This window comes from Saimiri boliviensis, chromosome 14 (genome assembly GCF_048565385.1).
Source record: "Saimiri boliviensis isolate mSaiBol1 chromosome 14, mSaiBol1.pri, whole genome shotgun sequence".
NCBI lineage: Eukaryota > Metazoa > Chordata > Mammalia > Primates > Cebidae > Saimiri > Saimiri boliviensis.
Genome location: NC_133462.1, coordinates 77,092,490 through 77,235,174, shown reverse-complemented (window position 1 = coordinate 77,235,174; position 142,685 = coordinate 77,092,490). Strand labels below are relative to the sequence as shown.

The 142,685-nt window shown below is 48.7% G+C and overlaps 1 protein-coding gene across 2 annotated transcripts; it reads left to right on the top strand.

Annotated features, from left to right (window-relative positions):
• The first annotated feature begins 33,046 nt into the window (after positions 1 to 33,046).
• Positions 33,047 to 137,521, top strand: ITPKB (inositol-trisphosphate 3-kinase B). 2 transcript variants are annotated; one of them, XM_039464267.2, is made up of 8 exons: positions 33,047 to 33,433; positions 34,823 to 36,970; positions 122,242 to 122,341; positions 123,655 to 123,868; positions 128,795 to 128,999; positions 131,181 to 131,282; positions 133,308 to 133,379; positions 134,348 to 137,521. In XM_039464267.2, the coding sequence occupies exons 2-8, from the start codon at positions 35,030 to 35,032 to the stop codon at positions 134,561 to 134,563; spliced, it is 2,850 nt and encodes a 949-aa protein (XP_039320201.1). In that variant the 5' UTR covers positions 33,047 to 33,433; positions 34,823 to 35,029; the 3' UTR covers positions 134,564 to 137,521. The 2 variants fall into 2 exon arrangements, with proteins under 2 accessions (XP_039320201.1, XP_039320202.1); XM_039464268.2 differs by lacking the exon at positions 33,047 to 33,433 and adding an exon at positions 34,056 to 34,236.
• Positions 137,522 to 142,685: the final 5,164 nt, after the last annotated feature.

Sequence of the window (142,685 nt, the reverse complement as noted above, 5' to 3'; positions counted from 1 at the left end):
TAGAACAAACAGTTTCAGTCTCTCTCATGGGTAGTTCCAGGTGAGCATTCCAGGCTGGTGTGAAGCTCTGTTCTGCCCTGTCATTCTGAGACCCTGCTTCCTTCCAAGTCACTGCTCTGTGACACCATTGTCACCTGCATGTCAAAGTTTTGTTGCAGCTGGGCGTGGTGGCTCACGCCTGTAATCCAAGCACTTTGGCAGGCCAAGGCGGGTGGATCACCTGAGGTCAGGAGTTCGAGACCAGCCTGGCCAACATGGCAAAACCCTGTCTCTACTAAACATACAAAAATTAGCCTGGTGTGATGATATGTGCATGTAATCCCAGCTGCTCGGGAGGCTGAGACAGGAAAATCACTTGAACCCAGGAGGCAGAGGTTGCAGTGAGCTGAGATTGCACCACTGCACTCCAGCCTGGGCAACAGGGCAAGACTCCATCTCAGGGAAAAAAAAAAAAAAAAAAAAAAAAAAAAAAAAAAAGCTTGGTTGCTGCAGGTTCCAACTGTCCAGCCGGAGAAAAGACAGCAAAAGTATAAAAACATGAAGGAGGAATGCTCATTCTTTCAATGTCTGCTAAGAGTTATGCATATTATTTCTGCTTATATTCTATAGGCAAGAACTTTGTGACATAACCATACTACTACTACTGCAGTAACGGGGATAATGTTGTCTGCCCCTGCACCCTAGAAGAAAGGGAGAATTGATTTTGCATCCCCCTCACCACCTATATGCTTGTAGTTTATTTTTAGAAGGTAGCATAGAAAGTTCACATCCATGCCCAGATAGAAGGGCCTCTCTATTTAGCTGGTGTTTTTCCTGGCCTGTCCACCTCCCCATGGAAGGGAATCAACTTTGAAGGGTAAAGATGAGCATAGACTTTTGCTTGGGTGGAAGGACCCCTCAGACTGGAAAGACAAGGGGCAGAGGGAAAACCAGTGAGACTGATGAGATCAAACACAGACGGCCTGTGTACAACGAACACTCAATCTCTACAGGGTCTTCTCCTCTGACATTTGAAAAAAAGGTATTAATAAATTTAAGACAAGGCGCTAAGCTTCACATAGTGGGCAACAAATATGTGGAGTTTTTAGAAAAGTTTCTAACACAGAAATTGACTTTTCAACTTGACTTCAGGGAGGATACCAACGGTCCCTAAAACACACACACACACACACACACACACACACACACATGCACACACACACCCCACCACCACCACCATCCATCCATTACATCCCTTTGGGGTGGGTCCCTAGTAACAAATAGGACCCCACCTTTGCCTAGGTACCCATGAAAAACCTTGGAGCAAGCCCAAGCCCTGACTCCCCAGGAGCAAGCCAGCCCTTAAATGGCATTCATCGACGTAACAGCCACTTGCAGCAAGAGCTCGTTCCTGGGTACTTAAAATGACACCAGGAAGTTTTATGGAGAGAAAAAACTGGCCAAATGAAACCCATCAATGGCTATCTTCGTAATTTAGAGCCTCTCAGATGGAAAACCATTTTTTTAATCTCCCACTCCCCGGCAGGGCAGTGGCCCAAGAAGGCTTCCTTCTCCATGGCCAGCAGCAAGACAGCTTCACCTCTCTATCATGATTAGGGCTCCTGCGACGCTGAGGACTCGCCCCCGACATCAGAGCCCCTCTTAGACCTTGTGGGCCCACAAAGCAAGGTCCAGACGACCTTATTTTGTTTTCCAGAAGCTCAGCTGCGGGGACAGTGGAAATTTTCATTGCATTTTCCGCACCTTCCTGTTCATCTCATCCCTAAGAAGGTGCTATGGATTATTTCAACAGTGTCAGATGGGAAATAAATTTTCATGCAAGCAAAAGGCCACAAACACCAGGGCTTGGGGGTGGGGTGGAGAGAGAAGAGAGGAGAGGGAAATGAGAAAGTGGAGGCTGACATGTTGCACGCTAAAGAACCATCTTTTGCTCTTTTCCTGAACTAAGAATAAAACCTCCCTGACAGGGCCGCACTCCTCTTCCCTATTAAGGAGAGGTGTTTTGGGCTGGAGGAACAACTGTCCCCAATAAACAGGTGGGCAGCCTGGCTTTCCCTTTCTTTTTTCCTTTGGGAGTCATCTTCACTCTTGTTTGTGCCCCCTAGAAATCCCCCTTACTACGGATTACAGTTTGTTTGCATTAATAAAGCCTCATGGGGTTTACTGCTGGTTTTAGAGCTCAGCCCCTTATTTAGCTTTGGAAAAGGGCACTTCCCTGCTGATTCCTAGTGCTCCTACTGTACTGGGCACATGGAGGAGAGAAGGACAAGAGGAGCCTGTGGACCAGGGCACAAAAGACTCCAGCAGTAACACAAAGGCGTGGGATGAGTATGTGCGTGCTGCTCTCTGTTCTTGTGTGATTAAGCACAGCAGCTTGTGTCAATGTAATTGGCTATTGCTTTGATAAGAAAGGGCTTTTGGAGCCTGTTTATCCTATTAGATACTGCTAATATCAAAAGAGACAGGGTGGTGATAATGGGAAACTTTGTGGTCAGACAAACTTGGGTTCAACTGTTGGCTCCCCGACCTATTGGCTGTGTGCCCCATCATTTAATCTCTTTGAGCCTCAGTTTCTTCACTTGCAAAATCAGACTAAGAACATGATAGGACACCGGGCAGACACTTGTAATCCCAGTGCTTTGGAAGGCCAGGTCAGGAGGATCACTTGAGGCCCGGAATTTGAGAGCAGCCTGGGCAACACAGAAAGACTCCGTCTCTACAAACAAAACAACAACAACAAAATTGAATTAGCTGGGTGTGGTGGCGTGCACTCACAGTCCCAGCTACTCGGGAGTTGGAGGCGGGAGGATTGCTTGGGCCTGGGAGTTTGAGGTTGCAGAGAGCTATGATCACACCACTGTTCCCATCCTCAGTGACAGAGCAAAATCTTGTCTCAAAACACAAAAACAGAAACAAAAAGCAACTCACTATCGGAGGTAGATGGTTAATGAACATGGCAGTGTGGAGAGGGGCTAGGGAGAGGCTGGCTTGGTAGCCAGCAGGAAGCCTCTCAGCGCCACAGTTAACTTGGCAGATTTGTCACGGGTTGGTTTTAGTCACGCAGGCTCAGGAGTCTGATGTCACACACCATGAGGGTGCCCATTTTTTTCAGGGTCCAATTAGCATTAACCTGGCTCATAGAGACTGATGTATAAACCAGAGTGCCCAGTCACTGATTCAAAGCAAGAAACCAAGTCACTCAGAGGACCAGAGGCTCCCTTCCCTAGTCAGGACATTCCAAGTCAATGGGTGAGTATGTGGGAAGCTTGACTAAGGAACAAGGGAAACTGATTAAATTGATTAGATAAATGGTCTATTATCTGCTTACTCCTTTCATCTGTCTCCTGGGATTCTCCTGTTCCTCGCACCATAGTTGCACCAAGCAGCTTTTCTGTGAATGTGCCACATTCTCTATTGTGCACATTTGTTGGGTCCCCACCCAGCATTCTTTCCTCTCCTAACAAACTCAACTGTTTCTCCCGGCATCACATGCACACACCATGAGCTTCATGGATGCTGATTTCACTCTCAGCTCTTGCTCTAGTCTGGACCACAGGTGGCAAAAAAAAAAAAAAAAAAAAAAAAAAGACCATTACAAACTCCACAGCTCAGGGCAGATATATGACTTCATTTGACCCAGTCAGGGTGGCTCTCAGGAATCTTGCTGGAACTATGGAGAGAGTGCTCTGTTGCTCTTTCTTCCTTTGACCTGTGCAGCATGTGGATTTTCTCCTGAAACAACTGTAGCTAATTTGCCTCAGAGAGAAAAGCTGAGGATGGAGCTGGCACACAGAGGAAGGCCGAGCCCAGAAAATCATAAAACAGGTCTGAAGTCCTGATCAAGCCATGCCTGAAGGCTGCCTGATTCCTCTGGAAACAAGGCTCTCAATTTGGGAGTGGGGGTAGGTAGATAGTACTGCCCCTTGGGACATTTTGGAAATGTAAGGGGTTCTTTTGTTTGTCATGGTGACTGGGAATGTTACTGGCATTTAGTCCACAGTCAGGAATGTTAGACGTTCTGCAATGTGTGGAGCATCCCTCATGGCAGAGAACTGTCCATAGTCCTGCAAGATTTGTGTATGTCTCACCCAACATCAATGTTAGTGTGCACGCTCCACCAGGAACTGGAAGCAAAGTCTGGTAGACAGAATCATGGCTCCCAGGGACATCCACATTCTCACCCCCAGAATCTGTGAATGTCACTTTCCATGGCAGTGGGGACTTGGTGTGGATGTGACTGAGGATCTTGAGAGGCAGACATTGACCTGGATTGTCAGCTTGGGCCTGATATAATCACAGCACTTCTCAAAGAAGGGAAACGGGAAGTCCGAGTCAAAGGAGAAAGTGATGTGGTGACAGCAACAGAAATTGGAGTGATGTACTTTGAAGATGGAGGAAGGGGCCACAAGTCAAGAAATGCAGGCGGCCACTAGAAATCGAATAAGGTAAAAGAAAGGGGCCTCTCTCCTCAGAGCCTCCACGAGGGACCAGCCTTGGCGACTTCAGCACAGAAACTGGATTTGGACTTCTGACTTCTAGAACTGTCTGGGAATAAATCCGTGTTGTTTTAAGCCACGACATTTGTTTTAATTTGTTACAGCATCCACGGGAAACTAATACAAGGTTATGCCTGAAAGGACTCAAGGCAGCCAGTACACGTGTTTTGTTTTTATGGGAGATGCGTTTATGGGGATGGTTTCGCATTCATCTTGAGGAGAGTGCGTCCAGCGCTGCTTCCTCCTGAAGGATCAGGCTTCTGGAAGTCTTGCTTCTCCTCCTGTGGGATGGCAGAGGACAGTGGAGCAGCCAACACACAAAACTATTTGCACATGGCTAACAACTGTGGCGATTTTACAGCGTCCTGGGCATCTCACATCCACGACGTAGGAACTGGGCTCTGCACCAGGCACTTCTGTTTCCTCTTCTCCTCTTCTGGAAAGGAATGCAGAAGAGCCTTTGCAAGAGGCATGTTCTCATGGGTGGGTCATCACCGCCTAGAAAGGAGGCTAGAGCCATAAGACTGCTATACTTAACTGAGGCTAGCCCCTGGCTCTGTTTCACATAGAGACCCAGAGTGCTTTTTTCACAAATGTAGAGAATGACTCTTTGCTTTGTCACCCTGGGAAGGGCTGCAAACTCCATGAAATCCTCCTGCCACAATAACAGCAATGACCAGGAATGTGCAGTGAGCACTCACCCTACACTAGCTCAGCCTTCCACACGTCACAGAGATGAGTTCATTTGCTGTCGCAACAATTCCATGTGCTTGGCACAGTCATGCCCTGTCTGTCAACAGGGAAATGGAGGCACCGAGGGACTTTCCCCAGGTCACGTACCTGGCCACAGCAGTCTTGGATGCTAACGCTTGAAGGAAGAAAAAAACAAGGGAAGAGAAGTTGGGAAGAAGGAGGATAATGTTATAGAGTGGTGGAGTAACAAGCCCTCGAAAAAAATCTGGGATTGCCTAACAATTTTGATTTAGAATCTGGAGCAAAGAAGCATGCAAAAGATTGCATGCCAAAAAAGTACATTTTATGATAATAATTTTAAAAATACTGTGGGTTTTTAAATATAATGACTGGGTGACTGAAAAGAACTATCTGTTGTCTTTCCTCCAAAACAATAGGCAAATTGTCTCTTATGAAAAGGGGACTCCAATAACATTTTAAAAATTCTTTTTGAGATAGAGTCTCACTCTGTCACCCAGGCTGAAGTGCAGTGGTGCAATCTCCGTTCACTGTAACCTCCTCCCCCGGCCTCAAGTGATTCTCCCTGCTCAGCCTCCCTAGTAGTGGGGACTACAGGCGTGCACTACCACGCCCAGCTAAGTTTTGTGTGTGTGTTTTTTTTTTTTTTTTTTTTTTTTTGTAGAGACGGGGTTTGGCCATGTTGCTCAGGTTGGTCTCAAATTCCTGGACTCAAGTGATCCCCCCGCCTCTGCCTCCCAAAGTGCTGGAATTACAGGCATGAGCCACTGCGCCCAGCCTGTAATAACAATTTAATACAAACACACTATTCTGGAAAAGCACACGTAAGATTTCGCTATCCTCCTGGAACTTCAGCGATGCTGGAGTTGGACTGTGTTAGGAGTTCAGGAAGAACCATATTAATAGAGGATTTGGTGTGGAGACCTCCTGGGCAGAACTCAGGGTTGCTGAACTGCAGGCTACCGTGGAACACAACTCTTAGGCAGCGCTTTATTCCACCCTGGGCCTGTGCTTTAGAGGGTTCTAGATCTTAAATATATGCATACAAAAATGCACATGTCAAATTGGTGCTCAGTGCTGGCATAGCCCAGCTTGTAGCCCTTAACCATTCTATTGACTAGCACTAGTCAGGCCCCAGAGAAATGTTTCTCCATATCTCTTGCCCTTATTTTCAAAACAAAAGGTGACGGTATCCGAAAGCCATGGTTTGTGGATTGTCTCACTGCCAAACGGGGCTGGACACTGCTTTTGGAGTGCACGGAGATCTGAGTAGTGGAAGAAGTTAGATGAAAGACAAATCAGTTAGCTTAAGTTCTCATTTTAAGCATGAATGCAATGGATTCTTGTACAATGAAGAACCATGCCCAGTACTGTCAAGCATCCATTTTCTTACTTCTCCTCGGATTCCCACGTGTGGCTCCAGAGGCCCTCTGTGGCGTGGTACTTGCTACTGTTGCACACGTCAGTCTTGGATTGTTCTTCAGTATAAATATCGCTCTTCAATTTGTACATACCATCAATTCTCATTATTCAAGGTAGTTATGTTCTAAAAAAAGTCACTGGGAACACTGAATTAGCAAACACTGAACCGTTGCTCTTAGCGGAAATACAGGTCTAGGTTCCTGCAAACCTCTGGTCACATTTTATCAACTAATCAATACATAACCTCACTTTATGTATGTTTCCATCTAGACACCTTTTAAAATATACATTATTATATTGTATATTTAAAAACAGGTAGAAGAGAGGAATTTCAATATTCTCACCACAAATAAATGATAAATGTTTGAAGTTCTGGATTTACTATTTAGCCTAATAAGATAATTACACAATGTGTATATGTATTGAAACATCATATTGTGCCCCATACATACGTACCATTATGTGTCAATTAAAAATGAAATGGGCCAGGCACAGTGACTCACACTTGTACTTCCATCACTTTGGGAAGCTGAGGTAGGAGGACTGCTCGAGGCCAGGAGTTTGAGACCAGGCTGGGCAACATAGGGATACCCCATCTCTACAAAAAAAATTAAAAATTGGCCAGGCTTGGTGGTGTGCACCTGTAGTCCCAGCTACTCGGGAGGCTGAGGCAGGAGGATCACTTGAGCCTAGGAGGTCAAGGTTACAGTGAGCCATGATCATGTCACTGCACTCCAGCCTGGGGGACAGAGCAAGACCTTATCTCTAAAAAATAAATAAAATAAAATGTGAAACAAATAAAAATAAAATAAATATATTATTCATTAACAGTGAGTTCACAGCCAATAGTACTGTAACTCACACCTGAATGAAGCATATCTAACACCCATATTTTCACAGAAAAGCACATGAAAGCCTCTTGCACTTAATGACAGTACGTAACACTTTAGCACTACATTTGGGAGCCATTTCAAACAGCGTAATCACTGAAAAAATGCAAAAATTCAAAAATCATGACAATAAATAGACTGAGGAAAGGAAATTTTACAGAGTAGAGCTGAAGAAAGAGGTCAGAGCGTCACCTTGTTTGACCTCAGCTTAGGAATGTTCAGTAGGGTAACCCCTTTTTCATTGCTCTGCACAAGGCCAGCAAATGGCCTCCAAAGCACTGAGTACTGATTATGAGGTGGCAAAGAAATTAAGATAATTCATCAATATGGAATCTGTGAATACTGAGGATCAACAGTAGTGGATCTTGATGCAACTTGTGTGGAATGATACTTATTTTTTATATTGCATTAACTAGTTGGGACTGGAACACGAAAATTGTAAATAGCTTTTTAAAATAAAAAGATTTACTCAGATTTCATTACATTTTCAATAAACAAAAGAAAAATTTCATCTTTTTTGAATAATTTTGGTCTAAAATGTTCATATTCACTAGTTATAATTTGGCTTTTACTTTTAATAGAGAAACAAATATTTTAGAAGAAATTCAAAAACAATGTTTTACATTTCCTTATGTTTTTGTGAAAATCTATTAAAATTTTGTGTATTTTAAATATGTTTGCTTTTTTAAAACTCCAACCTCATGACAGATTATGCTTTCATTAATTGTTTATAACATTACCGTTAATGGAAAACAAATTAAGCTAATATTTTATTCGAATAATGTAATTAATAATGTTGCTAAAATCAAGGCAAGAAAATTAGTTTTATAGAATAAAGGCTGTGATAACATATGAATCATGTACATATGAATTTTGTATTTTTTGTTGGTTACTTTATTTTGTTACTCAGCTAGATCTTGCCAGCCCATCAGCACACCAGACATGTCTTATAATCATAAAATCAAGGCCAGGTACAGGGCTCACGCCTGTGATCTCAGTATTTTGGGAGGCCAAGATTGGTGAGGGGATTGCCTGAGCCCTGGGGTTTGAAACCAGCATGGCCAACATAATGAAGTGCCTAAAAATACAAAAATTAGTTGGGCATGGTGGCGTGTGCCTGTAGTTCCAGCTACTTGGGAGACTGAGGGAGGAGAATCGCTTGAGCCTGGGAGGCAGAGGTTGCAGTGAGCCGAGATCACGCCACTGCACTCCAGCCTGGGCAACAGAGCAAGATTATCTCAAAAAATAATAAATAAATAAATAAATAAAATAATAAAATGCAAATGTCTTTAATAGTTTGATGACCTGCAGTCATATAAAAGTCAGAGCTTATATATATTAAAAATTTTTGTTGTCACAAAGATAAATGTATCAAGGTAGAAAATAGAACACGTTTTATTTAACAGTTTTTTGTTGTTGCTGTTGTTGTTGTTTTGAGATGGAGTCTCACTGTGACGCCCAGGTTGGCATGCAGTGGTGTGATCTCACCTCATTACAACCTTCGCTTCCCAGGTTCAAGCAATTCTCCAGCCTCAGCCTCCTGAGTAGTTGGGATTAAAGGTGCCCACTACCACATCCAGCTAATTTTTTTGTATTTTTTGTTTGTTTGTTTGAGACAGAGTCTCACTCTGTCACCAGGCTGGAGTGCAGTGGCGCGATCTCAGCTCACTGCAACCTCCGCCTCCTGGGTTCAAGCAGTTCTCCTGCCTCAGCCTCCCAAGTAGCTGGGACTACTGGCACACACCACCATGCCCAGTTAATTTTTGTATTTTTAGTAGAGATCGGGTTTCACCATGTTTGGCCAGGATGGTCTCTTGATCTCTTGAACTCATGATCCGCCTGTCTTGGCCTCCCAAAGTGCTGGGATTATAGGCATGAGCCACTGTGCCCGGCCATTTTTTTGTATTTTTAGTAGAAATGGGGTTTCACCATATTGGCCAGGCTGGTCTTGAACTCCTGACCTCAAGTGATCCACCCGCCTTGGCCTTCCAAAGTGCTGGGATTATAGGTGTGAGCTACCACTCCTGGCTCCTTAGGTTTATTGGCTTGATGTATTACCTCTTGATATTTAGACACATGGCATGTGGATCTCCACTCAAGCCATTGTGCTGGGGCCCATCCACATCTTGGTGGACCTGCCTCTGTGAAGATTGATGGTATAGGAAGTATTCTGGGGTCTGTATCCCAGAAAAGCAGCAGCCCAGCTTAGCAGATATTTTGATATTCTGACAAGGTCTAGCCCCAAATTGCAGAAGAACAGATGACCACAGCATCAAGTCAGTTAGAAATTCTCCAATAATAGTGCTCAACATTGTCATAGGGTTGGAAAAGGCCGCCCTAGCAGGCTGGTGGCTGGAAGTGCAGAAATTCAGAAAATTCAGCACAGTGGCTGTGATGACCACTGCAGGGAGAGAATCCTTGAGAAGCTGATGGGCTCAGAGAGCAGCTTGTTCTGATGAACAGAACATGAAATCAACTCATTTTGCTGTCCTACTCTGGAGGAAATACAGTGGGCCTCTGCAATGGGACTCGTCCAGTTCCCGGGCACCATCCTGAGCACGGAGAGTTCCAGGCAATAGAAGCTGGGTCTGTCCTGAGGCCTCCACCTCTGACTACCTCCAAACCAAAGCTTCTCTAGAGCATATTTCTAGAAAGCTAAAGATAAAAGGTGGAGCCCACCCTCTCCGGTTAGTGACATCACCTCCAAGTACCAAAGTTGGGTCCTTCAATCAGATTTTAAGATTTATTTTTGGCCAAGCTCAGTGGCTCATGGCTGTAATCCCAGCACTGTGGGAGGCCGAGGCTGGCAGATCACTTGAGGCCAGGAGTTCAAGACCAGCCTGGCCAACACGGTGAAATCTCATCTCTACTAAAAATACAAAAATTAGCTGTGCGTGGTGGCACATGGCTGTAGTCCCAGCTACTTGGGAGGCTGAGGCAGGAGAATGTCTCTTGTATAGGAGGTAGAGGTTGCGGTGAGCTGAGGTCATGATACTGTATCCAGCCTGGGCTACAGAGCAAGATTCGGTCTCAAAAAACAAACGGAGATTTCTTTATAATCACTTATAATTGTTCAGCATATGCAAAGCCTCAGGGGACTCAGAAAACAATCTGGGTTCTACTTCCGGCTTCTAGTTTCTGTACTAACTGTGGGACCTTGGACAATTCCTTTCACCTTTACAGGCCTCTGTTTCCTCATCTGGAAAACAAAAGCAAGGTCTTAGCTCATTTGTACGGTCCCTCTTGCTGTGCAACTCTACAGTTTCTCTGCCAGAGGGATTCCTTCTGTGTGCCTTGGACTATGTCCAGTATCAGGATTCCTTACTCCAAAAGGCAGTTGTTCCTTTGTTTGCTGGCCTCCAGGGAAACCCAGACGTTTTATGATGTCCCCGCTCTGGAGGTGGCAGGGGGTGCCCGGCGGCTGGTGCCCTCTGCCTCCAGCCCGCGTCATTGGCATCGGCCCAGCCTCTTTGGTGGCGGTCATCCCACCCTTGTTATGTGGTCAGACATGCTACCTTCAGGGAAGTAGTCACAAGACAATACTCCCATTGATAGGGAGAAATCCTTTCAGCTGTGGTAGGCAGCCCCTGAACTCTATCATGGGATTCATCTGGTAGCTTTAAATCGTGGCTTATTTTCATTCACGTAGTCAATAAATATTTAATGCGGAACAATAATATCTACCTCATCGTATTGCTGTGGAGAGCGAACTCGTTCATATACAACTTTGAACAGTGCCTGACACGTAATAAATTCCAATAAATGTTCACTATGGAGGGCGACTGCATGTGGCTGCATTCTAGCAGGGGCTAGGTGCTAGAACGCCGCAGGAGCAAGACCAGCTCCTGGAGGAGCTCAGAGAGGTGAGATGGATGTGGCCACAACAAGAGTGTGCTAGGAGAAGAAATACGACGCGGGAAGAATCCAAAGCCATGGGATACAGGTGAGGGAGGTCCTGATTCTTTGAGGAAGGAGAAAACAACGGAGAGTGAGGGGGGCATCTGTCACTACCCCATACCCAGCCTCACAGCCCTGCCTTCTTCACATAGAATCCCTTTCCTGTGGGGGATCTATCTATTCCATGGAGTCACATAGGACTGATTCCAGAGGAGGGGAGGTAGCGCAAGGTTGGCCAACAGGGTATTTTATCTTCCTGCTGCGATTATTGGCTTAGGGCTGAGGGATGCTCACGGGGCACACGCTGGGGCAATCCAAAAGCTCCTGGAGACTTACGCCAAACCTGTTAGAGAAGCGTTCACTCTCTCTTTTTTTGGGATCGTGAGATTTAAGGATAACACAGGTCTGGAGCTCCCAGTGTGACTATCTTTAACTTTAGGTGGAGGAAAATGAAATTTAAGTCAGAGGGAAAACTGGAGAGAGAGAGAGAGGGAGATAGAGGCCATGACACTCTGAACTTCTGGGTCCTCTTGTGCCTGAAGCTGTAGCCACTCCCAGTTACATGAATCAATAAAGTACTCCTTTGCCCAAGTTAAACTGTATGAGACTTCTGGCATTTGCAACAGTCAGCCTTGGCTAAAACAGCAAGTTGTATTTTTTTAAACACAGTAAGTTTTAAAGAAGAGAGGACATGTGAGCTAGAGTTTAAAGAACATGCTCACCAGCCAAACAAGTTATATTTTCATCGTGGGATTCAGGAACAAATCATACTTCCTAGGATTTCTTGGGATGTCTCAAAACTCATAAATTGTTCTGTATTTTTATAATACTATTACGCTGGGTGCAGCGGCTCACACCTGTAATCCCAGCACTTTGGGAGGCTGAGGTGGGAGGAGTTCAAGACCAGCCTGGGCAACACGGTGAGACCTTGTCTCTACTAAAAGTCTAAGAATTAGCCAAGTGTAGTGATGTGCACCTGTAGTCCCAGCTACTCAGGAGGCTGAGGTAGGAGGATGGCTTCAGCCCAGGAGATCCAGGCTGCAGCGAGCTGTGATTTCACCACCATGATTTCTTCAGCCTGGGAGACAGTGCAAGATTCTGTCTCAAAAACAACAACAACAACCACCCAACAATTTACATGTTTTTAAATGATAATGGAGTGATCATAATAAGAAATAATGAGGCTGGGAGTGGTGGCTCACACCTGTAATCCCAGCACTTTGGGAGGCTAAGGCGGGTGGATCACCTGAGGTCAGGAGTCCAAGACCAGTCTGGCCAACATGGTGAAACCCAATCTCTACTAAAAATACAAAAATTATCCAGGTGTGGTGGCACACGTCTGTAATCCCAGCTACTTGAGAGGCGTAGGCAGGAGAATTGCTTGAACCTGGGAGGTGGAAGTTGCAGTGAACCAAGATTGGGCCACTGTATTCCAGCCTGGGCAACAAGAGTAGAAGTGTCTTAAAAAAAGAGAGAAAGAAACAATGAATTATGTTTCTGTGGCAGGATTATCATAAATGTTTCAAAAGCTTTCTATTATAAAAAAGTATAATAAAGGCATAATTTATTATGAGAAAATGTATGATGCTTATAGATTATTTCAATAACATAAAAATAATCTCTATATGATAAAGATATTGGGTAACAGAAAACACAGAAGAGAAGATTAAAACCAAATAAACACCAAGTAGAAGTCATTAAAAGTTTAAAGATACTTTCTCAAATAATAAAACATTATTGTCAAAGGAAATGTTTAAACACAGCATGAATTGCCCTACACAATAATCTTGATTTTTGTTTCATGAGAAATACTGTAGAGGGAGAAAAACGCCTTTCATTCTGTGTTGACACAGGTTGAATTACCGGTGCACATTTGAGAGCGTCTTCAAGCTGGGCATTAGGGGACATGTTGCTTCCTCTAAGCTGGTTTCCTATTTAATGATGAAACCGTTGTCTCCTTGCCCTGATTTTGGCTTTGCCCTGGAATCGATACAGGTGTTGCTAGTTCAGACTTTAGACTGTTCCTGATTTCATATCTCAGAGTCCCATGCCCACCTCTTCTCTTTAGGTTTCTTCCCTGCTGGGGTTGAGCTGGACACCCCTTGGGTTCAGCAAGACCCGTCCAGCTCATGGGAAGGCCAGCATCTCTCAGACCCGCCAGGCCCCTGGGGTCTCCAGGCAGCTGTCAACTGCACAGCGCTGCTCACTGCTGGGCCTTCTGAGTCTTGCCCTCTGTCCAGCCCTCCCCCAGGGACCCGCACACTCACACTCCTGGCCCCCTCTTCCAGGCAGCTTCTCCTCTCCAGTTCCCTGCCCCATAAATTCCAGTGACTTCAGGAGCCCCAATCATCTCTGAGCTCTTCCTTCTCAGCTCAGTGAAACCACATCTCTTCATCTCTGTACTGTGGTCCAGAGAGTGCCCCCAGGGATGGATGTGGGGTCACCTGTGGGTTTCCCTCGTCTCAAGGATCACAGCCCTGTGTCCCTTGGGGTCTAATTCTTGGAAACAGTTCTCTTGTCTATTTTGCCTATTTTCACAGTTTTTTAAAGCAGGCAAGTACCTGTTTCATATCTGTTGCTCCCACATGGCCACATACGAAAGTCCATCTCTTATTTTTCATTAAAAATGTGTTGTGATCACGAGGGTGCTGTTCGAGTTTATAACATATATACTTTGTTCTGGAGTCACAATTCTACTCTTTTCTCTCTTTAATGCCGTAGTTCTACATTTAAATGGATTCAGTGTTCTCTCTAAGTCTTTCTACAGTGCTCTCTCTATTGTTGAGTTTTTCATGTGATTCATTCTCCTTACAGGTTAGATTTTAAAACAAGCAGGTTTTTTTTTTTTTCCTCCCAAGAAGCTCTCACAGGTGTTACATTCCTTATGGTGTTTTGATGTTTGGGATTGTGCCTTGGTCTTTATACTGAGATGGCGTCTTGTCTGTGTCTCATTTTCTCAGTCATATATTTTTTTTAACAGACAATGTGCTATTGTCTTCCTTAATTACTTCCTAGTGATAACAATATTTAAAAAAACGTTTAGGGTGAATGTGATGGCTCATGCCTATAATCCCAGCTCTTTGGGCAGCTGAGGTGTGAGAATCGCTTGAGCCCAGTAGTTTGAGACCAGCCTAGTCAACAAGGTGGGACCCCATACCTATATCTAAAAAAAAAAAAAAAAAAAAAAAAAGGTGAGGTGGTGCACATCTCTGGTCCCAGACACTGGGGAGATTGAGGCAGAAGAAGTCCTTGAGCTAGGGAGGTGGAGGCTGTAGTGAGCTATGATTGAGCCTTAGCCTTTGCACTCCAGCCTAGACAACAAAGTAAGACCCTGTCTCAAAACATACACACACACACACACACACGAAAAAACGGATGGATGGATGGATGAAGAAGCAAAGAAATTGATGAGGAAGCTTTTACCATAGTTCAGGCAGGGGCAGTGTGGGCCTGGGCAGTGGGACAGCAATGGAGAGGAGAGGGTGGCTTTGAGGCACATTGGAAGTTGGAGTAGAATGGAGAGAGCTTGCTAACGCAGGCAGAGGGAGAAACAGTGAGTAAGAAGGAAAGCCAATCTCTTAAGATAACTGAAGACTCTGGGGTTTGTAGCTTGATGAACAGGTGTTGTGGTTAGTTTCTTCACTGAGAATGGAAACACCAAAGGGGCCAGTCATACTGGTTTAATTTGGACTTGCTGACTTTGATATCATTTGGCTGCTTTAAACACGAGGCTGGTGTTCAGGAGAGAACAGAGCTGGGCAGTTTGGGGAGGCATCAGCAAAGGTAGAGGTTGAAGCAATGGAATTAGAAGAGTAGAGAAGAAAAGAGAATGGGGCTGAAAAGTGAGCTCCCAAGGGGTCCTTGACTGTACCCCGATATTGACAGCCATGAGCAATGGGGGCTCTGCAGGAGTGTGTGCGGTCACATCACACCCCAGGACTCAGAGTTCAAAGGAGTGAAGAGCTGTCCTGGAGAGGTGACCCTCAGAGACATCATTATTGAGAGAAAGAAAGAAAGAAGGAAAGAAAGAAAGAGATGCTGTGAGAACTCACTTGCGCATTTGCCTGGAAGTCATTCCTGGGGCTCCAGTGGACCCGCTGGGCTCTTTAGGTGTGCAGCCTCTGCGCCCGCAATGCCTGCTTTCTCAGCCTCGGAGGGTGGTTAGGATACATGGCTCAGCCCGTCAGACACACCCATCGGACACTGACATGAAGAAGCAGGGCCATGGAGAAGCCATGTTGGTGGTTATTGTGGTTATGGTGGCAGCAGCATGGCCATGTCCAGGAGTATCAGAGCTGCAACAGGAGCTGTGTTGATAACACCTTATGTGGCACTGGATAAACTCTCAGTAGTGATTTGACCTGGGGAGCCTCCCCAGTTCCTGCCCCATCTCTCCTTGATTTTCTGGCATTCTTGATGATTTTATGAGCTCCCCATATCTTTGTTATAACTTTATCTTGTGCTTATAGAAGCAGTATACAGTTTCTATTGCCTGCCATTGAGCACCCAGACCACTGCCGGGCTGTGCTCTGTGATGTTTTATGGCAGTAACCACAGCAGAGTCGGGGCATGCAGGGACCACTAGAAAAGCAGTGGCCTCATAGACGCCTTCCTAACCTCCTACAGCCTGTTGTAACCTACCTCAATGTGAGCGAGTTGGCATTCTTTGCATCTCACAATTTGAAGTCATTCATCTTTGTGCTTTTCACTGGGTCTACTCTCTTTGGAGAAGATGTCTATTTTTGAAGGTACTGGGCATTTGGGAATCCTGCACACGATGTGAGTGAGTCGGGTTGGCATTGTCACCGGTAACGATGTGAGTTGGGTTGGCAGTCACCGCTTGGAGACATAGTTTAGATGAGAAGCTTTCAACCTGTGCATTCATGCCTCAGGCTTCCTTTGAGAGTGATTTTTCTAGCTGTATTTCCAGGAATTTTAATAGAATCATGTAACAACAAGCACAGAAGCTGTACTCAGGGGACCAGGTGAAGGAAGAGCATCCCAGCCTATTCCCAGCTTTTCAGCTCCACCTTAGCAGGAAGCACATGGCCTCTAAGACAGAAAAGTAAAGCCCCAGCCCAGGATGAGCTCCTTCCCTCACCCCTGCTTCTGCTCACCTCAGCTTTCCATCCCAATCAGGTGTTTTAGTTTAAGCACGGAGATGGGCACATAATAAGTATCTTTAAAAGCAGTTTAGGCTGGGCAGAGTGGCTCATGCCTCTAATCCCGCATTTTGGGAGGCTGAAGCAGGAGGATCACTTGAGTCCAGGAGTTTGAGACCAGTCTGGGCATCACAGGGAGACATGGTGGTGCATGCCTGTAGTCCCAGCTATTCAGGAGGCTGAGGCAGCAGAGTCGTCGGAGCCCAGGAATTCAAGGATACTGAGCCATGATCACACTACTGTACTCCAGGCTGGGCCACAAAGCAAGATACTGTTTTTTTGTTTGTTTGTTTGTTTGTTTGTTTTGCAATCGAGTGCTAAACCATTGGATGGATGCTGGAGGCGACCTCAGAACGGGAGAAAACACCCCCTTTTCAGGGCCCTAGAGAGCTGCTAGAGATGGGTGATGTAGCCTGGAACCTTAGTCCTAGAGGGTGGGGTCAGCAAGTGTTTATCTGGTGGTCACCAAATAAAAGGAGTGTCCACAACATGGAGATACAAGATCCTCTCTTACCACTGAGGGGGCCTTGATGTGGGATGTGTCTGTGACAGTCTTGGCCGCCCTCTAAGGAGAAGCCTGAGGACCAGGCATGGCAGCTTACACTTGTAATCCCAGCCAAGGAGGGTGGATCGCCTGAGGTCAGGAGTTCGAGACAAGCTTGGCCAGCATGGTGGAACCCCGTCTCTACTAAAAAATACAAAAATTAGCCAGGCATGGTGGTAGGCGCCTGTAGTCCCACCTACTTGGGAGGCTGAGGCAGGAGAATCCCTTGAACCAAGGAGGTAGAAGTCGCACTACTGCACTCCAGCCTGGGTGTCGCAGCAAGACTCTCTCTCAAATAAATAAATAAATAAATAAACCCGTGTCCACTATGAACTTTTTAACCAAAGAACCTGATAGATAATAAGAATTAACTGATGAATAGGGAAAGTTCAGGCCTTCAACATCTTATTCCAGGACCACAGTAATGGCATTCTATTTGAGCGCCTTGAGGATGTATTCCCTTAATCACCAGATCAACTTCTCTTTGATTGTATAGCCCCTGGAGAATACAGCTACCTTATTTTTCTCTTGTTACTCTGAGATAGTTCAAGATCAGTCTCCTTAGAGACAGACTCTAAGATGGGTTGGAGTATTTCTGCCTGCAGGCATTCATGGCCCTGTGTGTGAAAACACCCTCTTTTGGGCTCAGCGATTTGCTTCGAAGCAGTAGAGGTGATAGGATTATTATCTTCTAAGCAATAGAGGTCATTATGTTACATAACATTGCAACTTCTGTCTTGTTAGCAGATGCTCGTTGTTGCCTTCTAAGCTTTGATGAAGCAAGTAGTGTTGAGGAGGTTCACGTGGCACAGGACTGGAGAAGCTTCTGGCCAAAGCTGGCAAGTGGCTGTATCTCACCAACAACAATGTAAGCTTAGAAGCAGCTCCTTCCCCAGTGAGGATCAGATGAAGCCCAGTCCTGCCCAACACCTTAAGTGATGGACCTGAAGCCTGAAGTCATGGACCCAGCTACACCACACTGGATCTTACAGAAACTTTGAGAACATAAATACGTGTTGTTTCAAGCTGCTAAGTTTCTGGTGATTTGGGATAGCAACAGGTGATTCATATGCTCCTTTACGCCATTGTGAGCTCCTGAAAGGCAGGGTCATGTTGCAGTACGGGTTTATTCATATCTGAGGGCTCCGGGCCCATCACGGGAGCTCTGTAAGGTCTGTGCCTCCATTGAACCTGGTTTCTATTTCCCCTCCAATATATCCTCCATATTGCCTCAGACATATCTTTTTAAAATGCTAATTTAGTTGTATCACTCTCTGCCTAAAACTCCTCAGCAGCTGCCTATCATTTTTAATGAAAATCCAAGCTAATTAGTTAGTAATTAGGGAACTTCACCACCTGTCCCCAAACCATTATTTCAGGCTCTTCTCCCCTCCCTGTAGCCCCCACCCACTGCCACCATATAAGCCAGCCACATGGATTCGCCACTCCTCAAACCTGCTCTTCATGGGTCAAGGCACTTTTGTGTGCTGTGCCCCTGCCTGGAAGACTTTCTTCTTTTCCTGGTGAACCCCTACTTACCCTTTACGGTCCATCAAAAGATCACCCTTTCCTGAAGCGTTCCCATCTCCTCCCCTAGCCCAAGGTCAGCTCTACCACCATTCTCACTTGGTAATTAGAGTGCTATTATACCATATATCACATAAAAATAAAAATAATTATACCCATTTTAACCCTTGGTTCCCTTTCTAGTCTGTGAGTTCTCTAAAGACAGGTACAACCCCTCTTCATATCCTTCTCTTTCCTCTCCTCCTGCCTAGAAAACCCAGTCTCGGTTTAAAGAGTAAATGAATAGCATCAATGATACCCAAAGCTGAAATGAAATGCTCATGGGTTACACAGCAGCGAGGTAGGCTGTGTTCGTGGGTACCAGCAGAAGCTCTATAGACACCTGAAGCATGGACTAAGTGGGGTTTGCAAGCAGTGTAGATATCATCTCTTGTTGCTGGTGCTGTCCCTTTGTTGTAAGGGAAGGGAGAAATGAGAGGCATGAGAAACTTCCCTTTTCTACCAAAGACGGTGTCGGGTTTGTGTTAGAACACTATATGGTGACCTCTTCTGTGACTGTTTTTACATACCAAGCATGTAAACCTAACACTTTCTTTTCATTCCTAAAGTCTTTTTTTTTTTTAAACGGAGTCTCACTCTGTTGCCCAGGCTGGAGTGCAGTGGCATGATCTCAGCTGATTGCAACCTCTGCCTCCCAGGTTCAAGCGATTCTCCTGCCTCAGCCTCCCGAGTAGCTGGGACTACAGGTGCCTACTACCGCACCCAGCTAATTTTTGTATTATTAGTAGAAATAGGGTTTCACCATATTGGCCAGGCTGGTCAATCACAACTCCTGATCTTGAGATCTGCCCACCTCAACCTCCTGAAGTGCTGGGATTATAGGAGTGAGCCACTGAGCCTGGCCTCATTCCTAAAAGCTTAAATGATGGATCAAGATTGATTGAAAGAACTTCTCTGGCTCTCCTAAACTTCCTGATGGAGGCTATTCAAACACAAGGCCCACTGTATCAAAACCTCAGAGGAAACATTTTGTGAATTTCCTATAACTTCCAAATTTTCTTTTTTTTTTTTTTTTTTTTTTTTTTTTTATTTGTGTTCTTTGATTTGGGGAAAATTTTCCTAAATTGTTTCTTGATCATTTTCTCTATTCTCTTTTTTTCTTTCCTTTTTTTTTTTAAAGACAAGATTGGCCGGGGGCGGTGGCTCACGCCCGTAATCCCAGCACCTTGGGAGGCCGAGGCGGGTGGACCACGAGGTCAAGAGATCGAGACCATCCCGGCCAACATGGTGAAACCCCGTCTCCACCAAAAACACAAAAATTAGCTGGGCGCGGTGGCGCGCGCCTGCAGTCCCAGCCACCCGGGAGGCCGAGGCAGGAGAACCTCCCGAACCCAGGAGGCGGAGACCGCAGCGAGCCGAGACTGCGCCACCGCACTCCAACTTAGCACCTGGCGACAGTGAGACTCTGTCTCAAAAAAAAAAAAAAAAAAAAAAAGAAAAGACAAGACAAGGTTTCTCTCTGCCGTCCAGGCTGGAGCACAGTGGCGCAATCATAGCTCACTGCAGCCTCAACCTCCCCCAGGTTCAGGCGATCCTCCCACCTCAGCCTCACAAGTAGCTGGGACTACAGGCACACGCCCCTACATTTGACTGATTTTTTCCTATTTTTTTTTTTTTTTTTAGAAAAAGAATAAAGAAGAGGAAGAAAGAGAAAGAGGAAGAGGGAGAGAGAATGGGGGTATTGCTTTATTGCCTGGGCTAGAATGCAGTCTAGATATGGGTATGCCTATAATTGTCCTTAATAATGGAGACATGAAAGAAAATGAGGGAAGAGAATAACAAACAAGGAGCCAGCCAACATTGCGTTTAAACTTCTAAGTTGATATGATGTGGTACTGATCTACGTATTCCTGTATTGGATGCATATATATTTAGGATCTTTAGCTCTTCTTGTTGTTGCATTGATCCTTTTATCATTATATAATGTCCTTCTTTGCTTCTTTTGATCTTTGTTGCTTAATTGTAACTTCTGCTTTTTATTTATTTATTTTAGCTCTCTGTTTGGTTGGTAAATCCTTCTCCATCTCTTGTTTTAAATCTTTGTATATCCTTGAATGTGAGATGGGTCTGGATGCAGCATACTGATCGGTTTTAGTTTTTTATTTAAATTGCCTGTCTGTCTTTGGATGGGGGATTTAGTCAATTTAAATTTAGAATCAATAATAATATATGTGAGTTTAATACTGCCAGTTAATATTAGTTGGCTATTTTGCCCATTAGTTGATGTAAATTCTTCATTATATTGATGCTCTTTTTGGTATTTTTTTAGAAAGGCTGATACTGTTTGTTCCTTTCTATGTGTAGTGGTTCTTTCAGAATCTCTTGTAAAGCAGGCCTGGTGGTGATGAAATCTCTGAGTGCTTGCTTGTTCACAAAAAACTTTATTTTTCCTTCACTTGTGAAGCTTAGTTTGGCTGGATGTGAAATTCTGGGTTGAAAGTTCTTTTCTTTAAGGATGTTGAATATTGGTCCCCACTCTCTTCTGGCTTGTAGGGTTTCTGCTGAGAGATCTGCTGTAAGTCTGATAGGCTTCCCTTTGTGGGTAACCTGACCTTTCTCTCTGGCTGCCCTTAGTATTTTCTCCTTCATTTCAACCCTGGTGAATCTGACGATTATGTGCCTTGGAGTTGCTCTTCTTGAGGAATATCTCTGTGGTGTTCTCTGTATTACCTGGAGTTGAATATTATCCTGCTTTACTAGGCTGGGAAAATTTTCCTGAATAATGTCCTGAAGCGTATTTTCCAGCTTGGATTCATTCTCTTCCTCACTTTCAGGTACACCTATCAAGCGTAGATTAGGTCTTTTCACATAGTCCCATATTTCTTGGAGACTTTGCTCGTTCCTTTTTATCCTTTTTTCTCTAATCTTGTCTTCTTGTTTTATTTCACTGAGTTTGTCTTTGACCTCTGATATCCTTTCTTCTGCTTGATCAATTCGGCTGTTAAAACTTGTGCATACTTCACGAAGTTCTCGTATTGTGTTTTTCAGCTCCATCAATTCACTTATATTCCTCTCTAAATTGTGTATTCTTTTTAACATTTCGTCAAATCTTTTTTCAAAGTTCTTAGTTTCTTTGGATTGGTTTAAAACAAGTTCTTTTAATTCACAGAAGTTTCTCATTATCCACATTTTGAAGCCTGCTTCTGTAATTGGAACACACTCGTTCTCCATCAAGCCTTGTTCCGTTGCTGATGAGGAACTGTGATCCCCCGTTGAGGGAGAAGCGTTCTGATCTTGGGTATTCTCAGCCTTTTTTGGCTGTTTTCTTCCCTTCGTTATAAATTTATCCATCTGTGGTCTTTGTATTTACCGTCTTTGTAATTGGTTTTCTGAGTGGACGTCCGACTTATTGATTCTCAGCGCCGAAATCTGAGCAACCCACTGCGCCGACTAAATCAGCGGCGTTAAGATTGATGGTGCTTTTCTGACTCTGCACCGAGAACCGACGCTCCGAGGCGCTGGCAAAACCGCCTCGCCGGTCACAAGAGTCGCGCTGGCGACCCGTGGGGCTCCTCCGCTGGGAATCTCCTGGTGCGTGAGCAACAAGAATTCATGTGAAGGTATGGCGTCCTCTCGTTCTTTGCGCTTTCACTGGGAGCTACAATCCTGAGCTGCTAGTGATCAGCCATCTTGGATCTCTCTCCAACTTCCAAATTTTCAATGCTCTTTCTCACCAATTATTTTTGTCCTAAGGGCCCACAGATATCACACAAATCTAGTTATCCAGAGAAGGGTGAGGCCACTCCTTACCCTTCACTCTTTAGGATTTAAAGCAAAGTCAGCCTTTTTAGTGTGTAGGAGAGGATCCCTGGAGAAGGAGTTTAGTGCAAAGCCATATAGAGTCAGCATCTTAAACTGACAGCAAATGACTTGACTTTAATTAAAACAAAGTCTTAACACCATGTTTTTTTCTTTTCTTTCTTTCTCTCTTTTTTTTCTCTTTCTTTCCCTCACTCCCTTCCTTCTTTCTTTTCTTTTCTTTCTTTCTTTACAGGGTCTCACTCGATTACCCAGACTAGAGTGTAATAGTGCAATCATGGCTCATTGCAGCCTCAGCTTCTGGGCTCAAGAGATCCTCCTGCCTCAGCCTCCCAAGTAACTAGTACTGCAGATGTGTACCATCATGCCTGGCTGATTCTTAAATTTTTGTAGAATCAGGGTCTTGCTATGTTGCCCAGGCTGGTCTTGAACTCCTGGCCCCAAGCAAACCTCCTAATTTGGCCTCCCAAAGTGCTGATCCACTGCACCTGGGCTTGACACCACATTTCAACACGAGTGTTTGTTAGCTAAGTCACATTTAGATAGGAAAAGAAGGATTGCATTTTTTCAGTCTATCTCTTATCAGTTCATGGTTGTTTTCAGACAATGAAAGAAATGTGTATGTACATTTTTGATGCTGAGTAAATACATCTATTTATACCACTGGCTCAGATCATGGCTATTCTATGGATTTTGAGTCTCCATTCATAACTTATTAATAGATTTACAACAGAGCCAACCCAATCTGTTCTTTAAATGGCTGGAAAAGTCAGTTTGAAACGACAGAATTGTTTCAGTGTCCCCACGTAAATGGGGTATACCTATAAGTACTTTATGCTTTGCTGCAGAAATCATTCCAATCAGCTTGCTTTCCTCTTTCCAGTACCACCACAAAGCAGCTTTTGGATGTAGGCAAGGCAGAAAAAACTTCTGCTGTTGCTCTTGCCTAGGCTGGGGACAATGACCGTTCAATACATATGATCAAATACCTTCCCCACACCAGACACTGCAGATGCAAATGGGAATAAGTCCTCGAAGAGGAGGAGGCAAAAGGTAGCACATTACAAAAGAGCATGGAAGGAGGGAAGGGTTTAGTAAGCATTTGGTGAATGAATGAATACCTGAAGAATAAGCCATTATAATAGCGAAATATACCCAGGAAGCCATCAAACTAGGTCTAAAGCTCAGGTGTATAGGGAATGTAAAAATGGACCTTCTCTTTTCCATATCAACCTAGAATCATAACATTTGCTATTTTCATTTTACTCTTCCAGACTGTGTGCCTTATGAGTAGTGGCAGAGGGTAGTAACAATGTGTTTGTGTATGTATATGTTTAAATAAATAAGCCTGTCTTTAAAAAACGGTATTTTTGAATGACTAAGGCATTAATCATGAGTATATATATGTAAGACAAGGTATTAGGTGGCTAGGGGAGTTGGGGCTTGTTCATAGAAAAGCCATAGCTGCTCTCTGCCTTCAAAGACCTTACGGGAGAGGGCACAAAAAGCTCACTAACAGTGCGAGGCGGAAGGAGGGATGCTGAGGGAGGGGTGCTGATGCAGCCTCCAGGTGAGAGGAGGAGGAGGTCATTGCAGGCTGGGCCATCAGAGGAGGATTCCTAAGAGGAGGACATTACAGGATAGATGGGACAGCTGGAACGATTGCGAATGGGAAAAGAAGTACATAAGAGAGTGAGCAAAGATGGAGAGGTTGGCCAGGCAAGGTGGCACATGCCTGTAATCCCAGCACTTTAGGAGGCCAAGGCGGGTGGATCATCTGAGGTCAGGAGTTCAAGACCAGGCTGACCAGGCTGGCCAACATGGCAAAACCCTGTCTCTACTAAAAATACAAAAATAAAAAAAGATGCAGAGGTCAAGACATGTGATGAAGGCAGAGTGGCTGGAGAGGAGGATCTGGAAGGTGAGAGGTAGGCAGTCAAGTTGGAGATGAAGATTGGGCAAAGCTATACAGGCTCTTGAATGCCAAGAGGGAGTGGAAAGGCAGTAAATGGTGGATAAAGATAAGTAAAGGTTCTTGGAGAAGGAAAGAGTGTCAGGAATTTGCCTGCATATCTCTTGGGCCATACAAAAGGGAGGATGGTGGGTCCCAAATCTCAAGCCTGAATCGTGCTAGAGTGGGAAAGGAGAATTAATAAGATAATAATGATATCATGTGGAAATACAAAATTGAGTTGCCCAGGCAGGTGACCAGACCATTCCAAACGAAAGAACCAGTGTTCTGACATCTCAAACTCTCCTGGGTTTCTTTGGCTTGAGTTGGTCTCCTGGAGTCCAAGTTAATGGGGGAAACCAAGGAGTCATGGTTATCAGGGAGCCTCTACCAAGTTCAGGAACCTCTAGGAAGCCGACCTGTAACTGTTCAGCAACTAGCCTTTCTGGTCTGACCTTCTAATCTATAAAATTCACCCCTTTCTAAAGTGTCTGGTTGACTGTCCCACTGGAGGGTCAGTGCAGACCGTATAATAAATTGTTTGCTTCTCCAAATCAAGAAATTATTAAGGGCCTAGCAAGTCAGCCTTGAAGATGGGTTAAGGCATTTTTTTGATTGCAAAAAACAAGCTATACTCAACATGACTGAATGCAAGTTTGTTTAAAAATCCTTAAAATCGCATGAAATCTAAGGGCAGACACAGATCCTTGCCAGGCCTCACGGGAATGAGATCTGGAAAGCCACTACAAATGTGGTGACTCCCTGCCTTTCTGTCACTTGTAACAGGCACTGTGGTTTCTCTTGACTCAACACATCTGTTCCATAGTCCCCTCTCTATGCATCCTTTGCTCTTTCCTGGTTTCTCCCTGTAGCTCTCACACATGACCTCACGGGCCTCAAGTTTGCTTCATGATCTTTCCGTTCAGTTCCTGAAAGGAAGGTTCCAGAGTCCCATGAGAGGAATTCAATTGGCCACCTTGTGTTTTCATGCCAGGTCATTAGACAGCGTGTGGATTAGCAGTCTTTGGGACTCTTTCCACCCTGGTCTAATTAGCTAAGGGCTCAAAGTTGTCCTTTGGTATCTAGCATTTCTATTCAGAGAGCAGGGTGGGCAGAGTCTCTTGGAAAAGCATGTGGGCTATGAACAGGCATATATCATGTAGTTTGTGCTCCTGAATGTGGGCATAGCTGTGTAGACGTTGTTAGACTTAGGAGTTTCTGAAGACAGAACGGAGAAAAACCTCTTAGCAGGACCACAGACTCCTCCACTATTGCTATTGCTGTCCACCAGGAGATCAGAGTGGCACTGACTTTGGAAGGAGGAATTTCTGGACACTGAAAAAGCTCATTCTAGAAGCAACTATTTATTAAATACCTGCTATGTGTAAGGCAGAGTCTGTTTTAGCAACACCAAGTCTTGATTTTATTTTTGGTATGCCATGCTAGAGTTAAAAGCCTACTTTTAGAAAAGCATATCTTTTGGAGTACCTCATGTGTATGTATCTCAGAGATCTCTATAAGAGCACTGCAGACATAGGCGTTATAATGCTTGCCATTTTACAGATCTCAAAGCTGAGGTTAACAGAGTTTTAGTTACTTGGCCAAGGGCACATAGCTATGGTAAGGGGAGGAGGTTGTTAGTGGCTCAGATCTACCCGAGCCATGCCTCTCTCTTGCCCTCTTCAGCAGCAATTGAAAGGTGGGCATGGCCTGTTCTGGATGTGTTCATGGATCTTTCCCTAGATTGGAGGAGTGCAGGGACTGTGTCTTCACAACATTATTCCCAGTGGCTATCACAGGCCTGACACACAGTTGACACTCAATAGTTGATTATCCAAAACATGAATGAATGGATGATTTATTCCGTTACCCAGACCAAGAGGAAGATGAAAGATACAGATGAAGGATCAGGGGCCTGTAGGGCAATATGAAACTCCTTCCTTGTTTGTGGCCTGGGTCTGTGCTGGATGAGAGTGGATATGGTGACTCCCTTAGGGACACGTCTTGGCCTCAGTCGTGCCTTGAGCCAATGGTGTCTTGGAACTTTGAAGTTTCAAGCAAGGAGCATAGGGGAAGTTGATGGAGACATTTGCAACAACCAAGCATGGCAGTGGGAAGTACTTCTTGCCGTCTGGGAAGCAGGAGGCAACAGCTCTCTGATGGTGCTGATTCCATGGTCCTTTTGCTTATTTATTTGGTGGATTACTTGATTAATCCATTTTTCCAATTTAATAAATGCATATAGATCCATTCAGCATGCAGCTAAAACGTAAGGCTAGGATGACGTATTAACCAGGGTCCTAGTCCTTGAAAAGCTCACTATTTAATTGAGAGCAAAGAAAAACAGGAAGATTAAGGATTATCATACAGTGCAGGATAATTTAACAAAGTTATATTTGAAAAAAAGGGACATAGTTATTCCATGAAACCCACAAATGAATAAATGAACAATTTACCCAGACCGATTCACCCTAAAAAGATATTATCTGTCAAGCACTGTGCTTGACAGTAGGAATAGGGCCCATAACATCCTCATCAAAGGCTATATCAGTCCATAGCTATGTTTTTATTTTTTTAATTTTTATTTTTTATATGGAGTCTTGTTCTGTTGCCCAGCCTGGAATGCAATGGCATGATCTCAGCTCACTGCAACATCCGCCTCCTGATTATCCTGTCTCAGCCTCCTGAGTAGCCAAAACATGAATGAATAGATGATTTATTGCATTACCAAGATCAAGGGGAAGTTGAAAGATACAGATGAAGATGGGCCTGGGGGCCAAGGCAGAGACACAGGGTAGTATGAAGCTCCTTCCTTGTTTGTGGCCTGGGTCCATTGCAGTGAGCTGAGATCGTGCCATTGCACTCCAGCCTGGGTGACAAGAGCAAGATTCTGTCTCAAAAAATATATATGTATATATTTATTACATTATACATTATATACAACAAAATGCACATATCTAATGTTTGACAATGTTGTATGTTTTCACTTAATGTATATGCTCATAAAATCAGCCTTATAATTAAGGCAGTAGACATATCCATCACTTTCACAATGTCCCGCTTGTCCCTTTGTCTTTCCTACTTCCTGCTCCTCTCCACAGCCTCCATGTTCAGGCAGCCACCCAATCTACTTTCTGTTACTATAGATGAGTTTGTGTTTTCTAGAATTTTTCATATTTGGAATCATACAGTAGATACACTCTTTTGTCTGATTTCTCTCACGTAGAATAATTCTTTTGAGATTCATCCATATTGTATGTACATCAACATTCATTTCTTTTTTATTAATGAATAATATTCCACCTTATACAACAATTTGTCTATCCATTCACCTCTGACAGACTTCTGAGTTGTTTCCAATTTTTGGCTAAGTCTAATAAAGCTGCTATGAACAGTATGCTTTGCATATATGTTCTCCCAGTCTATGCATTATCTTTTCATTCTTTTCAGTATCTTTTTAAGAGAAGTGTGGAGGGGGGTGTTTTGTTTTGGATTTTTTGTGGAGATAAGGTCTCACTCTGTCACCCAGACTCGAGTGCGATGGCGCAATCGTGGCTCACTATAGCTTCAACCTCCTGGGCTCAACTGGTCCTCCCACCTCATCCTCCTTAGTAGCTGGGACTACAGGCACGTGCCACCATGCCCAGCTATTTTTTTTTTTTTCTGAGCTGGAGTCTTGCTCTGTTGCCCAGGCTGGAGTGCAGTGGTGCGATCTCCACTCACTGCAACTTCTACCTCCCGGGTTCAAGCAATTCTCCTGCCTCAGCCTCCCAAGTAGCTGGGACTACAGGCATGCACCACCATGCCCGGCTAATTTTTGTATTTTTGGTAGAGATGGGATCTTACCATGTTGGCCAGGCCAATCTCAAACTCCCGACCTCTGGTGATCCACTTGCCTCAGTCTCCTAAAGTGCTGGCATTACAGACATCAGCCACCACACCCGGCCTAACTTTTGTTTTTAATTTTTGTAGAGACAGGGTTTTGCCATGTTGCCCAGGCTGGTCTCAAACTCCTGAGCGCAAGTGATCTGCCCGCCTCCGCCTCCCAAAGTGCTGGGATTACAGGTGTGCACCACTGTGTCTGGCCTTGAAGAGAAGTTTTAAATTTTGATGTAGTCCAATTAATTTTGGTGTCATATCTAAGAAATGGGAACCCAAGTACCCAGAGATTCTCTCTTACGCTTTCTTATAAAAGTTTCTTGGTTTTAGGCTTTACATTAAGAGCTGTGAGCCATTTTGAGTTAATTTTTGTACAATATAGTGTAAGATATTCTTTGCATTTCCTCTTTTTAGATATGGATGTTGAATTTTATGGCACTATTTGTTAAAAGGCTTCTCTCCACTGGCCAGGTGTGGTGGCTCTAGCCTGTAATCCCAGCACTTTGGGAGGCCAAGGTGGACGAATCACGAGGTCAGGAGATTGAGACCATCCTGGCTAACACGGTGAAACCTTGCCTCTACTAAAAATACAAAAAAATTAGCCAGGCATGGTGGCACGTGCCTGTAGTCCCAGCTACTTGGGAGGCTGAGGCAGGAGAATCACTTGAACCCAGGAGGCAGAGGTTGCAGTGAGCCAAGATCGTGCCGCTGCACTCCAGCCTGGGTGACAGAGTAAGACTCTGTCTCAAAAAAAAAAAAAAAAAAAAAAGACTTCTTCACTTTCTCTGCACTTGTGTTAAAAATCAATGGTCCATATATATGTGGGTCTATTTCTGAATGATTTTGTCCTACTGATCAATTTTTTTGTAACTTTATACCAATACCACATTATCTTGATTACTATAGCTTTATAGTAAGTCTTGACATGAGATAGTGTTAGTCCTTCCGCTGTGTTCTTTTTCAAAGTTGTTTTGGCCATTCTAGATCTTTTGTATTTTCCTACAAAGTGTAGAAAATAAAAACAAAATAAAATAAACAAAAACCTGCTGAAATACTGATTGTGATTGCATTGAATCTACAGATAAAGTTGACGAAGAATTGGCTCCCTAACAATATTGAGTCCTCTAATTCATGAACATGATATATCTCTTCATTTACTTAGGTCTTTTTTTTTTTTAACTGGTAGTGATTTATGATATTCTCACTATGGATCTTCACAATTTTGTCATGTTTATCTCTAAATGTTTCATAGTTTTTGAGTTTATTGTAAAGGTATTATTACTATTATATACTTTTTAAAATTTCTGATTATTTATTGGTAGTATGTAGAAATACAATTGATTTCAGTATATTAATCTGTATTCTGCAAATTGGCTGTTATGGGCTGAATTGTGTTTCCCCCCAAATTTATGTGTTGACGTCCTAACCCCCAATATCTCAAACTATGACTGTTTGAAGGTAGGGTCTTTAAAAAGGTAATCAAGGCTAAATGAGGTCATTAGGATAGGCCACAATCCAATATGACTGATGTCCTTACAGGAGGAGGAGATCAGGACAGAGACCTATGCAGAGAGAAGACCATGTAAAGATACATAGAGGAGATTTATCTACAAGCCAAGGAGAGAGGCCTCAGAAGAAACCGGCCCTGCAACACCCTGATCTCAGACTGCTAGTCACCAGAATTGTGAGAAGATAAATCTCTGTTGTAAACAGAATTTCTCTTGTAAGCCAACCAGCCCGAGGTACTTTCTTACGGCAGCTCTGGCAAACTAATACATTGACTAAACTCACTTATTAGTTCTAATAGCTTTTTTATAGACCCAGGATTTCCAACATAGACAATTACATAATCTAAATAAATACAGTTTTACTTCTTTACAATTTGATGCCTTTTTATTCCTTTCCCTTGTCTGATTGCACTGTCTAGGACTTCAATTACAGTGTTAAATAAATATGGTGAGAGCAGACGTGCTAACCTGATTCCTAATTTTGTTTTATTTATTATTATTTTTTGAGATGAAGTCTCACTCTGCTGCCCAGGCTGGAATACAGTGGTGCAATCTTGGCTCACTGCAACCTCAGCCTCCCGGGTTCAAGTGATTCTCCTGCTTCAGCCTCCTGAGCAGCTGCGACTACAGGTATGCACCACCATGACGGGCTAATTTTTGTATTTTTGTTTGTTTGTTTGTTTTTTGAGATGGAGTCTCGCTCTGTCATCAGGCTGGAGTGCAGTGGCATGATCTCGGCTCACTGAAACCTCCACTTCCCAGATTTAAGCAATCCTCTTGCCTCAGCCTCCCAAGTAGCTGGGACTGCAGGTGTGAGCCACTGCACCTGGCCTAATTTTTTATTTTTAGTAGAGACAGGGTTTCAGCATGTTGGCCAGGCTGATCTTGAACTCCTGACCTCAAGTGATCTGCCCGCCTCAGCCTTTCAAAGTGCTGGGATTACAAGTGTGAGCCACTGTCCCTGGCCATGGTTCCTAATTTTAGTGCTAAGTACTTAATCTTTAAGTATAATATTAACTTTAGGTTTTTCACAGATGCTCTTTATCAAGTTGAAGAAGTTTCATTTTATTCTTAGTTTCATATCTTTGATTTTTAAACTTCAATTTCATAAGCAGGCAAAGGGGTACTCTGAATAGTTAGACAAAACTTCCCTACAGTTATAGAGAACAACTGAAAAGTTAGGCAAGCCTTCCCTATGGTTATAGATAATAACTATACAATATGGAGAAGTAGTGACAAGCACGAATTCTAGACCCAGACTACACAGGTTCAAATCCTGGTTTTGCCTCTTACCAGCAATGGGATTTGGGGACAAACTACTCACTTACTTGTACTTTCATTTTTTCATCTGCAGAATAAGGACAATAATGATGCCTGCCTCATAGGGTTGTTACGAGGATAAAAATGTATAAATATATATAATGTGTCTAGAACAATGTCTCACAAATAAGTGCTATGTAAAGTATTCTTCTCATGTTCATTTACAATCACGGAAGGCAACTAGATTCTCTTTCAGGATGCAAGCCCGTTACGCTAGCTTCCAGAAATGGGTTTTATTCCATCTATTCCCCAATCCCTGCTGCTCTTGGTGGCACAGTTCAAATTTTAGACTGGTAGAATCATCAGCTAGCCTTACCTCAAGCCCAAGGCAGAAATCCTTTCTGCATGTCACACCTGACAGCTGCTGGCTGCCTTCTGACCAATAATTCTTCAGGTTGACTGCACATTCAAGAAGTCTGAGTTTTTCAACTACGGAAGTCTGATGATGTAAGGCTGTGAGGTGACAGTGAGGTTTCCCAGGGATTGGGAAGCTATGTGTCTGTCCTTAATGTATGCATTGCTAGGTACTTCTGTTGCTTCCACCATGACACCTGACATGGGTATTGGTCTCTCCTAGAAAGAAGGCCCCTCAGACATAAATTCCAATGATTGGGTCTCCTGATAACTGGCAAATCCTCTTTTTTGCCCCTAGGGAACGAAATTAGGGTCAAGGAGAGGGCTGGCTTCCCTTTCTTAGGAATTGCTCAGGTCCTGAATAACTTGCTCAGAGCCCTGAATAACTCTGAGTTCTTTTTTTAAAGTCCCATTGAGGGTAGGAGGGGAATTAGGTTCAATTCTTCCATGGCATGTTTTTAAAAATTAGAAAGTTTTCAACAGTGTGTGATTCTCAGGAATTCTTGGCTAGGAGATCTCTTTATTTCAGATTTAGCATGAACCTTTTCCTGATTGAGCAGCAGGTTCCTTTGCTCACTGAACAGTATTGTGACATAAACAAGCAAGAGATCTGTGTGCTACAAGCAAAGTCAAAATTTCCATCTGAATTTCAGCTAATCACGACATAAGGACCGATTCAGGCTTTGGATGTTTCAGTCTCCTGAGCCTTGCAGCTGCGTTTTCCCTCTTTCCGCTAAATGCTGTAGTTTAAGATTTAGAGGATTATTAAAACACACTGGCAGTGAGTGCTGGGGCTTGAAAGGGGTAGGATCCCCTCCCCAGTAATATTGGCTGATGTTCCTTCTCCCTTTTTTGCTGATAGCAAGGGAGAAAGGTTCTGGAAAATGATCTAGTCTACAGGAGACAGTCTACAAAGGTCCACAGAAGCAAGGAGGGTTTCAGACATTACCCAAGCCTCCTTAGTTCCAGGACTATGCTTTTTCTTAAAATAATTCTGAGAATTAAGTGCAAAAATATGCGAATGTCACATGTGCTGTGTGCAGTTATATATAAATGTGATATGTAAAGGTGTATTTATACATCTACCAATTGCACTGCAAAACTATCCCCAGCTCATAGACCAAACAGTCTTCCAAAATGCTACTGTGATGCGCTTAAAATCTGCAACTTTGCAGGAAGGTGATCTCAATGTGCCTTTGAATTTGCAGAATTGTGAACAAGAACACAAACCGTTCACAGAGGATTTTAGCCTTTTTTAAATGTTAAAAAGGTACCCATGATTTGCTTTGTTTAAGAAGTATACTCAAAACTTTATTAAAAACATTTTTCAAAACTAGTTTCATAAAGCTAGGCACATCAGCAAGCCTCCATCGAGGGGTGGAAAATGAATTGTATATCTTTAAACCACAGAAGTTAAAAGGCGCTTTTTTTTGTTGTTAGCTAACAATGGAAACTTTTTTTTTAAGTGTTTCCCTCCCTCGTCTTGCCAAGCAATAGAAAAAAAAAAAAAAAAAAAAAAAAAAAAGAAGAAAAGAAAAACTTGTTCCGCTGAGTTCAACCCCAGACAGGCTCACGACTTCCTTCCTGCTTTCCTCCCCCTGCCTCCGCCTTTCTCCCTCCTCCCTCCTCCACCCCCCCCAACTTTTCTTTCTTTCTTTTTTTTTTTTTAATCCTACATTGAACAAACACTGAAGTTGCCCGGAGCAGACACTGACAGGGGCAGTATCTCCGCGGCCGAAAAGGGCGTGCAGGGCAGGCTTGGCGTCGCCACTGCCGGGATCGCCGGGCCCCTGAACCGAAGAGCTCTCCCCACTTTCGCACTCTTTTTTGTCTTCCATAGCTTGTGAGAAAATCTTTTCTGAGCATTTTTACTTTTAAAGCCATCTCGTCTCTACGAGGTCTGCACCTCTGGGCATGTAGTCTACACAGGATCTGGAATCTGAGAAATTGCAGGTAAGTTTGGCGGCCTTTTAATGGCTCTCGCCTTGGAACAACCCTCTTTGCCCTCACTTTCTGCTCTGGAGCGAAACTCGGCGTTCCTGGTTCCGAAACAGGGCAAAGGGGTGGGCTGGGGAGTCAGGGAAGGGGGTTTGATTTTGGAGGGTGACATGGAGTGGCGGCGGGGAGAGAGTAGGGAGAGAAGAAGTCTCCGCATTTCTCCAACCCGCCTTCCGGGCAGCTCACTCTGCGCCGCCTACTCCTGCGCGCTCCAAGAGTCCCCAGGCTGGGGTCTCGGGCCGGCTCTGCCGGCGCTGGGCGAGGTTGCCCGGGCTGCGGAGAAACCCTGCACTACGCGGCGCTGCCCTGGGTGTTACAGCGCGGGCTCCAGGTCCGTTTGCAGAGCCCGAGGCTCTGTGCACTCAGGGCTGCTGCCTGGCTGCAGCCATGCACGCCCCTAAGTTCCTTCGAGTGGGCGCGGGTCCCGGAACCCGCAGGGGCAGCCGCGTCCTCGGCACCAGTGCGCGCGGAGAGCGGACTCGCTCCGCACGCGTATACACACATGCGTGCACACACACTCACACTCTCACACACCCCTCCCTAGGGGACGACGGCAGGGGGGCAGCGAGTACTGGTTCCGGTACAGGGGACATGTAGAACATCGGCCTCCGGCGCGCGCAGGCGCGCCCACACTCACAAAACACTTGTCTAGGGATAAGCGACACTGCCAGTGCTGAGAAATGCTTCGGCTGCTGCCCCGCCGCCAGCCCAGGCCTTCGTAGGCAGAGAGACACAGCCCCAAGGCCAGGGTCAGGAAGGTAAACGGCGGGCACGCAGGCGCCCTCCTAGATCCGGGCGCTGGCAGCGGTTCGGGGAAGGCAGGTCCAGCCCAGCTTCCCTCCGAGCCGGTCTCTGATGCCCCGAAAGGGTGGAGCAGGGAGACCCTGAAGCCCAGGGCGAGGGCTGCCGGGTTGCCCTGGATAGCCAATGTTTGCTCAGGCAGGGGAGACCCGGAGACGGTGGCGGGGGTGTCCTCAGCCCGGGAGAGCTGGGAGTCAGGCGCGCCCCGCACACAGCATACTTAGGAACCAAGGAGTTGGACCTCACTGCTCGCCGGTCCGCGTGGCTCCGGAGACGAATGTTAGGATTGGGATTTGAAGGGACTTCAAAGCTCATCGCAGCCTGTGGTGGGATGGGGGGCGGGGAAGCACACCCGAAACCGCTCTGGCGACCCAGGCAGCCGGGGCATGCCCTCGCCGAGCCTTGCCGTCCGGGTAGGTGAGATGCCGGTGGCGCCGGGTCCCGGACAGATTGGGTCTCCAGGGCTCCCTCTGGGATCTACAGGCGACCGCCAACCCCTCAGCACCCTCGAGAGTCCTGACTTTTCTCCTTGTATCTCCACAGCGGCAAGATTGTTTATGGAGATTTGGGCAAGGGCTGAGCCCGCGGTCGTGCCCCCAGCCTGCCGCCCAGGCCATGCCGCCCCATCTGCGCGCGGAACCGCGGCTGCTGGGCCTCCGGGGCTGAGCCGGGAGCGCCGGGAGGAGGAGGCGCCGGCTGCGGAGCAGGAGCTGGAGCCGCGGCAGCGGGCAGCGCGGCGGACCCAGTACTATGGCTGTGTACTGCTATGCGCTCAATAGCCTGGTGATCATGAATAGCGCCAACGAGGTGAAGAGCGGCGGCGGTCCCGGACCCAGCGGTAGCGAGACGCCCCCGCCCCCGGGGAGGGCCGTGCTGAGCCCCGGCAGCGTTTTCAGCCCCGGGAGAGGCGCCTCTTTCCTCTTCCCCCCAGCCGAGTCGCTGTCACCCGAGGAGACCCGGAGCCCCGGAGGCTGGCGGAGCGGCCGGCGCAGGCTGAATAGTAGCAGCGGCAGCAGCGGCGGCAGCAGCAGCAGCAGCAGCAGCAGCGTGGGCAGCCCAAGTTGGGTTGGTCGCCTGCGAGGGGACCGGCAGCAGGTGGTGGCCACCGGTAGCCTCTCCCCGCCAGGGCCAGAGGAGGCCAAGAGGAAGCTGCGGATCCTGCAGCGCGAGTTGCAGAACGTGCAGGTGAACCAGAAAGTGGGCATGTTTGAGGCGCACATTCAGGCGCAGAGCTCCGACATTCAAGCGCCCCGCAGCCCGCGTTTGGGCAGGGCTCGCTCGCCCTCCCCGTGTCCCTTCCGCAGCAGCAGCCAGCCCCCTGGAAGGGTCCTTGTTCAAGGCGCCCGGAGCGAGGAACGGAGGACAAAGTCCTGGGGGGAGCAATGCCCAGAGACTTCAGGAGCCAACTCCGGGAGGAAAGGAGGGCCCAGCCTATGCCCCGCGCAGGTGAAGGAAGGAATGCCACCTCTTCCCGGCCGGGCTGCTCCTACAGGATCAGAGACCCGGGGTCCATCCGCTTTTGTGAGGATGGAGAAGGGCGTCCCTGCTAGTCCCTGCTGTGGCTCACCCACTGCTATGGAAATTGACAAAAGGGTCTCTCCTCCCCCGGGAACTCGTAGCTGCCTAGCTCCCTCGCTGGGACTGGGCGGAGCTAGCTTAACCGTGGCCACAGAAGTGGCAGCGAGAGCTACATTCACTGGGCCACACCATCCACAGGATCTTGCCCTCACTGAACCATCTGAGAGAGCCCTTGAGCTTGAGGATCCGCAGCCCCGAGAGGCCCTGGTGGAGAGGCAGGGGCAGTTTCTGGGCAGTGAGACAAACCCAGCCCCAGAAAGGGGCGGGCCCCACGATGGAGAACCCCCTGGGAAGATGGGGAAAGGAAATCTGCCCTGTGGCTTGCCGGGCTCTAGGGCGCCTGAAGTGGGCGAAAGGCCAGAGGAGACGACTGTCAGCGTGCAAAGCGCAGAGTCCTCTGATGCCCTGAGCTGGTCCAGGCCGCCCAAAGCCCTGGCCTCCGTAGGCCCTGAAGAGGCCCTAAGTGGGGCCCCCGTGGGTGGGGGGCGTTGGCAGCTCTCCGACAGAGTGGAGGGAGGGTCCCCAGCTCTGGGCTTGCTTGGGGGCAGCCCCTCGGCACAGCCAGGGATCCGGGAGGTGGAGGCGGGAATTCCTTCTGGCAGAATGCTGGAGGCTTTGCCCTGTTGGGAAGCTGCGAAAGATCTGAAAGAACCTCAGTGCCCTCCTGGGGACAGGGTGGGTGTGCAGCCTGGGAGCTCTAGGGCTTGTCAGGGCACCATGGAGGAAGCCGGTTTGGCTTGGACGTGTGGCACAGGGGTGCAATCAGAGGGGACTTGGGAAAGCCAGCGGCAGGACAGAGATGCCCACCCAAGTCCCGAGCTGCTGTCCCCGGATCAGGACAAGCCTTTCCTGAGAGAGGCCTGCAGCCCCAGCAGCATACCTGCGGTCATCATTACAGACATGGGCACCCAGGAGGACGGAGGCTTGGAGGAGATGCAGGGAAGCCCTCTCAGCACCCTGCCCCTGAGGAAACTGTCCTCTTCCTCGGCCTCCTCCACGGGCTTCTCCTCATCCTATGAAGACTCAGAGGAGGACATATCCAGTGACCCCGAGCGCACCCTGGACCCCAACTCAGCCTTCTTGCATACCCTGGACCAGCAGAAACCTAGAGTGGTAAGTCTTGCTCTGAGATTTGCCCAGAACTCGAGCTGATTTCAGCAAACTTGATGCCCCATGCATCCCTTTTTTCTTACTTTCTACAGAGTCATGAAAACTCAGACCAGGGTCCTGGGACAGTCACAGTGAATAATTCTGTCCAGGTGTGTTTGCTGAGGTAGAAATAGAGGCGGTGACCATGCTCTTTGTAGCTTGGACAGTGACTCAGAGTCACTTCTACTATTTCCATGCACATCTTAAAAAACACATTTTAAAGGTATTTCCTGCAGGTCATCATGCTTCTTGTGAAGATAATATTCCTAAGTGTCACCAAAAACTTCTGGACTAATCCTCAAAGATAGTGAACCAAACTACTGAATGTAGCTTTTGTCTGATCAGGTGAAACACTTTGTGATTCATTCAGGCCAAGGAAAATTGACAAGGTTATCATGAAATTAAGTTAACCTCCACTAATAAGCCAGGAAAATGAGTGATGTGAATCTATGACAGGACCCTGAAACCTGTAGATGTGGTTGTGGCCAGTCAACTGGGTGAGGAATCACCGAGCCTCAGTAAGCCAGGCCACTGCAATATTTGTGTGGTCAGCCCAACCAAGGTGCAGTTTGATGTATGAATTAAAGTGAAAACCATACTTTGAGCTAAGCAGATGTTTTCTTCAGTATCATAGGCACCTGGGTGGTATCGCTGGGGTAGACACCTCCTAATGGATATGCATGTCAGCTGGTACAGGTTGACATTTTGCGTATGGTTTTCCATGCCTCTGGTTTGGTTCATCACACTGATATCTTGTTCTGGTTATGGCAGTCGCCAGGAGTTTATTTCTATTACATGGTTAATCAAAGTCGTAGGCTATTTTTGCTCTTAGGGGGAATCAGAGTACCTTACAGAAGACATAGGAGTTGAAGCTAGCACTTCTGAAAAGGTCTGGACTTTGTCTTAGCTTTTCCAGAGAGCATGGGGAATTTCCTCGTTCAGTGTGCTAGGGATGGCTGTGTTACGTTGGGGGAAACTCTGCATTTTATTGTAGTAGGTAGCCTTCTGATTTCATCTTGCATATCAAATACTCTATTGTACCTCAATAACTTTCTTCACCACGACTGAGAGCTTTATGTTTCTATTCTGTATTCTTCACTAAGGTATTTTGGACCACAAAACACACTCCTCTCTGATTCCCAATTCACAAATCACAGTCTGGATTTTTGAAGACCAGGCATTCCTTTTCATGAAACTCTGCTTTCTGCTGATGATCTGGAGGCAAATGTGTATGCAAAGTCGCCCAATCAGCCTAGCATTTTGTGGCTAGAACACAGGCCCTGGGCATTATGCACCTGCTGTCAGGCATAGGCATACCACGTTTAGAGAGGGAAACAGTCCACCTGGAAGGGAATGGTGGTCAAGGGCAGGTGAGAAACGCTGCTTTCCGAAGGCATGGCCCAGAATTCTCTGTCTTCCTGTTCAGCAGCTAGAGGCCTACTAAATGAGAGACGGTCCCCCATCCCACTCCTCCCAGTTGCTTTTGAGCTCCTGAAGCATAGCTGGCACAGCCAAAGTCACTTTAACTTGTTCCCTGATTGTCCATTCACCCTTTCTAGTGGTAGATTAGCAACTTCTATTGGCTTGTTGTCAAAACAGTTTGTGTCCCAATATTTGAAAAGGGCTCTTGTCTAGAAGAGCATTAACGAGGAGCTCAATAAGGACAGGTGATTTTTTTTTTTTTTCATTTGCCAGAAGGATGCCAGTTGAAAAACCAAAGGGTTAAGTGATGTTTTAAAGTTAGTGAACCTACCTAGAGGTAGAAATGAGGCCAGCCTGTTGTCCAATCTACTTCTCACCTTTAAACAGATTTTCAGACACCTGCAGAGCAGAGCCAGGAAAAAATCTCCTCGGTGCTTTGCTCTCTGAATCACATGAGACTGGTGGGAAGTAAGTGGGGTGTGTGTGTGTGTGTGTGTGTGTGTGTGTGTGCGTGTGTGTGTGTGTGTGTTTAGGTGGTAAGGATGGGTAGCCAACCGGAATTTATGGGATCCTAGGGACTTCTGAGCTTTGGTTGAGTGCTTGTATGATAAATTTTTCTTCTTGTACAGATTATTATGCTGGAGACTTATCTATGACACCCAAATATCAGCTTACTGGGTCAAAAATCACTTGATTACCTGCGATTGATATTTTGTCTACAGAAGGCCAGACATCTTGATGGAGTGAGCCTTTTGGCTGGGCTTTTCTGTGTTTGATAGATAAAACCCCAGCCAGCTCCGTCTGAGGTTCTACCACCCTGATACAGCATTCTCTTTTCTGGACATTGCTGCGTCTATCCAGCTACTGCACGACGCTACAGCTGCACTCTCACGCTTGCTCACACTTGCTTACACTCGCCCTCACTCATGCTGGCACTCACCCTCATATGCTCACACCGGTCTGAAATGGCATGTTTGGTGTTCCAGTCACATAACCAACCCCTGGCCCTCAGACCTACACTCAACACTGAGAATTTTTTTGTGCTGCCCTACCTTCCCACAGAGTTAAACGTTTCGGGTCTCCTGTAGCTCTCGCTTTCTCCCTCCTTGCTGTGGAATGAGCGTATATGGTGTGGTGTGCAGGCAGGGGGTGACAGCGTATCTGCTTAGTGGGGATCAGACACTTGAAATTTGCTCGGAAGTAGTTGCTTACACACCCAGTGTGCAGTGGCTTAAATTCAGGCACATTCATGCTTACTGTTCTCTGAGATCTGAACAAAATCAAATTGCACTGAGCAAGGATAGTGCCATTTGTTCTTTCCAACAGCTAAAAATTAACCAGCCGTTGTTTACTTCACTATATAATTCAGTTTAAGAGAATCTGGATCATTGAGACACCAGGGTTAAAGTGTTGTATTAAGATATGAAAGTACCTTACTTAAAAATAGATTTTTATTATTTCAAAATTGTACTATTGATTATATGTATTTAAAAAAAAAAAGGTGGCCAGGTGAGGTGGCACAGGCCTGTAATCCCAGCACTGTGGGAGGCTGAGATGGGTAGTCACTTAAGGTCAGGAGTTTGAGACCAGCCTGGGCAACATGGTGAAACCCCATCTCTGCTAAAAATACCATAATTACCCTGCATGGTGGCAGGCACCTGTAATCCCAGCTACTTGGGAGGCTGAGGCAGGAGAATTGCTTGAGCCCAGGGGGTGGAGGTTGCAGTGAGCCGAGACTGCACCATTTCACTCCAGTCTGGGCAACAGAGTGAGACTCTGTCTCAAAAGAAAACAAAAAACAGAAACAAAAGAAAACACTGGCCTAATTACCTGGAGGATGTATAAAGAAGTGTAATACAAAACCCTGGGCTTCAGTGTGCTATTTTTTAAGGGCCATTGGCATTTTGTTTCCTTAGCTTTTTTTGTTTTTGATATTGACTAGTTTTGCTGTCTTTTTTTTTTTTTTAAGCGAAAAACTAACTCATACACAAAGTAAAAAATCCAAACAGTTTAACGTGGTCTTATGTGGTTTTGAAAAGTGTGTAAAAATTCTAGTTTGGGTAAACCAAACTAAAACTTGAAAGCCCTAGAGGGGCGCTTTAAAAAATGCATCTGTTGGTGAATACTTTTGAGTGGAAACTTATTTTTTAGATGAGAATGTTGAAAGCTCAGATTTGTGGTGTTATGAGCTCAGGTTGCAGATGCTGTTTTCTGAAGATGGGGTACCCTTCTTCTCTGTCAGGTACGTGGAGAGAATCTTTTTGGCAAGGCCTCAGCAGCTTTGAGATCTGGGAGGCCCCGAATCATTTACGTTGGGTTCTGGGTATGACTCTGATCTGTTTGGGGATGAGGAAACCAACACTCAGAAAGTCAAAGGGACCCAAGGACATACTTATGGGCTCTGCTTCTCAGCTTAGTTTTCTCCTCTGGAAATGTGGGTATTGCACGAGGATTATCTCACGGGGTCATCTAGTGCTAACGGTTTGTGACTACGTAATTGAAGACATCTGATTCAAAACCTAGTGTTTGCATTAGGGTATTGGGAAATGTGACAAGATTTCTTTGGTGTGGGTATCCGGCACTGAGGCCAAAACTGGGCACCTTTTACATTTTTTTTGTGATTTTGCTTGAGACCAATTAATTGATCTGCCTCTCTTCTATCTCTTTGCGATAAGAATGGCTCTTTGAAAAACCGTCATCAGAATAAATCAGTACAATACCTAAGATTATCATTAATAATTAGACTGGTGCTAGAGACTCCGGGTAGAATGCCAGAACATTAACCTGAACAGTAAAGGATTCATTCTGTTTAAAAACAAAAAGCAAGGCTTTGTACCCCCTCAGTTACTGAAGTCTAGAAATTAAGGCCTTGCCCACACAGAGCCAAAACATCACTTCAAAGACCTTGTCTTATCAAAGATAAAAGTATTCAGCCGGTTTAAAACCTTTCAAGTAAAGGTCAGGTATACAGAAAAAGAGAGATTGATTCTAAGCATTGTTACTTATCATGCAAATGCTTAGACTTTGCAAAACACACAGCTGAAGATTTACCCGCTTTTAGGCACTACAAGAAAACATTAAATCAGTCAGTTAGTGTTTTTAGAGAAATATGTTTCAGGTGTTACATAAGTCATGTTCAGAATTTGTGTTTTTAAGTGCTGAATCGCTATGGAGTCACTTTTCTGATTTTGTTGGCACATACCTGCTAAATGCAGTTACAGATTAGATTAGTACTGGCTAGTTTATTTATATTCCTAGGAGTATTGATAACATTGTTTAGGCTCATTTTATTTTGTCAGGTTTCAATCTAGTTATTTAAAGGTAGAGTTTTAAGGTATTTAGTGGAAAGAATTTTATACATTGTTGGAAAAAAACTCTGCAGACTTTGGATAATCAGGAGGTGATTCAGAATTAACCTAGGAACTCTTCTAAAGCGTGTTGTGGTAGCAGCATCAGTGTGGAGGGTTCTATGGATTTTGGTGGGAAAGGAGACCTTGGATTCATAGGTTTGTGCACATGGTACTCTCAACCGCTGACAAGAAGGCCTTGCGGTGAATTTTCTTTTCTTCACTAGGTAGAATTGGCATTGTGAAGGATGTATTTTTCAGCAATCAGGGGAGCTTATTGTTAACAAAAATCACACCAAACCCAACTATGAACTCTTTGGTAACAGGAGAAAAGTGGAGTGGCAGCTGCCTGTTTGGGATTTTGTATGACCATTTCTGCTAAGATGGTTGTCCTTCCTGGGTTAACTTATCGAATCAAGTGGTGATGGAGCTACAGGCAGTCCCAAACAACACGGAGCAGAAACAATCAGCATCTTTTTCAGACCCATGGGTCTGGTCTATCTGACCGTGGAGGGCCACATTGGTGATCTGGAAGAATCTGCTGGTCCTGGTCCATGACCTTGTAGTCAAATTTGACCTGGTGAAGTTCTGCCAGCCAGCTCTTCATTTTCTCACTGGACCCCCTTCATTCACCCCAACTTCCTGGTGAAGACAGCAGCCTGGATCCATTTTTCCAGGAGTAAATTATTATTTTCAATACAGTTCAAGTCTCTGTGGTTGAAAGCCACCATAAATATATATGATCTCATTAGGAAGTTAGGCCTCTGTGCTTGCTATTAAAAAATAAAAACTAGGCTGGGTGCAGTGGCTCACACCTGTAATCTCAGCACTTTGGGAGGCTGAGGTGGATGGATCACCTGAGGTCAGGAGTTCGAAACCAGCCTGGCCAACATGGTGAAACCCCCTTCTACTAAAAATACTAAATCTACTAAAAATACAAAAATTAGCCAGGCATGGTGGCATGAACCTGTAATTTCAGCTACTTGGGAGGCTGAGACAGGAGAATCACTTGAACCCAGGAGGCAGAGGTTGTAGTGAGCTGAGATTGTGCCACTGCACTACAGTCCGGGCAATGGAGCAAGACTTTGTCTCAAAAAAACAAAAACAAAAACTTTTCGGTAGCTTCCATAATTAACAGTATTGAAATCTGGGTCTGGGACAGGCTTTAGAGCTCATTTCCTTTAATATCCACATTTTACAGAGGAGGAAAGCAAGCCTGGAAAATAGTTAATACTGTCACAGGACCCATGCTTACATCCTTTTCACCTAACAGACTTCCTCAGTGGGTAAGAGCTTTACTCGCCTTTGCAGATTCACCTTGGCTTTGAACACAGTACATGCTTTTAAAGCATTTGTTAAAGGAATGAGTGAATGAAGGAGAGAAAAAAATCCTTGCTGCATTATCTACCTGTAAAAGAAATGCAGAACCATCTGACAGGTGAAGAAGGAAGAAAGGGAATCAAGCCCTGAGAATGCAAGTTTGTTGCTTATCCCTGTGACTTTGCTGCCACAGGGATAAGGGTGCAAGGCTTGGTTTTAGGAGACTTGGGTGAAATTCCAGTCTACACATGACCAGCAAGCACTCTGAAAAATAGGAAGAGTAGGTGTGACCTCATGGAGTGGTGAACGTTAAATGACATAAGTTTGTAAAAGTGCCTGGCACTGCACTTGGCACACAGTAGGGGTGTAGTAATAGTAGTTTCCTTTTGTTCAGTGGCAGGGTAGGGATTACTTTAAGGCTTAGACTCAAAGAGATAGGAGTGAATTGCTCGATCAGCAGAAGTGCGCTGTGTACACCAGCCTCAAGGGACAAGGTCAACCATGACACATGTTTGCAAAGTGTTTGTGCAGGGAAGACCACTCTGATGTTTCTTACTTAAAGGCAGAGCCTTCCAACTTTGTCTGATAAGGAATGACTTGTGACAATCATTTCATAGGCAAGCCAGCACTCAGGCTTTTGACTAACTTGTCTAGCGTGTTTCTCCACAATTCCATTAAGAATTCACTGTTAGAATCTGATCTTTTCTCCTCTGTTGAGCTTTACTTGGGCATTTTATTGATTTGATTTCACTTACTTAAGGAAACCCAATCAACAAAATATATCTCTTCCGGCCGCTAGTCAATACAGCATGTTTTATATCCTGAGATTTTTACTTCTATTTTGCCCCATACCAGCAGGTATGTTTTATAAGTAACCAAAAAGTAGGAGCTATAGACACTAAGGAAGCAGAACGAATCTCTGAAATTCATATTTATGTATGATTTCATTTGGAGTGGGGAAGGATATGTTTTTATTTCCCCATCTTTGAATAAATAAAAAAACATCTCACACAACCTGGGGGGGTGGTGGTGAATTTTCCGCTAAAGAGAATCCTCCCTCGTGAAGCTCACTGTTACCCTGTTAATCTAGTATTTTACTTTTGTGATGAGATTCTTGGTGGAAAGGGAAAATGAAGTGATATAGCATCTCAAACATAGGCATCAAGATTGTTTTCGTTGACCTGGTGACCAAGATTAGGATTTGCCTGCCCAGAGATGATGTTATGTATTAATGATGCAAGGTAAGGGCCGGGCCGGGCCTTGGCCAGGGAGAACTCTTCTAAAGGGGTGGGCCATTAGCGCACGTTTATAAAGTTGGTCTCAGGACATTGAGCGGTGAGGTGCAAATGAGATGCTTTTACCTCTGGCTTTTGGAGTAATGACAGTTTTCTTTCTTGACCCTTCTAAAGGGTTCTCTTCATTCTGTCCCCCTCCCCGCCCCCATCTATTAAATCATTACGAATACACTGATTTTACTGTTTTCCAAGAAGACACTGTAGCACATTTTATATTACCAGTGCTTGATATTTTCATGCTGTAAGGGGAGCGTTCAGCTGCTGTGGGCGGATTTGGTTCCCTGGTGACTGACCATCTACCCAGCTCAATCTGCAGTCTCTCTTGGTATGCTGCGTGTTGGTGGGACCTGGGCAATTACGGGGAGGTCACTGCACCCCAGGCGGTTCCCAGCAAGTGTGTTTTCCAATTTCACTGGCATTCTTTCCAGGCTCAACACAATTTGTTTTCATCTTCTCTATGGCAATTGAGGACTGACTGTGTAATTCAGCAGGATCTCCTGTGAAGTGTCTTCCCCAGTTGAATAGGAGCTGGTGTTTGTCTAAGCCTCTGCTTGTGCATGAGGTATAATGTTTTTCTTCTTACACGTTAGCGATCTGAATGGCAGATTTAATAAAATAAACCTCATAACCTTATGGGGAAAGGATGCCGGCTGGTGTAGAGAGGAACTTGGGAGTATCACTTCTGTAATCCTTATCTAACCTGAATCTATTAGCAGGAAACAGAAAAGGCCTGTGTATGACAATGAGATCAACAGTTTTAATCTCTTAACAATGTCAAGTGGAAAATCTAACTGCCTGCCAGTAGCTTAAGAAATGGCTAAGAGATTTTGTTGGGGACAAATAATTCTGAGACCCAGATTGCTGAGCCAAGGGTAGGAAAATTGGTTGCTGTGTGTTACAGCTGGGAAGTGAGAAGGTCACTGAGAAACTACTAAAGAATCCTTACAGATTAAAAATTCGCTGCCAGTGTAGGGGACATTTTGAATATGTTTTAGTTGATATTTTAGTCTATATGAGGCTGCTGAAACCATTTTCTCTTTTTCTTTTTTTTTTTAAAAAAAACTTTACTTATTTATTTAATTTGAGACAGAGTCTGACTCTGTCGCCCAGGCTGGAGTGCAGTTGTGTGATCACGGCTCACGTAAGCCTCGATCTCTCTAGCTCAAGAGATCCTCCCACCTCAACCTCTTGAGTAGCTGGGACTGCAGGGTCCGACCATCACGCCCGACTCCTTTTTTATTTTTTGGTAGAGACATCTCTTACTATGTTGCCCATGCTGGTCTCAAATACCTGAGCTTAAGCGATCCTTCCGCCTTGGCCTACCAAAGTGCTGGGATTACAGCTGTGAGCCACAGAGCCTGGGCTTTTTTCTTAACCTTTCTCCTTCATCATCATCATACTTACCACAACATTAAACACTCATTAATATTGATCATCTGGGTAATTGCAAGTAATTTAAGAGACTCAAGGCCTCCTCTGAGAATTTTATTGTGCTTTACAAGTGCAACCTGCTTGAAAGACGTGTAACTCCCAGATTCAGCACTTGACCTCATTGGGTCTCTTTGGACTTTGGTATCCCCAGTCTGTAAAATGGGTATGTTGATAGTCTTCCTACCTCATGTGGTCTTTGTGAGTCCGAATGAGACGGCGTACACAGAGTCATTTGAGGAGAATGAATTATTTTCTGCCTAAATGAGTTTTTAATTATAAGTGCGATGACTTTGCTTTTTAAGTTTTCCGAAAAGACGACGGACAAGGACTAGCACTCACTCATGAAGAGTATCCCGGCCTTGTGGCTTAAAGAGAAACCGATAAGGACTACGTCAGAAAGAGTCTCTGTGTCCATGGCAGAGCCAGTTCTGAGGTGGACGGAGCAGTGCAGGTCGGGCTGGGGTGAGCAGACGTTCTGGATAACGCCCCGGTTTCACTTCAGCTGCGGCATTGCCTCTCCCGCCTACGTGACCGTCTCGGCCATCGTGGGCTGTGGACGCAGCCTCCTCCGGCTGTGGTTTGCCCACTCGTCAGTGGGCATGCAGATGTGACCGACACCAGGGAAGGGTGGAGCGAGCAAAGAGGGGCCCTCAAAGCAGGGTCTGATGCTCCCGGAACACAGCCACCAGCGCTGAATCACGACAGGGAGACCGCACTGCACTCTAGAGTCTGAGGATACTTAATGGGGGCATGGACTTTTCCAGTACCAGGTAGTGGTTTTCTCTTCTGTGTCACGGAAAGTCAAAGAGGGGAATTCAGCAAAGTCTTGTTTCTAAAGCAGATATTAAATTCAGCAAATTATACTGGGTGCCTCTTCTGAATGGCCAGGCCCTGGGTTAGGTCTGGAAACCATTGCCTTCTTTCTCATGGAGCCGGACCTCCCTTCGGATGGCTGCCGACGTTGAGAAGTGCACTTTGCACCCAGTGGTGGCCCAAATACTAGGCATTATTTAATACCCTTGTCTGCATTCGCCTGTGCTGAAGAGAACGGCTTAACTGATGCTGTCTCTCTCCTGGGGCATCTGCCTTCTAGGACAAAGTTAATGCCGACAGCCACACTGGAGAGCTGAGAAAGTCAGAACAAGTTGTATGGCCATTGGGCAAGCGTGTTTATTAAATCTGAGTTAAATAATGAATTGGTGCTGGCGTGCAAAAGGCAGAAAGCCTCAGTGTGTGTTGTGGAACAGGGTAGAGGAATTGGAGTGGGGTAACAGCCTCTAGGGAAGGAGTCTGGGTAAAGCCCTTAAGGAATTTGCTCCCTCTGTTAGAAGTGGTCAGTCAAAGAGACCGTCCGGGATCCAGAGGCTCTTGGAGGCTAGAATGAAAGAGGGCACCCCTGCCCAGGACTTGATTTGGAGCATTGGATTCTGCACAAATTGATGCTCAGCTGATGCATGGTGCAGAGCTCAGACAGCTGCACTGTTGCTGTGCTCTCGGGAGGACTCTGACCAGAAGGACGGGTCAGGAGAGCTCTGCAGGGGGTTTTCTGCGTAGGACGCATTATGGCGCCTTAACTATGGAAGAGCCCTAGGGGGAGGGGAGAGCGCTGATGTGGTAGTCCTGGGCTGAGTCTAAACTCTGCCACTTCCTAACTGCATGACCCTAGAGAAAGCTTTCTGCCCCTCAGTTTCATCATCTGTGAAATGTGACTGACAATACCCACCTTAAGGGTGTGCGCCTTAAACAAGGCAACATGGGAAATGGCTAGTACAGTATCTGGACATACTAAATGCTCAGTACAGTAGCGTGGACCTCAGAGGCAGCTGCGGTGTCATTCGTTAGCATTTTATACTGGACCTGCTACCTCCACCATTCTCTTTGGTTGGGTGAGAGTGAATCAGGGTGCCCGAGGCAGTATTGCCAACTTCTGCCCATGGAAGAGGAGAAGTCATGGGGTCTGGGAGCTCTTTGACATTGAGGTTTGTAGGAAGTGTGTGCTGGAGAAGGCTTGCTCTGCTTAACGCAGAAACAAGATGATCTGCTGGGGAGTGTGGAGCCTGAGCCAGCCAGACCTGAACCCACACGCTCAGTCTGTCCTAGACCTTGGAGGGGGCTGAGCACCTCTGAGCCTCAGTTTCCTCATCTCTAACATAAGGATAATGAGCCTCTGTCAGAGGCTTCTGTGAAAAGAGATAATGAGGCTCAAGTACGGAGTGCAGAACAGGCGTGGAATAGAGGACGCCCCTTCTCCAGTTGTGAAGAGCGTTTTTAAGTGGATGCCCCAATGGCCTTCACCAAATGGCTCTGGTCACGTCATCCCAAGTACAGCTAATTGTCAAAGATGGTGACAAAATAGGCAGCAGGATTTATTTTTCCAAGGAGGTTCATCAGTTGCAGGAGAGGCCTCACTTTGTTACTAGGGCTTGGAACTTGAAGTTTAAAAAACAATCCCCTGTATTCAGCTGCTGGCAAGAGGTGTCGGGTTACACACCCTGGGGACCAGCCTCTTTTTATTCTGTTTTGTAGGTGGAAACTGGCTGAGGTCATCCAGACACAGAACACCCAGCCTTGTGGGGGTGTGAAAACCTCTGTCCCTTCCCTCCCGTCCCCTTGTTCCTCTGCTCTGTTGGTGCATCTTTTAGAGTCACTGTAGCTCATAAGAGAGCCAATGAAATACACACAGTCACACACACAGACACATAAAGGTATATAAAAGTCGTTTGCACAAAGGATAGGATGGAGGAGTCCTGGCTCATCAATATTTCTTATGAAATTCACTGAGAGTTACAATTTTGCTACCAGTTCGATATGAATTAACAGGTGGTGCAGCTGTTAAAAATGCTGTGTGTGTGTATAACAACACTACTGTGTATCACTGTGGTTTTTCTTACTAGGGAGGTCTCTGGACGTGTTATTTAATTAGCCTTCATCTCTTCCCTGTGCTGCATCTGGTGGCCAAGCCAGGCACGTGCTTATTAACACAGGCTCTTTCTGAGACGAAGGAGAGGCTTTATTTTACTGCACACCCAGTGAGGTTTGTCACGCATCCATTCACAGGGACTCTGAGGTCCAGGCGGCTCTGGGGTCTCTGAAGCACACTGCTCACCACCCTAACCTCCTCTCTGAAGTGAGCCACAGAGAGCCTGCCCAGCACTCCCCAAGTCACAAGGCCATGCTGTGCCCTTGTCATCTGGGCTGGGATGGTGGAGTGGAGTGACTGGACAGAGCTGACGAACCCCAAGCACACCAGCTCATTTCTGAGTCCCAGGAGGGCCTACCAGAACCCGTGCAGGATCCAGGGCTGGATGGCGACACATTCCATCCGAGCCGCACAGATTGGCATCACCACAGCCCTGGGTATCCCTGCCTGCCAAACTCTGGTCTCTACTCTGCTACACACTGGATGTGTGATGTGGAACTCTCTCTTTCCTTTTGGCTGTAATGGGGGGCAGGCCGCCCACAGGGTTGACCCTGGAGGTTTGCTTCTTTTCTGTCCAGGGGTGATCTACTCAAACCTTTTCTAACCCCAGGGCCCATTAGGCATCTGTAGAGAGCTTCCAGACACTGAACGTGCAGTTTTGGGGCGAATGCCCCTCTCTAGATACATGTGTCTCAGGCTCAGCCTGCTCTAACACCTCCTCAAGCCCCAGTTTCCTTCTGCCCTTTGCAGAATGAAGGGGTTGACGTCTGGGAGGATTGAGACCACGAAAGGAGCTTGTTAGCATGTGGCAGTGTTGACCTCAGAGGCGGTCTGATGGCGAGTGTGCTGGACAGTAACTCCCTTATTGCCCCAACCTGGAAATATACACAGGATGGTAATTAGTTTTGATCTCAAGCTAAAGCCATATGGAGCAGTGTCTGGGATGCTGTTTACCTTGCGGTATTACACTGTACATTAAAAATCAGCTGCTCTCTCCTGAGAGTCGAGCTGTCTCCTGCCTCTGCAGACTGCTGGGTAACACCGAGAAGCTGAACAGAGCCCTGCAGGTCCTGGGGTCCTTCCTGTCATCCTGTCTTTGGCATTTTGAACTGGCCTAGATTTTCTGGTCTGTTACCACTGGCCTCAAATACCACATTCCCGGGGGGAAGGCAGGAGACTTTCCTAGGAGTTAGAGTGGCAAGGAGCCCCAAGGATCCACGTTGTACCTGAAGGGGGGCGTGCCCTGAATGTACCAGGTGGCAGGTTGCTAGGGACCACGAGCCTGGCCTCTGACTATAGTTTGGGAACACTGACTTTGGAAAGAAGATTTAAGCAGCTTTAGAAAATAGTTTATGGCCGGATGCAGTGGCTCACACCTGTAATCCCAGCACTTTGGGAGGCCGAGGTGGGTGGATTACCTGAGGTCAGAAGTTTAAGACCAGCCTGGTCAATATGGTGAAACCCTGTCTCTACTAAAAATACAAAATTAGCTGGGTGTGGTAGCGGGCACCTGTAATCCCAGCTACTCTGTAGGCTGAGGCAGGAGAATCACTTGAACCTGGGAGGCAGATGTTGCAATGAGCTCAGATCGTGCCACTGCACTCCAGCCTGGGCGATAAGAGTGAAACTCCATCAAAAAAAAAAAAAAAGAAGAAGAAAGAAAAAAGGCCAAGTGCAGTGGCTCATGTCTGTAATCCCAGCACTTTGGGAGGCGGAGGTGGGTGGGTCACCTGAGGCCAGGAGTTCCAGACTAGCCTAACACGGGAAAACCTGGTCTCTACTAAATACAGAAAATTAGCTGGGTGAAGTGGCATATGCCTGTGATCCCAACTACTTGGGAGGTGGAGGCAGAAGAATTTCTTGAACCCGGGAGGCAGAGGTTGCAGTGAGCCGAGATTGCCCCATTGCACTCCAGCCTGGGCAACAAAAGCAAAACTCCGGCTCAAACATGAGTTCCAAATAAAGGTATTCAAAAGTCAGTTGCACAAAGGATAGGATGGAGGAGTCCTGGCTCATCAATATTTCTTATGAAATTCACTGGGAGTTATAATTTTACTACCAGTTCAATATGAATTAACAGATGGTCGGCTGATAAAAATGCTAAGCAGTCTTAGGCTGCACAATAATAATAAAAATAATAGCAGCAACGATTTCAAAAGTGCCTATTATGTGCCAGGCATGTTCCATCAACTACTTTATGTAATTTTTGCAAGGTATGCATTACTTTCCTCCTCTTACGGATGAGGATGAGACATATAAGTCGTTAATCCCAAGCTCAGAGCTGATCAATGGCAGGGCTGGGATTTTAACTCATCTGAATCTCCTGAGTTCCTGCCCCGTCCTCTCTGCCACCCATCAGCTGTTGCCTGAAGAACAGAGGAAGGTGGCTCTGAATTTAGCTCTGGGCCTTGTGCTTTAGAGGGACTGAGGACGAACTGAACTGAATGCACAGGTGGATGGGGAGAGTGACGGGGGTTCTGAATCGCAGCCCTGGGAGGTCGCTGAGGGAAATAGGATTGGTTGTTGCCATGGAAATATTGGAGGGGGGTGTGGGGAGGGGGTTCACATAGGTCCCTTGGAATAGCGTTTTAGTCAGGTTAAAGATCAGTTTTCTGTTTGAGGAGGTGGAACTAAGAGAGGATTCTTTTCCTTATAAATGAATGGGCCTTTGTTTAAAAACAGGGATGTAGTACACGCAGCTGCAGCAAAAGTGAGCCCCTGGAGCTGCCTCCTTAGGTGGGTAGACAGGAAGAGAACTCTTAACCCTAAAGGGCAGGAAAGGTTAAAGCTCCTCATTGCTACAGACCTAGCAGGACAATAAGTCCCTGAATCCGGGTCCGCAGGGACTCAGCCAGCCTCCCACAGGGAGAAGGGCAGAGCTTCCCACAGGACAGAGGGTTTCAGCAGGTACAGAGCACAGATTTGCACATGTCCAGTTGCCTCAGGCCACCCAGAGAGAGCCTTGTGGGCCTCTTTACTGCTCGGGGCTTGCTAGGTACCGTTATGCTGTGAAGCACCCAGGCAGCCTGGAGCTGCACGGCCCAGGCACGAGTCCAACAGGTACAAGTCAGCTGTGGGATTATAACATCAGCATCGAAATCGGAACTGAATGCAGTCAAGTTGGGTTACCTGCCTGCAGGCCTCATTTAAATTAGGAGACATGGGTGATGGCCTAAAGGGACCAGTAGAGAGAAGGCCCAGGCTTTCAATAGGTGATAGTTTCCATAGGTGATAGAGGTGGGACTGAAAGGTGTGAACCCTGGCCAAGCTGTGGTACGTCCCTGGAAAGAAGCACAGCTGTGGTCACCAGGTGAAGCTGTGGCCTCCACGTGAGCATGGTGAAGGCCACGTGGGGTGGCGAGTGACCGACCACGGGGCATAGTCAGTGGGGAGTGACCACCAGGATTCCTTATTGAAGTTGGATTCCTCAGCCTCTGCTATGCCACCCTCAGAGATTCTGATTCAATTTTTTTGTTTTGTTTGTTTTGTTTTGTCTTGCTCTGTCGCCCAGGATGGAGTGCAGTGGTGCGATCTCCGCTCATTGCAACCTCCGCCTCCCGGGTTCAAGCGATTCTAGTGCCTCCGCCTCCTGAGTAGCTGGGATTACAGGCATGTACCACCATACCTGGCTACTTTTTTGGTATTTTTTAGTATAGACGGGGTTTCGCCATGTTGGCCAGGCTGGTCTCAAACACCTGTCCTCAAGTGATCTGCCTGCCTAGGCCTCCCAAATGCTGAGATAACAGGGGTGAGCCATCGCGCCAGGTCCCCGATTTACTTTTTAGGAAGGGACATCTGTGTCGTTTCCAGTGTCTGGCTATTTTGAATAAAGCAGCTGTGAACATTCATGGACACGTTTTTGTGTGATGTAACCTTTCATTTCTTTGTGATAAATGCTCAGGAGTGCAGTTGCTGGGTCGTATGCTAGTTGCATATTTAGTTCATTTTTTACGAAACTGCCGCACTGCTCCCCACAGTGGCTGCACCGTTTTACATCCCACAGCAGTGTATGCGTGCCGCAGTTTCTCCACACCCTTGCCAGCATTTTATTTAGTACCCACTTTTATTTTAGCCACTCTGGCAGGTATGCAGCTATGCAAGGCTATCTCATTGTAGGTGTTTTGGGGTGTCTTTTTTTTTTTTTTTTGAGACAGTGTCTTGTTCTGTAGCTTGCCCGGGTTGGAGTGCAGTGGGCAATCATAGCTCACTGCAGCCTTGACTTCTTGGCTCAAGGGATCCTCCTGCCTTAGCCTCCCAAGCAGCTATTTATAGGACCACGGGTGTGCAGCACCATGCCCATCTAATTTTTAAATTATTTTGTAGAGATGGGGTCTCGCTATGTTGCCAGTGTTGCCAAGGCTGCTCTCAAACTCCTGGCCTCCCAAAGTGCTGGGATTATGGGAGTAAGCCACAATTCCCAGCCTTCATTGTAGCTGTAAGTTGGTTTTCTCTCTCTTTTTTTTTTTTTTTTTTTGAGATGGAGTCTTGCTCTGTCACCCAGGTTGAAGTTCAATGGCAAGATCTCGGCTCACTGCCACCGCTGCCTCCCGGTTCAAGCAATTCTCCTAACTCAGCATCCTGAGTAGCTGGGACTACAGGAGCCCACCACTACGCCTGGCTAATTTTTGTATTTTTAGTAGCGACGAGGTTTTACTGTGTTGGCCAGGCTGGTCTCGAACTCCTGACCTCGTGATCCACCCACCTTGGCCTCCCAAAGTGCTGTGATTACAGGCACGAGCCACCACCGTGCCTGGCCAACTTGCTTTTCACTAATGACTAGTGTTGCTAATTTTTCATGTGCTTATTTACCTTCTCCTTCTGGGGAATGGTCTGGCTTAGAAAAAGAAAAATTCCACAGAGGTGCTATAGTATAGCAGCTATACAAACAGGCAGGGTGTCAAAAGCCTTGGCCTCCTGTGTGGGCTTTGGCTCTCAGGGCTTCAGGTGAAGGTGCTTGGTCATCTCTGAGCTCCCTTCCTGTCCCTGGTGTTCTCTGACTCCAAGATACAGTCATGCCTCTTGGCAGGCAGCCCTGGCGGGAGCTGTTACCAGTACGGGACGGTGGCCCCTGCCCACACACCATCATCTCCTAGCCCCATCTCCGCAGGAGTTTACCCAGGCTGACTCACGGGTGCTGCATTATTTAAGGAAAGTTATTTATTGATTGTTGGGCCTGGAAAGAAAAAGAAAAACAAAGAAGCAGATGCAGAGTGTCTCCTCACCACCTCCCTGTGGGTGCCTCCGAGATGGTGGCTGAGGACCAGGCCCCGCTCTGGGCGAGGCTTCCTTTCCGCCCCTGGTGCTTCCCTTTGTCTTTCTGCAGCCTGGGCCTGTGCTTTGGGTTTAGTTTTGCAACCCGGTCATGCTGAAGGTCCCAGAAATGCTTCCCCTTTTTATTGTAATTAAACAACAAAAAAAAAACAAATTGGGTGTGTAATTTAGAACTACTAATAATCACAGTGATAGAAGGAATTTTTCTCCTTAAAGCTGGCCTGGATTTCACCTTGCGCTGCATGCCACTGGGTCACGTCCTTGTCATTTTTTACCTCCTGTCTCAGGAGGGGGCAGCAGAAAGTGGTGTTGAGAGTTACTGGGATTGCTGCCAGTTTGAGTACTTGCTGGAGGGTTTGGTCTCCAGTGGGAAACAGGGGAAGATGTCATCTGCTTAAGAATGTATTTATGTTTGTTTTTCTGCCCAGTGATACACATGAGCCTGGTAGTGTGTGAGATAAACCATCTTAGTCCTCATTTCAGTGAATCATAAGAAATTAAAAGGCATGGTTGTTTCTGCCTTAGTGTGATGAAGTCTATATAATATTTGCTAAATCTCCTTCGGTGAATTTGTATAAACAATCTGCCACAAAGAAAGCATTGTTTTCTATGTGGGCTTAAAGGATTTTTGGAAAACGGGCAGAGGATTTTCCCATGTATTTTCCTGAGCCTGGGGAATGGAAATCATCTCACGGAGACAGATGACCACAGGCTTTCCACCCAGTCCCCGTGGCCCACTAGAATTGTTGAGCACGTTCCAGCGGTTATCTGATTGGGCTCAAGACCAAAGTTGGAACGGAACCAAATGATGGTTTGGTTCAGAGTATTTTTCCGTTTTGGTACATTTTGAAAACCTAGGTTCGATGCTGGTGCAGTTGTTTAATAGATGTTTTTAAAAAACTTTTGATACAACACACACTGGGGCCCGTTGGGGTTACGGGGTAGGGGCAGCAACAGGATAAATAGCTAATGCATGTGGTGATGCATTAGCTTAATACTTAGGTGATAGGCTGGTAGGTGCAGTAGACCACCATGGCACTTGTTCACCTGTGTAACAAACCTGCACATCCTGCACATGTATCCTGGAACTTAAAATAAAATAAAAAATTTTGAAAAGAGAATAAAAAGAGATTTTTAGCAAAAAGAAGAAAAAGATATTAGAGCCACCGAATCTCTCTTTAAGAGTATGGGAAGAAGAGAAATACTTTAGGTAAAGCAATTTTTGACAGAAGATGATTTGGGTTTATATGAGATATATAAAACTATTCTTTTTTTTTTTTTTTTGAGACGGAGTTTCGCTCTTGTTACCCAGGCTGGAGTGCAATGGTGCGATCTCGGCTCACCGCAACCTCCGCCTCCTGGGTTCAGGCAATTCTCCTGCCTCAGCCTCCTGAGTAGCTGGGATTACAGGCACACGCCACCATGCCCAGCTGATTTTTTTTTTTTTTTTGTATTTTTAGTAGAGAAGGGGTTTCACCATGTCGACCAGGATGGTCTCGAACTCTCGACCTCGTGATCCACCCGCCTCGGCCTCCCAAAGTGCTGGGATTACAGGCTTGAGCCACCGCGCCCGGCTATAAAACTATTCTTAATGCATTTTTACTGCATGCCACACTTGGGATTTCTTAACGTTTTTCACATCAACCACACTACTTTAAGTCAGCTGATTAGAAGTGTATGAACATGTTATAAGCTTGGAAAATGGCATGTAAAAGCAATAGAGGGCCAGGTGCAGTGGCTCACACCTGTAATGCCAGCACTTTGGGAGGCTAACGCCAGCGGATGGCCTGAGGTCAGGAGTTCCGGACCAGCCTGGCCAACTTGATGAAACCCTGTCTTTACTAAAAATCCAAAAATTAGCCAAGTAATATGGCAGATGGCTGTAATCCCAGCTACTCAGGAGGCTGAGGCAGGAGAATAATTTGAACCTGGGAGGTGGAGGTTGCAGTGAGCTGAGATTTTGCTACTGCACTCCAACCTGGGTGACAGAGTGAGACTCCATCTCAAAAATAAATAAAATGAATAATTAAAAATAAGAGCAATAGCGTATTATAGTGTGAATCAGGAAATCTTGCATGTTTTGAAGGTTTCAAATGACTTGGTTTAATAAATAAAGAAAACTAGTAATATCTAGAAAATTGATGTTGAATGAGAAAAATAAAACAAAATATTGCTATAAAAAAACCTCGTTACATTCCTGACCCAAATTAAAATCTGATGTTTGTGTTTGGTTTGTTCGAATACATAAAATATATTATGGTCATTTAAGGAGTTAGTTCGTTTTTATTCAAGTTACTCCTCCAGATAGCATCATTGTTATAAAATTTAATTCCATGAACTTAACATTCTTCCAGGATAGTTGTGTGTGTTGATCTTCTGGTTTCTTAAATATTTTGGGTGAGAATTACTAGACCTGCATTTGTGCTTCGCAGGGAACTAGAATACATACTTTTTATTAAAACCAGCAGGGGGTTTGCGAAAGAGAATGCACTCAGATACTTTGTCTTTTTGGTACAACACAGAGGGTTTGATCTACCACTTGTGACTAACTAGCTTTCAGGAAAGAATGAACTAATGCTTTGCTCATGGCGTTCGCAAATGTTTGTGGTGTACTAGGGATACATATGTCAGCATAACTTAACTCCTACCTTCTAGGGAGTTGCAGTTTAGTAGAGGAGGCAGATTGCAATAACCTAATATCTAATGCATTTATTATGTAGTAGGCATTGTAGGAGAAGTTATGTGACATGTCTAAATCATGGTAATAGAAGAGTCATGCAATGAACCCAGCCATTTTTATTGTAAAACAGGGTTTCCAATGGTTGGCATTTAGGGACAGATACTTTTTGGTTGTGTGGGGCTGTGTACCGTAGGATGTTCACTTTCTCTGGTCAGTAACACCTCCCCGACATTTGTGACAACCAGATGTCTCCAGACATTGCCAAATGTCCCCTGTGGGGACAACGGCCCCTGATTGAAAAGCACTGCTCTAGAGCCTGCCCTTGTGCCCACCACTCTGTACTGTCTTCCCAGATGAGTAAGTGCTGTGGGAGAGAATAAGTGTGTTTACAGTGTGAAGTCCCAATTCCTGCTGGCAGCAGAGGACAGATGCCAACACTATCTAGGGTAGTGGAGAAGTATTCTCAGAGTGGTGCCATTGGAGATGCCTTTTGAAGGGATTCACGTAGTCAGAGAAAGAGGAAGACTATGTGGAGTAAAGGGATGCACACACGCAAAGCACACAGCAGGGGGAAGCAGGGCAACCTTGTGGGGTGACAGGTCGTTTGCTGTGGACCCTTTATGTCCCTCTCCAGTGCTGTTCTCTTGTCTCCTCTGTTCAAGCAGCAAGCCAGGGTCACAGCAGCTCTCTATTTCATTCTTACTTCAAATCAAAGGTGCTGTGTTAGTCAGGATGAGCTAGGTTACGTTGCAGTAACAAACAGCCCCAGAATTGGCAGCAGAAAACAACAAAGGTTTATTTCTTGCTCATGCCACATACCTGATCTGTGTCAGCTGTGGTCTCCTGGTGCTGGTTACTGTGCAGAAGGAATGAGAACATGGCAAATCACATACTGACTTGTAAAGCTGCATTCCAGACAAGTAACACTTACCACGTCTGCTCACATCTAATTGGCCAGGCAAGACTTCTGTCCTCATCTAATTTTAAGGGGGCAATGGAGTGGAGACCTACCATGTGCCCAGGAGACCTGGAAATATATGGGGACAGTGCTAAGTTGTACCATAGATGTCACAGCCCTATACCTGAAATGTTCAAGCACACACAACCCATTGTCTTCTCTCTGAGAGCCTCCTAGCTTAGCTTTCAAGAAGGGCCCTTTGCCATAGATGCTCAATATTTTTAAAAATATCAATTATCTGAATAAGTCAAAGAAAGTCCTTGTGGGACCAGGTCACAGGCCATCAGTTTTAAGAATCAGGATGTTGGGGTGGGAGTGGGAAAACTCATTGAAGTAAATATAGCGTGGATGTGGTAGATTGTTTTATGAGGAGGGCCAGTTGTTCAGGACACTGATCATTATCTGAACACCCAGGATGCCTTCTTTGGCTGTCACTGTAGAAAAAAGAACAGTTTTAGGCCAGGTGCGGTGGCTCATGCCTGTAATCCCAGCACTCTGGGAAGCCGAGGCGGGCAGATCACCTGAGGTTGGGAGTTCGAGACCAGCCTGACCAACATGGAGAAACCCTGTCTACTAAAAATACAAAATTAGTTGGGTGTGGTGGTGTACGCTTGTTTGTAATCCCATCTACTCAGAAGGCTGAGGCAGGAGAATTGCTTGAACCTGGGAGGCAGAGGTTGTGGTGACCCGAGATCATGCCATTATACTTCAGCCTGGGCAACAAGAGCGAAACTCTGTCTCAAAAAAATAAAAAATAAAAAATAAAAAAAGAACAGTTTTAAAGTCTGAGCCAAGTGTCAAGCAGCAGGAAGGTGTCCTTCATGAACTCTGAATTTATTGGGCTGTGTCTGAAAACAAAGAGAAACCAACAGTAGCGACTGAGAACATTCTGGATGATTTTAGAAACCCCGAACCAATTCCTTATATACCAAGGAGCAGTCTCCCAGTTATAAACTCTTCCAGCCCACGACGCTGGCCCAGGCCCTGGGGTGAGGAGATAGAGAGAGTGCCTGGCTGCAGTGGATCTAAAACGGGATGGCACCGGAAACCTGTGGGGAGGATGCCATCCTTGTCGCCCCTTGACAGAGGGGGCGCAGAGGCCTTAGAGAAACAGAAATAAAAATAGCAGTCCTTTGCCACTTCCCTCCCTAATAAAGTGTTCTCTCCAAACCTGGTTTCCACTCTGTTCTGAACTGTTTCTCCCCATGGTGTGTAGGGAGTCAGGGTAAGCGTGGGAGTGGAGGGAAGGGGACGAAGGCAGCAGCTCAAAGGAAGGCAGAATGAGTCTCCATCTGGGAACGGGGGGGCAGGGGCGTTCTAGACGTGTGAAGAGGCTGAACAGCCAGCTGGCTGGAGTCTCCTCGCCTCTGGTGTCTTAGCAGAGCGTGAGTGTATGCTTGTGTATGTGTGTTTATATGTATGTGTGTGCACGCATGTGTGTACGTGGGTGTGTATGAAAGTGTGCAGTGTATGTTTATGTGCATGCATGCATGTACGTATGTATAGATGCGGGTGTGTAGATATGTGTGGGTGTGCACACGCGTGCACCCACGGGAGGAGTCTGGTGGAAGTTGGGTGCAGCTGCGAGAGCGTTACTGACCGTCCTGTGGTTTGCTGATAGCTGCCTAATCTGGGTTGTGTGTTTCCTCCCTCCCCAGCAGACACTCCAGGGTGCTCCGTGATGCACCAGGATGCTAATATTTTCACACCTGCAACCTGTATTGTTCTGTTCTCTCTCGGAGGGCAACATTGCCCTTCTGGATGCTTAAGCAGGACACACAAGAGCCTGAATGCTCAGGGCCAGAACAGACAGAGGGGTCTGGGCAAGGTTGTGGGCCAGCCAGGAGTGCAGGGCCAGGGCAATACCTGCTCACTTCTTCCCAGCCAAGCGCTCCCTTCACAGTGGCTAACTTCCCTTCAACACCTTGTTTTCTTGGCTGTAAGATGGGCATGTTGCTTACAGCTGTGTAGAAAGTGTTTGCAAGTGCCCAGGCTCTGGGAATTTCTTTGAGTAAAGGAGGCTCTTTGTGGGTGGTACACACAGCCTCGGCTTTCTGCCTCTTCTTGGTCAGGTGTCCACTCAGTGGGGGTAGCTGTGAACACTCGCTTACCCTTCACGTATCCTAGGATCAGGACTGTGCCCGCAGGGACCATGAAGCCGGGGGAGTCAGATGGCTACAGACCTCATGAGGGCTGGCCAGTTCCCAGGAAGGGGGTTTGGGCTGCCAGGATAGGGGGGCAGCAGGAGGACTCGGAGAGAGGGTTGCCTCACAGTGACCCCTGCCCATCTCTAGTGCAGTGGGAAGGTGGCTGAAACCCTGCCCTTACCCCGTGCTCTGAGGTCTCCGGAAGACACAGGTGCTATATATAAAACTAAGACTATTATCTCACTCTTGCTAAGTTTCCACCCTCGCGGCTTACTGTACACCACCGGGGAGAACATTTCCTGAAGCCCTTCTCCCGGAGCTCTGGGGACAGGCAGAGGGACGCCTTCTGAGAGAGAGGAAACCTTCCCCTCTGGGAGGCCTTTTGCAGAACTTGCTACAGAAGTGGGAGGAGAATAAAGATGTTCAGAAAAATGCCCAACCTCACCCTAGTAAGCTTCCCACTAGCTGAGTTGGGGACCAACATGGTACCAGCCTACAGGGAAGTCCCTCATCCTCCCTCTGCTGACTTTTAACACGGAGTCTTTGAGTCAGGGATGGACATGGTGGTGAGGGATGCTAAGTATGGGCAGACACCCTAGTGGGTTCTGCTCAAACTCCAGAGGGGATGGGGATGGGGAACACTCCTGAGGAACTTCTGTTCGGCACTGGTCATCGCCATGACAGATGAGAGGAGGTCCAGGTTGGGAGGTTTCCATTTAAGTGTTGGTTCCTTGCAATTTCCCTGGACAATTTTTCCAAACAGCCCAGGATTGTCATTTTGGGTAGGACAATTCCCATTGTTTGGGACTGTCCAACACACTGAAGGTCACTGAGCATCTGGCACTATTTGCCATTGTGCAACACTCTCTCTCTCTCAAACACCCTCTAGGGCTGGAGGCAGGTACTGCATCTGGTTAGGAACCACTGCAAAAAATTATTTACCTTGGCAACATCTCAAGAGGATATCGAGCTGCAATCAAAGGATTTTGGGGAGGTGGAGTAGGAAGGAGGCAGAGGATGTTAGGCTGAGAAATGTCCTGTCAGCTTGGACAGGGTGTTGGCCCAATTTTTTTTTTTTAAGTGATAAAGTTTCTTTTCTTTCTTTTTTTTGAGATGGAGTCTTGCTCTGTCATCCAGGCTGGAGTGCAGTGGCACGATCTCAGCTCACTGAAGCCTCCACCTCCCGGGTTCAAGCAATTCTCCTGTCTCAGCCTCCTGAGTAGCTGGGACTATAGGTGCCTGCCACCACGACTGGCTAATTTTTCTGTTTTTAGTTGAGATAGGGTTTCACCATATTGCTCAGGCTGGTCTTGAACTCCTGACCTCAGGTGATTTGCCCACTTCAGCCTCTCAAAGTGCTGGGACTACAAGCGTGAGATTACAGGCGCCTGGCCTAAGGTTTCGGTTTTTTGTCCTATTTATAAGCACCCAATTAACTGAGAGTGCTCTCCAGTTAACTGAGCACCCTTAATTAATTGGAGAATCTTTTGCATTGTTAGGTTTTGTTCTTATTCTTAATAAGAATGTCTTAATAAGATGTCTCTTAATAAGCAGTCTTACCTGTGGGTGGGGCTGGCTTCTCAAATGCATGCTCAGGAGGGCCCCACCTTTGAGGTTGAATGTGTGGCTGTCGCTGCCTTGAAATTCGTAATGATTCTTTGAGTTGGTGTTTTGTAAGTGAAGTCCAGTGGGACAATAAAGTATGAATTCCCCGGGCTCCAGCCCCACCTGGCTTCCTTCTCCCCACCTCTGGCAACTGCTGACTCTTCTGATCCCATCAGGAGCCTGAGTGAAGGTTCAGGAAGCGATAAGGTTGGCGTCACTGGTGTCCCAAGGTAAGGCGTGGTGGCCATCCCCACCCCAGGCTGGTAGGGCCAAAAAGTGGGCAACTCCACGAAGATCCAGCTCATTCCAGATCCAAATACCAAGCATGTCCCAGCACGAAGCGTGCAATCGCTTTGGGTCTGACCAGGCAGGTGTGTGGGAATAGGAGGCCTTTCTGTTCCTGGCCTGGCACCTGGCAGAAGAACGTAGTAGACACTGTGAGTGGCCAGAGTCAAGGGGCAGGATCCCTGGGTCCTGTGAGGCTCTGCACTCATTAAATAGCAAATAAGAAGCACTCTATCAAGTTGAGAGAACCCCTGTAGGAGAAAGGAAAGAAACAGTTTATTTTAGTACCTTTTATGGCGCTCCCCTCCCCCTCTTTTTGAACAAGGCTGCAGTTTACTCTGCACTGGGCCCTGAAACTTAGGTAGCTGGCCCTGCTTGCTTACTTCATTGCTACCTGCAGTTTCTGTTTAGTTTCTATCTCCCATTTTAAAAAATAAATGACAGGTTAAAAGGGTTCACCATGAACACAAGTGCTTCCATTTGTCTTCCCCCTTCTGTTCTTCTGATGAACATGATCCCCAGCCCATCCCCAGCCCATCACCAGCCACCCCACCCCAGGCTTCTTTTCCAGTGCTACCTGGTAGCCTGGCAGCTTTTGGAGGAGGCTGTCAGTTGGGAGAGGAGACAGAAGCAGGGAAGACAGATTTTATCTGTTGGTGGGATGTGGCTGAATTTTGTGGTTGGTAGGTCATGAATCTTCCTGCTGGGGAGTGATTTCTTCCCAGGCAGTTCTGAGCTAGTGCTGGGCCTGGGCAGGATGCTGTGAAGATACTAGACAAGGAACCGTAAAGCAGGGTTCCAAGCAGTGAGACTCTGCTCTCATCAGCAAGCTTTATTAAGGGACTGTGTGCAAATGGGGAGACAGTGCTGCATTATGCAAGTTAGGCATTGTCCTTGGGCAGGAGTGTCGTGCCATAAGACATGGCCCAAGGGAGAAAGACAGTGAGTCAGGTGGGCCTGTAAACAGGGACAGGTGAAGGCTAGGCCCCGCCCACTGCCACTTCTCATCATTAGCCCCTAGTCATGGAAATACCACATCTTCTGCTTTATCTAGGAAGTCCTTGTTGGGGGAAAGTTGCATGTCAGGAGCCACTGTGCCTACCTCTACCCTAGTCCCCTCCACAGCCCTCTGCATAGTTTCCAAGTGTCACAGGACCACAGTGACACCCACCCCACTCATACATTTTAAGTGTTAGCCACTTCTTGTCTGTTACTATAAAATGCACAACAGATATTCCTAGACCCATTAGAGACCTGGAGAGGCCAGACACTGGACATCCTCCTACCACTGGGCCAGACACACCCACAGCAGCCCAGACAGGCAGCCCAGGCACGGAGGCCATCCCTGTTTTTGGATGTCTCTAGCCTGCTGCCTCGCCAGGGAGGGGGAACAGCCAGAACGAAAGCATGGAAGATACTCATGTTAAGAAGTCACTCGTCATTTATCCAAAATCCAAACATAACTGGGCATCCTGTACTTTTTCTGGCAGCCCTAACCCAGAGGGCAGTTTTGTCACAGCCTTTATGAAGTGTGTGAATCCAGAAAGGAGACAGCTGGTGGCCCGGAGCCCTCTGAAGGTCCCTTACTAAGGGGCCAGATGTCTGGGGCTCTGCTGCCCACTGCTGCCACCTGCTTGCTGTACTATCTGGCATTGTTCTGAGGCCTGGGTATAGCTCTTGTTCAGTGGAGACGGAGATACCAGTGTCTTCTTCCACCTCCCTTAGGCTGTCCCCCAGGATGGAATACAGTGAGGGTCCTGTCAGAATCCTGGCCCCGGGCTGCATGGCTGCCAGGCCTCCATCAGAAAGCTGCTCAGTCTCCCTGCCTCGTTAGTTAAGATGCTGTCAGCTGCAAGTATCAGAAAACTGCAACCCAGTAGGGTTGAACAATAAAGAAAACACATTATTTCACCTTAATAAGTCCCAGCATGGGCAGTTCTAGCACTGGCTAATTCATAGCACAGCAGAGTTACTGAAAGACCTCTGTCCTCTGCGTCTCTCTGCCCTGTCCCACAACGTGTTGATTCATCTTTCCTCGTGGTTGCTCAGTGGGTGCTGCAGGTGCTCGTGTCCTGTGTGGACATGATAACATCCTGTGGAGGAACAAGAGGGGATGCTCTTCATGGTGTCTAAGGCCGAGACATCTTTCTGAGAAGGCTCCCAGCAGACATCCCCTATGTCTCATTAACCAGAATGTGTCAAATACTCGTGCCTAAGTCAGCCTCTGGCATGGGAGTGAGTGGCTTATAACAATTAGTATTGACTCTGGGAGTAGCTCCAAGGAGCATTCATTTTGGTAGGTCTCTTGTGACGAGATGACTCCCAAATGAAATTAGGTTCCCTGAACTGTTCCCTACCTTATTCTACCAAGGGTGTGAGGCAGGTTTGATTTATTTTTTGTTGTTGTTCTTTTTTTTTTTTTTTTTTTTTTTTTTGGTTTTTAACAAAAACTTAAACATTACAGAGAAAGAAGCTAATGATAACCACAACTAAATAATGATAACCACAACTAAATGAACAATTTCACTCATTCTAAGTATTTGCAATCCTCGTAAATCCAATTTGGTCTTTGACCAATTGCCTAATTTTATTTTACGTAATTTCCATCTGATTGTACAAGTTTTATCTTTTATCATCTGAATGTCATTTCATATTTTCATTTTCATACATCGATGTAGGTCACCTGCTTGCCATTTTAAATGAATAATCGCAGCTAACATTGATCAAGTCCGCATCATGTGCCAGGCACCTTTCCAAGTGTCTTACATTGACTATTTCATTTAATCCTCATGACGATCCATTTTCAGATGAGGAACTGAGGCACAGAGTATCTAGTAATGAACTATGTGGTCTGATTCCTGAGTGTGAACTTTCAGCCACTACGTCATTTACATCATCTTCTACCTTTGGGTGGGTAGTTTCCATTTTTTGTTTTAGTTATTGCCATATGCGGCCATGAGCATTTTTGTTAAAATGACCTCTTTCCTTTCCTTCTCCCTTTAGTGACTTCCTTGGGAAGTGTCCCCTCGGTGGTATTGGTGGGTCAATGTCCAATACCAAGAATGATGTGTAGCATATTCCATCTTCCACACTACTCTCTGGAAAGACTGAGCCAATTACGGGGTCATCTGCAAAGTCTAAGTACTGCAGTTTCCCTACTACCATTGGGTTTTGTTTATTGTTTGATATTGTCTTACTGTCCCTTAAAGTTGTAATTTGTCATTCTTTAGTTTTCAAGAGGGACTCTACATGTTTCTTTGTGATGATGGTGTTTTATTACTCATGTGTAAACCGTCTATTTATTCCCATTGAGCCACCACTGACTGAACATGTTGATGGCATTTTTATATAGTAAGCTATCAGTTCCTTCATGAGGAAATATTTTTCCATTCCATGTTTTTCTCTTAAAATTGTACTTTATTTTGCAATGCTGTTTTTATTCTGAATTATCCTAATAGGTCCCTTTTTTTTTCCCCCTTATGAAATTGTTCTCAATTGCCCTAAGTTTAAATAATTTTTCTCATGCAACCACCCTTAGTGATGAGTCCTTAGAGGACTGAACTGAGCCTCATTCTGTGGATTGTGCTTTTTGGAAACCTCTTTTTGAGCCCCCAGGAAGCAATTTGGCTGAGACCCGATGCCTGGATGCTAGCCAGCTGGCTGCCGGCCATATCCGGCCACCCCAGTCCCCTGGCCATCTGTACACCTTGGCAACAGAGTGGCAACCGACACACCCAGGCCCAGAAAGCCAGACAGACTGGCGGCTGGAAACTTCATGGACTCCTTGTAATTAGAAGTGGAAAAGACCTATTACCTTGAGTGGTATCCTCCTCCTCCCACAGGCCCCAAACAGCTTTAGAAGGTGACATATAATTTGCCCTGTCACCTGGAGCACTCAATTGAGTTTTCTTGGCCTTATCTGTGAAATCGAAGAGCTGGACCAGATCAGCGGTTTTTAACCCCTTTTGGATTTTGGACCATTTTGGAAAGTGGTAGAAACCCACACACTCTCTTCACAGAGAGAGGCACATTTCACAGGCCATTGTGCCCTTTTGGGACATGGATAACAAGAAGCCTGTCTAGAGCCTAGCCCACAGTCTTCAAGTTTAGAACCCAAAGACTTGTTGATCTCTGATGTCCCTCTCAGCTCAAAAAACTCACATTCTAGAAAGTTTTCTGTCAAGGACCCTAGGTATGGAAACGGGTAAAAGGGAGTCTCTTGTACTTAACTTGCAGGAAACTGCTGTCCAGCCCAGTGAGTTTCACTGTCAGGCATTTTTATTTATTGTTTTACCATTTATTATTTTCCAGGATTGAGTTCACCTTTGTGGTACCATGTACTTTCCTGTCATCTTAATCTTTTTAAATGTTGTATCGCCTTTGATTGAAACAATTGAACTCTTCCAGGCATGGGCTTCAAGTGGCTTTGATCTTCACCTCACAGGAAGGGGGATCACCTTTCTGGTAATTCTCAGCAGATATTAGCCTCTGGCTGCTGACCCTCAGCCTTCTCTCCAAGCCCTTTAAAGCTTGGAACAAGAGGCAGCAAACTGGTTGGGCTGGTGTTTATGTGAACAGATGGGTGCTTGGGAGTTGGCAGATGCAGGGGAATCCCTTCCGATGGCTCTACAAGTGCTCTCCCAGCGCTCTGGGCTTGTGTGGTCAAGAGGCTTTGCTTTAGTTCCAGGGACTTAAGTTTCTAATTCCTCAAATGACCTGATCGACAGGGAGTCCTAAGGAATGATTGCGGCCTCAAAGCTGTGTCCTCAGAGGTCAGGAGAAAACATGCAATGTAAGCTGATATAGCCAGAGCAGGGATACCTGCAACCTCCAGTTGTGGAGGCCAGCCTAGTCTCCTGGAATGGGGTGGAGGCAGTCACAGATACAAGACTGCTTGGTGGGAAGTTGAAGGTATTTAGGCTTGTATGTGCCCGCAGGCACTTCTGCATATTTGGATTTGACCCAGGAAGCTTGGGGAAGGAGGGAGAAAATCAGAAACTTCGACATCAGTTTGTTTTGTTTTGCTTTGTTTTGAGACGGGAGTTTCGCTCTTGTTGCCCAGGTTGGGTGCAATGGAGCAATCTCAGCTTACTGCAACCTCTGCCTCCCGGGTTCAAGCGACTCTCCTGCCTCAGCCTCTTGAGTAGCTGGGATTACAGGCATGCGCCACCATGCCCTGCTAAGTTTGTATTTTTAGCGGAGATGGGTTTCTATGTTGGTCACCTCAGGTGATCTGCCTGGCTTGGCCTCCCAAAGTGCTGCGATTACACGTGTGAACTACTGTGCCCGGCCAACATGTTTTTCGTTTCTGCAATCTCCTCTCTTCCTCTGGCCATCAGGATGTTTCTGGAAAATGTGAGATAAGGGATAAAGGAATTAGCACCTAAATATTTTTTAAAATGTTAGGATGATTTTGCTGTGTGGAAGAGTGGCCTGAATGTGGGGTGTCTTTGAATAACTGACCTTTAACTTTTCTTAGGCCCTTCTGGTTTTATCCCAGTTACTGATGCTGTTCTTATCTCCTACCTATTCTGGAACTCATCTCTGAACATTTAATACATTTGGCCAAGCAAGAGCAATGCTGTGATTCTTTTAAAAAGTACAAGCTTTTGCCAGTACTTCTTTCAAACTCTAAATTTTATGAGGAGGTTGTTCCACTGTGCAAAGGAGCCGCTGACTTTAAGAAATGTCATTCCAGCTCAAGATTTCAAATGAAGTTGAGACTGTGTGAAGTCACAAGTTTTCCTATATCATCCGCAGAGATAAAAAGCCTCTCAGTTTTAGACTGAGCACAGCATTGTTGAACATCCATTACTTACTGTTTAAGTAGCCAATGATCTCTGAAAAAAGCTTGGCTTTAAAGTTGCCAGAATGATGTACCGGTTTGTTTCAAGCCTCTGTAAACTGTCTTTCCCGGTGTCATTTTTATCTCCATTGCTTTTGTCACATCTTTTTGCTCATTTCCCCAGAGTGGAAAAATGTTGCATTCTCCAGAATGACAATTTTCATTGCTGCCCACTCAATTCAGTTTTTCGTAAATGCCAAAGAAATAAACTAGCTGGGTTCTTCTCCATTCTCACACATCTTCATTAGCACACACAAGAAGTTTTTTTTTTTTTTTTTTTTTTTTTTTTACAGGAAATTCTCATGTTGACCAGTTATGATGCCTGTTGGAGTGTGGATAGCCTTGGTTATACTAACGTTTTTAAAGATCAGTAGTGTTGGCTGGGCTCGGTGGCTCACACCTGTAATCACACTTTGGGAGGGCGAGGCAGGTGGATCACCAGGTCAGGAGATTGAGACCATCCTGGCCAACAAGGTGAAACCCTGCCTCTATTAAAAATACAAAAATTAGCCAGGCATGGTGGCGAGCGCCTATAATCCCACTCAGGAGGCTGAGGCAGGAGAATCGCTTGAACCCGGGAGGCGGAGGTTTCAGTGAGCTGAGATCGTGCCACTGCACTCCAGCCTGGGTGACAGATCGAGACTCCATCCAAAAAAAAACAAAAAAGTAGTGTTATTACTTTCTTGGTCATGCATAATTACATCGGAGATCTAATTACTGAGCATTAACAACGCTTTGTAATTGGAATTTCATGGCATGCTAAACATTTTTCTGAAGTGCTTGTACTATTAATGCTTATACTCTTTATTAGCTTCGTAGTCACCTTTTTTTCATACTGTAAAGGTAAACGGAATTCAGCTTAAGATTGAATCATCAAACACTTTCAGTAGAGTCCGACCCTCTCCGTGTTTGAGATCTAGGAGAACACGAGCCTTGGGCGGATAGGTTTCGGGCAGAACCGATACCTTCTGCAGGCTGTCCGTGGAGTTCCCAACAGTGTCACCCAGAGAACTTAAGATCTTTTTTTTTTTTAATTGGCCATTGAACAAAATTAAATAATTGTTGTTACTCTTGTGGGTGAGCAGGACGGGGTGAGGAAGACAGGATTTGGGAGTCTGCTGACTTACAAGTTTAGCCCTACAAAAAGGATACCCATTTTACAAACAAGGAAACCCAGACTTGAAACACATCCATTCTCCCAAGCCCGGAGCTGGCGGCCGGCAGCGCTGAGATTCTTTCCGTAAACCGCAGCAGCAGCAGCGCCTCGTCTTTCCAGCTTTTGGGGGCAAGCCAGGTTTGCAAAGAGACAACATTCGAGCCCGGCTGCAGCGTGGGCCGCGGGGCCGCCGCAGGCGTGGTGAAACCGGCCGGGGCGACCACCTCCCCGTCACGTGACCGGCGCCGCCGCAGAGCATGCTGGGAGGCGACGCCCCCTCCCCGGCCGCGGGCTTCCGCGCGTGGGCGGCGGGCTGGAGGCCGGCTAGAGGAGGTGGGGGCTGGGCTCGGGCAAGGGGGGAAATCGCGGTGAGGAAAAGCCACCTGTAGAGCAGGCGCTGCTCCACCGCCCTGCCCGAAATCCCCGCGCGGCGGCCCCGCCTCGGCCGGCCTGTGGGAACTGGGCCTGGGCGGAGGGCGGAGGGACTGCGGCACCGTCGGTTCACCGTAAACAAGTCCGGCGAGAAGTGGAGGCAGGCCTGGGCCCCGGGTGCCCTGGTGCAGGCCCTCACACCCAGGGTGCTGGCACTCGGTCTTTCTCCTGCATAGGGGAAGGGACTGTGTGTGCAATCGGATTTTTCTGGTAATATCATGCACTTTTTTTTTTTCCTTCGCCCACTCAGACATTCCCCATTTTTCCTTATATTCACTTTCTCTTGCTTCAGCATACACAGCCCTTGGCAGGCGCAGGAGAACCTCGAGTTCTTGTCAGAGCTCAGTGTTTAAGCTGCTGAAACGCAGGGCATATTTGCTTTAGATATTTTACTGTTATGAAAATAAACCACCTCCTGCAGTTACACCAGCTCAGATTTTTCCTCGATAGTTAGTGCGGATTATTTATTGGAGGAAAAAATGTTTAATTAGAAAGGAATAAAACTAACTCTTAGCTCCTTAAGGTTGGAGGGAGCTTAGGCAAGTTAAAGGTAAGCACAAAAAATGCCGGGGGCCCGAGATTGGGCCGCTGTTGGAATGAACTGTTTGCTGCTGGTTTCACACACTGCTGCAGGTTTCCCAGTTGGGACTCCGCTCGGGTCCTGGGCAGACAAAACGGAAAGGCACCCTCCCAGTGGGGCTTCATTACCATCTGCCGGTAAAGAGACTACTAGTAGTTGTATTTCGTGCATTTCTTGGAGCTGGGTGATTGGATTAAATCTAGTAGTCCCTTATTGTGCAAGCGTAGTCTACTTTGGTCATCTCTCTCTAGGCCTAGTGCCAGTTGTTGCCTGGCTTTGTAACCATTTAGCCACAGTGAGGCCATCAGAAGCGTATAGGCAGCCCTGCAGAAGGGAATCCTTTTTCAGTACCTCAACATGATGAAATAGGGGTAACCATCAAGTTGGTCTTTGGGGAATCATTTCCATGCTAAACATAGACCTAGTGGAATGTTCTTGTCCCTTTCTCTTCCCTGGCATTTTCTCTGGTCTTAGGCAAGCATTTCCTGTCTTTTCTGATCCCCTCTGTGTGTGTGCATGGGACTTAGGGTTGGAAGGAGGAGGAGGGAGTTTTCTGTTATGGGAGCCCTGGGTGAGCAGGAAATGGCTATTCAGGTACCGATTATACTGCAGAATTAGGGAGTGCTAATGCTGATGAGGAGTTAGTTAGAAAGATTCAGTCATCATGACATCTGCAGTCACAACTGGGCGGTTAGTGAGTGCCCTTAAAAGTGTGTGTGCTCTTTTCAGGTGTAGTCAGCAGCAGAATTCGGGAAGACTGTCCCACCCCTCCTACTCCCTGTGGTGCTTACAGTTTACTCGGTGCGTCTCCATGGATCTGTGGAGCTTAAGAGGTTAAGTCCTTGGAGAAAATGGGTAAATCCAAGTTTTTAAGTAGGACTGTTGTTAGCAAGATGTTAGCACACTTAGAGCTTGCAAGAATTCTATTGGGTGGGGTGTCACTTTTCTATTCTGCTGAAATGATACTTCTTCCAAAAGCAGGAGTTCTGGACTTACATAGGCAGGGAGCCTCACTGCGGCTCACACAGATCCTTTGCTGGCCTCTGGTCATAGTGCCAAAAGCATTTGAAGTTCCTGGAGGTGTGTTAGCATGAAGAATCAGCGTCATCGGGTAGCTGGGACATTGAGAGAAGTCGTGTCGGTATCTGTAGAAACAGTTTCAGACTGACTGCTTGCTGGTTTCTCATTGAAGGCGCTAAGTGCTCCATGTAGGGCTCTGTGTAATCTAACATCCAGAGTCAATGCAAAAGCTTCGAATAATGACAAACCCAAATCCAGAAAAAGGCACAGACCTTGACTAGGCGGTGAATCTCTTCTGAGCTTCCCAGCATCTCATTTTGTATTCTCTTCCTCTCTTGCTTGAATTTTGTTTGGGTCCCCAGTCCCTTCTCATTCTGATAAGGGTAGAGGGGCTCAGAAGGTGGTGCTCTGCAGGCAGGCAGTGTAGCCTGTGGGAAGAAGAAGCAGGCTGTGGAGTCAGAGGCTGAATTTCAATCCTAGCCTGGCCAATCACTAATATCATTTTAGGCAAGATAGTTATTTTCTGTGAAGACACCTTCAGCATTGGGTTTATGTGGGAACTGAGCGATGTGGGTGAAGTGCCTTGCATATATGGTAAATTGTATTAATAGCTATGATGGTTAATACTCAGTGTCAACTTAATTGGATCGAAAGTTGCAAAGTATTGATCCTGGGTGTGTCTGTGAGGCTGTTGCCAAAGGAGATTAACATTTGAGTCAGTGGGCTGGGAAAGGCAAACCCACCCTTAATTTGGATGGGCACCATCTAAGCAGCTGCCAGCAGGATTAGAAAATAAAGCAGGTAGAAAAACATGAAAAGACTGGACTAGCCTAGCCTCCCAGCCTGTACATCTTTCTCCCATGCTGGATGCTTCCTGCCCTTGAACATCAGACTCCAGGTTCTTCAGTTTGGGGACTTGGACCAGCTCTCCTTTGTCCTCAGCTTGCAAACAACCTGTTGTGGGACCTTGTGATTATGCGAGTTAATACTTAATAAACTCCCCTTTATATATATATATATATATATATATATATATATATATATATATATACACACACATATATACATATATATATATGTGTGTGTGTGTGTGTGTGTGTGTATATCTCTTATTCTGTCCCTCTAGAGAACCCCAACTAATACAATAGCTTAGTGTTTGTTTTTCTTTTCTTTTTTTTTTTTTTAAATTAATGAAACTCTGCTGTACTGGATGCTATGGAGAATATACCAGAAAGGACTATTCTAAAAAAACGGACAGTAAAGATGATACTGACTAATGTTCATTGAATGGTTAATATGCTCCAGGCATTGTTCTGAGTGCTTTGAATATTTTGGTTTATTTAATCCTCCTAATAACCTGGGAGTTAAGTGCTATTAATATATCTATTTTACAGGTGAGGAAACAGACCCAGGGGTGTTAAATGACTTCTCAGTTGTCTGAGAAAATTCTGCTATGTGAACACAGTACGGGCACTGCCTGGCTGCACGGTCTGGGCTCTTAACTGCTGTAGTCTACACTGCTATAGTATAGGCTAATGCACTGGGGAATCTGACGGTGTCCTCAGCAGCTGCTTGGCATGCAGAGACCCCCAGAGATCATCCTCCAGGTGTGCATCTGGAGCAGTCTCTGTCCTGCCCATGCACCTTTCCTTTCTCTATAGCATTGCTGCTGTGACCAGGAGGCACTGCTTTCAGCCTTCCTACAGAACAGATGGCCCACTGGGTTCTTTCCTTCTGGTGGATACTTTTCCCAGTTGGCCTGATAGGACCTTATTATCTGCATATTAGAAAGCCAGAACTGCTTCCTTATGAGAGGTAGTGGGGGTGAGAGGAGGCCAGAAGGCCATGGAGAGTTCAAAGAACCCTGGAAAACTTAAGGCATTGTTCCTTGCCTGTCAGCTCTTCCCTGTGTCCTTCCCAGCAGTTGTTAAGAGTTTCCTGATGAGACTGGCTTTCTAGCTCCTTCTTGCACTGCTTAGCTCAGCCCTCTTAATTTTAAGCAAATAGGTGTAGCGGCTTGAGGTATGATATAAGCAGGGCTTATATAAGGGCTGACTCTACCTGGAGACCATTAGCAGATCTGTGAGTACGCAGTCAGCAGGACGGGATGAGAGGCCAGATCCAGAGCTGAGCTCTAGCCCAGTGGCCTGGAGCAGGGAGGGCTGCCTCATTTGGGATGCTGCTTTCCATAACCTACTGCAGATTGTACCTGTCTTCTTCCTAGTGTGAATTCTGCTAATAGCTACCAAACTTTGAGGTTGGCATCCTGAGGAAAGAGTCTTCCATTTTTCTCCAGCCTCTGATGACTTAGTAATGCCCCATTCATATATAAGTGAACAATACCTGTCACCCTGGCCTCTGTCTTTTCAGAGATGGTTTACTTGGTTTAGTCTGGGGAGAGGCAAAATGAAATATGAAGGTACACACTTTCCAGTCCTATTATTCTGAAAGGTTGGTCCTCCTCTAATTGGCTCAGTGCCTCCATACTCTGATTTAAGAGAGGTTTCTCATCACTCAAGCAGTTGGCATCCCTCACCCTGCCCTTCTGGCCTCTAAGGTCAGCTCCGCTCAGTCCAAAAATGAGTTGTGGCATTAGGGATCTTAAGGAATCTGTGACCTTTCTCATCTTTCACATCAACAGAAATTTCCTGAATATCCACTCTCTACCAGGCACTGGGCTAGGTGCTGTGGAAACAAAAGATAAACCAAACAGAGCTGCTGCCCTTAAGGCGCTGTCCAATTTGAGTGATTCCCCTTGGTCCCTTGACAGTTACGCTGGTGACATTTAGGGGACAGAAAACAAGATTTGAGCCGGTTGGGCAGACGAATTCAAAGCTGCCCTTCAGCCTACAGTGTTGTTTTGCCTCGGGGACAGTGTCCTTCCATCTGTCTGGAGAGCGCAGTGCATGGGACCCTGCTTCTGAGTCAAGTGGCTCCTAGTCTGTGGGCAGCCAGTTGTGGCTGTAACCAGAGCTGCCCCAAGAGGGTTTGGCTCCTCTTGGGGACCCTTTATCACCCAGATGTGAGGGCACATCTGCCAGGGTAGGCCACATAACTGTGGCATTCCTAGGGCAGCTCTTATGTGGAGAGTTCTAGGTTGGTGCAGGGTACCCTGGAGAATTGTCTCTTTCACTGATGCCACCTGGGGCAGGTCTCCAGTGTCTTCACCACTAATTACCTCCCCTCTCTAGCTCCCACAGTCGTGGTGAGGACTTCCGTGCTCATCAGAGTGCTTGGGATTGCATAAAGCCCAGTTCACCTGTCAGGTATGTTTGATTTCAGCTTATTTCTCAGATGAAATGGCCACCCATTGTTTGCAGAGTTGGAGAATCAAGCACAAAGAGATTGCCCCACCTGACCTCCGGACACCCATCTCTCCAGGGAGATGAGAAGGGGAACCAGGTGCCTTCCTTGCTGATGCCAGGGCTGTTTCTGCATCACAGTGCTCTTTTGTCTGAAAGGGGGAAATTCTATTTCTCATGTGTGCAGCACTATGTTTTTGTGATCTTTTCAGATTTGCTTATTGGTGCAGAAAGGGGAAAGAGCCTAAAGTTTCTTAAATCTTTGCCAGACACTATACTGTGCCTCTAAATACATCATACCTTAATCACTCCTCGCAACAACTGTTATTACCTTCATCTTTCAGACAAGGGAACAGATTCAGAAAGGTTCATCAAGTTGCTACAGGCACTTTGCCTGAATCAGTGGATTTCTTCCTGGACTTACCAACATTTAGTTAATGCTTGGCCAGGTTTCTGCTTTGGTGAACTATATTCTGTCGCTCTCAGATAAGAACACCTAAAAATTAACATGACTCCGTTTGTTTGGTGGTTGCTGGTATGATTTGTTCCCAAGAGGCTTGGATGAATGAACAACTTTGTAGTTATGACCTCTTTTTAATTAGTGATACTGTACCTGTCCTTCCTGTAGGAAGCTGACAACATTGAGCGTGATCCATGCCTGGGGTTTTTTCCTGGGAATGGGGACAGGTTGTGCTAACCCCCTGCCCCCTAATTGGGTGCTGCAGAGGACACTCAGACCTCAGGGGAAGGCTTGGACTATGTCACTTCTTCAGTGTCTCAGCTCTGAGATTCTCAGACCTTAATAAGTGTAACAAGACACTTAGGAAATATTTGGAGCCCTAACCAGATTAAAGATTGTGTGTGTGTGTGTGTATTTCCTCACTGCCAGTGCTACCTATGAGTTCTATGGAGAAAGCCAGCCATTTTGGTGGCTGCTTGGCCTCCGATGGGACCCGGAGACATGGCAGCAGCTAATAATGCTCCAAGCTAGTAAGTAATGCTCCAGCTAGAAATGCTGTTCTCAAGAAACAGTAGAAAATACAGGTGCTGGCTTGTGCCATTTCCTCTCTAAGCTTTGGCCTTGTCAGAGGTAGAAGCTGGTGTCCAAGATAGTAAAATAGGTTGCTATCTACCTGCCAGGGATGTACATTATAACTAAAACTAGCTACCAGGGAACACCTTTTATGTGCCAAACATCTGTGTCGAGAGAAATACACACACACACACACACACACACACACACACACACACACACATATCTGTATGTGTGTATATATATATCTAAAATTAAGTCTCAATCCTATACCAAAACTATGAGATAGATAATATTATCCCCATTTCACAGATATGGAAACAAAGGCTTAGCAAGATTAGGTAATTAGTTCAAATTCACCCAGCTAGTGACTGGTAGAGCCAGGGTTTTAATCCAGCATAATGAATTCCAGAGATTCCCAGTAGGAACATTAATGGGTAGGTAACAGGCCAAGCTGGGTGCCCCGGGCAAGGAGCAGGAAGGAGCTGAATGGAAGAAGCAGCATGAAAGTGAATATTGGAGGGCTGGGAGTAGTTAGTCTTTTCCCTCTGCTCTGCCTTTTTCTTCCCCTCTTCCCTTCGCTGACCCTGCATCCATTTCCTCTCCGTCCTCTCCCTGTTCCCTCTCTTTTCGGTCATCCTACTTTCTTGCCTCCTGGGTTTGGGGGGCTCGCAGTAGCATTGTGGGCCCTGCCATAATTTCTTCACTTCCTTTCTCTTCTTTCCCGTGTCCCCTTTCTCCCGTCCTTCCCGTCTTCCCTCTTGCCATTGTCTTCCGTTTCTGCTGCACACCATCTCTTGCTGCTGCTGCCAGAGGACAGAGTGAGGATGGGGCAGAGTCACATTCTGTAGGGGTTGTGGGAGGCCCCGCAGGTAGTGTCAGGTCTGCTGCAGGCATGAAAAGAGAGAGAGGATGGCGGGAGGAATGCTCAGGCAGCTGGCGTGGGTGGAAGTGTGGGAGATGCCTGGAGTGCTTGCTCTGTCAGTGCAGCCAAGACTGTGTTGGCATCTGTGGAGTCATGCAGGACTGCTGCTCTCTGGGCTGAAGGTTAACCAAGGCCCTTCCCCAACTTTCCATACATTAACTGCCATGAAATGCCTTGAGTGCCAACCTCACTTTGCACAATTGATTTATTTAAAACCAAAATACGGACCTTCATAGTCTTTTATTGTTGATTTTGGCCTAGCATGTCAATCAAGATAATTTTGACTCTTAATTTCTGTAATTTATCCTGTTCACTGTCCCTCCCAGCTTTTATTTGTTTGTTTGTTTGTTTATTTATTTATTGAGATAGTCTTCTTCTGTTGCCCAGGTTGGAGTGCAGTGGCACAATCTCAGCTCACTGCAACTTTCTCCTCCTGGGTTCAAGTGATTTTCCTGCCTCAGCCTCCCAAGTAGCTGGGACTACAGGCATGCGTGATCATGCCTGGCTAATTTTTGTATTTTTTGGGTAGAGATGAGGTTTCACCACGTTGCCTAGACTTGTCTCAAACTCCTGACCCCAAGTGATCTGCTCATCTTGGCATCCCAGAGTGCTGGGATTATAGGCGTGAGCCACCATGCCTGGCCCCTCCCAGATTTTTGAAAGAGTTGAAAGAATCAGGAGACCCTAAATTCAGATACTACCCTGGTAGCTTTTTAATTAGGGACCTTGATCAGCCAGATCAAGGTTTGATTTACCCAGTGGTTTTCAACCAGGAGTGATTTTGGCCATTAGAGGATGTTTGGCAATGTCTGGAAATATTTTTCGTTGCCACAACTATAAGGGTGGTGCTCTTGGCACATAGTGGGTAGAGGCTAGGGATGCTGTCGATACCCTTCAGTGCACAGGACAGCAGAGAATTACCTAGTCCAAAATGTTCATATTGCTGATGGCTGAGCCTGAGTTTCTTTATGTAAAATGAATATAATAATACCTGGCTCCCTGACTTGTAGGCTCAAATGAGTTAAGATGTTTAAAAGTACCTGATAAGACTTTGAAGTGCTCTGTGGGTGCCCAGTTCATCAGCTGATCAGTTATTATTGAGGACACACCATACCAATTGGTAATGTTGCTATCACAAATTAAAGAAGTCATAGATATAAAGGTTGACTAGGATCAGACTCAGGAAAGAACCTCCTAGGGTCCTAATAAAGCAATTTCCAAAGGTCTTATCAATGGCCTTTAGGGATATAGTTATTCAAACAGCTTCAAAACCGTTCAACCATATTTTGACACAGATTTTATTTTCTTGTCTTGTCATGCACCTTGATGAAATCTGAATACCTTCTTTATGGCATTCTTCCTGATTTTGTAGCCTGCATCAAAAGAAGACATGAGATTGGTTTGTTGAGACTTTTTCTTGGTGAACCTATATAGATTTTTAGTAATTTCTACCTTTCCCTATAAATGCTAACAAATCACTTGTTCTGTAATCCAGCTCTATGTTTGCCAGTCTGAAGCTTCCAGAATCTAATTTGGCAAAATCTTGGGCAAATGGTTACCCATCTTTAGTCCTCTGACACCTCTTAAAGGTTATTAGCAATGGTTCTGTGAACACGTAGTTGAGTCCTTTCAGAGCTATCCTTGAAGACAAGGTGTGCTGTGAGAACCCATTGTGGTGGGGCTGCATGGATCATTTGAATTCTCTTTTAAAAGCATCGATGTGGAGCTTTTTGAGTAAACTTGAGTTATCCAGGTAAGGGGAATAAGGTACAAATCAACCTTCTCTCTGACCCATGGTGTTAGCACAGGCCTTTAATTAAAAAATGTGGGACTGGCCCCTGTGACGCAGTTTTAAAACTACAGATTGTGATCTTCAAATGGGAATCAGTTTAGATGGTTACAACCAATATGTTTTAATGAAACAGTATGATACAGCAGAAGAGAAAGTATCAGAATTCATTGCACAAAGCAGTGGTAAGTACTGTTGTGTGAAACTTTTGTTTTCAGTTATATATGTCTGTGTATATGATGAATATACTGAGCACACCCTAAATTAGATTGCTTACAATAAAACTTGTTGGTGGAGGACAGGCAGTGATCTCTGCAGACCCAACAGGAAGTGGTTCTAAAGTCTAGAAATTAAATTCTAAAGCAATGACTCCTAGACACAGGTTTTCCCAATATCTGTGTGCAAAGAGCTGGCCAGCATCGCTCAGCATCACTCGACAGCAGTCGGTTTAGACCAGCCAGGGAAAGGAAAGGGATGGTGGAGGGTCTGACTGCTTCCAGAAGCCTGAAGAAATCTCAGCTCAGTGTCTTGTGGGTTCTGCTTCTGGGCTTTTCGCTGTCACCATTCTCAAAAGAAACTGCAGGCCTGCTCCTGAGAAAGCAGAGATGGGTGCTGTCTGCTCACCGCAGTTGACCAGAAGTGGCTCTTGTAATGTGCTACCTTCAGAGGCTTCTGAATCACCCTGGAGGACACCAGCACCCAAGCCAGCACTCGCATGCCTGCCTTGCTCCCTGATCAGCCAAACTTACTACCATCACACTTAAAACGGCTCATCAGGGATTTCCGTTTGAGGCAAGAGTTCCTAGGCCCAGGAAAAAGCTGAAAGCTATGGCCTTAGGAGCCAGATGTCGAGATTTTGTTGTCTGCTGTTTGTTGACTCTTGTCAGGAAAGGAGAAAGAGGAGAAATGAGACTATATTCACAATTACATGGGGAGCTTTTTTACCCTTTTCTTTTTTTTAAGAAGTTTAAGAAGTTGGTATATTCTTCAAACCTGAGTATTTATATTTGCCGCACTAATGATTCTACATTTGAAGAATAAATCCCCTGAGTGACATGCTATCTCCAGCTCTCATTCTTGGGACTAAGCTGAGTGGTGATTTGGGGGTAGCTTTCCCTTATAGTGGCCAGTTCAGAAATAGAAGCGCACTTATTACACAGACTGCCAGGCTCTCTGGAGGAAGACAGAGGCTTTGGAGCCCAAGTTCAGCCTCAGCTGTTCTGTAGCAGTGTAGGGTGAGAATTGGACCTGGTGGTTTTTGTTCAGAAGTCCAGGGCTGCTGAAAGGGATTGCTTTCTTTAGAAGCTTACCCTCTTAAAAATAATTTCCACTTTTCTATCTATTTAAAGAGGCTTTTGAACTTGTGTTTATGGAATCTCTTCCCGCCATTTCATGTGACTTGGGACATCGCAGCTGGGATGATGTTCTTTTTACACAAATGGAAAGTTGGGCTGGGCTAGGGCCTATGGAAAAGCTAGAGAAGTTTGTAAGTCAGGCAAGCAGGATTATAAAAAACAAAAACCAGGGGGGGAAAAAACCCCACATCATTCTGAGAGGCAGCCTAGTGTAATGGAAAGAGTGATAACTTTGGAGTCAGGTGGCAACTCCGTGTTGAATACTAGCTCTGCTCCTCAGACATGCTACTGAATTTCTTCCATTTCCTCATGTATAAAATTTGAAAGTTAAGGGGTTTCTAAGGATCCAGGAAAAATAAATATATGACACCTTGCATGTAGTAGGCCCTTGACAAATACTGATTCCCTCGCAGGCATTTTATCTTTGCTTTTCTGGGGAGTCTTAACTTTTCTTCACTGGCCCTTGGTAGGCACCCATTTGGAGTCTAGCAGGTACCTGGGAGCCCAGAGGAAAAAGAGTGCTACAGACTCCAGGTGGGCCCTGGGTGACCACTGAATCCACCTTCATGATTAGGGCCCAGGCAACACAGAGCTGCTTCCAGAGCTCTGGGGGATTTGCTCTTAGCTTGGGGTAGTTTAAAATTGAACCCATCACAATGGCATGATAGGGAGACATAAACAGAGCATGTGGGAGCAGAGCACAGCTGCTGAGGTGGCATGATGGTCTGCTTGGCATTACAGCATTGTTATTTATTAGGGAAAGTTGAAATTGATCAGAGCACGAAGTTTTCCTAAAGACCTCATTCTTAGGACTAGCAGTTTCTTTTCATTCTTCCTCCATAAAAATTTTTTGCTCTGTTCTGCATGGGGCCAAATGCACTAGCCAAAATACTGTTTTGCAAATTTCAGGGGAGAGGATGCGTCTGCTCATTCTGGGTTCTCCCCTTCCTGCTGTTGATTCTGGCCCCATGCTAAGGCGTTCTGAGCTGCATTTGGGGAATTTTCTGGGGCTGATTTTAGAATGCCTGCTTACTGTGCATGCAGAGTCCCCCCCGCCAGGCCCCACCCCAGCATGGTTCCTGCCTCTGTCATCTGAAGCCTCATGACCTGAGGCTGGGAAGAGAATAGAAGACACTGGTCATATGCATGTGCCCAGAGTTTGTTTGAGAAAGAGATTGTATATCCATATCTCCAAAGAGAAAAAACAAGTTTGTTTTTTTAAAATGTGGCAAAGTGTACATAACATAAAATTCACCATTTTAACCATTTTAAGTGTACAGTTAGTTCAGTGGCATTATGTCCATTCACACTGTCACACAGCCATCTTCAGAACTTTTTCATTTTCTCAAACTGAAACTCTACCCATTAAAAAATAACTCCCCTCACACCCCTCTCCTTAGCCCTGCCACCACCAATCTACTTTTCCGTCCTTGTGAATTTGCCTATTCTCGGTACTTCGGATAAGTGGAATCACACAACATTGGTCCTTTTGTATCTGGATTATTTCATATAGCATAATGTGTTCAAGGGTCATCCCTGTTGTAGCGTGTGTCAGAATTTCCTTCCCTTTTAAGGCCGAATATTAGTCCATTGTGTGTCTCTATCACATTTTGTTCATCCAGTCATCTGCCAGTGGCACTTGGGTCACTTCCACCTTTTGGCTATTGCAGGAAACTAGTTTTGACATGTTGAGATGCAGGCCTGAGTTCCCTGCCTGCTTTTGAGGTAGGTGGACACGTTGAATCTACAGTCCTCTGTGTCAGTGAAGTGTGTGCGACTGTGAGTATCTGTCCTCTCAGTTGACGTAAATAGTAGGGTTATGAAAAGTCCTGTTTTATATCTGAAGAAACTCTCCCTGCCTACTGGCTAGTCAGAGCCTCTTGATGAAAAGGTAAACAGGAGGCGAGTACTTGACGTAGGAGGAGTGAGCTCTCCTGCCTCAGCCTCCTGCCCTGGAGAGTGTGTTTACTGCAGGGTGCTATGGGGATGAGAGGGCCAGTTTGGGAGCCTTATAGCCCCAGACCAGGACCAGTCTCAGAATTTTTTGGTTGTGTGACTTTGGCTAAGTCACTTTAACCTTTCACAGCCTGGTTGTCTACATCAATGAGGATTTTGGGGTCCATATAAAATGTAACATGTCAAAAGCTGTTGCCTGGGGCCTGTCTTATGGTATGTGTTCAAAACACCTTTTTTTCCTTAAATGAACGCTTATACGCTGTTGGTGAGAGTGCAAATTAGTCCAACCATTATAGAAGACAATGTGGTGATTCCTCAGAGAACTAAAGACAAAAATACCATACAATCCAGCAATCTCAGTATTGTGTATATACCCAAAAGAATAGGAATCATTTTGTTATAAAGACACATGCATGCATAGGTCCACTGCAGCACTATTCCACAATGGCTAAGACATGGACTCAACCCAAATGCCCATCAATGGTAGACCCGATAAAGAAAATGTGGTATATATACAGCATGGAACACTATGCAGCCATAAAAAAGAATGAGATCATGTCCTTTACAGGCATATGGATGGAGCTGGAGGTCATTATCCTCAGCAAACCAACACAGGAATAGAGAATCAAATACTGCATGTTCTTATGAGTGGGAGCAAAATACTGCATGTTCTTATAAGTGGGAGAACACATGGACACACAGAGGGGAACAATAGGTACTGACACCTTCTGGAGGGTGGAGGGTGGAGGGTGGGAGGAGGGAGAGGATCAGGAAAAATAACTAATGGGTACTAAGCTTGATACCTGTGTGATGAAATAATCTGTAAAACAAACCCCCATGACACAAGTTTACCTATGTAACCTGTACATGTACTTCTGAACCCAAAAGTGCACATGTGCGTGCATGCACGCACACACACACACACACACACACGTACACACACACACACAAAATAAAATCTTCCCAAAAAGGAAAAAATTAAAACCCACAAAAACCATCTCCTCCTTTCTCCACCCAGATAGTGAGCATTTTGCCGGGGAGAGACCTTGCTGTATTTACCTCTAGGATTCTCCTTCCCTGGGCCTACCGCAGCACCTGGCCTGCAGTGGCAGTTGCTGGTTGGATGCTTATTAACTTTACCCTGGACAGTCTCTGGGAAACAAAGGCTGTTCCACAACAGGACTTTCCAAAAATGTTCTGAGCAAACACAGCCCCAGTAGAATAAGCACAGAGCCTCCTAAGGGGGTTGGCTTTGAAGAGAATATTATTTATTTGGATGGGTAAATTCTGGCTTGTTTGAAAAACAAAACCCTAATACTGCCCTCATTGCTTTTTTCGTCATTGCCCCTTTGTCTGTGGGTAGAGTGCTTTTGAGAGATTATTGGTTGGAACTTTAAAAATAGGCCAGTTGTCAGATGTTTTGGCACAAAAACATATCCCAGTGGCTTTCTTGAGCAGTTTTCATAAAGCTAAATGTCCCTCCTTGGAGAAGGTTGTATTGATCATCTGCTGAATACCCTAAAGAGGTCAAAGAGCAAACTTGCTCCCAAGCTCGTGGAAGTAGCCAGTGGAATCCAGATGTCAGTAAAGTGGGAAAGCACTTGTTTGCTGGGGGGAAAATGGAGGGGTTGGTAATGGGAGCAAAAAGAGTCCACATCACTTTTTCTGGACCCTCCCAACCCCCATCCCATCCCTACCCATCTGTCTTTGGCTTCGTCAATGAGAGTCCTACCAGGGTCCTTGGGTAGTTTTGTGGCTCGGGCAGACAGAAGGGTACAGAGATTGTTGGTGGGATTCCAAATGCCAGGTGAAAGGGGAAGGGGAAAGTTCTAGCATAAAAGCGCTGCCTGGGACCCAGCAGGCTATTCTGGCACAGCTGACTGTGGCAGCAGCTCTGTGGTCTGGGCAACCCCTGAGCAGCCTGCTAATTGGGACTGGCTTCATTAGCATTTTGGGCAGTGGCCAGAGCAGCCAGGCTGCTGCCGTCAAGGGTTGCTTTGCAGATGGAGGACCTCCTTTCCTCTCCTCTCCTCTTGGCCCTCACTGACTATCTAATGCCAAAGATAGCAGAGTGGGGGTGACTCTTGGCTTGGGGGCCATGGGTTCCTGAACAAATGAAACAATCCTGATGGTGGTGTGGTGTTGGTTACATTCTGAGTTTCCAGGAACAGCTCTGCAAAACAGTTCCCCAAGGGATGTTGTCTAATTCGTCTTTGCATTTCCAGTGCCAGCATGGTGCCTGACACATATAGGGGGCTGCAGTTTAAAAGGCCATACTCTTTTCTGGAACCCCCAAGGGCTGCAGGGATCTCTTGTATGATAATGTCACTATTTGCCATTTCATAGGGGCTTAATCATCGTTGAACCCTATCAGAAGTGTAAACCCTATCAGAAGTACTAAATCCATGTGTTTTTTCTTGCCAGAGGCTTAGGCCTGAGACTTGGTATGGCTTCTGCTTTGGGTGTGTTTGTCCTAAGGAAAAGTTAGGGCAATGGGAGCTTTCTCCTGTTTCTTGTTAAAAATAGTTGTTACACAGACTCCCTTGGCTGGTCCTGGCAAAGACTCTTGAGGTGGTAGGAGCTGCTCTTTGCTCCTCCCCAGATGCCTGTGGGAGTTGGTAAGCTCCTGGAGGAAACTCGGAAGCAGTATCTTTTTACCTCCAACCCTGTGGTCTTGAGCAGAGAGCCACACACAAAAGGCCCCTTGACAATGAGGAGCAATGGTGACGCTGCCCACCTAGAGATCCTGCCCACAGCTGGTATCTGTGTGGCCCCCTCTGTGCCAGGCAAGGCCACGGGAGGGCAGGAGGGCACTGTGTCTCTAGATAAATGCTCCCTATAGTGCTGGAACTGCTGGGGCTGCAGTTTCATGGAACCCTTCAGTTTTGCCAGCCTCAAGTTGACAAAAGCAGAAGCAGATGTGGTTTCCGAGCTCACTCATGTTCAGGGACAGAGGGTAGAGGCTGGAAACGGGGTCAGGGTGTGATACGGAACCATGGCAGATGGCATAGAAGACTCCAAACCCTAGTGTCCCCTTTTGAGGCCCACTTTTGGTTATTTCATTGTGGACGGTGGGTGAGATTTTTGTTTTCATTTGAGGGTGGAAGCCATAGACTCATGACTCCGAAGAGCTCTCTTAGAATAATTTATGGTTCTGTATCTCATGGTGGAAATATTTGGCAGCATTCTGCACTATTTCTGCCTTCTTGCCCAGAGTTTATTTTGTTCCACTCTGATCTTATTTTGGCCCAAGTGTAAATGACGCTATAGAAAGATTCCTTTTTTAAATATTCCTTTTTGCTCACTGACTACAAATACACAGTACTAGAGACCCAAGGCAGAAAATGACTTGTGCCACATCAGTGAGGCAGGGCGACGGTCCCTGCCAGCACATGGTGATGTCACTCCCTGGAGGTTCCAGATTATATTATCTCAGCCTGAGGGTTGAAGACCCAGGGGACTTTTGTTGTCACAGCACAGTCAAATCCTCTTGGCAGTAACTCACTTTCCCTGCATGTTTTTCTCTACCTCTAGTTCTGCGCTATCCCCTCCCATTGTCAGATAAGCCGGCCACATGTGGCCCCCAGGACACGGTGGCAAGTGCCCACTTGGCACTCCAGGACAACCCTGAGGAGAAATGGACACACACCCAAACCCTTTGGGATGTCCTTTTTCGACATTGTACACAGCTACATGTGATCTTTCACGAAAGAATCCTAGATGGGAGACATGTGGCAGGAGATCTTTTAGCGCCAGATAAGTACGGAGTCCTCTGGTCTTTAATGAGTTTTATGTTGTGTTATGTCTGTGCTGGGGTGGAGGGCACGTTACGCCGCAGGCTGGCACAGGTTTAGGGCCCCAGAGGACGCAGAGAGGCAGCACAGGAACTTTGGGTTTTTCCCACTGAGCTAAAGGGGGTTTGGGGGGTTTGATGCTTTTGAATTTCCCCCATTTCCCCAAAGGCCAAGCTCTGGACTTGGCACTTACCAAGAAATGCTTCTGGGGACCCTAATCTAATCATGGTATCTCAGTGAACCCCAGGAAATTTTTCCGCTTCCTTTGAACCCGACTATTCCCTTTCAGTCTACACTCGACATGTCCATGTTCAGGAATGCAATTAGGCCCCCCGGGTGACTGAGGAGTTGGAGACATTCTTCAGCCAGCCAGAGCCTCACTGTTGATTCGAGGGCAGATGTTTCTGTGACTCGCCCCCTGCCCATCCACCCCTCTGGCCTCTTTAGAGCAGACAAAACTGGTTTGGAAGCCTGCTGGCCTACATGGCTTTCCTTTGGGTTCTTCTGAAGTGTCCTCGTAAGCCCTTAAGGACAGGGAGCGATGGGAGGTGGAGGCTTTATCTGCCATTCCCTTTTGTTTAGCACCTTGCCTTGTTAGCCTGGGTTGCTTTCTGCAGTAGTGTCTCCGGTTGGTGTCTTCATCATCCCCCTCCTCTTCAGCCTCACTCTGTTTTCTGTCCTCCCCCATCATCAGTTCCTGGTCTTGTGACACATTCATTGGCTCAGAAACTTCCTCGTGCTGCCCCGCAGCTTGCCGCAGCGTCCAGCAGCCAGCCGTTTCACTTTCTCAGCTCCAGAGCTTTATGGATGAGAAAGTGGATTTTTTTTTTCCTTGCACGGTGTTGTGGAGCTTTTAGTTAAGTCATGTGTCTGTTTTATAAACAATGAACTAAACACCTGTTACATGCTAAACATTCCAGCCTAGCAAGCCCTGGTGCCTGTCCTTGAAGACCTGGAGGTGTTACTAGTCATAGAGACATGCAATCAGATCACAAAGTCGTGGGGTAGAGGCTGCAGGGAGACCTGTGAGGGCAGGGCCATGCTGTGTGGACACAGACAGGGAGGAACAGCTGCTGCCCTGGGGCTTGCTGGGAGGCCCAGAGCTCATGTGTGAACGGGCTGTGGGAGAGGGGACAGTCAGTAACATCTTTACTGTTGAGTTGGACTGCAGTGGCTGGACAGGGAGGGAAAGACAATTCCAAGTTGAAGATCCACGTGAGCAATGGCCAAGAGACCTGAGAGAATGTGGCGGGACCGGGAAATGGTGAGTAGGCCAGTATCGCCAGGACTTAAGGCAGGGGTGGGGCAGAGCGGGCATGTGTGGAGCCAGGATGCTGAACACTGAGCACAGCATGAGCTGAATTTGGAAGTGTCACATTCTAAGGAGATTAAAATATCCTGGGGATGGCAAGAGGACAGTTTTGAGTTTTGAAAGGGGCGTCCACAGATGGAGGTGTAGGGAGGTAGCTGTCACGACAGGGATTTGTGGATTAATCTCTTACTGCGTTGTTCCAGTTAAAGGGCTCTTTCCCTCTTGGGGCAGAGAAGGCCACCTCCTACATTTCCCACCTTGGCTTCAGGTTCTACTCAGGCATTCAGAGGGAAAAGGAAAGCAATGGTTTTTTCCTGACCCCATTCCACTCTCCCTGTATAGGACCTGTGAGTCGGCAGATTGTGGGTTCCGCATCTGCCACCCAGGGAATGCTGACTCAGGGGTGTGAATGGTGGAGAGCGGGGAGGCAGGGGCCCTCCACGGGGGGAGAGCGGCCTAGTGGCCTTGGCAGATCTGGACTCTGGTCCCACCTGTGTGCCTCCAGGAATGTCTTTGGGGTCCTCTGTGCTTGGGTTTTGTTACCTGTAAGTTAGATGTGAGTGACTGCTCACCTTCTGGAGTCTCCATGCAGAGCAAATAAAAGAACATATGAGGATATCACTTGAAAAGCACAAGGCCTGAGATCTTTGCATGCATTCATCTGCATTTCTGTAGCTGACCTTTCCGAGGGCTCGTTCACCAGCATTCTCTATTATGGAAAGGACCCTGTCCCCGAGAAGAAGGGCTCTTAGAGACCCCAGTTCTGGGGGACAAGTCTTATTTCAGGTTTGTAGGTACCGCCTCTATGGGTCCCCTTCCCTGGTTAAAGAAAAAAAAGTGTTACTGTGTCCTGCTCTGCTCTGTTCATTGAAAGAATTGCGGCTCTGTGAATCCAAATGGAGGCCTTCCATGCAGGCTTTTGAGGGAGGATGGTGGGGTGCGCAGGTTGACTACTCTGCTCCCTGGCCGGTGCTGGTCTCCTTCTAGAAGTGTGCTGACTGGAGAGTAAGTATTTGGTAACATATGAGCAAGTGCTTCTCCTGCTTTGAGTTCCTTGGGGGTGATTCTACACTTGCTTTCACCTACCCTTGTGGTAACACCTGGACTGGTGCCATTTCCTTCCCTTTCGTTTTGTTCCTAATGGCCCCAACATCAGTGCTGCATGTGAAAAGTGAGAGAATTCTTGGTGGGTGAGAATTGGGTGCTGTGAAGAGGCCATTTTTCTACTTACTCAAGTTCATTTACGGTTTGGATTGGAAATTTCCCTGACACTCAGAAAACCAGATGGTTTGTCAATATGGAACATGCCTCAGGGAATTAGTAGGATATCTGTGCCTTCTTTGACTGGAATTTAACATTTCCCACTTGAGCCCAGCAACTGAACAAAATCTCTTTGCAATAAAGGTATCTTGTAGTACCTACATGTCTTTAAAGTGAAGTTTGGTAAGATGAAAGCTGTGTTCTGAGGCACAGATGTGGAAAGATGTTTGGTGGTTGATTTTGAGTCTTCCAGCCTGTACTTGGGCAGCTGGCTTTGCCATTTTCTCACAGGCAGAAAGGACAGAGGCATAGAAAACAGGGAATGATGTGTTTGCTCAAACTTAGCTTTAGAATGGAGCATCAAGTCACGGGGACTCTGAGTTCAGCTAGAGCTTAGATGAGTTGCATGTCTACACTCCCCATTTCTCTGCCACCGTCCCCACTTCACAGAGGGCTTATATTACACAGCAAGCAGGAGGGCCTTTGACATGGGTAGGGGGCCATGGGGCATAGCAATGGTGGAGAAGAATGAGTTTCGGTACATGGACATGGGTTCTGATCCTGTTTCTGATGAGTCCTGTGACTGGGAGCAAGTCACGGCATCTGCCTGAGCCTCTGTTTTCTTACTGGTGAATCCATGTAATCTTAGTCCCTGCCATCAGCTGCCTCATGGGGCTGTTTTGAGCATCATAAGAAATAATGGATGAGAAAGAGCTCCATCAACTCTACCGGTGTTAAGGGAGAAAGGAGAGAAAAGGAAAAGGAGAAAGAATCATGTAGGCAGCGGGTGTCTTTATGCTGAGCTGCTCAAAGCACGAAGGGAGAAGTGTTGCAGAGCTGGAATTCCCCAGCCCTCTCTGCCTTGGGACAGCTGTCACACATTCCCAAGGTCTGTGTCTTCCGCCCAAGTTGATGCAAGCCTGGACAGCACAGGTGACAGGTTGCAGTGCTGGCTGCCCTGCTAGGGCCTGGCTTCCCTCAGAGCATGGTGGCATAAAGTAGGAGGGAGAAGGGAGGTGTGGGTCTGTGGGCAGACAGACCTGTCTTGGGCAGAGCTGCTTGGGATGACACAATCCAGGGTGACACAATCCAGTCTGATTGCCACCCACTTTGGTAGGGAGAACTGTAGCCAAATACAGCTGGACTCCCTGTAAGTACACACCTCCTCCTGAGGCTCAATTTGCAGAGAAAAAGGGAGTAGGGGTGGAGAACAAAGGCTGTAGGTGGCCCGGATGCTGGAGTGGCTGCCCTGCCTGCCTCCTAACCAGTTCTAGCTTCTTTTATCTTCCACAGCTCCTCCCAAGGAAGTATGAATCTTGTTCGACAAGGGAGTCCCCTCTGAAGGGTACCATCAGCCCACAGCATCACTTCATACCAAACACAATCAATCCCAGGTGCAACTTGTTTATTAACAACCATAAGTGTCATTTACGGAGGACCTTGTATGTGCCAGGCAATGCCCTAGTGCAGCTAATTCTCAACATAGCCCAGCAAGAGAAGCAGCCTCATTTTACAGGTGAGGTTAACTAAGGCTCAAAACGAAGGAGTGGCTTGACACAGGTCACACGGTGGGCAAAATGCTGGAGCTAGGACTCAGATTTCTGCTTGCTTTGCTCCAAACCCTTTGCTCTACCTTGCTACCTCGCCTTTCACTGCCAGTACACAGAAGTCCCTTTCGTCATTCTCCGTTCTCAAGAACCCTGAATGGCCTGCTGAATCTTATTTACATTTTCCTGGCTCTTTTGGGCCACTTTGACCAAACACTAGCCCGGTGGTTCGTGCCAAGACTGCACTTTGGAAACATGTGGGAGCTTAATAAATAAATCCCTGTGCTAGACTATACTACATACCAACTAAGCCAGAATCTCAGTGGGGGCGGGGCGGGCAACAACGGCCGTAAAACTCCCAGGTGATGCTGACGTGCAGCCAAGGTAAAGGACTGCCGCGTTGCCCGCCCAGCCTTCAGCTAGTGGTGGTCCTTTGACTACTGGAGATGAGATGGTGGCAGCTGCCTGGGGATCCTTTAGGAGGCTAGAAGTTCTTCAGCTAGGCCTTTAGGTGGATTGCCATGTCGCTCCTACACTATTTCCACATAGCTCTGAGACTTTTTATTTAATTCCCTCAATCAGCCTATGAGCTTATAATAGCGGCATCTGAACTCCCAGCTTGGACTTCTGAGTGACAGATGCTAGAGTATAGGCATTTGTTTTGAAGGAGGAGGTAGGGTATCATCTGGAGAGCTGGAAATTTTCTTCTGCAGGGTTGCAAAAAACATGGCTAGCCAGTAGACCTGCATTTGCTCCCTTTTTTTAGTGCCAAGGCTGAGGCATTTAAATGTTGTTGCAGGTGGGAGAGGACGAAGCGCAGATCCAAATCTGCACAATGCAAAAATATGCAAATTGGGCTTTAAAAGAAAATAATCACATTTAATTTTTAAATCAAACCTTTTACCAAAATGTAGGTATTTTTCTGTATGCCCCAGGCAATTGCAGGAAAGCAGCCTGACATAGGGAAGGACTGGGTTGGATCTGGGCTCTGGATTTATCAAATTTTCTGCACTTACCAACTCTCTGCCCTTGCCTGGGTGGTTGTGAAGACCAGCTTACAGAATAGTGGTAGGCTCAGAGAACACACTCAACACATCTTAATTGTTTTCTTTGCCTTCTCTGCCTGATTTTACAGATGGAGGTGTCTGCAATGGTAAACTTTCTGGTTAAATCAAAATTAAATGAAGTGTAACCCCTCGAGAGCAGAAAGGCTGGTTCTAGGTGGGAGCGTTATTCACAAGCTGGGACAAAAGGAACAATCTGGCCTCTCTCTGGGAACCAGCAACACTGTCTGTGGACTGAGAAGCACCCCATGTTAGGTCTTCTCATCAGACCACTGGGTTTGACATGGTTAAAAAGAGGCAGGTGATTAATTTTCTGACCAAGGCACTCAGCTGAAAGGCTATCAAGGATGGCGTGAATAATTTTTGCCAGGTAAGGGGAGGAGAGTTTCAGAGAGCATGCATCTCAAAGCCTTGTCAGGGCAGTGACTTGACCTCAGAGGCTGACCACTTCATAGCTGCGGACTTTTTCTTAGCATTGTGAAAGAACACATCCACTTAGGGTAGTCACAAGGGTGTTGGGGGTGGCAGAGATCTTGCATTCACCCTGGGTGGAGTTGAACATTTTCCCATTTGTCCCAGGGACAGGCTACTCTCTGTGCCTTGTGGGCTTCAAGGTGAAAGTGCTTCATGAATCCTGGTGAGAAAAAGCATTTAAAATGTCTCTGGGCCAACGGTACCTTGGTTTAGTTCCCTGGATCTGACTTTTCCTGAGTTGCATTCCAACTGGGCCGAGCCTGGTCTCTGAAAAGTCCTTATCACTAGTAGCCATCTCTTTCCAAAAGCCCTTGCTGAAAAGCCTGAAGCCCCTTTTGTTTCCTTGTACTGTAGGATATTTGCTTTCCTTTTTCGTAAGAATGGTGGATAACTTAATACAAGTAATCATGTTAGAGCCGACTCTCCACGCACCGGTTCACCAGCTGGTCCCGGAAAAGGACCCTAACACATTCTAACACATTCAGCATTGACTCTCTTGGGGAAGAGCTGACACATTTCTGTTCCTCCTGCTGGTTCTGGGATGCCCTCAGGCTTTCCTGCCTCCCACCTCTCTGCCAAAAGGGACTTAGAATCTCTAAGCTGTCTTTCAAACCTCAAGGAATTTCAGGAACTTGCTTGCTCTTTTGGGGTCGAGCTGATTTGGGCAGCTGGGTGTGCTCCGGCCCCCCTCCCCGCCGGGCAGTCACGTCATGGAAAGGCGGGGGAGGCGGGGCCGCGCTGCCTGGAGGCCCCCTTTTCCGCCTTCAGGGTTGAAATCTCCGCCCCGAGCTTAGTTTGAGGCCATCTGAGGTCGCCTTAGAGTTGACCCGGCACTCGCAGGTGATGTGTTAGGGCTGTAGGTGTTCGGTCTCCGTAAGCAGGTCAGAGGCGGACGCTGGGCCAATGTGTCAGCAGCGGTAGGAAATCCACTGGGTGTTGAGGGGTTTTGCAGTTCCCTTTTCTCCCCGCCTCCTCTGCTGGGCCTGCGCTTTAACTCTTCCCAGGCTTGCTGCAGGGTTGGGAGTGAGGGCGGTTTCCCTGGTGAAAAGGCCGCTTTCGGAAGCCAGACTCCAAAGCCTCTCCCCAGCAAAATCGAACTTAAAGCAATAACCTTTAAGTTTAGTTTTAAACTGTCCGTTGCAGATAACTGGGTAAATACAGAAAACTATAAAGAAATGAAAATCACGTGTAGTCACCCTCTTAGACGTTTTTCTAAACATTAAAGCTGTTGCTTTTATTTCTGCAGGATGTAATTTTAAGTATAGTCTTTAGAGTGACTGATGAGGAAAACATTCTCTTATCGTCTTTCTCCTTTAAACACCAGTTCAAAAGGGAAGTAGAATGTCAACTTAGGTTAGTCCCCACAATCCAGCTTTTTTTGGGACTATCCTAAGACCACAGAATTTCAGAGCCAGATAGTATTTTTGAGTTCATGTGGTCAATCTTTCCATTTTCTATACTGAGACAGAAGTGACACGACTTTCTTGGGGTTGCTAAATTAGCTGCGGAGCTGGGACCAGAAGAACTCAGGAGTTCTGCTTCTGAAGTCAGGGTCCTCCCAGAAAGCACACAGAATATCACAGCTCGCCTTTAGGTCGGAGATTTTAAATGAGATCAGAAGCAGAAAACGGAAGAGGGGAGATAGGTAGCCACATTTGAAAAGGGGTAATTTTCTTTGGAATTTTGGTATATTTTAATCCCTTTTTACAGGTGGAAACAAAGTGACATTTAAAAAAATTCCGAATAGACACCGCCATTGGAGCAAAACACCAGCAGGAAGAGCTATCGGGAGGCTGGGAGCTATATCTTAGAGAGGTACCCAGTTCTTTGGGACGTGAGTGCCAATCTCTGCAGAAGTTGACCCCGGGACTCCCCTAGCCGGAGTGCTGGCGTCATTGTGCTTCCCCGCAGGTGTGCTCTCTGGGCTACCACTGTGCGCTCTTCTTCATTAGCAGCCCTCTGCTGAGGCATGCCCCCTGAGATGACCCTCCCTCTGACATACACTCTGGACCTGTGGTTCTCTTGCTGGGAGTACTGATACCTCTGTTGTCACTTCCTGGGAGGCCTTCTCTTCACACAGGAAATCTCCTTCCTGAGAGCAGAGAGCAGCCTAGAATAAGCCTATCATGAACATCATCGTCACGACCATGTAAAAAGCTCACCAAACCCTTATCCCAGTCCTGGCTTTTTTTGGAATAGATAATTCACCCGTTTTATCTCTGGCCAGGACTGATAATGATAATAATGATAATGAACACTTAGGTAGTGTTTAGTGCTAAATACTTTACTTTTTAATCCTCACAGTGTCCCAAACTCATTTCACAGGTAAGGAAGCCATTGGGGCACAAATAAGCTTGCCTGAAGTCACAGGTGTGAAATGCAGAGCCAGAAATCACACTTATCCTGGTTCCACAGGCCATGTTCCTAACCAACAGACTAGACTAGTCAGCCTGCTTCCAGGGGCTTGGCCTCTGCCCCCTGTGGCAGCACGCTCTTTGAGGCCTGCAGCCATCTGCAAGGGATTTGATTTTCCTCCCCTTTCAGTGAAAGTGAGTCTGGGGTCACATTGGCTCCTGTAACCTCCTAAGTTTGCATGGCAGCCAGTTTTCATTTTGTGTCATTTTATTTTATTTTCTCTAGGCCACATTTAATAACCAAATGTTATTTGGTTATTGGTTATTTCATAAAATTCTTCATATGAATAATATTAGAAAAATAGTCTTCGTTAGCATCCATGTCCTGGTTTGGTATTTGAACAAAATTGTAGAGGTGTGGCCAGAGAGTATATTCTGGAGTTGGACAAATCTGTCCATATCTCTACCATTGACTGGCAACGTTTCTTTCTTTTTTAAAATTCCTTCGTTTCGTGTTTTTCAGTGTATTCAAGTAATGCCTGTACAAGCCTGATACAGCATGTTAAGTAATGTGCGTGGAATATCTGTACAAGTGAAATAATACAAGATGCATGAAGGTGAAGCGACTCACCTCCTTCATTCCTGCCCCTCTCAATCAGTGTTAGCCATGTTCTTCTCCAGGGCAGCCTACCGAGCCTCCACAAGGTTGTTTTCCTGTCTGTAACAGGAGGCTAATGCCCTGTGATTTGTGTCATGGGTGCTCTTTCGGTGGTGGTCATTGTTATGCAGAGGGAACATATGTGTGTTAGGGCTGCAGTAAGTTGCATTTTTGTCATGGAAAGAGAGGTTCTCCACCTTTCCCACTCGGTTTCTCTAGACTTCCCCATCTTGCAGCCTCTGGCACAGCCCAGAGTCCGGTGGCATCCGGCAGAGGCAGTGCTGTGCAGCTCTGAGCGGGGCCCAGAAGGGGAGGGGGAGCGCCTCCAGCAACAATCAGGGTAGGTCTGTGTTCCAGGGCTTCTGATCCTGGGGCTGGGCTTGTCTGAGATTCACATGAGGTTAGAGAACTAAGGAAGAAGGGGAGACTGCTTTAACTCACCCCACTGCTCTGTCTTTCTGGAGGAAACCTCAGGCAGCTCTGCCTGCTTCCCCCCTGCACACACACCTCTTCCTGCCTTCTCTACCTTGACACCAAGGTCTCTCCCCAGCCCCTGTGGCATCGTGCCTGGGTTGCTAATAATAGAGAAGGGTGAATCTGCCAGGCAGTGAATCAGAAGGCTGTCCCAGCTCTGTTCTTTTGCCCTGATCCTGGCAAATCCTTGCAGGGCTGATTTGGTAAATATCCTTGTGAGCAGAATAAGCCTTTGTGTGTCCTGGAAACTCATGCTATCCCTGGGGGTAACACCCTCTTGGAAGAATGCTGAGGATGCCTTTGGCCTCAAGATCTTAGGACAGTGTTTCAAATAGTTCCAGGCTTCCAAGCCAGCCTGGGATCTGGGAAGAGGGTTTGCAGATTTGGAGAAGGAGCTGCTTCCAAGGTGCTTAGGCGATGGAAGTGAGAACAGGGAGGGAGTAGAGGGTGCAAAGAGACTGTTTAATTCTTGCCTAAAAGGCAGCACAATATGGTCCTACCAGTTCTTTTCAGAGCTCAAAAGGTGAAATAAGAATGAAGAACGGAGATCAGCAGTTTTCTCATTGTCTGAAAGCCTGCCACCCAATTCAGCTGGCTGCTTTGGCAACTTGCTTGGATAAACTTACTTAGAAGGTATTTCAGAATTCCTCCAGGCAGTTACCCTAAGTCCTTTATAAGCCAAGGTGTGGTATAAGTCCACTAACGAATTAAAATACCTCCAGATTTCTGTGTTATTCTCAATACACTTTTGCTAGATAACAATAACGCACACTTGGACGCCGTTTTGTGGTTTACAAAGCACTTTCACATCTGTTTTCTCACTTGGTTGCCATAATAACCCTGGGAGCCGGGGAAGACATGTCTTGTTATTATCCCTGTTTTGCAGATGAGGAAGCCGAGGTTTTTAGAAGGTTGGGTGGCCTGGCCAGGGTCACACCGGTAGGGGGCTGGGGGGGATGGAGGAAACCAGAGCTGACCTTCCTTAACCTTATCTTGCCTCCCACTGAGATGGAACAGCAGGATGGTTCCTGGGTCCCAAGATCCCTTTGAATGCTTGGATTGAAAGAATTCGTGAGTTCTTTATGAGTATGTGTGGATCTGTTGGTAGTGGCTTTTCTTCATGAGAACTTGCATGTGAGATTGAAACCAAGATGGCTGACATTCACCATCCCAAACCAGCCCTGCTTTTGCACCGTGCTGTAGTGATATGAATTACCTTGCAGGTAATTGTGGCGTAGGTGACAGGACACAAAAGGCATCATGCAGCCGCCAGATGTTCATTTTACTAAATGGAAAATATGACTCAGGACATGGGCCAATCTGAGCCTCCAAGCAGGCAAATTAGCCATTGAGGATGAAGTCTTCACCTCTGGAGAGGAGAGCACGTGGGAGCATGGAGCCCAGATTCAGGTGGTTTGGCATAGTTCCCCCAGCTTTTATTATTTAAACTTGCTTATACTCCTCTGACCAGACTATAGGATCTTCTACCGAAATGCTCAGAAGTGTGGGCAGAATTACCAGGAAGGTGGGCTGAGGAAGTGCTCAGGTGGAAGTGTCACCGAAGAGATGCGTTTGAAGAGCAAGACATTGGGACTCAGGAAAGCTTTATGCAGACTGGAATCTTACAGTGACAGCAAGCATTTGCATGGCACATACAACTTTCATCCTATGAAGGATTCCACAGGATTCTCACAGCAGCCCGAGGATATGAGCACAGCAGTGAACAATATCCCCATTTTATAGAGGAAGTAGAAATTGAGAAGCAAGAAGGTTGGGTAATTTGCCCAAAGTTCCACCACTAGTAAATGGCAGAGCTGGGGCTAAGGCCCAGGTCTTCTGTCCCACAGTGGGCCCAGCGTTCTTTCCAGTACGCCATCCTACCTTTTCCCCCTTCCTTCCTTCCTCCTCCCCACAGCTCCCTGGGGGCTCCTGGCAAGTTCAACCTGCTGGAGGTAAGGGAAGTGATCATGAGAGTTTTTCCAGTGCTGAGACGTTTCTGGAAAAAACATGGATGTGTATCTGTGTCCTGATCTGTGCTTCGTGATTGGACTATCTTGACGCTCGTCTCAGGGACTCTGGGGAGTGTCTGTGCAAGCATTTCCCAGTCTCTTGAACGCTGCTAATGGAAAGTAGTAAGAGTTCCATTTTCCTGTTTCAAGCGAGCGTTTCCCCCTTGGGGTTAGAGCAACCACTTCCTCCTCAGCACCCGGTGGGTCGTGGTAAACACCAGTTACAGCAGAGTATCCCCTTCTGACAGCCTCATTGGTTCCTTTTTTTTTTTTTTTTCCACCTTTAAATACATACACACGGGGTTCTGAAGGCTAGGTCTCCTTTCCCTCTGGTTTAGAGTTTTCAGAGTACCCTGCTGTGGCCTTGGTACAGAGGGCAAACGCAATTCTCATGGAGTCCTCTTGTTATCCTGCTTTGTTTTGGAAGAAACTGGATTGCAGGCAGTACAGTAGGACTACAGCGTCGTTAAGCCTTTGTGGGATCGCTGAATCCACTGAACACTTGTGGGTAAACAGGAAGCTCACGGCCTCAGTGGGTCAGTAAGGGTGATATAGAATAGACCCGAAAATCTGAAGTGGGATGGGAGCAGAGCAGGGCTTGGTGGGTAGGTACTGAGGAAAAGGAGGCAAGTAGGGGTGGTGAAGAAAGCGAAAGGGCATGGGGGATACAAGGAAGGGGTCAGGAAAGGGTGAGTAAAAGTTTTAAAGAGAGGTGTTAATTTTAATACTTAAAAACATATGAATACTTGTGCCATGGCTCACGTCTGTAATCCCAACATTTTGGGAGGCAGAGGTGGGTGGATCACGAGGTCAGGAGTTCAAGACCAACCTGGCCACAATGGTGAAACCCCTTCTCTACTAAAACTACAAAAAGTAGCCAGGCGCGGTGGCGGGCGCCTGTAATCCCAGCTACTCGCGAGGCGGAGACAGGAGAATCGCTTGAACCCGGGAGGCGGAGGTTGCAGTGAGCCGAGATCTTGTCATTGCACTCCAGCCTGGGTGACAGAATGAGACTCTGTCTCAAAAAAAAAAAAAAAAAAAAAAAAAAAAAGAAAATTAGCTGGGCATGGTGGCAGGCACCTGTAATCCCAGCTACTTGGGAGACTGAGGCATGAGTATGGCTTGAACCCAGGAGGTGGAGGTTGCAGTGAGCTGAGACGGCGCCCTCCACTCCAGCCTGGGCAACAGTGAGACTCTGTCTCAAAAAAAAATATGAATACTTAAAAAATACTCGTAAAAAATATGAATACTTAAAAAATACTCGTAATTGCTGGTTTTGGCTTATAAGAATCTCTTCTGAATCTGTCTCAGTTTTTCTTACAGCTTTAAAATCCATGGAACTCTATAACCAGAAGATGATTGTGGTATGGAGCTGATCACCCCGGAATTAGTGGGGTGGCAACTGAGATCAAGGGGGAGATGGAGCAGTTTGAGGATATATGGGCGGTGAAAACCTCCCAGCTCTGCTCCCAGCCATGCCGTGAAAGTCAGGGTGAAGAAAGGCCCCCATTTGTGTGTTTGTGTGCACGCACTATTTAATAGAGCAGGTCTCTGAGCCTGGTTGGCAGAAATCTCGCCATAGCAGGAATGTCCTTCTGCAACTCTGGTGGATTTGCAAAACAGTCCAGATAGAAAAACTTTTAAGTGGGAAACAAGCTAGTCTTGTGTTCTACTTTGTGGAGCTAGAAAATAAAGCTAAAAGGCCAATAAATGTAAATATATAGCATATATCTAATGTATGTGATGTGTATGTACCCATCAATCTATAGCTATACAGTATCTACACTATGTATCTGTATCTATACTATGACTATAGGTTTCAGAAGACCTGTCAAAGATTTCCAAACATCTAGAGAATTTAGGAGGATCCCTTTATAGGTGGGAGTTGAGACGCTGGCTGCAGGTTGGGATTTGATAGAACTAGTTTCTGGTACTATCACCTGGTTGCTGTGATTATCTTTAGACTAACCAAGGCCCTTGTGTTAGCCTTCCTTAAATCATCCCCACCCCAAAGCAAGACAGCAGCTATACCACCGCAGTGTCTGCAGGTCATCCCTGTTTTGTTTTATTTTATTTTTTGAGACTGGGTCATGCTCTGTCACCCAGGCTGGAGTGCAGTGGCACGAACATGATAGCCTCTGCCCCTGTGTTCAAGCAATCCTCTTGCCTCAGCCTCCCAAGCAGCTGGGACCACAGGGGTGCACCACCACACCTGATTAATTTGTGTGTGTGTGTGTGTGTGTCTGTGTGTCTGTGTGTCTGTGTTTGTAGAGATAGGGGTCTCACCATGTTGCCCAGGCTGGTCTTCAACTCCTGGCCTCAAGCAGTCCTCCTGCCTCAGCCTCCCAAAGTGTTGGGATTACAGGCATGAGCTACTGCATCTGGCCCATCCCTGTTTAAATGGAAATATCTAGAAGATTGTCCTTGTCATAAAGTCAGTGCAGTTTAAAGTATCTTCACCACTTGTCAGAAACAGGATTCTGATTGGGAAGGGCCATCATTCTGAATGTGGCAGGTTTTTGCTTTGTTTTGTTAATTACTGGAATTGGGGTACAGAAACCAACCGCAGGCTCTCCATCTGGGACCTTCTTCCTGTTTGTTTGCCCAGCTCACACCTGTCTTAGGAGCTGCAGCCTGAGAGACTGAGATGGCTACACTGCCTAATCAAGTCTGGGATTTATGTGGTGATAACACCTCCCAGGAGATAGATTTCTTTACCCCACCTCAGTGCTCCCCACCCATGCCCATGGACCGGCTCTTTATCACTGGCTTGAAGCTTCCTCCCACTTCCCTGTTGCTGAGATCCTTAGGTCTTTGGAGGGCACTTCTTTCAACAGGGATTGCAGCTCCAGATTAGAGTGGGAGTGGGAAGAAGCCATGCCCTTCACACCAAAAGACAGCCATGGTTTTGTCCACCTAGTATCTGAGCCAAGGTTGAGGACAGCTGCCCAGAACACACTTCCAAGTTGCCTTGGGGAGTGCTCTGTTTGGCCTTTGTTACAAGCAGATTTTCCAAGGCAAAAGGAACAAGGAAGTGGGCTGATACAAAGTTGTTTGACAGGAGTCTTCGCTGGCTTACAGAGATAACGTTGGATAGTGATTGCTCTACACTGTTGAACTATAGGGTATGAGTGATGGTGTCCAGCATATGTCATTTTATGGCTACTTATCATCAGTTAGTGTAGAGCCCGCATAGCAAGTGGCTTCATGAGGTGATTATTTAGCTCAGGCGAGAGTGAAATGTGATAGCTGTCAGATGCTGTCACATTTCAGTGTCTCTCTGGGTCTGATAATTAAAGGGAGCTTGAATACTCAGATAAAAGTTTTTCTTTCTCAGTCTAAAGTGGAGAGTTTTTTTAAAAAAATTTATCTTCCTCTCTCACTTGGACAATTACAGCAGCCTCAAAATTTATCTTTCTTGTTTTCACCCTTTCTCACCTGCTTTCTGTTCCCCAGGCATACTCTATACACAAGCAGAACGAGCCTTTAGAACATAAGCCAGGTTATGACACTCCTCACCCAAAACCCTCCAGCATCTTCCCGTCTCGCTGACGTAACGTCCAAAGTCCTCCCAAAGGCCTAAAACACTCTGCAAGAACTGACCTCATTTCATCCTATCTGAATATGAATATGTGATATATTCTCCTGTATGTTAACTCTGTTCCAGCCACTTTGCTGTTCCTGCTGGCCTTTAAAGCTGCCCACACACCTGTTTCAAAACCTGTGCCCTTGGCTGCCCCCTCTGCCTGCAATGCCCTCCCCTCCACCTGTGTATGGCTCAGCCCCTCATTTCCTGCAGAAAAGCCGTGGCCAGCTAAGCCAATACGGGGCTCTCCCTTTTCCCCTGCCTGGCTCATCTTCAAGATGCTCATAGCTGCCTGATGCAGTATGCTTTTATTTGTTTATTGTCTGCCTTTCCCCACTTAGAATGTAAGCTGCTTTAAGGGTAGGGGCTTCCTTGTGTTCACTACTAAATCACCTGCAGCTAGAACAGTGGCACATCTGTAAATATTTGTCCAGTAATGAATGCATGTGTGCATATATGCATGAATCCATTAGCAACAGCATTCATTGGGTTCCTTTATTAGGCATCACGTTTGTAGCAAAGAGTACAAAGATGGATACCATGGTCAGTGTAAGATATGGCAGCAGTTTCTTTATGGTACCTTTTAATTTGGTGGTTGTATATTTTTTACATTGTAAAAGCAAATTAACCAGGCTACAGAAATTTCAAAAATAAAAAAAAAAGAATGCATATCATCATAATCCTACCATCATAATGAAGCAGCTTGATTCTGTGAATTATTAATTAATTGGTTAATTTGTATTCTACCTTATTCAAAAGATTGTGAATACTTACAAATAGGCATATAGCGCAATAGAATATAATAACTGAGAAATTAGAGCAAAGGGTCAGATTGTTTATCCAAACCAGTATAAAGTTAATGTGCAGAAATGCATACAAATACAACTAGTCTTATAAATTGGTGTATTTCTTCTTAGCCTAAGAGGGTGTTCTGTTTCCACCACCACCACCCCCCACTTAATATCATAGCAAAATTTTCCATCCTTCTTTCTTAACCCTTACAGTTAAGACTGAATGATCAATCCCAAGGATGTGCCCCTAATTTATTTAAACATTTCGCTATTGTTGGAAGTTGGGCTATTTTCACTACTATTGTTATTTAAAACAATGGTATAATTAACATCTTTGTGTATGTAACTTTTTCCATATTTTGGAGTATTTCCTTAAGTAGATTTCCAGAGGTAAAATAATTAACTGGAAGGTTGAAACATTTTTCTGGCCCTTGCAGCATATTCCTGGGCTGCTTTCCCAAAAGGTCATGTGTCTTGGGGATGCCTCTCAGCGGTGAGTTGGAGTGTGTCACAACTTACTGTCCTCCTTACCAGCACTAGGATTCACTGTTTAAAAAAAAAGAATTTTTTTTTTTGCGTGGCTGAGCCTGATGGCTCATGCCTATAATCCCAGCATTTTGCTAGATCAAGGTGGGCAGATCACTTGAGGTCAGAGGTTCAAGACCAGCTGGACCAAATAGTGAAACTCCATCTCTACTAAAAATACAAAAATTAGCCAGGTGTGGCGGCATACATCTTCTAGTCCCAGCTACTCAAGGAGTTTGAGACAGGAGAATCGCTTGACCCTGGGAGGCAGAGGTTGCAGTGAGCCAGGATCGTGTCACTGCATTCCAGCCTGGGCAACAAAGCAAGACTCCATCTAAAAAAATACATATATATATTTTTTGTTTTGCCATAGGCAAACAGTATATTATTATTTTCATTATATGTATGTTGAATTATATGTATGTTGCCAGCTTATCTATTGGCACCTGAGATTGTTTTTACCCATTTGTTTGAGTTCTTTGTGTATAAAACTTAAACCTTCAATCATACTTTATTTTGTAAAATATTTTCTCCAGTTTTTTTTTACTTTTGCTTTGGTTTGCAGGTGTTTTTGCTTTTGATACTTTGAGGTTTTATGTTTTGGATAGTCAAAGTTCTTGTAATTTTCTCTGTTATTTACCTAGAGACTGTAGTCCAAGTTCATTAGCCTGGCAGTTGAGGCCTGTGGTGATGCTGGCTTTGTCATTCCAGAATTCTCACCTTCTGTTCTCTTAAAGACCTTCTTGTTAGGAAGCTGAGTCAGTGGTGCATCTAGCATATTTGACACCAGGAGTAAATTTTTTTTTTTTTTTTTTTTTTGAGATGGAGTTTCACTCTTGTTGCCTAGTGCAATGGCACCATCTCTGCTCACTGGAACCTCCACCTCCTGGCTTCAAGCGATTCTCTAGCCTTAGCCTCCCAAGTAGTTGGGATAACAGGCACCCACCACCACCCCCGGCTGATTTTTGTATTTTTAGTAGAGATGAGGTTTCGTTATGTTGGCCAGGCTGGTCTTGAACTCCTGACTGACCTCAGGTGATCCGCCCGCATCCGCCTCCCAAAGTTCTGGAATTACAGGCATGAGCCACCATGACCGGCCGAGGAGTAGATTTTTAAAAATACTCCCCTCTTCTATAACAACACAATTATTTCAGTAATTGATTAAGAAATAAGTAATAATGCTGATGATGGCCAGAAAACAATTTCAGACAGTTAAACATTTCTATTATTGCATTTTGTGTATATGATCATGCCAGCAATAAAAAAAGTTGGGGTGGGGAGTAATGAATTTAATGATGCTAATGCTTATTTTGAAAAAAAGAAAAAAAGAAACGTTACACTTTCATAGGGGTCTGTAGCAGTAATGAATAAAAACTCTATAGTTTCTGGTTTTGAGTCTTCTGTAAATTGATCAGACTTCGTAAAAACTCATCTTTGCCTATTCATCATGATAAATAGACGAAGCCAAATGTGTTGGTCTATCTTTCCTCAAAGCTGGTCGCAGAGCACTTTTTATTCCTGTTAATTTTGAAGTTTCTTTTGGTTAAAACAGCAGAGATACAAATAGGATAAACCTTAAACATAAAATTTGGCAGAAATTCACAACAATCCCATTTCACAGTAAATTCTAGACATTGCAACAAAGTCCTCTTCTTCAGTTCTTCAGGATTGATTAAGATCTCCTTGTTGAAAAGTTAGAAACATAAATGAAAACTCCCACGTGATCTGGTAGAATGAGAGAGTGGAATAGCCCAGGTTCTGTTTATTTGTCTTTGCAATGACCGTGCTTCCAGCCTTTATTTTTGGTCTGGTCTTCAAGCTTAGGTACACATTGTACCACAGGACTTGGAGGACAAGCCACCCCAAAGTGATGAGTGCCAATGATACCGAATCCTGTGAACTTGCTCTTGAAACATGGGTAGCTGAGTCAGGGGGTGTCGGGCTGGCTTTGCAACGATTAACATGAAGTGTTTGAATTAACTTCCATAGAGAACGTAATATTTATTAAAAGGTAGTTAATGAATCTGTGTAAATTGGAAGCTTACATATATTATTAAGAGTCAAGAATAATGCAGCAATTCTTTAGAATTAGACAAAAGGTTGTTGGGGTTGGGTGCTGGATTATGTTTAAGTAAGAATTGGCAGCTCATGGTGATGATAAAAAGCCCATCAGTTTGAGTATTGTTTTAAAATTCCCTACAGACAATTTTCCCTCTTATTGCCTCCCTCTGAGGCAAATGCTCTGTGCCAGGCCCTTGGGGCTGAGCTGAGACGAGCTGTTGGCTGTGCTGTTGGTGCATTTTTGCTTCTAGGCTTTTGCTCATGCTTTTTTCAGTCCTGAAATACCAACCTCCACTTCTCACACACACACACACACACACACACACACACACACACTCACTCTCTCTCTCTCTCTCTCTCTCTCTCTCACTCTACTCATTTTCCTCATCTTTTAAGACTTAGCTTAAATGTCACCTTTTCCATGAAGCTTCCTTAATTTATTCCCCTCTTCTCTCAAAGTAATAGCTTCCTCTTCTGAATTCCTGTAGCCCTATCCCAGATCTGCAGGAGAAAGAGCTCCCAGCCATGTCCAGTGCATCCCGGGACAGCACTGATGTCAGAAAGTGTGGGTGGTCTGATTGGGCGAGGGAGCCTGGGAGCCAGCCCAGGTTACCTGCCTGGGTCCTGCTTCCGGAGCTCTCCTGGTTCGCCTCTCTCCCTGATGGGCTGGCCCTGGTGGTGGGACGTTGCTGAGCCTGGAGGCTGCTGCCTCTGGTTCTTGGCCTCTGGGTATGAGGCAACCCTTTCTTACCTTACCTTTCTGCTTCAGAAACCCCAGCCTTATGCCAGATCCCGCAATAAGGGCTGGGCATTCTGAGCATTCTTCCACCTTCTCAGCCAGACTCTTGGGTCTTGGCAGAGGTCCCACACATTTATGTGAACCTACGTTTATTGATTCCCAACCCTGGGAAAGCAGTGTGCCAGGTAGGGCGTAGGGGTTCAGCAATGAACTGGCCATTTCCAGCCCTCTGAGAATGCTCACTCTAGTGGGGGTGACACTCATGGTGTCACCAGATCATGTGAATGTGCTCTCAGCAGAGCAGCAGATGCATGTGTGAGGCATTGGGGAGAAGTGATTAGTCTTTTCAAGTGCATTGGGCAAAGAGTACAAAGAGGAGGTGGTAATTGCGAATGGTAAAGGATGAAGAAGTGTTCTCTGGGTGATAGGTTAGGGGAAGTGTCTTCTAGCCAGAGGGGCCAGCACAAAAGGATCAGGGGCTTGAAGCAGTCTGTTGTGTGTCAGCAACACAACCAGGTCAGTTTTGCAGCAGCCCAGGGAGTGAAGGGGTGCGGTGGTGGGGAGAGAGTGAGAGCCCTTGGGAGTCCATGTGCGGGAGTTTGGTCTTTGTCCTGCAGGCTTTAGGGAAGCCATGGAAGGTTTAAAGCAGGGGAGGGACATGATGGAATTGGTATGATCAGATTGATGTTCTAGAAAGATCTGCAAGCCTGACAAGTAGAGGGTGGGTTGCAGGAAGGCACATCCAAGGCAGGGCAAGCTGTTTTGGTCCTGGAGAGCTAGGAAGAGTAAGGGGTGCTGGCCACACAGAGAGTTGTCAGGGTGGTAAATTAGGGATTTTGGTGATTGATGAGATGTTTTGGCAGCCCTGTTCCAGGGTCTCCTTAGCTCTCCCTGAGGGGACATCTTAGGGTCTCCCGTGGAATTTGTGATCCTCATATGCTCAGCATGGTCCCATTAGACCTGTGGGGTCTGGGTGCTGGGGCACAACTCCACACATGCTCTATCTGCCCAGAACCCCTGGAGCCCCTGGCCACCGGGGAACCATGTCCATCATGTATGATGCTTTGGTAGACAGCTGGTAAGAAGCAAGATGACCTCTTGCTCCTGAGAGCAGCAAGCACTTACAGCTTCTCCCTCTCAGCTCCTCTGGCTTGATGGGAGCTGGCCGAGCTGGCCGAGTCATGCCCTGATTGGGTGGTCTGAATCACTGCTGCCATAGGCACCAGATGCCATTGCGCCCTGTGTTCCCTTCTGGTATCACAGTTGCTCACTCTCCACATGTGGCTTTAGGGAGGGCTTTGGGGCAATTATGGGACTGATGCCTTTATCATTAAACCTCTCCTTATCCTCTGAGAAGCCCACTGGTAGCTAGCCCTCTGCAGTCATGTCTGTCGTTTCTTTCTGTTTTAGGCAGGCTGGTGGGGAAGACTGCAGATGGCCAGGAGCTTTTGGGTCACCCCTCAAAATGCAGTTGGCCACCACACTGTGGAATCCTCAGAGGCCACAGTGCCTTGTGATGTGCTCCTAGCATTTTGAGTGTTGAGTTTCATTGCCAAGATGCTAGGCTTCCTCCTGGCCGCACCGCAGATGCTTCCGTGAGTGTCTCTTTGCCTCACTTGGGCTGGGCCATGACCGGAAGCCCCAGATGCCAGGCACCCCTGGTTCTACATTGTGTTCTAACTAATCAGAAGCGGAGGTTGGTCAGAGTCAGGTACTGCTCAACCGTGACCCCAGCGATGTTCTCCGGGGCAGGAGGTGATGCAACAGGTGGGGCCAGGTTGGTGGGGCTGGGTGGTTTAGAAATCCTGGCCCCCATCTCAGCCCCCGCAGGTGACCACCGAGGTAGCTCTTATGTGTCCTGTTGTTTCCTCCGCTACCCATCTCATCAGAGAGGCCCATTTTGTCTTAGTGTTCTATTTTGTCTTTTAGACCTGAAGGGCCACATCTTACCTTGCATGGTGTGTGTTCAGGTTTTCAAGCACATCCCTTGTTTTCCTACATAGTCCTCCTACAGTTTTGGATATGAGGCCTTGCTGTGCATTTTCATCTCTATTTGCAGAGGGAGAAACAGCAGCTCAGCAAAGTAGGTGACTTGCCCACGTCGACATGGCCAGTGAGTAGACTACAGCTGAGGTCTTCGGCTTTCCTCAGCACTTTCTCCTTTGTCTCTAAATCCAGCTGCTCAAACTCAAATGTCACCAGGGGCCGGACAGGTGACATGTGTCAGCAGGGCCCAGTGACAGGGGAAGAGAAGGCCCCATCTCAAACAGCTGCTGCTCAGCCCAGGCAGGGGACACTGTCCAGTATTGCATGCCCAGGATTTCAAAGAGAAGTTGGAAATTCGGATTTTTGTGTCCAATCTGATTTTTAAATGTTGGCAGCTAATTTAGAAAAAAAATGTAGCTGAACGAAGTAAGTCTGCTGGCCTCTGCCCTACATCACCTGGCTGTGGTCACTCACCCACAGCCCTCCTCCTGACTCAGGCTTACAGGGAGCCTCTGTTGGCTGGCTTTCCTGTTAAGGGAAAGGAGAAGAGGAAAGGGAAGAGGAAATAGTTCAGGGAGCCTCTGGTCCATTTGTGTCGTACTGGCCGCGCACTGTGTGAATAGCTCAGCTGCCCACATTCCCAAGGCAAATACTTTCCGTGCACCTCTTTGGTCACCTTAAATCCCAGGGCTCTTTGGCAGTTTATCGGCTTGCTTCCTTTTCCGAAGATTCAAATGACGACTGCCTGAAAATATTTTCTTCAGTTGGGTTTTTCCTTGGTGACTTCACTCCAAGACAGATGTGCCCTAATAATAGCATTGAAAGTTAAGGGGAGTAAGTCAGCCAGCTGGTTCTGTTCCCTAGAAATGAGGTTACAGTTCCTAAATGTGAGCGCTCCCAGAGACCTTAGAGGGGCCGAGGCTGCAAGAGGGCCATGGTCACCGTGAGGGTCTGGAGTCCTTCTCCCTGGGACAGAGTCCTCGAGGCTCTCCCCTCGTCCCACCAGGACACGGGTACTGCCTGGCACGTGGCACAAGACGTCACAATGGAGCCTTGCTGTCTTCGGAGACGGTCAGAGGCTCTCGTTCGGCTCCTGCCTCCTGAGCCTGGAGGCCCCAGGCTTGGTGAGACCTAAAACCTGACTGCACAAAGCAGACCATTCCTCCAAGTGCCTCTCTTATTCCAGTGTTCAGACTCACTGACTGGAAGGACTCCCAGGAGTTGTTTTAAGCCCATTCTTCAGCCTCTGTCATTCCAGAATACATTTTTCAGATAATCCACTTGCATTCCCTCAATAATGTTTCATTTCCTCTAACTCCGTAGGAAGGAGATGAAACAAGTCTAAGAGAACCAGCAGCCTTCTGTAAGCTGTGCAGGCAGGAGAGTGACTTTGTGGGGGCAGGCTTTAAGATCCCTTAGAGAGAAAAACTGTCTGAGCCTCTACGGATGTTGAGGCTCTGTTTCTTGGTTTTGCGTCTCTGTAAATCTGGGGGAGAAGATGGGGGGATCTGGGCTGCAGCCCTTCTTTGCCCCTCTCACATAGGAGATCCTCACCTCAGTTTTGTGAAAACCCATGCTGTCTGTGATGATCTCAAAAGCTGCTGCAAAAGATCTCAATATAAAAGAAATGTCAACCTGATCGTGGTGGCTCACACCTGTAATCCCAGCACTGTGGGAGGCCAAGGTGGACGGATCGCTTGAGTCCGGGAGTTTAAGACCAGCCTGGGCAACATGGCAAAACCCCATCTCTAAAAAATTTGCCAGGCATGGTACTATATACGTATAGTCCAAGCCACTAGAGAGGCTGAGGCAGGAGGATTGCTGGTTTGCTTGAGCCAGGAAGTTAAGGTTGTAGGGAGCCGTGATTGTGCCATTGCACTGCACTGCAGCCTGGGTGACAGAATGAGACCCTGTCTCAAAAAAAAAAAAAAAAAAAAAAAGAAAGAAAGAAAGAAAAAGAAAAGAAGTGTTGAGTAATTGTAGCCTAAAGTGAGAAGTGAAGGAAGCAGTCTCAGGGTGTTTCTGCTCTTGGCGGGTGGGAGAACCTGGCTGCAGCAGGGCGTGCAGGCTCCCAGGGTAGGAGTTTGAGCAAGACCCCAGGTCTGCCCGGATTGGGATACAAACCTGGAGGCATGCCTTTGCCCCTGTTTGCTGCTCTGGGAATAGGAGTCAAGACTGGTACCTGCCTCTCAGGGGCCCTGGGAGGCTCCCGCCACGTGGGGAAAATGCTAAGTAAGCACCCACTGCCACTAGCAGGGCTGGTTGACAGAGACGCACCGGGAAGGGCGATGAGTCAATCTGTTCATGAAAATCATGCATATATCGTCACACATACCGTCAAGATGACCCGGGGGACAGCTGAGCTCTAAGAGCTGATGAGTCTTGCTCATACTTGGGGGTTCACTGGTGTCCCTTTTTGGCAACCCGTTTCCTGTGCTTCCAGAGGTCTGCACGTGAACAGATGCATGACTGCCGAACTGAGAAGGGACCTCTGCCCTGAACAGCTCTGGTCAGGAGAGGGAAGCTGGGTGACTCATAGCAGAATTCAGAGCTGCACATTGGCCGCGGCCGGGGCAGGGCTGCACACGATTCTTCGGAAAGCAGCTTGGGTTTCTGGCTGTCTCTGTAAGTCTGCGTTCTCACTCGTTGAGTGCCATGTAGCCACAGGCAAATCAGCATAATCGGTCAGAAATATGAATTGGACCAACGTATCTTGCTTGGAAATACTTTCTAAATATAGCTAAATTTTTGATAACTGCTTATAAGCTACCATGTGGTATTCAAGTCCTTCCTCAAAAGTTTCCTTTTTGGAGATAACTTAAATGGGAATTCCCAAAAATCTGGCTCTGGAGTTAGAGCAGGGTTACCCCCTTAACCAAATCTCTTACAAGGCTTTTTTTTCCCCCCCCTTCCTTGAAACTACCTAAAAGGCAGTTTCTGTCCATTTAAGTTCTTGGCCTAGAGAGGTAAACATTTGGCAATTGGAGGTTGAGGAAACCTTGTCCCTTCTACTGCATCCAGTAGTATTCTAAGGTTTTAAAATGCATAACCTGAAGATTTTTCAATCTCAGGAATCTGAAAAAAGACCAGGGGTGACTGAAGAGCTGCTCACACAGAAGCGTGTCTGTTTCCTTCAGCAGAGCTGTGCCTGGGAGAGCTGGGGTAGAGAAGATGGCATTTTAGAATCTTCAACTTTCTGCAGAAAACTTCCTTTCAGATTCCTGGCATTGTAAATCTCATCCCCGGCATGGGATGAAGAAGTCTGTTTCCACATGTGGCCACCTGGCAGAGCTGCCTGCGTCCCTGTTGCCTGGCTCAGTCTCCTGGGGGACAAGCAGAGTTACTTAGTTCAGATCCCAGGTCCCTGGGGGAGGTTTGGGTGGGGAGATTTTCAGGAAACACGAGAGCCTCTCGTGGCTACTGTGCCAGGCTGCCTCATCGTCCGCGCGCTCCCTCTCACACCTGCCTATAAAGTGGCTCCTGGGCATTTTGGAGTTCCAGAAAGACTCTGTTTCTGGCAGGGAATAGGACTTTTCGTTGGGGATCCACTTACTCCTGGCTGTGACCTTTGCCTTCTGCCCTTTCCTTGTGGAAAAGTGGGAATCAAGGCTGGGATAAGGGATAGAGGAGGAGGTGGTCAGACCCTACTGCTAACATCTGCTGGGCCCATACAGAGCTGCCTGCCATATAGTCCGTCTGATTCTCAGGCTCTTGACCTTGAGGGGCTCAGATCAGACAGCATATGTGAGAGCTATGCAGTATGTATCTGCCTCTGTTGAGTGCTCTTATGTATGTACCAGGCACTGCACACAGAGAATTGAATTTAATCCTGAAAACAACCCTTAGGGATACTTGGTGTTCCTGTTTTACAGATGAGGAAACTGAAGCTCAGTTTGGTAACTTGCTAATGCCACCAGCCAGGAGTGGCAGAAGCTAAACCTGAATTTATCTGGCTCTAATGTTACCTGTTGTGCAGGACGGGAAAGGAGGCCACCCACAGAGTGATGAAGAGCTTGGGTCCTGCAGCCAGCCTGCTTCACTACACGTCTCCAGAACCCTGGGCAAGTTGTCTCATCACTCTGTGCCTCAGTGTTCCCATCTGTAAGGTGGGACAGTGACAGCACCCCTGTGACAGGTTGAGAGACTCTTACACACCCACATAGCAAATACTCAGCCCTGTGTCTGGCTCCAGTAAGCACATGAGCTGTTTCTTAGCGACACTGGAACAGCTGGCGTGCTCTGGGCTCCATGCCACTCCGCCCTGCCGTACCTCTCTGTGGGCTATAAAGGAAGGACTAAGCAACTCCAGCTCCCCGGACCAGGGAGCTGTTCCTGAGGAGGTGTGTTGGGGGTGGAGATGGGGCTGAGTCCTGTGGCTGGCCCCTCTGAGAGAGTGGCCCAAGATGGACTCTGGGTGCTCGGAGGTTCCAGAACTTCAGTGCCAGTTGTCTGCCGATCAGTGCAGACCTTTGGTAAATTTCCACCCTAACTTGGCCTTGTTTTGCATTTACCAAAGTAAAAATAAAATCTCTGGGGAGGAGTGGATGAGCGCAGGGCGGGAGGGGATCTGCTGTGTGTTGCAGCCATGGCCCTTAACCGGCTGGGCAGGGCCCAGGCGCCCTTTCCCAGAGGACAGGCTGAGCCCTTCTGTCCTCTCGAAAGGCTGCCCACCCGCCTCAGGCTCTTCCCCAGCCCCCTTGGCCACTCCCTGTTTCCTCCTATTGTTGCTCCGCTCCTAACCTCCGGGCCCAGCAGCCTTTAAGGCCTGGAGAGGCCCCTGGTGTGAGCTCTGCAAGGCCTCTGTGTTCAGCTCGGCGTTTCCTCTGCCTTCTTCCTCTCTCGCCTCCCTCCTCTAGCACTTCATTATTTTTAGTTCTTAAGAGGATAGGATCCAGGAGGGAGGAGGAGGGAAGTTAATGACCTTCTCACCAGAGATGGAGCATTTGCTGGGCCCTGACCAACAGGGAGGGTTAGGAACATTTCCATTTTGGGTGAAGGACACCTCGATTCTTGAGTAACCCAAAAAAGACTGCTTTGGCAAGTTTGCGGGCCCCTTTGATGCCAGCTCCTATACAGTGTGGATGAGGGAAGGAGTGCGGACCTGAGACAGAGTTGCTAATGGAAGAGCATTCTTTGCTGAAGTAGCCAGTGTCCCTGGCTCCTGCAGGACACTGGGGACACCCATGAAGAGGTGTCCCCTGCCTGCCAGCAAAGGCATCCCAGATTGAGGGATGGAAGAGTGAGCGGTGACTAACCTGAGTGAAAGGTGGCCCTCCAAACGCTCGAGTGCTAAGTGAAAAGGCGTTGGGGCCCCGGGACCAGCCAGGCTGCCAGCAGTGGGGTCCTGGAGAGAAACCCAGACAGACCAAATAGGAAATTCCTGCAAATATGCCCCTTCCGGCTACTTGGAGAAGTCTGAAAAGCCCAGGTGTGAGCAGTGAATTGAAGGCAGTGTGAACCTTGGAGCAGTTGTGCTTTATCCTCCAGGCCTGGCCCCTGCCATGTGCCGGGCCCGCAGGGTCCTCTTAGCAGCCAGGTGCTGGGAGTGTTGGACTCCCGCTGGATGTCCAGCCTAGGGTTAGGACAGATCCCCAGTTCCCCGGAACCTTCCTGCCACTGGGAGCCATGGTACGCCACACAAGAATCACGAAGCACTCCAGCTTCCTGTCCCTTCCCTGCCCCACCTGCAGGTCTGCTGTGCAGGTGCCCTGCCGGGAAGCTCTCCCTCCGCCCTTCTGCGTATCCACATCCTGCATCTCCCTCCCGCTTCGGGGAGGATTCCAGGAGGGGCGTGGGGCTGAAGTGGCCCAAGAACTTGAGGGAGAAGTAGGGCCAGCTTGCAAATTCCGGGGGATCCGTCGACAGGGAGGTAGGATGTGGATACGCAGAAGGGAGGAGGGAGAGCTTTCCGGGCAGAGCTCCTGCACACAGACCTGGATGTGGGGCAGGTATGGGATGCCTTGCCCTGATGGATTGGAGTGGGCACGCCAGGGAGTGAGTGTGGGCAGTATGTGGCGGGGGCTCTGTATCCCGGAGGGACCCTGCTCCCTCTTATGCATGGTTGGGGAGCCTTGGTGAGGCCCTGGGCTGCTCCCGGAGCCCTGTCCTTGCCGGCTGGGCCTTTTGGCAGAGTTGAGGGCTTATGGTGGAAGAGGAAGAGTGGCCGTGACGGAGGCCCCCTGGGTGCCAGTCTGGGTGCTGCCCTTGACCTAGAAACTGGGCCTCTAGTTGCAACAGGAAGAAGGCAGCTAATCAGGAGGAGACAGCTGGGCAGTCACTCAGTGTTTTCCTGGTTTTGGCCAGAATGTGCTGCTAGGGGTCGATGGAGCATGGCGGTGTCCCTCAGAAAGGGTCAGCCCAGGCTCGAACGTTGCCTGCAAGCTCCAGCCTTCAGCCTGACCAGTTCTACACACTGCACGCCAGGGGCCTGGCAGCCCTCGCAGCCTGATTGGGAGTGGGGAGGACAGAGCGCTCATCCGGAGAACACACTGAGCCGGGTCGTGCTGCTCCTGCCTGCAGGGGCTGGTGAGGACCCTCCATCCTCAGTCTCCTGTCCAGGCCAGCAATTGTTTCTGAAGGAGGCCTTCAGCCACCCGAATTGCTTCTGAAGGAGGCCCTTCGGCCAGCTGACAGCCCTCAGGGTGATCCCCACCCTGCGCTCACGGGGTTCCATAAAGCGGGGTGGAGAAGCTCGTGCCTGGTGAGCAGGCCCTGCTGAGGATGTCCTGTCCCGTCCAGCGTTCAGGAACATCACACCAGGGTGGGGGCGGGGATGAAATAAAGCCTTCCTCGGACCTTTTCTGAAAGTGCTTTTGCACTTGGCATTTAGGGGGATTTTCTTGTTTGTGAAAGGGGGAAAGGCAGTTAGTCTTAAATCCAGACTTTTATTTTTAGCTGGAGCTACCTGTCCTGCCAAGTCCTTGGGCTTAATTTTTCCGATCCTTGGTGTCTTGGTTTTGAAAACCCTTCCCCTCCTCCGCTCCCAGCTCCTTTTTGGCAGGGGCGGGTTTCCCTTTTGGCCCCAGCCAGGTTTCTAACCAGGGCTACAGGAGGGAGCTATTGAGCCAGGGGTCCCTACCTGCCTGGGCTTGTACCCAGCTGCCGTCAACCCAGCTGGGCCCTGCCAGGGGGAATACAATGAACAAAGTTGGCCGCCGCCCCAACTCTGCAGGCTAGGAGAAGCACCAAGCTTTTCCCCAGTGAAGGAAATAATGATCACTAGGGAAACCCTAACTGCTTTTTTAGAAAGACCAAATGAAGAAGGAAGAAAAAAACCATTTTTTCCAAACATGGAAAACTCAATGACTCTCACTCAGACTTTTGCAAGAGCAGAACAAAGGCTTTGACACAGAACAAATTCTCACTGGGCAGGGGCGTTCTTCATCCACTTTCAGCAGCAAATGCATCTTCCCTGAGTGGGTGTCGGTGAGGACGTTCTGGGTACAGAAGGAGGGAGGGGAGAGCAGGCCTCTGTTCAGGCCTCCCGCATCTGAAAGGTCACTCTTCTGACAAAGCCCTTGCTGTTTATGTGAGGCTATTTTATAAATAGGGGAGAAGCAGATAGCCCTAGGTCCAAGAGAGATGATGGGGGCCCAGTAATCCTGTTGGCTGAAACGAAATCCTTGGAATTAAGTGGCACAAACCTGGAAGCTGTGTGACCTTTTGCAAGTTACTAAACCTCTCTGAACATGTTTCCTCATTTGCCAAATGGATACAACTAAATCAGTGTTGTGTGAGTTGCCTGAGCTATTGGCACAGTATCTAACAATATGTTAGACGTGTAACGTAATCTCTCTGCACACACGCAGCAGAGTTAGACTGGCAATACTGTCTTGGGAGTGTTCGAGAGTCCAGAGAACACTTCCCATTTCTGATATTTTAGAGACTTCCCCTCATCTCTTTTACAAAAAAACAAACAAATGAACAGACCAAAACAACACACGGATACTCTTTATGATTATCTAAAAATAATAGCCCAGTGATCAAACTATTTAAATAAAAAGGGAAGTGCTGGAGGAAAAAGTACCAAATTGGGGGAACAAGTCAGGTGAGAAGGAGGCTAAGCAGAGGATGTAAACCCCCTTTAGAAAAGGACGTTGTTAATCTTATTATTCACCTTGAAAATATCCTTCCTTGGCGGTGCCTAGCAGAGTTCCACATCTGTGAAGTAAGATGGTTTGGGAAATCATTCTTTCTTCTTTTTGCAATGTCAGTGACTTGAACCAGAAACTGATATTGACTCACCTGGGCTCTGACTCTTTCCAAGTCATACATCTGAGGACCTGCGGAACTGCCCGATGAGCTCCCAGAGCTGCCGCGGGCATGGGACGGGAAGCTTCGTAAGCAATTAATCACACAGTTAGCTCATCTGATCGCCACCAGCCACGGTCAGGCCCTCTGAAAGTGGCTGGTTGGATGCTTGCCAGTCTGCTGTGCCTTGGAGGAAAAAATTATTCCAATTTAAGAAAATAGACACAGAAGCAAAAGACCAAAGTGAGCCTGGAAGGTTTGCCTGTCCATGACAGTCTACAGAGCACTGTCTGTGCCCGTCACCTGCATTGGATCTCATGGTGACTGCATGGGGAGGGCAGGGCATGGGCACTGATGCCGGCTGTGCCCGGTATACACTGAAGTTTGTCCATGCCCCAGCTGGAAGGCAGCAGAACAAAGACTCGTTCTGACCTCGAAGCCCGAACTGCGCTCTGTGTCATCGTCCTGCCCTCTGGAACAACATCCAGCTTGATGAGCTGCCTTTCCACCTCAGAGGTGGAGGCTTTAGGATCCTGGTAGAGAGAGAGAGGAGTATGTATGTCACTTCAGCCCTTAACATGCGAGGTGGTGAAACCACTGTGGGCCTGGCAAAATCAGCAAAACGGGCGGCTGGAGGAAGGGCGGCTGGAGGAAGGGGTACGCTGGGACTGGAAGGAGCTACCTTCCTGAAGTCCTCCCTGCTTTTCTGAAGTTGTCGCAGCACAGCTGTGGCTTCCGGGAGAGGAATGTTAGGGTTCTGATAAGAAAACGGAGTGGAGCCCACCCCTGCCCAGAATGTGACCTTTCTTCAGGAGCCTCTGCTCCGAGGAGCGAGTGCAGCCCCCATACCTGCTGAGCTTGTCTTCCCTCCTGGATGCTGCGAGGCTTGGCACCTGCCCAGCCAGGCACTCGGAAAACCTGCTGGGGGTCCCTGAGGCCCACCAGGGTAAACCAGCATCCCTTTCTTGTGTCGCCCAGAAACCGGCAAACACAGAGAAGAACAGGGACATACCCGGGGCTTATTGGAAGCAACCAGGAGGGCAGCGGGAAGGCTTCCTGAGAAGAGGCTATCTGGGTTGCATTTTAAAATCCACTCGGGAGTTAGCTAAGTCCTGTGCATCCGCAGCCATTCTTCTGCAAAGTCCCTAATAGCAGAAGCTGACACCCCTGCGTGTCTAAGGTGGCATGGGGACAGGTGTGTGGAGCAAGAAGTTGCCTGCAGAACTCCACAGGTCCGAGAGAATGTGAGCCCAAGTGGGCTGTGGTGGGGGTGGGGGTCACCAGGGCTGTCAGTGACCTTCGGTCCTCATGACACAGAAGTGTTTGCCCCAACGTCACAACCCTTTCTTCTCCCACCCACCCTCAATTGCATTGAGAAACATAACATTGGTTTGGAGGGGCAGGAAGTGGCTGGAAGGAAGACAGGAAGCAGACCCCAGGGGGCATGTGGGCCGAGCTGAGGACCGCACAGTGCTGGCCCTGGGTGGTTTGGCCTCCTGTGGGGAAGGCTGGGCTGGGCAAGAGGCCGCTGACCCGCTCAGACCGCACGGCAGGGACAGGGAGCAAGGCCAGACTCTGAAGAACATGCCGGCTGAGGTCTGGTTGCCGTCCTGACCTCTCCTGACAGGCCTTTCTCTGAACCCCAAAAGGAGAGTCCCAGGTGCCTGCGGCCTTGAGTCCTCCCCTTGAGCCCCAGGATTGAAGAGCCTCTAGTAATTGGCCGTGAGCCTGCCAGAGAAGCCTACAGGCCTGGGGTCACCTGCTGTCTCCCAATCGGGGGGCCATTTCGTCCGCAGGAGGCAGGGCCCATTTCCTGGCTGAGCAGTTGCAGGGCCTGAGAAGCTTTACTGTCCCCGTCCCCGTCATGACATTCTTACTGAGCTTTGGACAAGGGGCCCCTCACTTTCATTTCGCATGTTATGCAGCTGATTCTGACGAGAGCTAAAGCATTTTCTAAGGGGGGTGGCCAGAGGCCCCCGCATCCTCACAGCCTAGAGTAGGAGAAGCCCGTGTCCCTCCTTCCCCTCCTCCTCCTCGTCCGCTTCCTCCTCTTCCCTCTCTTCTTCCTTCTCGTGTCTCCTCTTCTACCCTCCTCCTGCTCTTCCTCCTCCCTCCTCCTGCTCTTCCTCCTCCCTCCTCCTGCTCTTCCTCTTCCCTCCTCTTCCTCCCCCCTCTTCCTCCTCCCTCCTCCCTCCTCTTCCTCCTCCCTCCTCTTCCTCCTCCCTCCTCTTCCTCCCCCCTCTTCTTCCTCCCCCCTCTTCTTCCTCCCCCCTCTTCTTCCTCCCTCCTCCCCCCTCTTCTTCCTCCCTCCTCCCCCCTCTTCTTCCTCCCTCCTCCCCCCTCTTCTTCCTCCCCCTCTTCACGCTCCTCCTCCCCTGCCCCCAGCAGTCCTCTTTCCCCTGCCTTATGAATGACCAAGGCTAGACCTGGAGGTGACGCCGCTTTGCCCTTTGATTTGTTGAAGGCAGTGTTTCCCAGCAGCCTGACCGAGAATGCCTGATGGGGAGGATCTGGGGACGATTGTGTCCCCCAGGAACCGTTAGCATGATGGGAGACTTGGAACTCGATCCAGAAAAACACTCAGAATCGGAGACCCTGCCCAGGCAGCCCTGCTGGCTCGGGGCACCTCCAAGGATGGGCCAGAGGTGGGAGGAGGAACCGCTTGCCCAGGAAGGCTCCACTCCGCACCGGGCACAGAATGCTGGGTCTGTTCTGCGGCTCTGCGTGCTGAACAGCAGGAGCTCATTCTGTGTAGGCCTTGCCTCCAGGGAGCACACTCCCATCTGCTCTTCAGACCAGGAACTTCTGGGAAAAGGGAAAGAGGAAAAGGGAGACAGGACGTGGCAGGCCCCGAGCTTCCCAAAGGCGAGGGCTTCCACCTCCCCGGTGACGGTGACGTGGGGAGCCGAGTGGGTCGGAGCCTGGGCCAGGCCTCTCTCTGCTGCGGGGAGTGCAGCTGCCGCTCCCCACGCCCCCTTCACCTCTGACTTTGGTCTCCTCCAGCGTGAAAAGGGTTAGGGTTTTGTTGTGAGATGTTTTCCCTCCCACTACAAATCTCTCTCCACATTCTCTGAATATTTTGGCTCCTTCAAGTCAGGTGCAAGGGAACCAGACCACACAGAGGTCTCCAGGCCTCTGAATATTAAAGAATCACTCCCGCTTCTCTCTCCACCACCCCTCCCTCACCCTGGTCCGGCTGTTTTCTGATCCATTCCTTACAAATTCGTCTGAGGAAATTGAAGCTCTGTCTTTCCCTGTGCTTCTAGAGTTTAGCACAAGATCCTCTTACAGAGCAAGGTCCAGGCTGCAGCAGGCAGGGGTGACAAATGTCAGCAGAATGCACTGCCCACCCTGCCTGCAGAGGAGCAGCGAAGCCAAGCCCAGTCCAGTGCTCCTTTAACCCGGGACGCAGCCACCCGGGGAGTGGCCCCAGTTCACATCCAAGCCTGTGAAGCCAGGGGTTACCCGAAAGACCTCATGCCTGGCCTCAGTGGGTTTAACCACCCCACCCAGAATCAAAGTAAAAGCTGTGTGTCTCCAACCCTGGAGTGCGGGTGCCCTTGACCTGCCCCGGGGCACACCGGCATCCTGGTGCTTTCCTTTCCACCAGAGCGCCCCCAAGAACATCACAAGGGCAGAATCCCATCCACAGTCTAGAGGTGTCTGGCTGCTCTGATCTGACACGTGGGAGAGCTGAAACCTTGTGTCATCTGACAGTTGCACCTGAGCAGCCCCAGAGATGGACGTATCTGGGTTTGGTGGCAGCTTTAGGGGCACCAGAGGCCCTGGCTCCTCTGCTAAAGGAGCAGCAAGAAAACTCTCCCGGGCTGGCACCCTGGCTGCCCAGGGGACCCGCCCTGCCCGGTCTTCTGCCTCCTGTCCCTTCATCCTGCTGTCTCGATGCTGAAGAGGCACTGGGGGGTGGGCCCTCGCTCTCTGATAGGCATGGAAAAAACCGGTTGGAGGCTCCCCATGTGCAGGGTACCTACTGGCAGGGCATAGAATCGGATGACTTTGGGGAAGTAACTTGCTGAGCCTCAGGCTCTTTGATCTGGAAAATGGAGAAAACACTCCTAACTGGAACACAGGAACAAGGCCATAATGCACTAGCTCAGGGCCTGTCACAGAGCGACAGCCCCATTAGTGGTAACCGGTATGAGTGTGCCCATGCCGTGGTGCTGGGGCGCATCTGCAGAAATGGGCCCTTCTGTCTCCAAGTTCTCCTGCCTGCGGTACTCAGTCCGCTCAGGCAGAGCCCCGGCACATTCACCGGCTAGGCTGGCCCCACGGCTGCGTGTGAGGAAGTAAGGGTCACAGCAGAGGGAGCCGCGGTCGGCTGGCCACCTGCCGCGGGTCCACCAAGGAGCAGCCCATAGCCCTGGGAGGCCAGCAGGGACCTGCCACACATAGGGAGCTTTGGGAGCACTCCGGAAGGGTCCACAAAGGATGTCCCGATTCCCCTGAGGTGACACAGGAGCAGGCGGCCAGCTCTGCCCGGGGGCGGGGGGGGGGTGGGTCCAGGCACCGTTTGCCACACCACGTTCAAGACATTTGAAGGTTGCTTTTGTATTTCCTAGAGCTCGGCTTGAGAGTCTGGGGCCGGGGGCTGGGTCTGGTTTCAGACAGAAGAGACAGAAGCTCCGTTGAGCTCTCACTCTTAAATATGTCCCCAGAGGAGGGGCGCGGTGGTGGGGGATAAACCCCTCTGGGTGGGATTCTTCTGGATTATCCTCCTTTCTTGTCTTGTTACCTGTCGTAGCTGGGGGACGAGGACTGGCGCTCCAGGCGTGTGCCTGGAATGGGTTTGAATCCTGAGGCAGCTGCTGTGGTCTCCCCAGCCATCACAAGGGCATTGATTCTCTGGACTCTCCTCCCGTCTTTTAGTTTATCTCTGCTCCTAGGGGCTGGGCTGGGGTGGCTGGGGTCACCCTGCAGCCTTCCTTCCCCTGACCTGGACCTGGAAAGGGCTTTTTCTGTTTACTGCTTGGCAGTGACATGAGGCACTGCCTGGGTGCTGCTATTTAAAAACCACAGGGAAACCCCGTGTGCTGCTACTGGCAGAGAGAAAAGAGGGCTCTCGTGCAAGCGCATGGCATTCTCACAAGTGGAATGCTCTGCGGCCCTCATCCAGGCAGGGCAGCCTTGGGATGGGGGACTCGCAGGGCTGTGGCCACGTGGGAACCATTTTCATGGTGAAGAAACAGAGGAGGTGTGGCAGAGGGGAGCCACGCGAGAGGTGCCCAGCTGTGTCAGAGCTCAGCGCTGCGAGAGGCTTGTGGATGCCGGGAACTGTCAGAAGACCCACCTTTCTGGGCCCCAGGTCATTAGCCTCTGGGAGAAGTCCAAGAACTAGAAGTTTCTTAGCTTTAAATGGCCTTGCAGAAGCTAAACCACACTGTCTTGCCCAGCATCTGTTCACCTTCTTGGGTCACAGGCCCCCTGCTCACTGTGTCTGGTGGGTCTCCAGGGAGCTGCACCCCAGCAGGGCGGGCCTAACCCTGGCCCAGGCTCCGAGGTCTTCATGGCTCAGAACCTAGGCGGCAACTCCATCTGGCACCAGACTGACCATTCATGGAGTAACTTTAGAGACACCTGGGTCCCCTCCTTGAACACAGAGGGCTAAAGACCCTTCCACAGACACCCCCGTACCCACATCTGACAGCTTTCTCTCCTGGGAGGACGGAAATCTATGTTACTCTCATGCTACAAACAAGAAAATGGGGCCCCAAACAGGACTAGGAACTTGTTCAAGATCAGTCACTGAGGAGGAAAAGGGGAGCAGGACTCGGGCCCAGGTGGGCCTGCCTCCCTGTCACATGCTCTCCCAGGTCCAGGCCTCCCTGCCCCGCAGCCACAGCCAGCCCCGCCTGCTCACCGGGCCCCTCTGCCTACAGCCCCCACGCCAGCAGGTCTCGGTCCCAACTGGTCCAGGTCCCAGCCCCAGGCCTTTGTCCTCACACCCCTGCTGCCAGTTGTAGTCATCTCTTTGCCTCTGTTGAGTCTGGCCCCCAACTGTCTCTGGTAGGTGCAGTCTCCATAAGCTCCCCACTTCCCGGCAGTGAACCATCTCTGCATGGCCCCTCCGGGGTCCGGGAACCCCTCCTCCAGGCATGCTCATTTGCCTTCGCCTGTATGTATAAAATATGAACTGGCACCCTGCAGCTGGGAGAGTGACCTCTCTGGTCTTCCTTAGAGGGGCCATTGCTGCTGGGATGAGGGAAGGTCACTTTCCAGGGCCCTGGAGTGTCCATCCGGCCAAGGAGCCTGGTATACCAGTGGTCTGTCCCTCGCTGGACACAGGAAACTAAGGCCCCGAGAGGGGCTGTGAAGCAGTGCGGTGTGCATTCTCCCCTGATGGGGACGTGGCATGGGATGGGGCGAGCCCTGGATTGAGACCACTCTGGTCTCCCCTCCTCCCATACCACCCCCGAAGCCTATCAGCTCCTGTCCTCTGAGCTCTGCTGCGGGGATGTGACCGGCAGGTGGTGACCGGCTGTGCAGATTCCCTCTGGACCCACCTTAATGGCTTCCCCGTGAGCAGGGGCGTCCTTGGGAGCCGCTGCTGGACTCATCTTGTGTAATGAGGTTTTTCCATTGTTGCCCTCATGCATTGTGTGCCCTGATTGTTTATGCAGCCTTCTGGGTGCTTAGATAAGAAATGCCTCCACTGCCTTTAGCCTTCTTTGGTGATCTCCATCAGAAGGATCTAGGAAAAACACGCTTCTCAGTAAAGCCTCGGCCGTTTTGTCACATGGCCTCGTGGGGTACTGCCCTCTCTTAAGAATAGAATTTGTCTTGGCGGTGGGGTGAGGGTTTCTGGGAAGGGGATAAAAGTTACCAGGTTTAGTAAGGAAGAATTCCTCTCCTTAAATAGATTTTTAACTTGAAAACCTGATGACAGAAGCAGCTGAGTCTCAGCAAAGAGAGAAAAAACAAAAGAGGCTGATTTCACCTTGACTTCACCTAGGGGACCTAGTAGCCACCACTGTCCCCTGAGGGCTGCAGCTGGGCACTTCGGGGCAAGGAGTGGGAACCTCATCTCCAGTGTGTCCCCCTGTCAGGCGGGACCACCCTCGTCTCCTCTGCAAGCCTCATGGCTTCTGCTCTCGTGGTTCTGCTGGTGCGGGGTCCACTGTCTCAGGAACTCAGAATGTTTTGCATTCAGGCTCTCATAGCTCCCTTCAGGGCCGGTGTGTTTCGGGGACACTTGATCTTTATCTCTGCAGCTTGTTCTTACTGAAGTTCTCTGAATGATATTTTTTTCTAAAAGTGTATATTTTTTTTCTGGAAAAGAAAAGAATTTTATTTTCAAATAGTTGTATAGAGGATGTTTAAACCCCAGCTTCACCATTTACCTCTTTGAAGCACAGGCTCCACCAGATGGAAATAGAAAGAATTTGACTTGCATGCCCATTGAGGAAATAAAATAGGGTGCTCAATATACCTTAGTTCTCCTTTCTGCCCAAAGGGCCTGTTCTCCCCAAACACATGCACGCGCACGCACACACATATGCACACATATGCGCACATGCGCATACACTCATGCACACATACGCGCACACACGCATTCATGCACCCATGAGCACACACTCCTGCACACATGCACACACACATGGCGTGCATGTGCATACACACTTGCACACATACGCACACACACACTCATGCACACATGCGCACACACACTCATACACTCATGCACACATGTGCACACATGCACACACATGCACACGTGCACACATATTCATGCACACATATGCGCACATGTGCACACACACTCATGCACACACACATGCACACTGCCAGCCCTGGATGTTTTCACTGAAGGAACCTCCTGAGAGGGAGGAGCACGGTGCAGAAGAGAGAGCTGCTCCCTCCTGTGTGACCTGAAGCCATCGGTGCAGGTTCTGTTCTGAGGAATTCCTTTAAAGTCTTTCTTCAAACCATTCGCAGGCAAGAGGTGCCTCTATTGCCGCCACATCTACAGATGGAATGGGAACTAACGTGGTGCGACTGGGTGGTAGTGTCCTGTCCAGCCTTCCTTGGAGGGGTCGTTGCTCTTGGGATGAGGGGAGGTCCCCTGAGCGTTTTGCTCAGGCTGTTGTTAAATGGGTAAAGCCACCTCCCACCATGTGCCACATAGATGATGGTGGTGGCAAGGCCCTCAGAGCCCACCCGTCCTGTGGCCACAGGCAATGAGGGCCCTTGCTTTGAATTTGTCTTAACCAGAAATCAGTGGTTGTCTTTCTAATGTAGAGCTTTTTGTTTGCTTGTTTCTAGAGCAAATCATGGAGGAAAATAAAAAACATGGTGCACTGGTCTCCCTTTGTCATGTCCTTCAAGAAGAAGTACCCCTGGATCCAGCTGGCGGGACATGCAGGTAGACACAGCTCTCCCGGACGTCCCGGCAGGATGCTCAGCCCTCTGGGAGGCGCCCGGCAACTCTGGGAGGGGAGAGCCCGGCCCTGGACACTGTGCTCCGGGATCAAAGCTCCAGCGCGGGTTCCCTCCTCGACTTTCTAGTCTGGAATCGCAGCTGCACTTGCAGGCTGCGGCCTTAACAATACCTTGTAAATGCCATAGACAACCGACCTCTCTGGAGTCTGTGTCACCCCCTTCTGCCAAAATATGAATTCTCCCCTCCCTCTGGCTCTTCCGGTCTCTCTCTGTCTCTCTTCCAATTGTGTTCAATAAGACAGTTCAAGCCATTAATCTTTATAGCGTACCTGCCATTTGTCACCCTGGACACAGAGGCAAAGCTAACCCTTTCATTGAACACCCACTGTGTGCCCAAATTGCCATGGTCCTGGGGGTTGCAGCATTAATGGAGACGTAGTGTCTGCCCTGAGAGAGGCTGCGGGTGGTGGAAGATGCGGCCAAGTCACCCCACAGACGCAGGGCGGTATGCAGTGCTGGGTGGGAGGTGGCCAGAAGCTGAGGCCAGGCAGTGCCGGGGAGGGAAGACATCTGGAGCCAAGGCCCCAGAGCCATCTAGCCCATACATGGGGCCTCTGGATGCACTGTCATCTGGGGACATTTCAGGGGGCTACCTGCGGAGTCGGCCTTCTTGACTTCACCAGCCTGTGGGTCCTTTTCAGGCCAGCACAGGGTCCGGCATTTTCTCTTACCTCCTGGACCACATCGGCCCAGCCCAAGGCACATGATGGACAGCCGTGTGAACGCTTAGCTGGGTCTGGCTCAGAAGTGCCACCCAGGTGGGCCGGCCCATAGACCCCCACTTCTCAGCCTGCGCAGCTCCCCATCCTGGCTCTGAATCCTGTCCTATCAGGGTTTCTCTACTGAGGCCAGGAGACGCCTTGATTGCTGAGAAGCAGGGTTGATGAAGGAGGCTAAGATTGAAGGTGGCAACACCATGGAGGGGCGAGGTCTTGTTGCCTCAGTCTCCCACCTGGCTCTGTACCCCTACAGCAGGGAACACTGATGACGAGGAGTCTGGGGTCAAGACTCCAAGCTTCCCTCAGCTGGGGAACCAGCCCAGAATTACAGTCTGTGAGTGGGGGCCTGGGTCTTGAGCCCACTGCCCTTAAGGTGCTCAGTCCACACCAGGACATAGGCACATCTTCAGCCCCAGGCTTAGCCATCCCCAGGGAGGCCCAGGCCCTGTGCCAGGGAGGGCACCTCTGCCAACTGCCTGCAGCTGGGGACCAAGGGCCTTCTACACGTGCTCTGCAGGGAGTTTCAAGGCGGCCGCCAATGGCAGGATCCTGAAGAAGCACTGTGAGTCCGAGCAGCGCTGCCTGGACCGGCTGATGGCGGATGTGCTGAGGCCCTTCGTGCCTGCCTATCATGGCGATGTGGTGAAGGACGGGGAGCGCTACAACCAGATGGATGACCTGCTGGCCGACTTCGACTCGCCCTGTGTGATGGACTGCAAGATGGGCATCAGGTGAGCCAGGCTCCACGTGCCTGCCTCCGTGCCAAGCCACACGGCAGGCGCACAGCACGGCACTCAGGGCTTCCAGGAAGCCTCACAGGCTCAAGGGCAGGCTGAGGAGGCTCCTCATCCGCAGGCATCTCCCGTTCTGTGCGGAGGGGGCAGGGACCTAGGCTTTGCCCATAATGGCCCCTTTCCTTCAGTGAGCAGAAGCCAGGGGCTGGCGGATTCAGAAGAGGGGCCCTGGCTGGGTTCTGAGCCCCCCAGAGAGGGAAGAGAGAGCTGCCCTTGGTTCAGGTGGGATCGCTGGGGGTGGGGAGAGCACCAGGTAGGGAGGTAGCAGGATGGTGACTCCTGTCATGTGGATTGCCGAGGGAGATGGGAGTCGAGGTCTGTCCATCTCCCCAGCCCTCGTGAATGGGAAGAGTGGCTAGTGGAACATGTTGGCTTGCCAAAAAAAGACCTGCGCCTGCCTCAGAGCAGGAGGAAGCCCCCGACGGAGCTCAAGAAGCCCCCATGGCAGGGTGCTGCAGGGGCCCGAGGTGGGCCCGGAGTGGTCACTGGGGCTGCATGCAGGACTGGCTCCCATCCCCGGCTTCCTGATGGGGGCTCAGGCTCACTGACACCTGCCCAGGGGATAAGCCTGGAGAGGACTCCAGGGAAGAGGAGAAAGGAAGAGTGGGCATGAAGAGGCTGGGCAGAGAGCAGACGGGGATGCCTGAGGCTGGCTGCCCTGATCCTGGGCTCGGTTTTGGCCTTGGGTTTTCTCGTGACCTCTCAAACTGCAGCCTTTCCACCCCAAGTCATCCGCAGCACGGCTCCTTCTCCCCGGTGCGGGTTTGGTGAGCCTCCATAAGGCCGGCAGTCCACATGGTGTCCAGCGTGCGGTGCTCAGGCTGTGGGGCTAGCCCTGGCTGCAGTGCCCAGGCTGGACGGCCAGAGGCTGGGCTCCTCCGTGCTGCCTTGCAGGGCTCGCTGGGAGGCCAGGCACGGAGACACAGCTCAGAGCAGAAGGCTGTGTCCGCTGTGAATGGTTTAACCGGTTTATTTCTCATAAGAGGAGACTGGGAAAGATGGGTGTGAGAGAAAGAGAGAGAGACGGACACCAGGAGAGAAGTGGGCTGAGCAGCCAGTGTTTTTCCTTCCTTCTCGCTCCTCCTGGGAGTTCTGTCCTAAGATCGGAGCCTGCCCCTGACTGTTGTGTTCTCTCAACCTCGCCCGCAGGATGGGGAAGCCCAGCGCAGCTCTGTTCTTGCACCATCTGTGGCCGCCTCCCTCCCACCAGCCCGGGTCCTCACTATCTCTAGCTCACAGGGACCTGGCATAGGGCAAGGAGGAGGCAGAACATGCCCGCAGCCAGCCCGAGGCCATTGCTTTTCCCGAGTCTGATTTCTGTCCCCAGATGGTATCCCCCGGCGCACCAGAATGTGTCCCCTCAGGGGAGGCCCGGCCTTTCCTTCCAACCCAGACAGCAGCAGGCCCGCCCGCAGGGGAGCAGGCCCGGGTCGCAGACCCGGAGAGTGACCCAACTGGTGTCCACTCAGATCTGGCCAAACAATATGCCCTGTGTGAAGAACATCTGGCTGGGCATTTTGGAAGCTGGCTGTTTCAAGGACACAGCCAGCCAAGTGCAGGGCCGGGGTGCCCCAGAACCTGCCTGCTCCTGCTGGGGACAGGAGCCCCACTCCTGCCTCAGGGCCGCCCTCACGCAGCCCCTTGACTCCTGCAGCTTCTCTCTGCACCCTATCGCTCTCAGGAGAGACCTAGAGTGACCAAGTCTAGAGCACATGTAACCCCATCTTGGCGGGCAGGGGAGCAGGATGAGAGACGGGTATGTGTGGAAGGGAAGAGAGAGGGCTCGCCAGAACCAGGGTGCACCCAGCCCCATCTTTTCTGAACACAATCCTCCTTGTTCCAAGGGCTGCGCCAGCTGCTTCCATTATTTATCCCATTGCGTTCTCACTGCCGTTCTGGGAGATGGGTCACGTTCCCGTGTGAGCAGGAGGATTCTGTCACCCAGATGTTCCGTGGCTCATCGGGACCACCCAGCCAGGCAGCAGCTTGGTACAGTTCTGCACCAGGTTTGCCTGACTGCAAATCAGGCCCCGGCTGCAGCCCAGCCCTTCCCAAGGGGGCTGTATGGGACTCAGCATCCATGGTGTTTACCACATGTGCCGAACTAGCTCCATCCGGGCTGTGGACTGTGACCTTCTCCCAAGTGTGTTCATCCAGGACGCTTGACCACAGAGCCTCTCCCAAAACCGGCCACCCATGGTCACCTCCAGAGTGTGGCCTGTTCATGGCAGAGGGAGGAGGCTGGAGCCTAGGGTTATCTCAAACGCTGAGTCCCAGGGCAAAAGGGGTTGAGACATGTCACAGAGAAAGGGAAGAGTTGGTCACCAAACAGCACTGGCTCTGCTGGGGGCAGAGGGGTGGTACTAAGGAGAATGTGGTGCAGTTTCTGGTAGTGTCTGCACCTCAGAGCTTCTCGGGATCCTGGCTCCCATAGACACGTGTTCAGTGGCTCGGGCATGCTCTGAGGCGTGGGACTTGTCCTGGAGAGTCAGCACTGTCTTCCTGACATCGGGACCAGCAGCCTGGGGACTGCAGACAAGAGCCCGTCCCTAGCACCTCTGCCCTTTAGGAGCTTTGGGTGGCTTTTGCCCGCCTCCTGTTGACTCCGCAGGCTGGCCTTTCTCAGAGAAGCACTTCCTCCACCCGGCCTTGATCTCCTCCTCCCCCAGCGTCCTGTGAGTGGGCGAGCAGGTCTCTGCTTCCTTGCATGGCTTGGAGCTTTGACTTTGCCTCAGGCAGGCAGGGGAGTGTGGGGAGGTGCTCAGCCTCACCTCCCTGTGGGCCTCCTGAGCCACTATCCAGCTGGCAGCCCCTGTGGGCATCTCCCCTCAGCCCCTTTCCTCTCCTGGGCAGTGAGTGCCTGCCCATTTTGAGCCGTGGGGGCCCTGTCTGGAGAAAGGCCATGTGAAAAGGGATTTGACATTGAGGTCTGCTTCCTGTTTAAGGCGTTACTGAGAGCTCTTTGCAGAAGCGCAGCCAGCCAGCCACCCACCGTGCGGGCCCTACAGCACACTCTGAAGTCCCTTGCCCAGCTTGGCTGCCCCTTTTCTCCACGGTACACACACAGATGCACACGCAGCTCCCGCCTCGGCGCTGTGGTCCCCACTGACCTGGCTCTGCATGTGAAGGGTGTGCTGTGTGCATGTCCGGCATGTGTGCACCTGTGTGTGTGCAGTGGTGCACCAGAGTTCATGTGTATGTGCATGTGTGTGCATGAGCACGTGTGTGTGTGTGTGTGTGTGTGTGTGCAGAGCTACTGACCTCCCCCTCCAGCCCTCATCACCTCCTGGGAGGTCCTAACCAGCCAGGCCTAAGTTCATACTCAAGGATTTATTTTTTTCTTCTCTTTTCTTTCAGTGCAAATTTCAATTAATACAGTGGTTTCTGAGAGGCTGTCATTTTTAAGACGCTGTGATTTTTGTTTAGTCTGTTCTGGGTCCCAAACCAGCAACTTGGAGAAGGCGTGGTGGGCAGTGTCGGAGCAAGGCCGGCAGACAGATGCGGGAGAGTGGAGGGCAGGTGGGCGGGGCCTCTGTGGGCAGCTCCCACTCACACAGGGCAAAGGGGAGAACACTTCCTCATCCTGCCACTGCCACTGCTGATTTCTGCCTCCTCAGGGGCTGCGGGCAGCCTCTGAGCCTGTTGTGTAGGGAGACTGGGGCTTTAAAAGGAGAGCAGGGGAGAGGGGAGGGATGACTCACCCACCTCTAGTCTGCAGAAGGTAGAAACAGAGATGTGTGCTGGGCGGGGTGGGGGGCGGTGTATCCCGGCAGCTCAGGTCCAGCGATTCAGCCTGGGCTGCTCAAGTCCCCTGCAGTCCCTGGCCCTATTACCTCCCCCAGTGTCTAGGTGGTCCCCGCCAGTTCAGCTGGAGCTGCTGGTGTGGAGGCCAGAGCCATGAGGCCATTGAGTTGGAAGTATTTTCTCAGGCGCTTGGGGCTGGGGGCCCAGGTATGAGGAGACCTGGTGTTGATGGGGCGGGGGGTGCCAGGCATGTCTCTGGGATGAGGAGCCCCCTACCTTCCCCTCTCCCCCATTGCGGACTTTTCCATCCACACTTGGGCCCCTTCTGAGGCCACCTTCCGACCTGAACTTTGTGCCCCAGCTTTCTCCTCTTTGGAAAGAGCCAGGGACATCGGTGGGCAGGCTCAGCCTTCAGGCTGCCTGAGAACAGCGGAGATAGATGGGGGCTTGAGGAGAGCCGAACGGCTTCTCGCACCAAGGCCGGTTCTGGCTTTGGAAGCCCTGGCTTTACGGAAGGGTCCAGGCAGCCAAAGGGGGTACAGTGTGCCCTGAGCGGGCCCTGCCTTGCCCCCAGTCCCCTCTCTCAACTCCACTGTAGCAGCAGGAGCAGGATAAGCCCCCAGCTGCTCTGCCTTCACCTTCCTCCTTCTGCCAGTTCTTGTGGGGTCTCCCCAGGGGGAGCTCCTGGGGCTTTGTGAGGCCGTCGACGGGCTTGGAGTGAAGCCCTCCTGATTCAGCGAGGCCACCCGTTTTCTCTTGGATCAAGAGCCTGCCACAGGCTGGGTGGTGGTGCACACCTGTAACCCCAGCACTTTGGGAGGCCGAGGTGGGAGGATCATTTGAGGCTACAAGTTTGAGACTAACCTGGGCAACATAGTGAGACTCCCCTGTCTACTAAAAAAAATTGTTTTTTAAAAAAGAAAAAAAACAATTAGAGCCAGCCCCAGCTGGAACAGAGTGTGCCACCCCTCGGAAGGACGTGCCTTGACTTGGGGCGCTAAGCTGACTGCGGCTGTTGGGCAAGGCACTCCCCGAACCTTCATTCACCAGGCAGGAGAAGAGCTGCTGCTGAGCTCTACGCCGGCCCGCGGCCCTCATGTCTCCTCCCCTCCCATTCAGGACCTACCTGGAGGAGGAGCTCACGAAGGCCCGGAAGAAGCCCAGCCTGCGGAAGGACATGTACCAGAAGATGATTGAGGTGGACCCCGAGGCCCCCACCGAGGAGGAGAAAGCACAGCGCGCGGTGACCAAGCCGCGGTACATGCAGTGGCGGGAGACCATCAGCTCCACCGCCACCCTGGGGTTCAGGATCGAGGGAATCAAGGTGAGGCTGGCGAGGTGCGGTGGCCTCCGCATGCTGGAGTGAGGGTGGCCTCGGGCCCCACCCGTGCCCACCTCAGGGGCCTGGCTACTCTCAGGGCCCTGTGGAAGCTCTCAGCTTCTCCAGGCACAGGCTCAGAGTGTGGGAGGCCGCCCCACTCTGCAGACATCAGCCTGTCCTCAGTCTGAGATACAGGCGGAGTGGCTGTGTAGGGGGCTCGGGCTCGGAGCAGAGCAGCTTCTAGCCCTGCCGGCTGTCAGCCCTCTGCCGAGGACTCTCCACTTAGCCCAGACGGTGCCTGGCACCGAGAGCCAGGCAAGAGCCGCCTGCCGGGCGTCCATAGGGGAGCTGGTTCGTTCTGCTCCGGCTGCCCACTGGGACTGGCAGACAATCCGGGGAAGGGAGGAGCATGCCGGCGGCCTTTGATGTTGGAGCCGGGGTCCCTCAGAAACCGCGTTCTCTCCTCTTTGCTCTTCGATCTCGTTTTTTTTTCTTTGAAAGTTCAAAATATTTATTGGAACAGAAATAGCAACATAAGCCCCAGAGAAACAACATGACAAACTTTGTAAGTAAAATGTAATTTTCCCCTAATTGATATATTTGTGTGCCTGTGTGTCTCCAGCAGAAAAGTTCTTAGCTCTGGCTATGGACACACAGAAACTTCCTATACACGATTATGTTCAAATGTTTATTTACTTTCCCCAGAATAAATTGGGGGATTGGCCCTGTCTAGATTGCCAACTGTCTGGACTGATCACGGCACAGCCTGCACTGGCCGCCCTGTCCCTGGGCCCCTGCGTACATCCTTGCTGTTAAATTTGCAAGAGCAGGGCTTTGGGGTGCGGGCCCCGCAGGGTCTCAGACAGCCGTCCTTCTGGAGCAGGTGGCGGTCCCTGTGCAGTTGTTGGGTCTCCCATTCTCTGTCCAGTCGCCTGCGTCGTCTGTGGTGTCCAGCCTGGAGTCAGGTTGGCAGCCGATGGTCCTGACGGGAGGGTCCCCTCAGCCTCCTTTCAGATGGCATTTTCACATACGCTTCCGCGGTTGCCGACGGCTCGCTGCCCACGCTGGCGTGTGGGGCAAGTTTCTACCTTCCCTCGGGACAGCTGCTTTTCCAGCTCTGGACTGAGAAAGACATTTGCCCCCTTCTTTGTCTTTTTTGCATCCAGCTCTGAGACTGGATGAAAATGCTGTGCCCCTCCTCCTTCTCTTAACATTCGATTTCTTTTCTTTGTTCGAAACAATCCACTTTCCCTTCACCTCTCCCTCTCAAGCAGGATGTGCTCCTGGTCTCTGTCTATTGTCCAGCAGTCGGAACAGCCGACAGCCTGTCTTCCCGCTCCGAGAGAAGCCAGCTGTCTTCACCATCACCTGCCCGCCTCGGCGTCAGCCGAGAGGCTCTGCCTGGGGGGCGCCTCCCTCAGCCCGGGTCCTGCCAGTCCTGTGGAAGGCAGCCACAGTGGGGACACAGCTGAAGCAGTCTCCAGCCTGAGGGCAGGCACAGCCCACTGCTGGGACTCCTGGGGGACATTCCTTCCCATCCTTGGTCCCTAAAGAACAGATTTCCTCATAGGTCAGCAAAGCCCCCCAGGTGGGCCCAGGGCAGCTTGAGCAGAGACAGTGCTGGGGCCAAGAAAATGGAGTGGGGTGGGGAGGGGGCAGAGGCGGGCGGGGCTGCGTCGGATCCTGGCCTTCGGAAAACCTGCAACAAGAGGCTAGATTATAATGAAGGAAGTCGAGCTGAGCTCACGGCAGGAGCGCTTCTCTCCTGCCTGTGCTGGCGAAGGTGCCTCTGGAGGACAGGGACCCGCGACCCGGAGCAGGAAGTCGAGGCCCACCCACTCTCTCGGCCCCGCTGTTGCTCTCAGGACCAGCCAGCCCCCACCATGCTCCTCCATCCTCAGCCCAGATGCCCCTCATACCTCCAGGCTGTTCCCACCACTGTTCACTCTGCCAGGGATGCCACTGCCACCCTCTGTGTTCTCCTGTGTCTGCGCCCAGGGTGACTCCTCTCTACTGTGCACGCCGCCTCCCTTCCCCCTACCCAGACACCTGGGTGCCTCTGCCGGCCCTGCCCCGGGTCCGGAGGGGGCTGGCCTGCTCTGTGGTGTTGGGTGGATGAGAACCGTCTCTGCCCGAGAGTCCCTGCTGATCCCGTCCTGGGTGGGGTGTCATTCTCTTTCTCAGAAAGAAGATGGCACGGTGAACCGGGACTTCAAGAAGACCAAAACGCGGGAGCAGGTCACCGAGGCCTTCAGAGAGTTCACTAAAGGAAACCGTAACATCCTGGTGAGTCTGGTGCCTCTGGAGAGGGTCTCTCCAGCAAGCCAGGGAGGGACAACCGAGTCTGCTCTGAAGGTGCCTGCGGGAAGGACAGGGCGCCGCCAGGGACAGCGCACCTCAGCCCATTTGTAGGGCTCTGTGAGAAGCCGCTGGCAGAGACTTCTGTGGTTCTCTCACTCTGCCCTTTCAAAAGTCGAGGGCACACCAGGCACGGTGGCTTACACCTGTAATCTCAGCACTTTAGGAGGCTGAGGCAGGCAGATCACCTGAGATCAGGAGTTCAAGACCATCCTAGCCAACATAGTGAAATCCCATCTCTACTAAAAACACAAAAATTAGCCGGACATGGTGGCGCATACCTGGAATTCCAGCTACTTGGGAGATTGAGGCAGGAGAATCGCTTTACCTGGGAGGCGGAGGTTGCAGTGAGCTGAGATTGCATGACTGCTCTCCAGCTTGGGCAGCAAGAGTGAAACTCTGTCTCAAAAAATAAAAATAAAAATAAAAATAAAAATAAAATAAAAAGTCAAGGGCACTGAAGTTTGGGCCCAGGAAGGTTTCTATCCACCCTGGTGCCAAGCGTCTGCTTGGGAGGTGAAGAGAAAGGCGATGCGCTTGTCCCTGACATGCGCTGGGTAGGTGGGGAAGTGTGGACACTCGCCAACTCTCCCTTCGCCATCAGCCCCACCGCTCCAGAGAGCAGTTTCCACCCCCTGAGAGAGAGAACTGCTGGGTTTGCACAGGGCCCGCTGCCTGCCAGACGTCACAGCAAGTGCACAGCACAGCCTCACAGCAGCCCTCGGGGTGGGTGGACCTGCTCGTCCCCATCTTGTGTGCCCGGGGTCACACTGCCCCCTGCCAGCCAGAGCTGGCCAGCTGTCTCTGAGTCCGGGGGTGTGGCTTGTATAAGTTCATGACAAACTGATGTCTTGTGTGTTGCTGCTGCAGCAGCTGGCAGGCTGGATAGATACCTTGCCCGCTGGGACCAGAGTGCTGACCGTCCCTGCTGAGTCAGGGAGTGTGGTGCCACGGTGCCCCAAGTGCATCACTCCCTGGGACAGTCAGAGATCCAGGCACATCTGGGACATGGGCCCTGGAGGCCCCATGAGAGGCACCTTCTGAACAGGCCACAGCAGCTGCAGAGCAAGTAGGGACGGACCAGGCAGCCTTTTCTGCAAGGAGATCAGTACCCGGCTGGAGCTGGGAGACCTTCCTTTTTGAGCTGGGGAGGGTCGCCTGGGCCCCTGCAAGGTCTGAGGCTGCAGGCATGGCGGATGCACCTGATCTTTCGTATCCCATGCCCTCCATTCCTGAGTCCCCCTCAAGGGAGGGTCTCAGCCCCTGAGCAGTGGCACCACAGAACATGCCTCCTAGGCCTGGGACCGAGAGGGGTTTGTTCCTGCTGCTGCACTCCGCAGGGAGCCAGTCGGCTGGCTCTGCTGGCTGTCATTGCTTTCCAGCAAGCATCGAGGAACTCTGTGTATTTGTGTATGATGGGCTTCCCAAGGCAGCCTGGGGGGTGAGACCCACAGAGCTGGCTTCTGGGGAGCACGTGGTACCCTCAAGGCCAGCAAAGGGCTTGACACGAGTTTATAGGGCTCCCTGGAGAGGCCACTGGCAGAGATATTTGTGGTTCTCCCTCTTTGTCTGTCCTTTCAAAAGTCAAAGGCACTGACATTTATGCTGGGAAAGACGCCGTGCAGCCCTGCTCTCAGGAAGCTGCCCCTAGATGTCCGGCATTCGGGGTCACTGCACTCCCAGGAGGAACCACTGGGGGCCGTGGGGCTGCTCTGGAGCAGCTGCTTCTGCACCTCCTGCCGCTGGAGAAAGGGTGGTGGGAGAAGGGCGGGAGCGCAGCCCAGCCGCACCGCCTCCTCTGGGCTGCAGTTTCTTCACTGCAGATAAAGAGGTTGAAATATTGATCAGGGGTAAGGGCACTGCCACTTCTACAGTGACTTTAATGAGCTAAATGGGCTGAAATCCACCCTTCCCCACGCAGCGTTGAAAATCTCTTCATTTTTCTGTTCTCAGATCGCCTATCGGGACCGGCTGAAGGCCATTAGAACCACTCTAGAAGTTTCTCCCTTCTTCAAGTGCCACGAGGTAGATACTGGGTTTTTGCCCTCGAGCAGAGAGCTGCATGTGCTGGCAGGTCTTCTTCTTCCAGAAGCCTGGGAGTTGTCCATTTTTAGGGTGGAGCAGCCAGAGGCAGGCCCCTTTGCCTTAATGCTCCCTGGGTTGACCACACAGGCTGTCCTGCCTGGGAGCCCTGGCTATTGCTCCCTTTCTCCTCCCTCGTCCTTCCAGCTCCAGAGTCTTGTCCATTCTGGGTGGTGGTGGCAGGATTTCTATTCCCCATACCCCATGATCTCAGGGCAGAAGGTCTCTGAGGTGCTAGAGTAGCTGGGCACCCCCGACCACCTACATCTTCAGATGAGACCCTGAGGAGGGCAAGCACGTCTTCAGGTGCCACTCGGGCACAGCTGGAACCCCTCACCTGCTCCCACCTCTGCAGATGTCAGTTGGCAGGTGCAGCAGGCAGCAGGCGGGGAACTGAGACACCTGAGAGAGGCTCTGGGAGGCGTCAGCAGGCTCCCTGGAGGGGGAGTCTAGGTCCCCAGCCACGTGACACATTCACACACTCACAGATCACACACTCATCAACCCTACACCACACACATTCACACACGTTCACAGATGACTCAACCTTACACCACACACATTCACACACACACATTCACAGATGACACAATCATCAATCCTACATCACGGAGAGGAAGGAAAGGGAAGGGAAGGGGATGGGAGGGCAGGGGAGCAGGCCAGAGTCCGGGGATGAAGGGGTGCCTGCTGCTGCCCACACAGAAGGGTGGTCACCGATCCCAGAACCCAATGCCCTCTGCCCCAGCATGGCCACTCTTGGGCGGGCTCTGCTGCCTGTCTGAGAATGAGGATTGGAGTTGCAGGCTCCGGGCTGCCTGGCCTGAGCGAGCCTCCCTCTGGGTTACCCAGGCCACAGTGGGGAGGGCAGGGAGGGGGCTCTAGCTCACCCCTCACCCCCCTGTTCCCCTCAGGTCATTGGCAGCTCCCTCCTCTTCATCCACGACAAGAAGGAACAGGCCAAAGTGTGGATGATCGACTTTGGGAAAACCACGCCCCTGCCTGAGGGCCAGACCCTGCAGCACGACGTGCCCTGGCAGGAGGGGAACCGGGAGGATGGCTACCTCTCGGGGCTGAACAACCTCATCGACATCCTGACCGAAATGTCCCAGGACGCCCCCCTCGCCTGAGCGGCCCGCGCCCTCCCTGGCCCCCGCCTGGGCCTCCTTCCCACCCCCCCATGCTTCCTTTCTTGTTCCTGACTTTTCCTTCACTTCCACCTGGGCTCAAGCCCAGAACTGACCCTCCCGAGCTGCACTACAAGACACTTTGTAGAAGAGGAGAGTTTCTAGTCATTTTCCTAACTTCAGGGCTTGGAGGTGGCATTTGCACTGCTCTTTGTAGAGAGGGTCACCTACTAGAAGAGAAATGCCCAGTCTGAGAGGCGGGTCAGGTGTAGAGCTGGAGGGGGTCCCTGGCTGCTGAGGGGACCCTACCAAATGAGCCCTGCCTCTGGGAGTCCCCTAGGAAGCGCTGGCCTGGGCCGACCACCTGCAGATGCCTGCTGCCCCCTGGAGGCCAGTGCTGTTAGCGCGCTGCCAAGCACGGCCTTGTTTCTGCCAGGGCCTCCCCAACGGAGAGCCCAGGGGGCCGGCTGGGTCCCTGGTGCCTGGCTGGGAAGCAGGGCTTTCTGGTAGTTGGGGCAAAAAAACAACTGGGGAGCCACATGTTGACTGTGAGCAAAGTGCCTTCCTATTAGCAGCCCAAGGGATGCCTTGGTGGCCTCCCCGGGGCTGCTCAGGCAAGGCCCCCGCACCCATCTGGTAAGGAAACCTGCTGGCTCCAGGCCAGACCCAGAAGCCAGGAGAAGGCTGAAGCCAGCTTGGCTGTGTTCTCTGATCGAGGCCTTCCCAGAAAAGGCAAGCAGAGGCTGTGCTCTTCCATTCGGAATCGCAGTTCGAGTTGAGAAGGTACCCTCTGCCATGCTGAGCTCCAGGGGTGCTACCAGGGAAGGCGAGACCTACAGAGTCTCTGGGCCCTGGCCCCAGGGAGGGACATGCTTTTATTGACCCTCAGCCACCTGGTGCTAGTTGGTCAACCCTGCCTGCATACATGGGCTTCTGTCATGAGGCCCAGAGTCCCTTGCAGATACAGACCGGGGAAGAGCGCGGCCCGCACCAGGCAAGAAGAAGGCAGGCTTCTGGCCTCTGGAGATGCGTGTGGCCTCCTGGCATCGCTTGTTGCTGCCTCGGAAATAAGTCTTACTGCCTGAAGGGCTTAGATTGCTGCTTCTCCAGGGTCGTGTAGGCATCTGCAGGGTATGTGATGGATGCCAGGGCGTGCTCCAGGCACCCGTTCCTGAAGTCTCTGCGTTTCAAGATTCGTGGAGAACCTATTTAAGCCCAATCTTAGCTGAAAGCCAGTGATTTTGTTATTGAGGGGAATGTAAAATTTGTATGACTTCCTAAGAACAAAACCCCAGCTCTGTGGAGCTGTGACCCCAGGCTCCTCGGGGCTTGCCACCTGCTCCTTTGCCATCAGAGGTACAGGAGCTGCGAGAGGCCGGGAGCAGGGACACAGCGGGAGACGGTGTGGACCCAGGTGTGTGTCTTTGGAGGAGCCACTGCCCACCCCGCCACCCTGGGGTCTCTGGGGGAACTGCCAACCTGCCCACGGGAATACATTTCCCCTTTTGTGCTGGAAGTGTGAGTGACACTTGGCGGGGGTGGAGGGTGGGACACATGAGGATGTATAAGCACAGATTTTAAAAAAGGAAATCACTTAAGCTTCCTGGCTCTTGTTGGAAACAGTGGTGAGCTCCTGTGTGGGCCGACTTGCTAAAGGTCACAGCGCCCGGTGGAGCACGAGAGACCTCGTGACGGCATGTGATCTGGAAGGCAGGCAGGCTGGGGGCGTCGGGATCCAAAGTCAGCTCTGTGTCTCTGGAGCTCTAGTGACTTTTGGGCTAGAAGGGACCCTGGTGGTCTGTGTTTCAGCCATTTGCAGGGCAGGGACGTGAAGATTCTGTGACTATGGACTGGCCAAAAGTTATCCTCATTTCATCTGTGGAAGAAGTTTGCTAAAGCAAATTCACGATATGAACGAAAATTACAGCGGACTTGTTTTAAGAGAACAAAACGTTCCAAGCACTTTAGGCAGACACCCGTTGTTTGCAAACAATGTGCTAATATGCAAATGACATGCTTATTAAAGGAGGCCTGTGGGGCCTCTTATTGGCAGTACTTTGCTGTGGGTTACATTAAATATGTGAAAGTAGAGTAAAATAGCATCATTGCAGGGTTATTCTGTTACTTAGGGTTTTTGTTTCGTTCTGGGTTTTTGTTTTTTGTTTGCATTTACCTTGCTAGTTCTCCTCTTTCGCACCCACTCTGCCACCCACTTCCCTGTCATCCGGCCCTTCCCCTTGTCTCAGTGGGATAGTTGGATCCTGGAATGACCAGAACTCCTGCCCTGGCAGCCTGGAAGACCGTGCCTGCCCAGCCCTCATCCCCACAGGGAATCCTTGGGTCCTGGCAGCAGCGCCGGTGCCAGCAGGCAGGACAAGCTCTGTGTACCTGTGCCCAGGTGAGTGGGCACTGGGCCCTCTTGCCCTGTCCTCCCAGGGCCTCCCGGGAGTTCTTGGCGTCCAGCACTGCTTAGCATTTTTGGAAGGTTCCCTCAACTGCTTGCTTTTCCCAGGCTTGCCTTTAGTGTCATGTAAGACATTTTTAAGTTATATTTATTTTGTTGGGTTTTGAAATTGCACAGAACACTAAGACCGAAAGGCTGGACTCTTGTTTCTCCATGAAAGCTTTGCCTTTGTTTTGAACTTCTTTCCCACTTGGTGGGAAGAGCCCAGAAGCAGGCCTGGGCCCGTCAGATGGACTCTTTCCTCCTCCGGTTGCATTAGCTTTGAGTTTCTCTGCATCCGTCCACCCCGTGTGTATATAACCCAGCTGCTGGCTCTGGGGTGTGCACCCCGCCAGTGCCTTTTGTTCTGGAGGAGAAGACCCCCCCCCAGAGAGGCTCTCTTTGTCTTCTTCACCCCTCTCCCCACAAGACCTTGTAGAAAACTGAACTGTTACAAACCCCCTGCACAGTGCCTGTCAAAGAGATGCAAACCTTCCTGAATAAAGCCTTGGAGACCAGCGCTGTCTGTGGTGTGATCCTTCTGGCTGCCAGCCCTTGAGACCTGACTGAGGGGCAGGCTGGGGGGTCTGAGGAAGCTAGAGGACCCATACGGGGATTGTCAGGAGAGTGGGTCGCAGATTTCAGTAACATTTTAAGTGGTAAAGAATATAAACCACTCTTCGAAATAAGTCTTTGCAACCCTTAACAAAACTTTGAAATAGCAGCTCAGAAACTAGAGCACCAACCAGAAGCACTACCCCCAAGTGGGAAGCAGGGGGGTCTCTGTGCAGCGATTGCTTCTGGAGCCTTACTCTGTGCTAGACTGGGACTGAACGTGCCCATCAGAGTTGCTGTTTCACCCAGATCAACTTCCCGAACAAAGATTTATAGCATCTGTTTTACAGATGAGGAAACTGAGGTTTAGATCAAGCAACTTGACCTAAGTGGGGAGCAGGGAATCTAGAATGTGTCTGGATTCAAAACCAATTCTGTCGTCCTCCTAACTGGGGGGATGTCTGGAGGGCGGAGAGCCTGTCTCATCTTTGTCCCAAAGCCCAGGCTCTGAGCCCCTGACTTGGCACACAGTAGCAGCCCAGGGAGAGTCTGGAGAGCTAGTTCACAGCTGCTTGGCTGGGGCAACCAGAGATGACCCTTGGGAGCGAAGCCCTCCCGCACATCACGGCTTCACCATTGGCCACCACGCACTTCCCCTCAGGCCGCTCCCTAGCTCTGGGTCCCCGGGGGCTTCACTTGCAGAACGCCGAATTCTTTATCTGGAGGTAAGGGTCCTTCCTTCTTCTCCTTTCCTTTTTCCCCTTCCTTCCTTCCGTCCTTTCTTCCTTCCTTCATTCTTTCCTTCCTTCCTTCCTCCTGCCTTCCCTTCCTCCCTCCCTCTCTTTCTCTTTCTCCTTCCTTCCGTCCCTCTCTCCTTCCTTCTTTTTCTTTCTTTCTTTCTTTCTTTCTTTCTTTTTTAAAACAGAGTCTTCCTCTGTTGCCCAGGCTGGAGTGCAGTGGCATGATCACAGCTCACTACAGCCTCCACTTCCTGGGCTCTCGTGACCCTCCCACCTCAGCCTCCTGAGTAGCTGAGACCACAGGCATGCAGCACCACACCCAGCTAATTTTTTTTGTATTTTTGTAGCGATAAGCTGGCCTCAAACTCCTGGCCTCAAACAGTCCTCCCACATCAGCTTCCCAAAGTGCCAGGATTACAGATGTGAGCCACCGTGCCTGGCTGCATCCTTTATCATCTCTTTGAAAAGCGATAAGCTGGGAGTACAGACGATGAACGCCACAGGGCCCTTGCACCTGCTGCCCCCAGGTTGACCTGCAGCAACTGCTCCCTTCAGACTTTTGTGCCTTCACTTGTATTGTTGGTGGTGCCACAGTAACCAGCTCTGCAGGTTCCAAGCAACGTCCAGCCATGGAGCCCTTTACTGCCTTCAGATGGGTGGTCCATCCACTGCAAAATTCCGCCCTGCAGTCTGCTTTCTAAGGAGACCAGCTGTCAGTTTATGTCCTTGTAAACCTGGGTGGTCAGTCACCAGTTGTGTAAAGCAAGTTTGGACAGAACCTTTCCAGCAAACACCAGCAAGGCGGCGTCCGCCCAGCCCCCAGCCACTGCCAGTCCTCTCTGCCCCTTGTATGTCTTTGGCTGAGGGCTTCACCCTTTTACTCGATTGGGCAGGAGGCTGAGGTCACATGGGACTGGCCCCCAATTCCGGCCTGGGGAGGGGAAGCTGAGAATGAAGGAGCCGCAGGGGCGCCACAGTCGGTTGGCCAGGGGTGCTTAGTGGGGTGGCGACCCGAGGCCGCCTCTGCACCAGGCGCCCCAGAACAACACTCCTCCAACCAGTCTGAGAACTGGCAATTAGGGGAAGACCCTGGGAGAGGCACTGAGAGATGCCTGCTTCTAAGCAGCTGTGGGCTGGGTCAGCCCTGTGACCCCTCCTCCCACATGTGCTAGGACACCCCAGTCGCTGGGAGGTCTTCACTGAGGTCCAGACAGTCGCTTATGTTAACATGGTGGTTCTTCACCTTTCAGGTCACATACCCCTTAGATAATTTAGAGGAAGCTGTAAACCTTCTCTTCAGAAAAATGCCCATATGCATATACACAAATGATATGCAAATTCAGGGGCCCACGGACACCCCCTGCTGCAAAGCCCATTGGTAAATGCCCAGATAGTGTATGGGCCATGGCTTGTAGTAAACCTGCCCAGTGAAACACCATGGACTTCCCCTGCTCCCTCTAATGTGTGACATCTCGGTGCATCAGAGACCTGCCTGGCCCCGGCCCCCTGTTCTCCACTCCCTTAACTGTCCAGCCTTCTGAACAGGTGTCACCTTAGAAACGGCCGGCCTGATTTCCTGAATAGCCTATTGAGAGCACCCATGCTGTGAGTTCATGCTTGGTCTGCAGCTGCCTTACTACCGTAATAGCAGATCACAGCCGTGTCGCTGTCACAGAGACTGGCGCGGCTGCAGAGCCTAAAATACTTACTCTCTGGCTCTATACAGAGAAAGCTTGCCAACTCCTGCCTGAGAATGACGGCAACCAGTAGCAATTAAGAATTGCTTTGTGGCCGGGCGCGGTGGCTCAAGCCTGTAATCCCAGCACTTTGGGAGGCCGAGGCGGGTGGATCACTAAGTCAAGAGATCGAGACCATCCTGGTCAATGTGGTGAAACCCCGCCTCTACTAAAAATACAAAACATTAGCTGGGTGTGGTGGCGCGTGCCTGTAATCCCAGCTACTCAGGAGGCTGAGGCAGGAGAATTGCCTGAACCCAGGAGGTGAGGTTGCGGTGAGCCGAGATCACGCCATTGCACTCCAGTCTGGGTAACCAGAGCAAAACTCCGTCTCAAAAAAAAAAAAAAAAAAGAATTGCTTTGTGCCAGGCACCACACCAGGTGATTAAGGCTAAGTAGTCGAATCCTTATAAAAAATTCTATGAGGTAAGCTTCATCGACCTCATTTTGTACGTAAGAAAGCAGAGGCCCAGAGAAGATGAGTAACTCATCTAAGGTCACACAGCCGGTAGGCAACAGATGCAGGCTTTGAAACAAAGTTCGAAATCTTTCCATGACTCTGCACCCTATTCCTGAGCAGTCCAGGAGGTCTCCCCAGCAACAGGGTTTGCCCGGCACCCGGCACTATCCTGGAATGACTGGGACAGCCATTGTCAGGCTGAATCCCGGGTTGGGGAGCTATAAACCTGGCCAGGCCCTGTGGGGTATGGACAGCTGAGCTGCAGCAATCCTCGGCGCTAGGCCCCAAGGTCAACTGGCAGGCCCTGCTCTCCAGCAGGACTGGGGGAGGTGGGGTGGGGTGAGGATATGGTTTGGCTCTGTGTCCCCACCCCAATCTCATCTCAGATTGTAATCACCACATGTCAAGGGAGGGACCTGGTGGGAGGTGATTGGATCATAGGTGTGGTCTCCCCGGTGCTGTTCTCATGATAGTAAGTGAGTTCCCCCAAGTTCTGATGGTTTGAAAGTGTCTGGCAGTTTCCCCCTCGCTGTCTCCGGCCACCCTGTAAGATGTGTCTTGCTTCCTCCTTGCCTTCTACCATGATTGTAAGTTTCCTGAGGCCTCCCCAGCCATGAAGAACTGAGTCAATGAAACCTTTTTCTCTTCATAAATTACCCAGTCTCCGGTAGTTCTTTATAGCAGTGTGAAATGGACTAATGCAGGTTGGGACCCTGGGTCTCTCTAAGGAGGCACTGTTTGTTCTGGGCTCTCTATAACCCTTCAGGGAGCACAGCCTAGGCACCCGCAACACCCCAGTTCTCTCTTCTGGCAGCAGACTGACTTTGCAGAACCAAGTGTACTCTTTAGCTCACAGGCTGGCTCCATGCCCTCCCACAGAAACACAGAATGTGCATCCCAGTTCCCACAAACACCTTGAAACAGTGGGCGAGGCATTTTTCTCGATGTTTTACTGTGACAGCTGTGGCCCGCTCTTGCCATTTCCAGTACCACACACGGGCCTGAGATGACAAATGCAACAGACGAGTGAGAAAGGGAATGGCAGATCAGGAGTGAGAAGATGGATTTCATGCTCTAGCAAGATGTGAGGGCTTGCAGGCGTTTTAAAACAAAAAAAAATAGCTAGTTGATGTAATAATGACAACAATAACCTAAGAGAGGCCCAAAGTGCTGTCCCTGAATAGACACCTGTCTCAGTCTGCTTGGACTGCCGTGACAACACAGCACACGCTGCCTGGCTTAACTGAAATCTATTTTCTCGCCGTTCTGGAGGGTGGAAAGTCCAAGCTCAAAGCCTGGCTGGTTCAGTTGCTAAGGAGGGCTCTCTTCCTGGTTTGCAGACACCCACCTTCTCACTGCGTCCTCACACTGCAGAGAGCACACTCCTCTGCTTATAAGGCAGCTAGTCCTGTTGGGTTAGGCCCTCACCCTCATGACCCATTCAACCTCTGCCACCTCCTTACAGGCCTATATCCAAATCCACATGAGGAGTTAGGGCTTCAACATTTGAATGTGGGGTTGGGGGCAGACACAAACATTCGGTCCATAACACTGCATCTGTTGCTAGCTAACATCCTGGATGGTTTCTAACTTCCAGCCTGTACTTTTTCAAACTTGTGAATGAGTAAAGCAGTTTTTTGGGGAAAAGTGCAATGCTAATTTCTGTGGCTTTCAATGTGGCAACACGTGTTTGGGTTATTTTAAATATAGCTTCTGCAAATTATGGACAAACAGTATCTGACAGAGGCAGTTTGCTGTCGACAGCAGCCCTGTTTTTATTTCAATGGAAAAAAAGTGCCCCAATTTTAGTCATGCTTTCTGCAAACACGTGCTGGAGTGAGATCAAGGCGGCTACCTACAAAGGCGGCTGAAGTACCCTGGCGCCGCCAGCGGAGGCTGCCCCCTTCTGGACGATCAGGTGCATCACAAGGTGCCAGAAGAAAAGGAAGACCGGTCACCAACGTCCAATCCTGTCCCCGCAGGGATGCCCTGGGAAGAGACAGTTCTCTTGCATTCATGGCTTCTCCCAGCCTACATCTTTGCCCTGGCAGAAAGGCAGTGACCATCGCAATGATGAAGGAATCACCAAAACCAAGGGTTAGGGAGGGCGTCCTGTGTGCTGGGCAGCGTGGTGCACACCGTACACAGGTTGCTTTGCTTCATCTGTGCAACAGCCAGTTAAGGGGCGTGC

What these genes read in the sequence shown, in the direction of transcription:
- ITPKB (XM_039464267.2), top strand. Translation starts at nt 35,030, where the DNA reads ATGGCTGTGTACTGCTATGCGCTCAATAGCCTGGTGATCATGAATAGC. An exon ending in CCAGCTGGCGGGACATGCAG is followed by an intron (nt 122,342 to 123,654) that starts GTAGACACAGCT and finishes CGTGCTCTGCAG; the next exon opens with GGAGTTTCAAGGCGGCCGCC. An exon ending in AAGGAAACCGTAACATCCTG is followed by an intron (nt 131,283 to 133,307) that starts GTGAGTCTGGTG and finishes TTCTGTTCTCAG; the next exon opens with ATCGCCTATCGGGACCGGCT.